The 133,033-nt window shown below is 37.3% G+C and overlaps 1 protein-coding gene across 2 annotated transcripts; it reads left to right on the top strand.

The window, feature by feature from the left end:
* Positions 1-66,754: 66,754 nt before the first annotated feature.
* SLC1A3 (solute carrier family 1 member 3) lies at positions 66,755-132,176 on the top strand. Of its 2 annotated transcripts, none has more exons than XM_014875582.2 (10): positions 66,755-66,903; positions 68,647-68,921; positions 85,951-86,088; positions 111,727-111,931; positions 113,594-113,636; positions 122,162-122,457; positions 124,509-124,742; positions 126,680-126,874; positions 128,261-128,395; positions 129,620-132,176. In XM_014875582.2, exons 2-10 carry the CDS (start codon positions 68,741-68,743, stop codon positions 129,822-129,824), a joined length of 1,632 nt encoding a protein of 543 aa, XP_014731068.1. In that variant the 5' UTR covers positions 66,755-66,903; positions 68,647-68,740; the 3' UTR covers positions 129,825-132,176. The 2 variants fall into 2 exon arrangements, with proteins under 2 accessions (XP_014731068.1, XP_088012761.1); XM_088156635.1 differs by lacking the exon at positions 66,755-66,903 and adding an exon at positions 67,918-68,007.
* Positions 132,177-133,033: the final 857 nt, after the last annotated feature.

Below are 133,033 nucleotides of genomic sequence, written 5' to 3'. Positions count from 1 at the left end.
GCATATTTTGGCTCCATATCAAGTTTCTAAGTGTTTTCCAGACAAGTGCAGAATAATCAGCACATCTGCCATGCAGGCAAATGTAAAGTTGATGAAAACGTTTTATTTATAGAAGCTAATGCAAAAATGTAATTTGATGTGTTACAAATGTCAATTCTAATACTACTAATTAGAGCTATAATCTCATTGGAGAATGAAAAGATTTTTCTCATTTATTGAGACTGTATTCTCTTTTCTAAAATCCAAGTTTAGAGCTTACAGCATTACAAACCTTTCTCACACAAATAATACTAAACACAGGACATCTTATAGGTGTAAATATTTGAGACTTGACCCCCTCTCACTGTCAAATATATAAATTAACATGAAATAGCTTCTGAATGCAGATCACAAAAATGAAAGGTGGAAACAGTCTGCATTACTAAATTACTGAAGATGACTTGCCATATATTTGCACTTTTACAAGCATTCTTATTTTTTTTTCTAATGGATAATATATATTCTTACTCTGCATGCAACAGGTTTATACTACATACCATTTTGCATGGGCCATACAGAGTCATACAATTAAAGTCATACAATTAAAGAGTCATACAATTAATTTGGATAAATATACAACAATCTTAAATCATACAAAAGAATTTCTAGTCTATCTTGACTTTTAATTTTTTATTTTAAATACATAAAAAAATAACACTGGTAAGATATTATTCAGTGCAAGTACAGGTATCAGATACTAACTCTTACTGCCAGCAGAGTGCCTATCCTAAAAATAATTTGTAAAATTCAAGTCAGAAAAAAGTGTAATTTAAATGAAGACTTGGAAAACATAAGAAAGCTGATTTAGTTCTAGTTTAACAAATCACCCCTATGTAACAAAGCTTTTAATGCATATATATCTATATACATTGCATAAGTTCAGGCCTAAATCCCATTTGTTTCAACAAGACCTAAGCATATGCTGAAATTCTGTGCTGAAATGCAGCTCCAGTATTGCTGATGTGTAAAGCCAAAATGTAGTATGATATAAAGTAATTGACATTATGATTTCAGCTTTCCTCACCAATTTTACTTCCAAAGTTCATCCTTAAAAGGGTTGAGGTTGAGAAGTCACTTAATTTTCTGCTGACACTTGTGACTAAGTTGTAACAGCAATTTAAAGGATAATGATGAGGAGGTTAAGAATTCTAGCTAATTAAGAAGCATAAAATGACAAACCATGAGATCCTCCTAAATGACTGGATAGAAATCTAATTTCTTGCTGTCAAATCCCCAATATCAGTTAAGAATTTTCAATCAAAGTTTCTTTGGAGTACTTCTTATATTCTCCTACAATGACCTAGAGAGACAGTAATACTTTGCAGGCTTTTTTGTGCCAACTTTATTTTTTTAATTTTCATATCTCATACATTCTGTATGTTGCTAGGAGAATTCTTCCACAAATTATTGAGGTAACATCCATTTAACCATCTAAAAAATGAGCTTCTCATGTATTATAATAGCCAGTGAAATTCACATATATAGAAAGTTCAAAAGTCATAATATATGTGCATACTTATTTTCTATATCTCCAAAATGTGTAAGTGCATTTTTTCCACTTTGATTCTTCAGAATTGTGATTTTACATCACAACTTTTTGAAAACTTTTTATTCCGTTGCTTCAATTCACCTAAGCTCTTTCCAGGGGGAAATGAAAGTAAGAGGTACAAAGAAGCAAGAACACAGTATTGCATACCCTAAAGCAGGGAAGAATTCAAAATCGAGGAAAATTTACATCATGTCATTAATATTGAAAATTTAATTAAAATTTTTAATTTTTTAAAAAAATTCAAATTGCTAAAAATCTAATGTTAAAATATGGTCAAGTTCATTATTTTGATCTTTTACAGTCTGCTGTATTTGACATTCAAAGTTCAAAAGCTTGGATATTTCCGGCCTGGTCTTTAATTTGATCCATTTTAAATGAAATTTTTAGAAACCTCACATGACTATTCTGTGCTGGCACTGTGAAGTGCTCACTCTGAAGTCAGGGCTTGCTGTGCAGGAGCTGCCTGTGGTTCAGCCCAGTTTGGCAGTATCCTTCCTTACTGCCACAATAATGGGTCAAAACCTGCCTGAGTCTCAGGCCCTGCTGGATTCCAGTCATGAGGGCTTTCTTCCAGGACAGATGACATTTCTGGGACAACATCACTCCTGGTTCCTGGCCCTCATATGCATAATGGAGCCAACTGCACACATGTAATGCTTCTGCAAGGCTTCAAATATATTAACTGCAGACTCTGCAGCAGTTTTGAAGGATTTATTTTAACTCTTGCTATGGTTCATGCACAATTTTGGCATCCTGGTTTAGTATGCTTGACTCTGGTTAAAGTAATATTATGTCTAATTTTTCAAAGCCAAAAAGCACAAGTTTTCCCACAAAGGAAAATCTCCTATCAAAAGAACTTCTGTAGTACTAAGTTTTAGCCCATATGATAAAACTTAACTTCCCAAACTTTGATTGTTAGTGAATTTTTTCCTTTTAAAATAATGATAAGCTTATTATCTTTAATGTTGCAATGCCTAAATAGGTTTGTCCACTTCCAGTACAGTCAGAACTTTCAACTAAAACTCTGCCTGCTGACAGAAACATGCACATTAGGTTTTCTTTTTGTACAGTTTGTTCTTTCCCCAAATTTCAAAATACCCTAATGGCTCCAGCGATATCTGTGAAGAAATTTTGTCTACACAATTTAAAACAACAGCTCTCTAGCCAGTTTTTGAAGTTTTGACTAAAGGTCCCACTGTGACCAAAAGAACATTTAATCAGTTTGTTCTCTGCTTAGAATAAAGTCAACTTCTTCTTTCCTAGACCTGTGTGAGGAATACACAACTTAGCTGCTTGGAGAGATAACAGCTGCACTTATCTACATACACAAATGAGCAGAAGGTCAGCTTTGAGTCTAAAACGCAGCTTATTTCAGCTGAAGTGGGATGGAAAACAATACAAAACCATACACTCACACCAGGAAAAGTGAAGAAGGACTGAATGCTCTAAATGGGTGGAAGAGTTGTTTCAGTAGACTACCAAAGTGTGTAAAGGAGAAAAAAAATGTTCAGAAATCCCTCAGTCACTAAGGAGCAGGGAAGAGAACTACAGTAGGGGCAACAAAATATTTCAGGACACAAATATGAGTCCTGTAACTCCTGAACCATGGGTGACTGGAGTGAGAATGTGCAACTGAGCACACACTCTTGGGGAAATAATGCCAGAAGCAAGATCAGTTGCACATTTATTGGGATGGGAAGGAAGATCCTTTCCAAAGTAATTATGATAGAGAAATTACAAAACAGCTTTGCATAAGAACCAGTTCTTTGGTGCCTTCTTCCTTTAAAGCTCAGAAAGGAGAAAAGCAGATAACATGTGGCCAATATTCACAAGACAAATTTTGCTTATATCTAGCTTTAACAGACATGTCGAGAAGGACCTTTTAAAATTCCTGTGCAAAAAGGAAAGTTTTACTTTATTGAACATCATAGTATCTATTTTTAGATTATATTTATGTTTCTGACACTTTTGCAGTTTTTTGTCTAAGACTTTCAGTCTCTCAATATTAACATGCCAATATGATGCCATGAATTCTATACAGTGACATCTATCTGTGGCATCCTACCCTAAAGGGCAAGGGGAGAGAGTATCAATGCTGCTGGTAGAAAGGAACAGCACTCAGAGGTTCTGCAAAAGCTTACAAAATGTTTATTCATAGATTACACACTGGGCATGGGCATTGGTATAAATCAGTCCCTGATCTCCTTGTCCAAGCACACAGAGGTGGGTTTTGAACAAAAGGATAGGGTGAAAGGGAAGAGAGAGAGAGAGATGGATTAAAGAGGGGAAGAGAGACAAATGGATTAAAGAGCAGGAGAGAGAAGAAGAGGAAGAATGGGAGAGAGACTGCCAGTCCTGGCTGCAGAGCTGATCCAGCTGATGGGGTCTCCTGTTGGGGGGGATTGGTGGGGGACCTTTTTAGAGATGAGTTTTCCATACCTTGGAGATAAATTTCTCTCTTTCCATGCAAATCAGTTCTCATGTGCAGTTTATTATTTCAGACCTTTCTGGAAATGGGTCAGAGGCTGTGGAGGTTTTGGGTGTCTTGATACCTCCTACAGCCCATGTCCACTTCCTGGCCTCATTCCTGCTGTGCTGGGTTGTGCTGCCCATCTCCAGGAGCCAGGACAAGGACATTTGTCCCAAAAAAGTGCTGCCCTTGCTGTGTATGTCCCCTTCTCCAGCAACATCCTGTTCTTTCTTACAGCATGTTCTTAACCAACATGTGTTGGCTCCACACCTATCCAGCTAAGAGTCTGACATACACACATTTCTCCCCTTATATTCCAGGCTTCTGCAATATCATTATTTACAATTAAAAAACAAACAAACAAACAAAAACCAACCAACCAAACAAAAAAACAAAAAAACTCACTTAAAATTAAAAACTTTGAGAATATACACAAAATATTTCCTTTATAACCTATACAAAAATTGCACTCTTATGCAATTATTACAAGATTCTTAAGAACCTTTCTAATAATAATACTTTAATCCATCTGGTTTCCCTTTTTCATCTGACAATAATTGTGTCCCTTAGAATCTACAGCCTACGAGCTGCAAGAAAACTGTAAATGCCTCTCTTTAGACAAAGTTATTTTTCTTTACAGAGTTCTCTTAATCTGGTGTTATTCTAACATCCACATATATCTTTTACAATTTACAGACAAAGTCCAGATTAATTAGAGAATGTAAACTGGGTAGAAAAAATATGGGTGAAGTGAGGAAATTATGGTATTTTTAACTGTTTAATGACAGAAAGTGCTTTGTTATAATATTAATAGGTTCCAGAAGGGACAGATATGATACCAAGTGTCTCTTACTGAACATTAAGAAGTATTACAATCTTGTATGAAAAACATCCTGTATTTCCCATTCAGTTTTCCATCAGGAAACGGAGGATGGAGTGGTTTATAAGTGGAATATTTAACTTCGTTTTATATTTAACATATAAATTTAGTTTTAACCTCTAAATTAAGGACATTTTCCTACTTTATGTGAAAACGTTTTTAATAATGAAGAATTTATCTGTATACACAAAGAGACATTTTGCTCTGATATTGCCATGTTGGAGCCTTCATAGTCAGCCTTAGCAATAATTTATTTACAAAACCTAAGGCGATTGGTCTCTATCCCCCTTCATCCAAAGACCTTCAACCTGAAAGAAAAGACACCACAACCACTGCACAACTGCTGCTGAAATTCATTGAAAATTTGCCTTCTGCTGGTTTACAGAAAAGAAGATAACACTCAGAGATGTAAGCAGTTGATTTTTTATCTGGTGAATAACTGTTCCAGCTGCACAGAGAGGAGCATTTTATAGAACATCTGAGCATTAGAAAGTTTGCTGAAAGATACCACCATTTATTTTTTTTGTTTAAATATACATGTTATCCTCATCTTTGCCAAGGGAAATGGCCTTAAACTGAAATAGGACAAGCTTAGCTTAGACATTAGGAAGAAGTTCTCGATTGTGAGGTTATGAGGCACTGGCACAGGTTGCTCAGGGAAGCTGGGGATGCCCCATCCCTGACAAGGCCAGGTTGGATGGGGCTCTGAGCAACCTGGTGTACTGGAAGGTGTCCCTGCCCATGGCAGGGGATTGGAACAAAGTGATCTTTAAAGTACCTTCCAAACCATGCCATTCCATGATTCTATGACTGTGCTCTTGCTGAAAAGAGTTTTGTCTGTAGCACCAGCTGCAGCAGGCAGGGTAGAATAATTTAATGCTATGATTTTGTTTCCTACAGATCAAACTAAGAGCTGATATGAGACAGAAGAATCTTCACAATTGTACTACAAGGGTGATCAGAGAATCCCAATTTTTAGAGAAAATCACAATATTTTCAAAGCTGTGAATTTTTATATATTAATACAGTTCAATGGGATTCATCTGTTTTCCATACAACTTGAGTTTCAGCCTTACATCTGTGACAGGGAAAATGCAACTCTAAGCTTTCAGATAAATCCACAACAGAGTATGAATAATTTTTAGACCATAATTGGATTTTTAGACCAAATCATCAGAATTATTTGCTTTTAGGTTTTTATTAAAACCATTATACTCTTAGGTGAGTTTCCTCTTACATTTTTGTTTGAATTCTTGGTTTATGCAAACCTTATTCAAACTGCAGCCAGACCAAAAGCAGATCCTTTGCCAGCAAAAACTGCTGAGTTTCACACAGCTTTAAATATTTTACAAGGTCTGAAGCTTTGTTTGCTGTCATTTGAAAGAACTGTTAAGATACTGCTCACAGTTTGCCTGACCTCAGCCAGTAATTTGGAAGGTTTACTCTCAGGCATACCTGTAACTTTCCACTTCACACTCAGTCTCAACTACTTGGGAAGAACTGAGTGGGCAATATGTGAAAAGAGAGTCTCAGTCTACATCAAAAATGACATTGCTTTTTCACAAGTCACTGGGAGGTTAGACATGGAGCTCTTGAATGCTCTATTTCTATATAAGTCCTAAAGAATAAAAAAAAGCAACATACTGTGTGAGTCTGGGTATCACTCTGGAAAGCATGAGATAACACTGTAACCAGGTCGTCATGTGTAGGCTAGAAAGTTGTGTTATCACAAGTCACTCAGTGTGAGAAACAAATAATGGCACAAAATCTAAATGTGGGTAATGGGCCATACCCACTCATAGTGTGAACAGAAGGGATCTATGCTTATTTTTCCAACTTTTAAATTTCTATGTACCGCTAATGAAATAGGAACAACAGTAATCATCAATTAAAGATTTGAAACGTCAAAGACAACTGCACCAGTTAATTGCCAAGGAGCTCTAATTTGAGCACATTACGTAGTCTCAAATAGAAGAAAATAGAAGTTTACCAATATGCGTATCTATCAGCTTTTTAAAAGACTAGTTTTATATTTTATGTTGCCAAAAATCAGTGAATCAGCTACCTGGGAGAAAAGTGTGAATGGCAGTCGAAAGCATTTTAGGGATAGTGTGAAAAATTGGGAAAAAAACCCCTATTTTCTGATAAATGCAGCACAGCAATGATCTGTATGTACATCTGTCTCTACATACAAAAAATGTATACTCAAATGGAAGGAACAGGAAACTGTCAGGAGGAAAAATAAAATAAAATCTGGAAACTTTTGAAAATTGTTAAAGAAAACAACTGTCCAACAAAGAAATCTATGGTCTGTAGGGATAAGGATAATAATGAGATTTTTTTACATATTAGGAACAATGAGTAGATTCCTAATATTGTATATAGACCACAGCTACACAGATATAGTAAAATGTTATTAAAAGGCAGCAATTTGTTATCATTTATGAACTGTCTTTGCAGAAGAAAAAAATACAAATGATTTATTTATTACAGGGAGATAATTACACACTTTCATGCAAAAACTAAGAAAGGATATCATACAAATCAAGCAGGGGAGAAGCCAGCAGGTTACTGTAATTTGCATTTAAAGTTTTAACAAGCTAGAGAGTTCAGCATTATCTGGACCATAACTGTGGATTTTCAGTAACACTGGAAAAGTTCCAGAAAACTGGAAAGAAAACTAATGCTTCACGTGCATTTAAAGGGTGGCTAGTCCAGATAATTGCATAATTATCCACTTGAAACTGATTCTTATTAAATCAATCATGATATGAATTAATTAATACAGAACTTTAAGATGGTACTAAAAGTGTTTGTCAATATAAACATAATGAAAATGAAGCCTGACAACACAAGTGACTTTTTTACTATGATGCCAGTATCAGAGTACCCTTTCCCACCCTTTGTATGACTACTGACTCTGTTCTCAGAGTTATCTCAGCTGGTTACCTGGAAGAAAGGTAAAATTATCATTGCTAAAACCTGTAGATGACACAATTTGGAGGACTGGTAAGCAACAATACAGATGGGTCACTAGTACAGAATGGGGGCAGGAATTGAGATTGAAATATGTGGATCAGTCAATTCCTTGTGGCTGAAAGTTGTTCCTGATGTGGGAAAATAGGAAAATCCCTTCATGCTAGGAAAAAAAATAGGAAAGAATTGTAAGAAATTGTGGACAAGGAGCTTTAATCTGATGAGGTGGCAGGTAGAAAGCTTGCCAATATGGGAAGACCATGGTCAAATAGAGGGACAGGAACGTGGCTTTCCATGTCAGCATCTTTAAGGGATCTCTCCAAACAAATGACGTTGTGGTAGGTAATGAGGCTTGGTATCAAGATATAGAGTTGAGAATGTTAAGAAAAAGGGGTGTTAAACAAGTAGAAATAGCAATAAACAGCTTAAATACATGAGACAAGGCAGGAGAAATGTAAGTCTCCCAGTTTGTACAACAATGATTATGTTGAAGTGAAGAAGGTTTACAAAGGTCAACTAAAACTGAGATTGTACTTCAAGAAAATGCAGATGTTTTCAACAAAAAAGCACGGGATGCATAACACTGGGCAGAGACACAATACTATCACAAGTGTTCAGATAAAACTAAGAAAAACTCTGATGTCAGAGGAGTGGACAAGTTGCAAATCTTTGTTAAAGTTTTCAAACTTCAGATCTGAACAAAATTAATTCTGTTATCTAAGACTCCCAGGAAAAAAGACTCTTGTTTGGGAACATTAAGGCCCTTCACGACCATCCTTGCCACTTTCTCCTTCCTCCCTTAGTGTTTTGTGTTTGAGCAGCTTGGTGGAGGAAGAAGAAGCAGAAGAATCAGAGTGAGAAGTAACAGACAGAACACGACATGAAAGCCTTTCAGGATGGTGTGGGAGGCATGCGTAGTCTGTCCAGGAATCATCATAGCAGGATATTGAGGGAAAACACAAAGCTGAAGGAATCTTGGGAAGTTACACTGTGTCTCCATTGTATCTTGACAACAAGCAGTCTTTCCTTTTCCCTTGTCTCTTATGCCCAAGCCATATATCATTTATTTTCTGTGTGCTTAGCTCCAAGAGACTGTTGTTTTTCTTACCATTCTCATTTCTAGATCTTTTGTTCTCTTATTTCTCAAAATTTTGCCTTAGAAAACATATTCCTGGAAATGCTTCCTCCGCTTTTACTGGTTATTTCTCCTTGCCTCTTCTCTGCCCATCTTTTAATTCTATCTGCTTTAAATACCAATCCTTTCAGGATAAGAACATGACCTTATTGAGTGGTTCACAAATTTGCAAATTTAAGCTTATGGGCATTTTGAATGGCAATACTGAGTTGTACAAGTTAAAAACCTCTGCCCATCAAACAGCAAAGGAGATGTCTTCTGATCACAAAACATCTTGCTAATCAGCATTTTCAGGATAAAAAAAATCTGCTGTGATAAAAAAAAAAATTTATAACATATTAACAACTATTTACTATTAAAACAAAAATGCTGATATTTACCAAACATATAACTATCAATTTCATGTACAAATATGCTGACCTATATGAAATAATTTCCATTTAAAACACATATTTATTATTTTGGTAACCTGTCTGCTCATCATTCAAATTATTACATCCTGATATATTTCTTACTAGAACTGTAAAAATGTTGGGTTTTTTGTTTTTTTGTTTTTTGGGGTTTTTTTGTTTTTGTGTTTTTGGTTTTTTTTTAATTAAACAGGGAAGATTAGATTAGTTTAGGTTAGGAAAAAAGCAGATTGGTTATCTTTAGTAAAGTCAAGGTTATACATTTCAACTACCATAAAGAATTGCAAAACTTCAGTGTGAGTAGGGTTAAAGGGTGGAAATGTGCTGTAACTTGCAGTGGAAATTTCCACTGCATGCTTTATTGGCAGAGGAATGAGCCTTACCCATGGTAAGGGGGGCTGGGAGTGTGGTCTCTTCATAAACACTCTGGAATGCTTTGTCACGATATTTTTCCTTCCCATTTTCTAACCAGTTTTTGGTTTTGGTCCTCCTGAGTTTTCTGGGGTCACAATGCACACTGATCCACTAAAACCTGTGGGACATTTTCCTGAGGAAAAAGCTGCAGGATCGTATCAGCCTCCTGTACTGTTTTCTCATACTGACACATTGCACTCTGCAGTATTCTCCAAGCTTTGTCACTCAGTCATTATTTTTATTATTGAAGGTAACACTGTATTTTTTAAAATTCTGTAAAGTGAACACATAATTATGGGTATAGGGGAAAGTGTAATGACTAAAACTGTTCTTCTGTTTGTAAAGCTGTAGTTCCTGTGCTTCTAAATTAGTAATTGCTTAGAGGATACGAGGGAAGTTAGGAATACTTGGGGACAAGTTACCTAGAAAGTCAAAAGAAACTCAGTACTGGAACCCAAGGTGTTCCATTTATTTATCAATTATTTGGAAAAGGCCTTGTATAGTGAAGCAGCAGAGTGTGCACTGTTGTTATTTTTAACAGTCAAGATTAAAGCTGGCTGCAAAGGAACTGCAAAAATACTCAATGTTTGTGCATTGAAAGGACAAACACAAGATAGGAATGGGTTAAAAGAATAGAAAAGTCACTATGTGGATGTAAAAATATGGGCTTAATTAATTTGGCATGAGTAATAAAATTTTAATCAATGTGAATAGTTATCTGAAAGTGAGAATCGGACTTCAACACAACCCTGTGAATTATGATGTAAGGAAAAAAGAAAAATAGATGGTTAAGTGTCCTATTGCAGCAAACACTACTAAGAGATCTGTCCCCATCTTTCTTGTAGGCTCCTTTTAAAAACGGAAAGGCCACAATAGGATGTGCCTGTAGCCCTCTCTCGTTAAGGCTGATCAGCCCCAACTCTTTAGTCTTTCCTTATAGGAGAGGTGCTCTGACCATCTTGGTGTCCCTCCTCTGGGCTCACTCCAGCAGGTCCCTGTCCCTCCTGTGCAGGGACCCCAGCTCTGGATGCAGTGCTCCAGGTGGGTCTCAGCAGAGCAGAGCAGAGGGGCAGAATCCCCTCCCTGCCCTGCTGCCCACGGGGCTCTGGATGCAGCCCAGGACACGTTTGGCTCTCTGGGCTGGGAGTGCCATGGCCAGGGCATGTCCAGCCTCTCCCCCACAGCACCCCCAAGCCCTTCTGGGCAGGGCTGCTCTGGGGCTGTTCATGCCCAGCCTGTGCTGATACCAGGGGTTGATCTGACCCAGGTGCAGCACCAGCACTTGGTCTGGTTAAACCTCCTGATGTTCCCATGGGCCACTTCTCCAGCTTGTCCAGGTCCCTCTGGATGGCATCCTGTCCTTCAGGTGTGTCAAACCACCTCAGCTTGGTGTCATCTGTAAACTTGCTGAGGGTGCACCTAATACTTTATCTATGTCATTAAGGTAAGTATTAAATCACTCTAGTCCCAATACAGACTCCTGAGGGACACCACTTCAGGACACTGAGCCATTTACCACTAACCTCTGGATATGACCATCCTTGTCCACTGAACAGTCCACCCATCAAATCCATTTCTCTCCAATTTAGAGAGAAGGATGTTGTAGGTGATCATGTCAAAGACTTTACAAAAATCCACATAAATGACATTTATAGTCCTTCGCTTGTCTGCTGATGTGGTCATTCCATCACAGAAGGTCACTGGATCGCTGAGGTGGGACTTACCCTTGGTGAAGACTGTGCTGTTTGTCCCAAATCATCTCCTTGTGCTCCAAGTGCCTCAGCACAGTCTCTAGGAGAGTGTGTTCCATGATCTTTCCGGGCACAGAGGTGAGGCTGATAGATAATTTTCAGGGGCCCTCCTTTCGTCCCTTTTTAAAGACGGATACAATTTTTCCTCTTTTCCAGTCATCTGAGACTTACCTTACTGCCATGACTTTTCCAAAATGATGGAGAGCACCCTGGGAACTGCATCAATCAATAGCCTCAAGACTCTGGGATGCATGTCAGGTCCTGTAGACTCACATATGTTCAGGGTCTTTAGGAGCCTTGAACCTGATCTTCTCTTAGAGTGGGAGGGACTTTGCTCTCCCAGTTCCTGGATGGAGCTTCATCCAGCTGAGAGGTGAGGGATGAGAGGTTGCCAGTGAAAACTTAGGGAAAATGTTGAATACCTCAGCCTTCTCCTTATCCACTGTTACCAGTTTGCCAGCTGTTTTCATCAGTGGGGTACATTTTCTTTTACCTTTCCTTTGATTCTTTGTGTCCTTTGGGAAGTTCAGGTACAGTCAATTCCTGTCCATCCTGAGCCCATCCCTACATAACTGGGTAATGTCCCCATATGTTTCCCAGGATACCCATCCCTGTTTCCACTGCCTGTACATTTCCTTCTTGCCCTTTAAATAGCCATGTTATTCCCTTTCCTGATTTCTTATTCATGACGAACAAGAGCTCTGGTGCTCCATGGAACACACCCTCAAAAATCTGCCAGTTCTGTTCCATCCCCGCTTGTCCCCGAAGGCAGTTTCCCAGGGGGCACCACTGGCAAAGTCCTTGAACAGCTTGAACTTTGCTTTCTTAAAATTTAGTGTCCTGACTTCATTCTTCTCCTGACTCATGTCCTTGCGGGCTGTGAACTTGACCACACTGCCTCCAGTCATGTCACTGATGAATGCACTTGGGCTGGTGGCTGACAGGTCCAGCAAGGCCCCCTCTCCGGCAGGGCTGTCTGTGTGACCCATTTTAAGAAAATGTTGATTTAGTGTTTATCTCACTTTGAACACTAGAGGGCATCAATGAAATTACCCGTCGCAAGAACTGATAATCTTTAGGTAAAATAGTTTTTAAACGTAACACGGGCATTTCTTTCCATACAGCGTTGTGTTAATCGGGATTTTAAGGAATTCAAAAGAAGAGAGACAAAATGCAGTGAATCTCATGAGCAGTGATGAAGCTCTGCAGCTTCTCACGCAGGAAATGCTTAGGCAAAGGATGCCCAAGTGGAGTGTTAGCTCTCCATCATCGAATCTTCCACAAGTACCTGCAGTGGAACCATACTAGAAGGAAAATTCTGAGATGGGACAAAACTTAGGGATGTCCTAGCATGACAAATACATGTTTCTGGCATTAAACACACAACTCCACATTTAACAATAACCTGACACCAACATGTAAATTCTGTGAAACCAAGACATTCATAATGAAAGTGAATGACCAACAGGGCTCAAAGTACTGTAGTGAATGGGGCTACGTGGGGCTGGCTGGTTCTGGCTCAGTGTGGGTCAGCAGAGCCTGGACAGCCCCAGGCACAAACCCCATCCCAGAGCACCCAGCACCCATGGACCGGATGGTCCCACCGGGCTCAGCCTTGGGGCAGCCTCACCTTGAGCACTGTGTGAAAGTGCTGATGTGGAAGTCCTTGAATGCATCCTGGGGAGGCCAACAAACCTGGAGAAAAAGCCTGAAAGGAATGTTCCTGTGAGGAGCAGGTGAGGACTTCGGGCAGTCAGATTGAAGGAAAGGAGGCTGAGGGATGCCCTCATTCTTCCTGAGGGAGGGCACGGGGATATGCTGAGCTCTTCTCCTTATTTCCCAGTGATAGAATTCGTGGGAATGATTCAGAGCTGTGCCGGGGTGGTTTAGGCAGGACTGTATTCCACACAACAAATAATTAAATGATGAAACTGTCACAGGGTTCTGTGAATATAAACACAATAAATGTAAATTAAAAATCAATTAGGCAAAATAATGGAAGAAAAAAACCCACAAATGAAAGCTTCTAAACAAAACCCCCACATTTATAAATTCCATTCACAATCCACATATTGCCTCAGGCTAGAAGGGGCAGATCTAAGGAAACACCCATATATTCCTGTACTGCTTGCAAACTCTTCCCTTGGGCAGCTGCTTTTGGCCATTGGCAAGGACGGGATGCTGGGCTCAATGGACTTTTGGATTGATCTAGGATAATATCAAGGCAATTATTTCTGTATACTTTGCTATGTACTGTGTGAATTATTCATTCTTTTTTATGCTGATCAAGCATTTTTAGGTGAAGATATTAAAAAAAAAGTAATGAAAAGTTTCATTACTGTTTCAGCCATTTCCTACCTTGGTTTGATTTGCTGTTTTGTGAAGTTTTCATATTTATGGAATGTAGTGATCATCCTTCTGAAGCCACACAGAGCTCAGAAACTGTGTTTCACAGGAAAATTTGAATCCGGCCCAAATGAATTGCAACTAATTTTACATCTACTGTTAAAAAAACTTTAATTAGGAAAAAATATTCCCAATAGAGATTTTCAAAACCAAAATTCACCCTGTATCCTTACAGACAGATGAAATAAGCTGTCAGATTTGTCAGATTAATTCTTCCAATTGCCAGAAGTTAGGCCAAGAATGCCAGATCTTCCAGACATCTTTTTAATGGAAAAAGTAACTGCAGGTATAACTTGACTTTACAACAGCAGGTAGACTTAAAATACTGACTTGAGAGAGGATTCACATGTTTCAAACCTACTTTGCCACAGAGCTTTCATCTTCCAGCACAATTCTTCCACCTGGGCTGAAGTGAGGTGGGGAACACAGACCCAACCATCACTACTGTTGCAAATTATTCCGCAAAAATGCAGAGAAGCCAAGTCTACAGCTGCATAATATCCTCTTGATAAAAATCCAGTTTGGTCACAGAAGAAACGTGGATGGTGATAACTGAAGCAATAATTCAGGATGCCAAGTAATACTGGGTGGATAACACTCCAAGTATATGCTTGAGGGGGTGATGTCATTCCTCCGTGAAATATATTTGTAGGCACCAGTGATTCCCTATGTTGCACAAAGGTGCCTAATATGTTAGGAGGAGCTATAAATTTCATTTGGAATTAAATCTAATGGAATGGTGAGAAATGGTTTAAACCAGATTTTTGTCACTAGCAACAACTTATGAAGTTTTGATCGACACACCAGAATTACAAGACAAGCTAAGCAAAAAAACAGAGTCTAGTGCTAAAAGAACTGGCTGCTTGAATCAAGACAAGCCTAGACTGGATTGAAAGACTTTTCAAAGTATTATGAATAGATTTTAAGCAAATAGTAGCAAGAGAAGACAGATACTTTTGATAGATGCCTAATAACCTATATCAAACAAAAGGTTCATGGGTATGAATTTAAACAACTTCTACTAAATTAAATCCAAATTATTTTCAGTGACCTTGAAGTGGATGTATTGAAGCCGCTGTTGGCTACTGAAAACAATGTTAAAATGATAAATAAATTACTCACTGAGGATGAAAAGTCTGACCCTTATCTATTCTTAGTATTGTTAAATCAGGGACAGCACTAAGGAAATTCCACCTCACAGTTTAAAGGAAGGCAAAAAATTGAAAACTTACTATAATTAAAGTGGAGTTTTAAACAAAAAGTATAAAAAATCCCAACACAATACAGAGTAATGAATCTGCCATCACTCAATGAACAAATAATCATTCTTCTGGGGTTGAAATTAAAACGGTCACAGGAGATGAAGCCACATTTCGTATGTGCTATCATGCGTCCCTGATGTGACTTGTCTTTCCAGATGACCACCATCCATATGTGAAGAAGAGAATTTAACACACAGTATGCCTATAATTTAGCCTGTGAGAAATTGAAAATATGCAACAGTCACACCCAAGACACACAGTCAAACATACGGATAAAAACAGACCAAATGGTCTCTCTGCTACAAGAAAATTGCCAAGGAAATTAGCCAGAATATCTAACTTGGAAAGGATGTAAATCTGCTTGGCCTGCTTTCTTTTAATAGGATAAAATAGGGGAGCATATTTCTCTGACAGAATTGGTAGCAATCTCAGCTAGCCATGTGGCAAGGACTAAATTGTCACAGTGAAGAAATACAGCAGGAGGTAAAGGGAGGCTCCCAAGTGCTGCCACTCCGTGACCCTTGGAGGTGTCTCCCCTTGGAAGTGCTGCATCCTACAGTACCACTCTGCACTGCTTTTGCCACCTGGTTTCTGCCCGGACACAGCAACGCTGCCATCAGATTTCTTAAGAAAACGGAGTATCTGCAGCTCACCTAGAGTTTAGTAAACTTTTTCTGAACATGTTAAGCCTTTGGCTTCTGCAGAGATTTCAACCTCTCATCTTGTCACTTAAGTATTAGTTAGAGAAAATTCTGGCAGAAATGCAGCAAGAGTTAAGAAATATGTTTTAATGGTGAATGAGTAAATTATAAAAACTTTTCTGAACTGTTGACAGGTCAGAAGATGACATTAGATTTCACATATTTCTGATGTCAGAAGAAAAGACACGAAATTATTTTGAAAAGCAACAATGCTGGTATCAATTACATTTAGCTAAAAGTGACATTTCAGTGTTCTGGGAATTGAGACAAGAATAAAGAATTTTATTATGACTTGCTGGTGTCTGGAAACTTCAGACACATTGCTCTTTTCACCTTGATTATGAGGCATTAAATCCTTTACAGTATCTTCTTCTGAACTGAGGTTTCTTGAAAACATCTTCTACTATAATAAATACAACTATGATAATGGAAAATTCTTGTAAGAAAAGATGCAGCTAACAATCAGAAAAAAAGAAGTAGAAAAAAAATTTTTCTCAGAAACAAATTTTTAAAATTAATTTTAAAATGCAGCTCTTAATAGATGTGCAGTTGAAGATTCTAGTTCATGCACACCTGTTTATCAAAAGGACAGAAGCAACTGAATATCTGAAGCTAGGGCATATTAGAAGCACTACTTGTGGTGATGAGAAAGACTAATACCTAGTGGATATATTTGAAGATAAAAACTGCAACAACTTTGGATGAGAGTTTTTTAATCTTTTAGAGAATTAAAATCAGTTATTACAAAAAATGCCTTTAAAGCTTATACGTCCAACTCACCAGTTTTAAAAGGATGCAAGTACCTCTCTGATTTACCAGAAACAATTACAAAAGGTGCTGACTGTGTCTTCATAGTGGTGATTATTCAAGGTTTGTTTCAGTAGCACTGATGTTCTCAATTTCTGATAGGATCATACATCCGCAAATTACATGTTTTACACACTTCTGGAAAAGAATGGCAGTCAAATAGTATAGTCTTTTAGTCAAATTAATGTATGCTGTGACTACAGCCATCCCTTATATGTTTGCATACTTCGCATATTTCCTGTTCACTAAACGACTGGGTGGCTTTGTAACAGCAAGTAGTGGGTGGTGTTTATTTCAATTTCAGTAAGGCTTTTGACACAGTCTCTTGAGACATCCTTTTAGACAAACTGATGAAGTACAGACCAGGTAAGCAGACAGACTTCAGTTTCAACATAATGTCTTAAGTGGCATAAATCCAGCTGGCAGCCAGTCACTTGACCTTAGGGGTCAATACTGGCGTGGGTCCACTGAGGGGCCATGAAGACAATTTAGTGATTGGACTGCCTGAACGCAAGGAGGAGCTGAGAGAGCTGGGACTGTTCAGCCTGGAGAGGAGAAAGCTCAGGGGGTTGTCATCCATGTGTACAAGTACCAGGAGCATGGGGCTGGCAGAGAAAAGAAGATGGAACCAGGCTCTGCTCTGCAGTGCCCAGTGACTGACATACAGGAAATGCTGTTTAAACAGCAGAAATATTTCTTTAATGCATAAGTGATTGAACACAAAACCAGGTTGCCCAGAGGAGTTATAGGGTCTCTGTCCATGGCTATATTCAAAACATCAAAGGACCCAGTCCTGGGTCCTGCCCTCACTGACCCTGCTCTGAGCAAGCAGGTTGGACTGGACGTTCTCTGGAGGTTCCTTCCAACCACCACTCTTCAACCATTCTACCACTTAATTCACTCCATAAATTCCTCTAAACTGGGACCCTCTTATCGTGTATGCTAATAAAGCATAACATGATAATCTAAAGAGAATTCCAAAGACTGATTCAATTACTCTGAATTGATCTAGAGTCTTTCTCTCAAGTTTTCCTAGTGGGACACTTGGAAAAGGAGGGTTTTCTACTTTTTCTGATATGCTGGTTTTCAAAGGCTGAAGAATTATTACCACCTGCAAAATATTAGCTGAATAAACAACACCAAATAATTTAAAACATCTGCCTTTTGTGAGCAAGTTTAAAAAAACAAACTAAAGGCTTTGTAATAAAAATGCTGTCTAACAATATAATCTTGAAGCAGTCTGAAAAGTTGCCCAATTTTTTCGTAGCTGGTGCCTTTAAAAACTACTCCCTGTTGTGCAGTTCTTTGCTGAAGTTCCTGAAGTCTGTTTTGTCTCGCCAGTGTTTCTCTCCTTGCTCATAGTTCAAAGACACACCATGCAAAGCACAGCACTTTTATGACATTAGTGATTAATATTGTTTATTATTTTATCTTGCCCTGAGTGAGCCAGATATTTCTCAGGAAGTGTATCCCAGAAACACATGGGCCTCCCTTTATTGCACTGGAAGTCCTCATGTCTAATATGGCCCATTTCCTTTTTGCTCTATTGGGTAGCACAGAAAGAGCATTAAAACCCTTCCCTTATCATCTAAAAAACTCAGGATCAGTGCAGGTTTCTCCCATAAGAAATTGCCATCTGCACACAGAGCTCCAGAGGGAGCAATCTAACAAATAGTAATTTTTGCTCCTTCCTTGGGATGGAACAGCTAAAGAGGTTGAAAAGCCCATTCATTCCTTCCCCTCTAGTCCCTGGCTATGGCAAGTTCAGAGCACCAGAATTATTGTGTGACCTGGGCATTGTCTTGAAATCACACTGTTCAAGGTTTCACAGTCTCACACTGAGGACTTGACTGCCACAGATATAATTTTATTTCTGACATGCTGAGATCACTTTTCACTTGCACAGGAAAACTCTCCAAGCTTTATTTTCACATTTCTATTAGGGCTTTTCTGCCTTTGACACATGGTATGTTCTTCTGCTCACATGTATGAAGAAGAAAACATTTTTCAACTTGCTATTTTGTTCCTTGTACAATCTTCGAGGCAGTTTTTCATTGACACTATATTCTTATTTCTATAAAATAGAAGCCACTGCCTTCTTTCCCCATTTCAAAGACTTTTGGGCCCACAGCCCCATGTACTATTTCCCATTTTTACTGAGATATCGACTTCTGGTTTCCATCAACTACCTCCTCCTGAAATATCCTGATTGTTTATAAACAGCACTCTGTAAGACTCTTCAGTAGACTGCCAATAAGAGGATGATAATTCAGTTTGTGGTTTGCTTATCATACATACCAGTGGTATCATAACATCCCCTTGGGCTTAGCTGGTGATATCTAATGTCACTTGTTTTCTACTAATAGATTTTTGACCTGAAAAATCATTCTGTGAACCTATGGTCCATGAATCAGATTTATTGGCATTAAAGTCAATTTTATGTTATTATTCTATGAGGTAATGTGAGTAACTGTAGTAGCAGAAGTAATTGGTTAAGAATAGTAATGAAGAAGAATATTGCTAACAATATCAATACGTTCATTTAAGCTTTTATCCTGCTATAGTGTAAAAACTGACGATATCATCGAGCAATAAAAGTTCAAATACATCCTTTCAGTAATAAAAAAATGGGATCTGCTCTACGCCTGTAAACCATGGGGAAATACTGGCTTTCCCCAGAAGATGGTGCTTATGTGACACTAAATGGAAACCACGACACAGTCCTCCAATTTCAGGCAAGTTTCTCACACGATAGAACATCAAATAAACAATCGTTCCTGACTTCAGTGCTTCATTTTAAAAAGACTGACTGAATTGTCAAGATAACAAACCGGTATCCTTCTTCCACAGAAATGGCTTTTCCAAATTTTCTAAAATCTGTTTTACTCAGCCAATGCATACAGGAGACCAGGCTTCACTCAGCCCAGCACTCACTGAATCACTTCCTAATCCAAGGAGTCAGTCCAGTATCCCTGACAGGGATGTAACTCTGCCTCTCATCCCACCCTTCTCCCTGAAAATCCTCCAATAACCAGACTGTAGATATTTCTTTACCAGTTTCCCATGAAGTGTGGCCTGCATGGTCACTGCCCTCACAGCTGCTTGATCTATCAACAATAGCATTGAATTATTTGCTCCTCTTTAAAAACTTGAGCTGCCAGAGGTACAGTTTTTATTCCAAGTTTCCAAGAGGAACTTCTGCTGAGCACACCTCAGCCAGCAGAGCCAAAGCCTCTGTCCTGGAGGTTGGTGTAAGGCACTGCAGGACAGTTTCTGCAGAATTGCTCCCCACAAGAAGAGCACAGGCATGTCTACACTGGATGTGGAGTTACTCAGCCCACACAGAGCTGAGGCTTGCTGCCTCATATGTGGAGGTGAACTGGGGTCTTTTTTAAAGAAAGGTCTGAACCACAGATTTTGATTTTAACAAGAGTATGCACAGGCTGCTCACCAAACCCAAAATCACAGCCTTCCCCTTAAACAAAATGTAGTATTTTACAAAGTAAGGACTTTTCCATCCTAATGTACCCTCATTAGAAAAATTAGATTAAAACACTTTTTTTTAATCTGGGAAGTTTTTGCGGGATTATTTCACCAGTAGTTACAAGAGGTTTGATAGTGCTGTATATCCATGCACTAGTAGCATGAAGTTTACAGGACTATCCTACATCAGACAATCCCAGTTTGTCAAAAATCCACTTTGTACGTTTGCATGGTGTTTTCTATATTTTTTACTGACTTTTAATATCTAGTAATATTATTTTTCCCCAGTACTCTTAATTTTCCTTTTCATCTTTAAGCACTCTGCATATATTAACTCTCTTGATTAATCACTTCACTACTTATTATTGTCATAGAACAAGTTGAAGAGTTGCTGCTACAATGCTAAGTTTATGTCTTAAAAAAATCAGTACCAGCTTCCGCTATGTGGAAATTTATAGTACACTGAAAAGAAATTTGATCAGGATTTTTTTTCTATACGCAAACTAATAAAAGAGTTTTTGAGAAGAGGTTGTCTCTAAGAAAAAGATTTAGGAAATGAATCTCTAAGAAAAAGACCAAGACACATGCAACCCTGGTGACATAATGTCAGGTATATTCAAAGGTTTATTTTAAAAGATCACTATTGTATGTGCATCATCTTTTACAAAATACTTAGTATTTAAAAGCACTGCATATTCTCACTTAATACATATGATGTTTTCTTCAGAGGCAAGAAAGATGAATGTAGAGTTAAAAGAGAGAAAGGACTGGCTAACCAGGATAGACACAATCAAAATTTTTTCTGAAGTTATAACTTGAGCTCAGACAAAATGGATTAACTTTTAAAAAAACAGATGGCTTGATGCAGAAGACTTCTTTGAGGAGGAAAGGATTTTCAGAGAATTCACATTCTTGAGGAGAAAATGAAACAAGGCTAATTCAAAGAAAAGTTTGAAAGCTGAGAAAAAAGCCCCTGCCTATTCTAATAACATTAAGTGCTCAGTGGGAATGTCAATTTTCTTTTGGTTATAAAACTTGGATTAGACTGGAAAATGAAGTGCTTGAATTTTAAGGACTGAGTCAATCTTTGAATGCTCTCTGCAATTATGGTCTCCCTGTAATTCTTTCTTGAACTTTATCCTGAGTAATCTTCACATGCATGCTTTGCATTCTAAATCATTAAGGGTTTTTTTTCTATGTTGTTTTGCATGGACCAAGGACCTGCTCCAATAGAGCAACTCCTGCACTCTAAATCAGTAGTTTTCAAACTATTGTTTGCAGTCATCCACGGAGAGCTGGCTTGTCACAAGGTGCTGGCTGTAACCTTGTAAACAGAAATAAAAGACACTACAAAGATGTATTAAAAACTTTCCCACTACATGGTCTCAGCAGATAAAACTGAAGGGACCATGCGGTGCTGTAAGAGCATGGGAAGGGTCCTTGGATAAATCTTGGATCCTGAATGTGATTTTTGTGTATTTCTAAAGCTTCAGAAGCTTTCCACTACTTTCTTGGAGTATGAGGACTACTCACCACAGAGAAATCTGTTATGAGAATAGCACTGAAGAGTGGTGAAACCAAGGAGAGGAAGGCAAAATAAAAACAGTAAACTTCAGGAAGGTAGATTCCAGTAAACTCAGGGAAACATTAGTTAAGAATTTATGGCAGGCAAGTTCATGGGGGAAAGGATTTAAAGAGACTTGGCAATTCCTCAAAGAAATGGTATTGAGGCACAAGTACAAACTGGCCCAATGCAGAGGAAGGATGGAAAGCGTAGAAAGAGACCAGCCTGGCTAAGTCATGAGCTTGTTATTAGCCCCAAACACAGGAAGAGAGCACAGAGAAAGTGGAAATTAGGTTAGACTGCTGGGGACAAGTATTTTTCAGAAGACACAACACTCAGGCCAAGGCACAAAGAGCTGTAATTAGCAAGAAAGACAAAGAGGAACAAGAAAGAAATATATAAGTAATAATTACATTAGTAACAATAAGCAAAGCAAGAATAATACAGCAAGAATAATACAGAAAGAATAATGGGAGAGAGGCAAAGTTTCAGGGCTTCAGAAACCACTAAAGAGATCACTTGAAAACATGAAGCCAACATACTTCATTGAGTGCTAAAATACACATTGAATTTATAAAGGAAGAACAAGCTAGGCAATTTTTAAATATGCTTCATGTGGAAACAACTCAAAGTAACTTTCATATCTCTTTGACCCACCGTCAAAATTTACTTAGCAAAATGCCTCATACGACCTCAGGGCCAAAGCAGTCCTCTCAGTACTTGTTAAAGAAAACAGAGATAAGCCTCTACAGAGAGAAAATAGAATGCATAACTTTATTTGGAGAAATGGAAAGAGGGATGAAGTGTTCAGTGACTGAGAAAATCCCACTAACAATGACTCTTATGGGTCCCCTTGAACTCAAGACATTCTATCGTTCATTGAAGTCATGTCAAGTTTTTCCTAGAAAGTAACAGGACTTGCAGCTGAGGATGCAGCAGATAATTCAATGTTTCCAGACACTATAGAAGCTTTCAACAACTGTCCCATAAGACGTCCTCATCAATAGCTCACAGAAGCGTTTTTTGACTCTCTTAACATAGAAAGGGTTCATAATTTGTTGGAAATCCATACCCATAGTGGCCTTATTTATATTTACCTGTCAAAATTGCAGTACTGAGTGATACCATGACATGAATGAAGCTCATGCATTAAAGTACTATACAAAGCAGGGGTAATCTACCAACTACACAAACACCACAGACAGAATAGCTGCCTAAGGAGGACCTAGGGGTAAATCACACGCTGAATGTGAGCCAAGGCAGGCTTGCTCTTACAAAAGAAGCAAAGACTCAGACTGGGTTATATAAACAGAATGTATACCACAGAACAAGTGACGTAATCTGTCTAGGCGGATCAGCACTGATAAAACCACAGGGTGTGCAGGGTAAGGCAGCCAGTGTGAGGCACTGCCTTCAAGAAAGACTGGGATCCACTCTAATGGAAACTAATGGAAACACAGAATTTTCAGACACCTTGAAAACATAACCTAGATAGACGATAAACGAAAAAAAAACCCTGAAAATAAATGTGATAATAGTCAAGAAAATAAAAAGAAAGATATAGTTTTCTGCTCTACCTGCATGTGACTGCTATCTGCTGATAGAATGATTTTTCTATGTACCTATTCACTAAAATTCCCAAGTCTTAGATACATTCCTGTGGTTCCAATCAGTTATTTTAAAAAAACATTGGAGAAGACAAATTGTGTTTAAACTTTCATTGCTGTAATGGATATGTCATACTATATACTACTCATACCTTCATAATCAACTCCAGCACAAGCAAAATGGAGTATACATATATCAACAGTGTTTCCAAATTGTCTTTATTTAATGCTTCTTCACTTTTCTTTTGAGGCAGCACATCACCCAAACCAAAAAATGTTCTTCTTTCTAGCTTCCTTTCCTTTATATTCCCTCTTCTATGCAACAATGACCAAAAATGCCATCTAGATAGCTTAAATAAACTTTCTCACACGCACACAGAAAGCTCTCTGGAAATATCCCTGAAATAATAAGAATTTCTGATGAGTGTTCAAGATCTGATTTCACAATTAAGCCTGAGCAACTAAAACAGAAGTGAAAAATGGGGAAAATTCACGGTATTAAAATAACTTCAACAAAACAGCTAGTCAAGTAGATCACCTGTGCAAAGCGGAACACATCTTAAGTTTGAAAGCCCTTTTGTATCTCCAAGTGCAAATCACATTGCATCTCTTGTTAGGAATAATTCTTTGTGCTAGCTACTGTTTTATTTCACAAGGGAATGAGAGAGAAATCTGTATCATGACAGCTGAATTACTTTGATTTACTAAACTGCTGGAATGACAGTGACACAGGCATTGGTTGATATATTATGCATTGGATGCATGGCAAGAATTAGTGAAAACAAACAGATTAATTACTCCTTTGAAAAACTATGGTCAGAACTGGTTCATATTTCAAAAAGTCAGCAAGGAAATTAGTATAGAATTAAAACTGTGTTTTGCCCACTTAGACTAAATCTTTCCTCTTTAAAATGCCAATCCTAGAAACAGATGAATTGGCAAAATTTTTGGGTGATTTTTTTTTAAACTGTTACTTATTTATTGTCCTGATAAGAAACCAAGTTTCTCTGATATCCGCTGCTACCACATTTTGAAGGCTGGTTAGCAGACATCCAACCAGGTGCTATGGAAGAATTTTGAGATTTCAAATACTATATAAACTGCTACTCTTTCTGCTGTCACCAGCAGACAGTAAAAATTTATTCTCTCACATAATGCAAGTGCAAGAGCACATATAAGGGCAGGTATACGAGTGCAATTCTTCAGGTACAAGACCACGATAGAGCCCTGTTTATTCCATGAGAGCTTATTCTGTATTCTTGAGGACAAAAGGCTTTAAGTACTTAGAGAGAATACCTAAACAACAAACTAATTTGTTAGATAGTTTTGTATTTAGGAAACAGCTATAAAAACTTCACTGATGTTGCAAAATTCAAGCATTGGAAAGTTAGGAAATCCCCTCTACAACCTTGGCTTTCACAAGTTCATAGTATTTTTCACACTGAATATCCTGCTCCAACAGGCATGTTTCTGACTCAAAAAGTTTTGGAGTTTTTGTAATGCAATGTGAGAAAAAGAATGCTGTTTCTAGCGTCATTTTAGCAACAAGCTGATACTCCTACAAAAAAATTCCAGCCCAAGACACTTAGAGTTGTGAAAAAGTCTAACCATTGAAAAATAAGATTTCATAAACTTTTAATAGAAATGAGAGGTAAATTTATTAGTAACAAATATGCAACATACACACAGCTGGCACAGATGTATATACACAACCGGTCGAGATTGGCAAATACACTATAGAAAGTTTGTGCCATTCTAGCAGTTATAATACTATTAAAATAAGCAAAGGTATAATTTGCAATTTTTTAAAAAATTGTGAGGCATCCATGACGTAAAACTGTACTGTAGGTAACATCCAGACAACTTGATTTTAATGGTGACACTTAAATTCTTTTGGATAGAGTATAATGCTTTTTTTCAATTTAGACCAGTGAGACTTTTATCATGCACCAATCTGCACAATGCAGCGTTCACATTTTTTGTGCGGGATTGTACTGTCTTTTCTTCTTCATTTCAAAGTGCTTCCTTTCTCAGGGTACTGCTCTCTCTTTCATGGTGAGTCACTCGGAAGTACCCTAGCAATGCTGCGTCTTGCAAATAACTGTAGGCTTATGCTTTCTCTTTTATTTTGGTGGTCTCTATTTTGGGTGGTCTCTAATTTGCATTTGGTTTAAATGTGAAGGAGTTACTGTATGCTCAACTGATTTTTTTAAGCACACATTTAGTGATTGCCTAAGAAAGGGTAAAATCACATATCTGCTATCAAGCAGGTCCTGATAAAAAAGATCATGTTCTCCTTCAGACATGAGAACAAGCAGTAGCTATTTCTAGTCAACAGTAATTGAAGAGAATAGCAGGGCTCATTTGAGGTTTAATTCAGGAGGATCACAGTAGCAGCACTAGTTCCAGTGCTGGTCATGTTTCTGTCCTCAGGATGACCCTGAGGCTCCTGTTCCCCTTCTCAGCATCAATGCAGGCAGTCCCCGGAGCACGGACACTCCCCAGGCCACCTTCAGGAGGTTAGAAGGATTAAATAATAGATGTAAGATTTATTTACAGGTAACTGGGATGCTGCAGTGTTACATTTCTATGCCACATGGTTCAAAAGGTCTTGGAAAACAGCAGATTATAAGGCTGGCAATGAAAGAAGGCAGTTTAAGCAATTTATCTATAAAGGAAGGAAATAGCTTTTTTGAGGATGAATCACAGTTCCTGTGAAAGCAGTTGATTCAGTGAGACCAGCTATTCACTCTGGTAAGGTAACTTTAGTTGTTTGTAAAGATAGCTCTAGTGTGTATTTACTGATTGAATAAGTACAATTGAAGTTCATAATTTATTATTTAGAATTTTTTCCATGCTTTGGTGAATGAACACGCGTGACATCCCTTTAGACCACAGGTCTTACTTTACACACTGGACACATTTCTGAGGGAAAACCTGCTTCATTTATCAATCAAGTCTGAGATGAAAAGAACTGAGTGACAGTACAGGTAACCTTTGCCTGCTCTTTCCATTCTCCTGGATTTCGTTTAGGACCACTGCTGCAGGAAAGAGTTTGACAGACAATTTTGGTGTGGTGTAGAATGACAAAAGGAAAGAGAGAAAGAGAGGGATGATTTAGTGATAGAGAGAAAAGGAAGAGAGAAAAAGAAATCACAATCCTGTTCCAGCCTCAATCCATCTGATGGGGTGTCCTGTAACCCAGATAGGTGGGGGCACCTTTTTATAGATAAATCTTGCCTAATTTGGGAATAAACTTCTCCCTTTCTATGCAAATCAGTTCTCGTGTGCAGTTCATTCTTTCAGACCTTTCTGGAAATGGGTCAGAGGCTCTGGGGGTCTTGGGTGGTCTTGATCCCACATGGAGTCCATGCCCACTTCTGGCCTCATCCCTGCTGTGCTGTGCTGTGCTTGTTCCCAGGAGCCAGGACAAGGACATTTGTTCCAAAGAGTGCTGCCCTTGCTGTGTATATCTCCTTATTCATCCACATCCTCTTCTTTCTCACAGCATGCTCTTACCAACAATCCTTGCTTGGAATTACCAACAAACCTTAGCTGGCTCCAAAACTATGTGGTTATCACTGTTTGATACCCCCTTAACTTCTAAGTGTTTATAAACTGAGCAAAAAACAGAAAAACAGCTATAATTCAAGGGGAAGAGTCCTAAGTAAAAAGGTTTGAATAATCCCCAAACACATGGCTTACATACTGATTTTTTCTGCACGAGTTACTAAAATATTTGCTCTCTTCATCTATTTAGTCATTGGAATAGAGTTGAGATGCATCTGTAGACATTCAAAGTTATCTGCCATAACATACTACACAATTTCCAAATCAGAGATGCTTAATAATAGTAAATTGAAGTGCATAACGGTTGGAAACATGAGACTATGGGAAGCTTTAGAAAGGTAAGTATTGTAAAAAGAATATAGTCACAAGGCCCAGATTACTGGTGGGTTTAGAAAAATATTTTCTATTTCAAAGGGATTACAGTGTTCCACCTCCTGACTAGTATACCTAAAATTTCCAGGCCACAAGCAATAAGAGGAAATACCTGAAGGATCCTAGAGCAGCACAGACCCTCAGTCTTTGTCTTGCATCACTTACTGTGAAACTTCTACCATTTGTTTGAATGATGTATTTGAATTGCTTCAACTGCAAATATTTGCTGCCCCCAAAGACTCCATAGCTCAGTTCCCATGGCTCTGTGGACTTTGAAAGATGTGTCAAATCTATAGTGTCATGTTTCTATTGCTACTATGGTAATGAAAGTACGTCTTTAACAACATTGCAAAGTGAAAAACAGGGATAGAAAACATGAAGACTAAGTAGTAAAAGTTTTAAATTAATTACTGAGGAATGTTTGGCTAAATATGTAACAGATATATCTATGACTTTACTTTCTTTCTGTTTAACATTAATATGAAACTGAACTAAAATAATCAAAATAACTGCTTTACCTATTTGATTGTACATTTGTTAAAAAAGGGTCAATGACTGACTAGTATTTCCTTATTTCTGCATTTTCCTCTGCAATGTAATTGTTCTATTACTTTCTAAAGCATATCTTTATTAGTGCTTTTAATGAACAAGAACAATATGTTATTTGTGTCCAAAACTAGAGTAGAAAGCAGTCCTTGTGTTTTAAAACTAATATTTTGACCTTAGAATTCCCCATCCAGTCTGTAGAGAGGGGAGCAAAGTGCCTGTCACCAAACTTTAGTAACCTACAGAGGTAGTAAACCAACTGGGATACTGTATTCTGCAAGAATTTAAAATACGAAAGTTGTCAGGCAGACTAAGAATGGAGACATTGAGAAAACATAAATATAAACATGAAATAGCAAAACAGGATCTGCTTGTGGAGGTGAATCAGCATCTTACACACATACATTGCTACATACCTTCTATACAAACACACAGAAACACATGTAAAGATGGTTATATGAATGCAAATGCAGTATAAACTTAAAGAGGAATGAGTGGAAACACCGACAAATGTGCCAATAACATTTTTGACATCACAGTTACCAACACATAAGAAATAGCATGTAAGTGTGTAAAGAGCTATGACTAAAACCCAATATATTTTGCATTGTGTCCACACAAATAAGCTGACATTAAGCAAAAAACCTGTCTGCATTTTGTACAGTTCTATTGCAACCATGCCTGTAATTCTGGGCTCACCATCTATTAGAATAGCACATTAAGTTCTTTTTCATCTGCTGGAAAAAGCTTTTCAAACTGTTAAGCTCCTAGGAATGTTTTCAATTATTTAAAAATACATTACCTTACATTTCATACTAACATTTTGTTACTCCAGTCTCAAGACCATTCAAATCTTTCTCTATGACCACATTTAATAGCAGGTGACTCCCAATCCTATGGCAGCACATACAGGCATCATAGGAGTTCTTGTGTTGAGTTTATGGTCTGAAATTATTATGTAAAAGAGAAAAAAAATAAGGTTAGAACTTAGATAAGAAGTAAGGTCAGTGAATCTATGTGAGTTAACTATATATATATATATATATATATAGTGTCATATAATGTCTGTAACTTAGCCTAGACATGACTCCTGATCACCAGGGTCTCAGCAAATGCCTAAACTGCAAAACATTGCTTTGTGTGTGGGAATAATGATAAGCCAGTGAGTCCCCAGCTCCATCACTGATATGCTAACCTTGGCTGTGAGGTTTTGAGCCTCTGGGAGGGTAATAAGTCCTCACACTGGGCACCAAATGTGAGGTTTCTGGGGACCTCCAGGTGCCTCCTGGGCACCCACACTGACGGACCTATTCTTCCTTTATGTAAAAGGCAAAGCAGCTAATAGTTGCTGTGAAGTTATTCATTGCAGAAGCACATCAGTCTCAAAAGCAAATACAAAGCAAGGCAAAGCAATGGCTAAAAGCAATGGCAAAGCTGCAGTGGCAAAATGCAATGGCAAAATGCACATGGCATAAAGCCATGGCACAGAGCCCCAGCTCTCCCTGATGCATGTTCTTTTATAGAAACTTTCCAACCAGCTAAGACACAAACTCGGACCACTACTCCTTAACCTATTAGAATTCTGGTTTCTTAGCACGCCAGGCTACGTATAGACTACGTTCATGGCCTATCTTGCTCTAATTGAAAAATGTAAGCAATATTCTTAACTCTAACTCTATTATGTCTGAAGCTAGGTTCTTGGAGCCACTAAGGAAACACTAGCATGTTTTTCAACCTTCACTAGAACATGTACTACTTCTCAGGCATCTAAGGCCTTTTACTCACTAAAAGCACTTAAAACTTATTCCATTTAGTTACTTATTTTCTTTCTCTTATGTTACAACCTAAATCTTCACCTCTGCCTTATATGTGAGAGGCTTAATATACTTCAATCTATCTAAAGGTTTCAACTCAATCCCTGCATTCTGATTTCTCTCTGAAGGATTCAGAGAAACTCCTGACTTACTGACTCCAACATTGGCATTTTTCTTTCCTCTTAACAATATCAATGGTAACAACTTTATTTGCAATAAATATTTGTCGCCATGCAAGCTTATTCAGTGTTGCTCCCTTAGAATTAGTTCTAGAAATTTACTACATGCTATTAAACTCTAGTCTGACAACAAGAATTTTTACTTTCTTTGCTTTTCTCTAGCACTAATTAGTGCAATATCTGAGTTGTTCATTCTTGTTAATCTACCCTTTATGACACTCACATGGATACAGATACAATAGAGTTGTTGAGTACAAACTTACATATTCTAGGCAATTTCTCTGAAGTTTGCATTATTTTCTAGGCTTTCCCTGAAAAACAAATTAGAAACAGCAAACGACCAACCAAAACAAAGCCCTCAGGTTTCATCTTGAGGTTTGCCCTATATATTCTCTCCATTCTTCCTTTTTTTTCTAATTATGTTTTTTAAAATTTGTTCTTTAAATTTTGTAAATCAAGAGAAGAATTTTAATCTAACATAGCAATCGTGCTAAAGGAGTAAGCCATCAGTGACAGTCACTGTTGTTAGTAAGGCCCTGAGAAGCACCAGGATAAATTGCCATTTGGCCAGACACAGAGATACTAACACAGAGATGAGCAGTGGAATGTAGAAAAATGGGACATAAGTGTTCATTTATGCACTCTTTTTCACATCTCCTCCTCCTTTCTCCATACTTCGTTATGCTAAAGAGTGCTAACAATGCTGTGCAGCAAGTGCCATGCATTGACACTCACAGGTCTTCCAAACATCAATCTATATTGCATCCACCCTTCGTGGGGGACTACAGTTCTAAAGACCTAGGTCATCCTAATTTCGTCCCATTCTCCTTACCTAACCAGTCTACTACAGAAAAAATGGGGTTATCTTTTGCTCTCCCCTTTCCATTTTATCCGCGTTTAGACTTGCAGTCCATAAGCCTACAGAGATATAAAGGAAATAAATTCAACCTCCTGGTTTACCATTCACTTCACCATTACCAGCAACATTCTTTTGTGTAAATCAAACCCATTTTCAGACTCTTTTGTTCCATTAAAATCCATCTTGCTTCCGTAGTGAGTTTTATCAGATTTCTTTTCCTTGACTTTCAGCCCATGGCACCACCATTACCTACCATTTTAGACATCCACCAGTTCCCTCCCAGAATCTGGTTCCATAAATCGCACTAAACAAAGTGCCTCAAAAAGGGAGACCTTCTCAGTGATGGCACTTTATCTTACTCCCTTCTGTGCTGTGGGCTGCCTCCTCCTCCAATGCCCTTTGTGCTGGAATTGGCACCTGTTGGAGCCCTTGAATGGTCACTTTAGTCTTCTAATGTTGCTTAAGACACACTGAGTGGAAAAGGCTGGATAGTTTCTGCTCAGTATGGTGCAGTGAGGCAGCTAAATGTCATTTAGTGTCAGAGCAAGGAATAGGACAACGTACAGAATGCAAGAAGGGGAAGGGGGGAGACCAGGAAGGGCGTGGGGATTAAGGGACATGGCACATTTTGGTTTCCTAGCTTTCATAAGGAACTGCAGCCTCAATCTTCTCTTTATCTGTCTTGCTAAGCATTTCCCAGCGGCATTTCTTGTCATTTCCCTGTCCATAATGCCGTGCTATGTGTGTGTGTATCCCAAGGCCCGCTCCCCATCCAGCGCTCCATCCCCTGCCCATCCTCCCCTGCCAGTCCACACTCTAGTCCCCAGGACTTCCCCTGCTCAGTCCTTGTCTCCACTGCATTCCTGCCAGGTGCATCTCCTGCCTGCACGGCTGGGGTGCGGGATAGAGCCAGCAGCTGCTTGCCTGGAGCAGAGCTGGCCCGCAGGCAGCTGGCAGTGGCCGGGCTGAGAGGATTTGTGCCTTGGCTACTGCACAGCGCACAGCTGTGCTTCCAGAGTGACGTGCACAGGCTGGCCAGCATGACAGGCCGTCTCCATCAGGCTCGAGATTAAGGTGCTGAACCCTTCTGAAGCTTTGCAGCATATTCCTCGTGGAGTAATTCAAAGCATAACTTGGCTATGTGTGGGTGGAGCTCCATGGGAATAGCTGTAAGTGCTCTGCCAAGCTGCAAATACCATAGTAAAGAGGTGGCAGGGCTGCTCAAAGAAGAGGTTGATGGATATCTTTCCTAATTTGAAAGAGAAAAGGTTTCTTCTATCTGAGTGGAAGAATTACATACGAAAAACATGCTTCCAAATGCTCAGTTAAGGCAGACATTCAGTCTGAAATGTGAGTAAAAGCCTGAAAAAGTTATAAGCAACCAATGATAGATTCTTAATAAAAATGTCAGTTAGCTTTCATAAAGACTTCTACCAGCCCAACCTATAATTATTGTTGTATACATTACAGCTACAGATCTATGTGTTCTCCTCCTAGTTTATACAAGTTACAGCTTATTTCTTGCAAGTTCAGGGAAGTGGGTCTCCTGGAATTATCTGATAGGAGAAGATAATTTCACAGGAATTAGTTTAGGCAGTACATTCAGACAAATTAGAAAAAAGCAACAACTACAAAAACAATGAGCAAGCAAACAAAAACCACTAAAAAACCCTGAACAACAGCCATGATGTTTTAAAAAATTATCAAATTCACAGTAGAAGTAAAATTATCAGCACTTTTAATGGGGCAGTATAACATAAGTGTGTGGACAAACAGGAAATTTTTGAGATTATGAACTTATCAAAGCCTTGAAATGCAAAAATAAGAATGATAGGTGAGGGATAGGAGTTAGTTTACAATGTTATTCCACACAGTAAGCAATGCAGTCAGATGGTAGACTAGAAATATTTGATTAATTGCTTTGGAAACTGTAAAGGTCTATTGTGTATTTATTCAAAAGCCTCATTTTCTGCTAAAGAAATCTAGCTTAAAGCACATTACATTGTAACGTACATTAGAACTAAATGTATAGCATACATTTAGACTTCCTTAAAGTCAGACCTTCCTCCAATTTTTAATTTTTTTTTAAATAAAAGAGTTACCTCACTTTTGAACCTCTTGTTAATGTAAGTTTGTTCATCCTTAAAGATTGAGTTAATGGAAACTAAACACCAGTGACGGTATTTTTTGGATAGGCATGAATGAAAGCAGAATTCCACTGTAGATCTCTAAAGGTTTGGATGGCACAATTGAAAGCAAAATAAGATAAGACTAATATTAACAAATTTTTTTTAAATCTTTGCAAAATTGTTTTCATTTCTGCTGCTTTATTTCTTACCAGCGGAGCTATATATCAACATGGCTTGAATAAATCTGTGGGGCTGAGTGAACAACTGATCCTTCAGTTCACCTAATAAAGAGCTAGATAATATTTTGCCTAAAATAAATGCATCCCTTGCTTTTAAGTGTTTTTCCTCTTTTCAGTTAAATGTAGAAAAGTGATTTCAAAATAATAACAAAATATTAATACACTTATACAAATCTCTATTTTGTTTTCAAAACCTCTGAAAATATCTATTGAGTTGGACAAGTTTCCATTGAGATGAATTTTTCACTTGACGCTTCATTTTCTAATTTTTCCCACCTCTATCCATTTGTTCACTTTTTTTTGTTTGATTAAATGATTGAATGTGATTATTTGAAATTATTTAAATTAACTATATTTGGAAAAATGCTAAACAGTAACTTCTTTTGTGGTTTTATGACTTTTGTTCACCTGTGATAAATATAGCAGATGCAGTGCAAAACAGCGAAAGAAAACCAGAAATTTCCCAAAGATACCAGATTACCGTAAAAACTTTTATTATATTGATCACCTGAGTTCTGCATATCTCTCTTTAAAAAAATTATGAATGAAGAAAGCTAACAAAGATCAGTAGTAATAGGCATTCATCCTGAAAAGTAGCCAGCAATCTATGGTTGAACTAAATATTTTTTTGTGATAAAACCAAAGCCTGTATCTTTGTAGCATTATTGGTCAAGAATTTGATCAGAAAACAAGCATATATAAGCTCGTCCAATACTTTTCCTCTAAAAATTACAGAAGTATTCATGGGCACTACACTTCATTAACACAGAAAAATACTATTATGCATTGTGGCCAGAATGTAAACACAGACCAGATTCTCTTGAATTCCAATAAAAAAAAAAAAAAAAAAAAAAAAAAAAAAAAAAAAAAAAAAAAAAAAAGAAAAGTGGAAGATTGCTGACTTGTTTGCTTTTCATGTAGTTTTTTAGTTTTTTCTTTTTTAAAACCAGAATTGATAAGAATTCTCTTTACATTGACTCTGTTAAGATCAGACTAGTTCAAGGAATTCCTTGCTCACAAGCCCAAAGTTGTCTTTTCAGACAGCACTCAGAAAATAAATCTCTTACCCTCTCTGCTTGCTTGTATCACAATATGTGAATGTTTCCATCGTCCCTCTGCTCTTTAGATATTTTTAATACATACACACGCCTATGTCCTCGTCTTCCCTTTCATACAAGATACAACAAGAACACAAAATCTCAGACACTGATCTACAAACAGCAGGGTCTTTAGATGCTGAAAAGGTAGTCTGCCATCATCCTTCATCTGCTCACATTGCAAAGCTTGAGATCACTCAGAAACAGTGAGGGAAGCTGGAGTCAGTATCATATGTTAGCAGCATTTGCGTTTCAAAAATTTCTGGCAAACATTTCTTTCCTAATTGGGGAAACCAGAGTGGCCTTGTTCACAGATGAGTCCAAATCATTCTGCAGGTTTTGTGTTTGGATGATGTGTCACTGTTTCAGCCATCAGTCAAAGAACAATAAGTGCACTTGTTTCCACGTTTTGACTGAGTGGGCAGCAGCTAACATACCTATCAGCTTGAGTGCAGTCTCAAGACTTCTTAGATCAAAAATGCATTCACTAGCAGACATTCAGCATCTAGCATAACATGCCATATTTTGCCACTAATGAGCTACAAACAATATCTCATGTGTGTATTTATCTGTGCTGGAAAAGATAAGAGTCTCAGGAAATACCTGACCGAAGTGCAGGCTCCAGCTGATGTAAGTAATTAAAGTACTGGGCAAAAGAGCTTGTTGTGAGAAAGAGAGACCCGGAGGAGCAAAAATGCTGGGGAGAAAATGAGTGACCATCGAAAAAGAAGCACCAGTCTGAGTCAGTCTGGGACCAAAGTGACATTTGAGACTGAAGTGCCTTCATGGAGTCTAAATGGGCTCAGTAACCACAGCATGTTCAGCCGTGCACATTGTTGAACATTCACAACTGCACCTTGCACAGAAGCCATGGCACAGCCCAGGAGAGGAGCTGGGCTGGCCTGCATGATGGTTTCTCATGTGACTTGCCTGTCCTTCATCAAGGCACAATTTGATTCAGAAGTCACAGACTCAGAGATCATAGGGTGGCTTGTGTTGAAAGGGACCCTAAGGGTTATCTATTTCCAACCCCTGGCTGTAAAGTCCAGTCAGGCCAGCACAGAGGCCCCAGGGGAGAAGTTTGGTAATCATGGGGATACTGAGATTTGTACTTCTTATGCTCACAGGCTTCATTTATGGAGAGTGGACCCTCTAAGATGTGGAGGACACCTTCATGTTTTCAGTTTCCTTAACAAATTTTTGCCTGTTATGTGACCCATGGTGACTGTCTGCTGAACTTCAAACATATTCAAAAATTTGAAAACTAGAATAACTTCATTCAAGCATGAATATATTATATATTATGAATGAAGTTGCTTGAGACTCACCTGAACCTTTTTTTCCTATATTTGAATCATAGTCATTAGTGCTGTTACACTACATAGACAATATTCAGCTTCCCATATGTATCATGAACAGCCTTATTTTCAACTGTAAAAAACACAGCATACAAACAATCTGAACTGTATTCATGGTTGATTGCTAAATCACTGTATAACATATGAAAAACTTTCAAAGCAAGCTACAAAATAGTGGGTAATAAATTGCAATTCCTGCCATAGGAAGATGAACAGAAATCTCTTGAACCAAGACTCAAAGCCAGACACTGTACTTCCTGTCTTTTAGATCTTCTAACATGTAAATCGACCATTACAAAGAGGATTAACCACTAGAAGTGTATGACTGAAGCCCAACATTCAGCCCTGCTCTTTATTCACCACCAGAGCAGACCAGGTGTCCAGAATCCTAATGCTGGCCTCTGCAGTTGGGGTTTATATGATCTGCATACTAAGCACAAGTCACCATTGTATTCTGGCTTTAATTTATTGGTGGCCTTAACAACTGGCTATTTTACTGCTAATTGTACTTTAAATTGCTTGTACAAAATCAAACAGTACTTGGGACTCCAAACACGCACTTTCATGAAGTGCAGTTATTTTTCAAAATGGTTTATTTTATCAAAGAATTAGACTTATGCTCAGAGAAGTAAGGCTTTCTCAGAGGAAATTGCCTTTCAGTATTTTAGTGGTTTTTTGGGGTTTTTTTTTTTTTTTAATGTACTGTAAATGGGACGATGGTGTAAGAAAGCATCTTCAAAAGTTTCCAGAATCTAATCACAGGTATATCTCTGCCATTGCCCTCAGCATTTGCGAATCTCTCCTGTTAGCATTTCTGGCAAAAAAGGACTAGGTATTCTGACAAATTTAATTTTGGAAAATCTGTCTTATTTTCAAAAAGCCACTACATGGCTTCAGTTTGTATTTTGAAGTATATCTTGTTAAGATGCGTGTGGAACAGAGCTGAGGGCTGGCAGGGAATATGGAGTTCATCTTGCCTGACTGCAGAATTGCAGGTGTGGATGTTCCCCTGGTATAGCCTACCATGTATCTTCTAAGAAGCAATTTCCTTTTAGAGAAAATTAATTTAAACTATATGGCTTGCTAATTATTTTGGGATCTGTCTTTCTGAAATGCATTGTAAAATAATAGCTAACATCTGCTCCTCAGAGCATTTTACAGATCTAGAAAAGATCTCTCTACTTAGACCAAATTTGCAGATGAAGAGACCTCAGGTTGAAAGGATTTATGTCACACTAAGCCCCCCTTGCAAAGCTGGTAGCAGACACTGTATCTGTCACTTCCACTCTGTGGTCCAATAGCAAACCAATAATTTTTTCAGTAAAAAGTTTTAAGGTTTTTTTAAGTTAAATAATGAATGCAAAATATTTTAGAGGGATAGTTTAATGAAATTCTTAAAAACATTAAACCTGGGTTGAAATCTTCAAACATTTGATGGGCTTTAATATATGATAAGCAGTAGATTTAAAATTTCTGTGGAAGATGTAGAAAGCAGGAGTGCTCTCTGCTTTTTAACTCCCACAATCCACTGAAAACTTTGTAGTTTTCTCGAATGATTGCTCCCACTGCAGAAATGCAGAGCTGACCCTCAGCCCCATGGCCTGTGAAGAGGGCACAGTCATTTCATGACGTGCAGCAACTTGGTGAAGAATGCAAAGATGGTACCTGGCTGGATGGTCTTTTCATTCTTTTCCCTTTTAACCTTGGCAAAGACACAGTGGTAATAACCCAATTTTAAGAATAGTGGTGTAAATATTTTCACTGTTCAGATGAGGGCAAGGGCTTGATGTTGCATTTCATTCAAGTAGCATCACTGAGATTGTGTAGGAGATCAGCTCAGAGAAACTGCTATGAGCTGAAATGCTAACGTGGCAGCAGAAAACACTTTAAACACTTTTTCCAGGCTATGACATACAACTGCTAAACCTATCAGAATAATTTGAGGGAACTGTTTAGATTGCATAGGATGTGGTTAGTCTATCAACACCTACAGTATTTTCTCTGATTAGAATGGTCCGAGCAGCTCCAAGTAAACTGTGTTGCTGGAAAATATGTTAGTCTTGAAAAAAGTTATTAATTCTACTTCCTGCTACTCTGTTTTCAAAGCACAAACCATCATTATTTATAAATTCTGACAAATGTAAAAAGAGTACTGAAACTTTACTGGAGTTTAAGTTTTAAGTTTTCAAGGTTCTTGATTATTTGTCATTAGAAATGTGATACTGTCATGTGACAGAGGCTTGGCAGAGCACTACTTTGTGCACATATCTACAGTTGAATTGAGTCATAAATAATGACCTATGATTCTTTCTATCATGCTTAATGTATATTGTGTGCAATTAAAAATGAGAGAAAAAGCCTGGAACAGGGATAGAGTCATTCAACCTGACTGAAATACAGTGACCTGAAAGACTGAAAGATTGTGAGTGCTTAATTTTAAAGGTCAATTTTATGTATCATGTCTGAACATCATATGTGAAGACTTTTGCCCATTGTCGGCCTGTTTGACAGATTTCAGGAAAAAAAGGGTTGGATTATGACTCTGGCAGGTTTACATATAAGTATTTATATTTTGATGGTGTTATCAACTTTCCTGTTCAGTGCTCCTTAGCTTCAGTCTGAAAACCTTTGAGGTAACTCGGATGGTGTGTTTGGATTATTTGCTAATAGTTCAAGCCATGTGAAAGAGATTTCTGTCTTTTTATTCTAAAATTATACACGTTTATCTGTCACTTCCCATTGAAGAACTAAGAGCTGTTCAAAGAACTGCGAGCAAAGGTGAAGAAAAAGTTTCACTTCTATTTTGTTAAATAACGAAGCACAGAAAGATTGTGTTGTTGAAACATCCCTAAATAGCTCTCCATGGCTCATTTTTCAAAAACAAACTCACCTTAAAAAAACCCATCACCATACGCACACTCTTACTCTCTGTTTACTGAAGTCAATATTCAAAGAAGGATGACTTTTTTCTACAATTCTTCCCTCTGTATAAATGCTATTTTTGATATGTTATTTGATAACTTGAAACCTGCTTTTCCTCTTACACAGCAAAAACAATACTTGTGACATAAAATAACAGAAGCCGTCTATGGTAAAGAATACATAGAAATATTAAGAAACAATCAACCCAAAGTCCTGTTTTTTTCTTCTCACTATGGTTTCTCCATCTGTAAAACAAAGATAATGAGCTACTCTGTGAAATATTTACAAATTTGCAGATGGGAATCTCTGCGTGAAAACCAGGTATTTTTTATTATAAGTACGTTAGCAATATTGAGTAAAATCTACATTTTGGGAAACTAACACAGAGAATTTTGTTAATTTAGACACCCTTATAGAGATGCAGATTAAATGTAAACATACATTTATATTTCTTTTCATAGTCTGTCCAAGCACTTGTACAGCATGTGAATATTTGACAAGCTCATGTTACAGTCTTTTCCTTTTAGACTCTAATAGGAGACAGGATTCTGGATGCGTGATGATCAACATTAGACAGTCTGAAAAGACATGCCAGAAAATTTGAAACCTTAGGAAAATGGTCATGATAATCTGGATAATGCATGCAACCAGTATATACTTTTTCACTCTACACGTCCTCTGACATCACTCTTGGCATTTAGAATTGAAAATGAGGGCCTAATAAAAGTTTCCAGGTTCCAATATATAAGGTTGCCTTCCAATAGACATGGGTTTAACTGTACCTAAAACATTCCAGGAAAGCTCTTTTTACGTGTATTGGTTTTGCATGGCCTGGTTTTGGTAGTGGGGGTGCTACAGGAGTGGCTTCTGTGAGAAGCTGCCAGAAGCTTTTTCCATATCCAGCAGAGACAATCCCTGGTGGCTCCAAAGATGGAGCTGCTGCTGGCCAAGGCTGGGCCAATTAGAAATGGTGGAAATGTCTCTGTGAAAACGTATTTTAGAAAAAAGAACCAAAAAGTTATTGTTCAGATGTAATCGTGACCAGAGCAGAGTGGGGTGAGAACATGTGAGAGGAACAGCCCTGCAGACACCAAGGTGAGTGAAGGAGGAGGGGCAGGAGCTGCTCCAGGCACTGGAACTGAGATTCCCCTGCAGCCCCTGGAGGAGCCCACACCAAAGCAGGTGGGTGCCTGGGAGGAGCCTCTGAGCCTGTGGGAGACCTGTGGGAAGAGGCTGGAGCAGCCAGTCCTTGAAGGACTGCACCCATGGAAGAGTGACCTGACCCACTGCTGCAGCAGTTTGCAGGGAGCTGCTGCCTGTGAGATGGAGCCATGCTGGAGAAGTTCATGGAGAACTGTCTCCCATGGGAGGGACCCCAGGGTGCAGCAGGGGAACGACTCCTCTCCCTCAGCACTGAGAGAAGCCCCAGGTGATGAACTGACCACAGCCCCCATTCCCTGTCTCCTTGCACTGCTGGGGTAGGAGTAGAGCTGGGAAGGAGGGAATGGGGTGGGAAAGGTGTTTCTAAGGATTTCTTTTACTTCTCATTATCCTGCTTTGATTTTGTTAGTAATAAATTCACCTCATATCTCTAAGTTGAGTCTGTTTTGCCTGTGATGGTATTTGATGAGTCATCTCTCATGGTCCTTCTCCCAACCCACGGACCCTTAATTAAATTTTCTCTCCCCTGTCCTGCTGTGGAGAGGAGTCAAAGAGTGGCTTGGATGGGGACCTGGCATCTGGCCAGCATCAACCCAAAACACAAGGTCTTTTCCTTTGTACCAATATCAAAACTCTTGATTTATTTTAGCCTGCCTTTTATTAGAAGTAATCACTCCTTTCATGTCTGACCTACAGAATAAAATGCTGTTTTATACTTCAATACCACTTTTGTGAGTAATATTAACCTCTACAGTATAAAACAATGCTTTAGGATCTCTATGTATGAATGTTAGTTTATAAATATTTATTAATTTTAACATATCATCGTTCTTTAAGTTGTGAACATCTGACACATTTTCTTAGGGGGGGGTTGGTATTTTTCTTTGGTATCTTGATTCTACCTGTTTGCACAAAAGAAATGAAGTATGTCATGGGATGCTTGTATGTAATTCATGGTCCATTCTTTTGCCTAATTTTTTCCTCCAGATTGACACTAATCCATGGATAGTGCTGCAAGAAAGTGTGACCTACGAAATCAGTGAATAAACCAGAAAAATTCTTACCATTTACTGGGTCTGAAAGCTATACATTCCATGAGGACTCAGCTGTGGGTTTGTTGCAGGTTTCAAGTAGTTGGCAACTGTGCAGGTATTCTCCCACAGGATCATATCTGAAACCAAAAATATAAATCAAAACATTTTAATTCATTCACAAAGTTTCATTCATTCCATCTTCTTTTTAAAGATGTCAAAACCACTACCCTTGCCTTTTTTTTTGCCATTCTATAAATTTACTGAACATACTTTTGCTGAATGTGCATAAACTGGTCTCTCTAAATCAAATGAGAAACTATATATAACAAACTATATATAACATTAAACCTCATCTGAGATTCAGATTCAATTGCAGATTCAGATTACAGTTAAATTTAGATTTATTTCTAGAAATGCTTTTGATTATCATGATTCATGCTTTGTTCTTTCTGAAAAATCAAGATTTTTTCCGTTTGAGAAGGCAATATTTCTGACTACATAGGTGAAGAACCAACAGCAAAAAACACAATGAAGCTCAAGCATTTCCTGCAAGAATTACCTGTGAATTATACGATAATTACAGACTTCTTTGTGGTTTCTAATATTGACTGCTTGATTGTTTATAAAATTACAGATTTCACTGTTATTCTACAGCCTTCTAATATTTCTTCACTGGAATAATTTTTATGACTGGTTGGTAGATAAAATTTCTGGATGGATATCTCTTCTACAAAAATGATTTTAGGAAGCTTCGTGAATGTTCTGGGACACATATACTGAGGGAAATTTAGACTGATATGAATCTTCTTATTACTAGGGTTTTTTAAACATTTTTATGATGAACAAAGGAAGGATATATTTCACGTTCCAAGTAAAGAGTACTTCAGACAAACATAGAAACAACCTTCCTTATATTATCTGCTGCATATTTGGTGATATTTGTTTCATGGGTCTGCTTAGAAAGACAGCATTTTCCTGCCATATATTTTACTAGCGTATTGTGCTAGTAAAGCTTGGGAACAAACCTAAACAGAGAGCAGCAACATGCTGTCCAAAGCTGCCCTATGGCAAACTAACACTTTTTATATACAACTGCTGCAGGAATTCAGTCAATGGAGCTGCAGCTTCTAAACACAACTGAAAAGCCATAAAAGGCAGGGGGAATTAAAGAGGAAAATGAGAAAGGTATGCATCTTCCTCTTATGCTCTGAAGTACAACAAATACCTACAGAAGGGTGGGAATGTCCTCCAGTAAACTTTGCTGCACCACATTTTAGTAAAAGAACAGCAACGACAAGTGTTAGCAGAACTTGTGTCCTCCAGCAGTACAAAATCAATAATTTACTCCTAATGTCTGATACTCATCTAAGTAGTCAAAGATTATTTTAAAGGTGTTATATTAAGTGTAAATCACATGTGTCAGTTTTGGGCACCTCCCTGATGGAGAAGTTTTACAGAATTTTGTATTGTTGTAGAGGGCCTTGAAATCTTGGATATAAATGGATGAAGCAATGGGCAAATATGGTCTATAGAAAGAGGAAACTGGTCTTTATTAGACAACTAATAAAGTTGGAAAAAACAGGGGAGTGTTATACTTGCATTAATTTATTTTGAAATTATTTTTATAGAACTAGATCTGTAGATTTGTTTCACCTTACTAAATATGGTTACGATTTTCTCCTTGTGTTTTCCTTTTTAGATAACTGGGCTTTTTGTGAGATCTTAGTTTCAAAATTAAATTCATTAACATTGAAGAAGTTTCTGAGATAGAGCTAGCGGTGGAAAGTTTTGCCTGTGTTCAAATTCTCCAAATTTCTCTTTATAAAAGTATTAGTACTGGCAAGTCAGAGCATGCTTCCCATTTATTACCTGACTTTTTTGACTGTAATTTCATTGCAGTATTCTTCAAATTCCCATGCAACATCAACGTTCTGTCTCATTTCTTTAATAATTTAATATTTAGCATTTTAATTGCAATATCAGGAGAAAAGCTGACACTGGAGCAATCTCCATATGTAGCACTAGCACTTGAAATTGTATTCAAGGCAGTGGAAAAGATAGGATCACTTTCCCTTTTATCAATGGTATTTACTTCTGAGAGTCGTAGCTCTTGTTCCTGGCATACTACAATGATTTGTGGTTTCTTTTAAAACACACTTCCATGCAGACATACTTTGCATTTTTTCTGGTAAAGCAAGCACAAGAATCCACAAAGAGGAATTAAGGTGCCTGGTTCACACATCTCTTCCATTCCAAAGAGGCCATCCAAACTGAGCAGTTCCACAACTCCCTTCCAATCCCAGCAAGTCAGAAAGCTGAGGGAGGATGCATTGTGTCTGATTTTCTTTTTTTCTTTTTTTCTTTTTCTTTTTCTTTTTCTTTTTCTTTTTCTTTTTCTTTTTCTTTTTCTTTTTCTTTTTCTTTTTCTTTTTCTTTTTCTTTTTCTTTTTCTTTTTCTTTTTCTTTTTCTTTTTCTTTTTCTTTTTCTTTTTCTTTTTCTTTTTCTTTTTCTTTTCTTTTTCTTTCAATTTTTCTTTTTTTTTCTTTTTCTTTTTCTTTTTTTTCCTTTTTCTTTTGCTTTTTTTCTTTCAACTGAACACTTCTTGTTTCATACTGAGTGTTCTTATACCATGTTACATCTTTGATGTAATAAAACTCTGGGCATGAATTCCAGCTAAATTACCAAGAAAATGCTAGACCTTTTTGGTTGTTTTTTGTGTGGATCAAAATTACAGCTTCTGAATGTGAGCTTCAGAATACTCAGGGGAAGGAAAAAAATTTAAAATCATCCATGGAAGCATAAGAAGTTATGCTACCCTGTCGCATAGCAAAAATGAAGAACAAAATCATAAAGCAGGTTCTAATAACTCTTATTTTCCTCTGTGCACTGGTGGATTATAAACAGGCCTGAATGTAGTTCCAGAGAAAGGGAACAGCAGAAAGTGTGGGGGGTTTATAAAATGACTGCAGCTTTGACTGCAATAAAATGAGACCCATCACTCATAACTGAATTCTGGTCAATGGAAACCTCTATTTATTTTTATGTGCCACTTATGGATGGTGAGTACTCATGGTTTTTCTTTTTTTTTTTAAATGCTCCCTTTACTCCCTGGTAGTGACAGGAACTGCCTACAGGGCTGCTGTTTATGTGCCCTACCTCTTCCAACTTTTGGACATATAATTCACTTGTTTACAATTACTATGGCAACGCTGGCTGCTATGGCAACACTTAGTAAACTGACACTAGAAAAGATGAAAGAAAGAACAGAGAAAAAGAATAAAAGAAAACACATCTTGCACTAAATTGCAGGAAGATAAAACATTTTTACTTCAGCTCACTTGTTGCAGGACCAGATTCCATTCTGCTTTCTCACTCAGTGAGTTAAGGCTCAGGCCTGATTAAGGAGAAAAAAGCTAGCAGAATGAATCAGACTAGCCTAATTTACCCCAAAAGGTTAAGTTTCCCACTTCCACAGAGCCCTTTTTAATTCTCTCTATACTGCTGACAAAAAAACCAACTCCTTTCAAATAGACCTTAATTTAAAATCAGTTACCTTCGCTGTTTTTACAAGTTACATGGATCATTCAAGTTATAAGTACTAGATAATTCTTAGTGTATTCAGTTTCAAAAACTTCTCTACAGACAGTCTAATGAGCTGAGCAAACTCATTAGAGTTTTGCAGAGAGAAGACTGAGATAAAGAGGCTTCACTAGAAGTACAGACATTTAGTGCATATAGTTGTTTTCATTCATGTAATAAATAGTTACAAGCATGGTCATATTTATAAATATTCTAAGTTTCAATTTATGCTTTAAGTTTCAAATTAAATCCCAGGTCACATGGTAGAAAATAGTATTCTACTTATTTGAAAAATTGAAAGGTCTCAGTAGGTTGTGTCTGTTTCTTGGCCTGAAGACTTTTCCACCTAGGCATTTCTGGCTTTATGTTTTTTATATATTATAAAGTGATAATTCATTGACATTATAATTTTTATGCAATATAAAGTGATAATATACGTTACAAAGAAGTGATAAACCTTCCCCACAAACATCACCATCCTTCTTAGGTTATGTAAACAGAAATCCTAACTGCAGAAGAGACGGGTTCAGATTGAGCCTGAGTAAGGAGACAGTTTGAGGACAGAGCAGCACATGAGAACTGGAAGGTGTGACCCTTCTGAGAGCACACAGTATCTCTGAGAACAGCTTAAAGCTGTCCATGAAGTAATGGGATACTTCAGCTGTGGCATGGGCAAATCTTTTGTCATGCTCTAAAGATAGGCTGTAAGACGTGAAAGGTGAGTAGAGGTTCTTAGACATCAGTGTGACAGCAGGGAAATTACATAAACTCTGAAACCCTCCCCTAGAGAGTTAGCAATGTATGATCTCCCTGGGATACAAACAGAATGGGGTTTTTAATCTGCCCAACCAACAACCAAGATCTGCCAAAACAAAAACAAAGTCTTTATGTGGCCAGCAGAATAAGCAGCCCAGAAGTATCATAAATCTGTTTCTAGAAATAATGTATGCAAAAATTAAAAGCACCTGTTTTGCTTGTGTGCTCTTTTCACCCCAACCAGCACCACAAGCACTACACAGCCACTCACTTCCCCCAGCAGGCTGGTGAAGAAAATTTTGAGACTGAAAGTAAGAAAACTCATGGGTTAAGATAAAGACAGTTTAATAGGAGATGCAAAAGCTGTGCATGTAAGCAAAGCAAAGTAAGGAATTAATTCACTGCTTCCCATGAGCAGGCAGATGTTCAGCCAACCCCAGGAAAACTGGGTTCCACCACGTGTAATGATGACTTGGGAAGAAAAATGTCAACTGTCCTCCCACTTTCTTCTTCTTCCCCCAGCTTGTATTCTGAACATGACACCACACATGTCGTGTGTCCTTTTCAAAGTGGTCAGTTTGTGGTCAGCTGTCCTGGCTGTATCTCCCCCCACACAAACTTCACCTCAGCCAGCTCACTGGTGGGGTGAAGTGAGAAGAGGCCTTGACCTTGTGCAAGCACTGCTGAGCAATAACAAAAACATCCCTGAATTATCAACATTTATTTCAGCCCAAATCTAAACTACAGGGCCATGCAAGATACTATGGGAGAAATTAACTTTCACCCAGTCAAAAGCAATGCAGTTACTCAACAGATCTCAGTCATCAGCCATGGAAAGAGAAAACCATCACAAGGTAAAGAAAGTAAGCAATTTAACTACTTACAATCACAATTAACAGTATTTAGCAATGGAATTATAAAATATTAGGGGTCACAGAATTGCTAGCAAATACCCAGCTTTGCAGAATGCTTGATTTGCAGAGAATGCAGGTTCAAGATTTTCACATCAAATTTACTTTTTTTTTTAAAGCACTGTGACCGAGAAGGTAATTTTTACATTAGTATCTTTGTAAACAGGAGTCTAAACTCAGAATTTATGTCTAGCACGCAGGGAAACCATTTATTCCACATGAGATCTATCATATACTCCTAACAACCAAACAAACCAATAAAAACCTCAAGAAAGCATTATATTCAGCAAGGGAATCAGATAATCTTCTTTTCTGTAAATCATAAATAAAGACTGTATTGTATGAGAAGGTGTCACATTGTGGTATGAGCTAGCTTTGTTTGAAAACATGGGTTTATTTCAAAAACTATTCTCTGAAAAATATCTGTAAGTGATGTCAAGTCTGAGCTGACAAATTACCTGGACTTCTTTACAGACAAAAGTAATCGCATGGAAATGTTTCATTCCTTTTCTCCACTCCTATCACAGCAATAAAAGAAGTGAATAAAGCATTGAGATACTTTCTGCAATCTTTTCAAAGATGTTTACTAATCTCATTCATCAAGTGAGATCCATAAAATTAGTTTGGTATTTCAATGCTGAACGCTTCAGTGCCTAAAAGTTAAAATCCAAGGTGCTAATAAATTCCCTATACAGTGACTGAGAGGGAATTACAGTTCTAAGTACCAGGCAGTCTAAGAAGGAGGCAATACATCCAGGGAGCAGGAAATGCTAAGGAAAAAGAAATCCCAGAATTCTCTGCCTTCCTGCCTGAAAGCTGCAGTCATGACATTTCAGAACTCAGGGCCCTGGGACACATGTGATGCTGGCACGTTTACCTGGGGAGACACTCCCTAGTCATGGAGATGACTGAGCTGACAATTCACATTTTCGTTATTGATGCCACAAGTGAATTCTCAGCCAGATCAGTCCCTCAAACTGGCCAACTGTTTAGCTTGGCTAGAATTCATTCTGGCAAATAAGGCTTTGGACAGCAAGTTGAGCAAAGGCTTACAGGAATGAAGGAGCTGCAGATTAAGGATATATAATGGTACAGCTAAGGGCAGCTAGAGCTGCATGCTGCTGACAGGCACAACAGCTCTCCTCCTGGCCTGTGGGTGTTTGCTCCTTCCTTGCATTAGCAATGGCTCTTCTCTTCCTTGGCACTACAGCCAAGCTGATCAGGAAGCTGAACAGACTCAAACCAACGTTACAAGGGGAGAAAAACAGCATTCCCACTAGATCATCCCACTGTCTCTGCCCAGAAACGTGTGAGGAGGGCAATGGGAGTCAGAGAAGTGAGACAAGGGCAGGACAGCACAGGGAGCAAGGAGGAGACAGGCTGGACTTGCTGCTGGAATGTCAGAACTGTCTGAGGCATAGCTTAAATCACACCAGGTGTTAACAACAAAAACCAAAGAATTTCAACACTGACCGACAGATCATTGTTTTCTCCTAAAAGGGTGAAATGATGTGAGTAAAGACTGGTAGTTTTATCTTTAGCCCAGCAATCTAGTGATTTGAACACTTTCCTTGTCATTGAAAAATGCTGGTTGTTTTTTATTTTTGGGAAAGGGGCTATTTTGGCGTTACATCAATTATGAAATTACTATTATGAAACATGTTTGGAGTACTTTGTATTTTGTAGAGTCAATAAAGATGTCTATAGAAAGCATTCTGTTTTTCATCACAGGGTAAATGAGGTAATTACAAAATCAAGTGGAAAACAGAAATGATGTTTTTATATATAAATATATATATATATATATATGCAGTTAATTCTGTAAATATGAACCCTCTTTCTATAAAATTATTTGTATTGCTGTCTGTAATGTTTTAATGCTTTCTCTGTCTAGAAATACCACCTGTCCCAACACAAGAGCAGGTACATTTAAATAGATTTAAACAGATTTTTTTTTTCCTCTGTCCACTCCATGGAGTATACCTATGACCTTATCTTCCTCTTCTTTGGACTCTTACTTTAGTCTGGATACACAAATCTCTGAATACTGAGTACTAAACAGCATCTCTTTCTTCACTTTTTCTCAGTTTCAGAACTTAATATGCAACATTAGTTAGCCCTAAAAAGTTTCTCCAGGTTTTAAGCCATTCAGTCCATTGCCTACTTATTGTTAGGAGTCTTTATAGACATCCAAGTGCTAACAAATGCAAAATAAAAGAACCTGTTTTTCATGTTGCTAGAGGAAAACTTCAGACCAAAGGAAAAGCATGAAAAGAAATATTTGTTCAAGATTCTCTAAATGTCACTGAGGATGTGATTTCTAGTAAATGAACTCTAGTAATGGCATTTCCTGCGTTTTCACACACATCCCTAAGATGCAACAATTTGTGTGCAAATAAAATGACAGCGTGTAGTCATTGCTAATGCTTGTTACGCTTGTTATGCAGGTACTGAAGTCACAGATTCGACAATTTCTTATTTTACCCATTCAGGAGAAGATGAAGCAGAGTAGAAATAAATTTCAAACATCAATTAACTTAGCCTTGTTTTATTTTTTGCATCTCTCATGTCTCAAAGCGTGGTTGAAGGACAAGAATCATACCCTTTCCAATGTTTTGGAAGCCTGAATAAAACTTATTAAAATCTCTTTTGTCCTTAGTCCCCATCTTTGGCAAAATCAAAAGAAGAACTTAGGCACTCAAAGTGTAGTTTTTGCAGAACTTGAATGCTTACATTTGTTTTTAGCAACATCTGCAGTATCAAATGTTTTAAACCAAAATTATTTACCTGTCCAAACTTGACATGCTCTGCATTCCAGATGCGCTTTCAGCTATGCAGCTCTCACCTGAGGCCACTTGGAACCCAAGACATCCCTGTGCCTAACTTCTTAGAAGAAAAGAAAGACATAAAAAAGAGGAGAAAAGGGAGAAAAAAAATAGTGTGCTCTGCAGTAGAGAAAGTGAAGTTAATATTTATTCAGAAATGTAAATTCTGAGTGAAGAGAAGAATTTGTCCTGAGGGTTTATGCAGCACAGAAGTGGGTGTAAATGATCTCATTCTTATCTTCTCCAAATTTACCCAGTAATTTGAATTCCTTCTAGACCACTGAATTAGGATATCTTAATACCAAATTATTCCTTTAGCTGGCATAACTAGTTTCCTTGCCATTTTTATTCAAGAGATCGGACCTTTCCTAAGTTGTTAACTTATAAATTATGAGTTTACACAGTTACAAAAACAGAATAGAGTACTCTCTCTAATTCTGTCTTCTAAAGCTAAATACTCTGCAGGAACCATAAAGGCAAAAAAAGTAGTAAAAATGTTCTAATTAAATCCTGTTGAAATTGGTTCTATTCAGAGCACCAATTTTGTATATTCTTAAGACTTTTTTCTAAAAATTTTTAATTATGCAAGCTCAATTCTGATGTTTATGAATTGCATGTACTACTCCAAGCCTCTTCTTTTGTGACTTCAGATCCAAACTGACTCACTGTTCTCCTTCATCAAATACTTGTGTTTTTTAAATTTAATAACAGGGTGAAGAGATACTTTTAATAGTGATTAAATCATGATAATATTGATATCTGGAATGCAAGAAGTAATGCACCACTGGCCTGCAAGGTCTGAGTATTTTTTCTCCCTGTGCCAGCAACATCTTTGCCTCAGTATTCTTTATACCTTTTACACTTTCAAAAAGAAAAGCCACTGTGTGGCTGTGTGAGAAATTCAGTTCCAGCACAAATACATCCCCTGTGGTCTACACCCTAATGCCCAAGTCTGCCCCGCTGGATTTCAAGACAGAGAATGGAAGTAGACTTGAGTCTAGGCTGTGGTGATGCATGTCTCAGGCCATTCTCTTCTTTAAAGAACATTACATTCACTTCAGCCAAATATAAATAAGTTTGGTGGCTGAAGATAGGGGGGTTTTGATCCCCTTTACTATTAGCTGGCTTATGGTTTTTATCTGTAGTATGCTGCTGCCCAAATTACATCCTGTTATGTCTTTTGAAGTAATGCCTCCAACACAACAAGCCAACCATACGTCAACACAATGACAAATCAATGTGATTTAAGGCCTTGCTGCACAAGACTTTGTCCAGTGAAATTTTGAATATCTCCACTGGTAGGGACTCAATAACCTCTCTGGTCCCTATTTTAAAGTCTATCACCATCACATTAAAAGCAAATCTCATATGAAGCCCCTTGTTCCCACTTGTGTCCACTGTCCTCTGTCCTTCCACTGGACACCTCTGGGAAGAGAATGCATCTTTCTTCTCTACACCCCCCCCACAGGTGAAATATTTCAAAAAAAAGTAAGGTCTGCTTCTTTTTTTCCTCTTTTGAAGGCAAAACTGCCCCAGTTCTGTCCTCGTATGCCACACGTGTTCCCATGATGAGCTTCACAGCTCTCTGCTGGACTTCTCCAGCCTGTTGATGTCTTTCTCACACTTGGGAGTGCAAGGCTTGACACTGTAGTTTGACTGAGGTATAACCAGAGCCAAATAAAGGGGAATAATAGGCTCCTTTGACCTACTGGTTACGCTCTAAAAGTCATCTTGTTAATGTCGTTGGTCTTCTGCAAGGGCACACTAACATATCTTGTGAAAATATGATGCTCCTAACAGAGACAAAGTTCCTATGATACTGACAATGAGTTACAAGGCCAGCAACAGCAAAGCTTCTGTTTGGACTGTACACTTAAATTATATCATCAGGTGTCTCTGACTCTGATTTTAAGCAAAACAATTAAGGGTCTTTTATATTTTAACATCCAAAATAGGAGACATTCTACACTCAAGATGCAACTTAGCTCTTGCTCCCTAAGGGAAAAATAATACAAACAGTGTTTTATCCCAAAGACTAAAGAGTGTAATAGGAAGAACTAGTTCAAGGGAAGAGATGCAATGAGAAGGAGCAGGGAGAAGTAATGACATGGGAAGAAAGAAAGAGGGACTAATGAAAGGGCAAAATGGGAAACGGTAGGGGAAAGGGCAAGAGAATTATTGTAGAGGTGGAAGCTGGGAAGAAATAGTCTTTAGTCTTTAAAAGCATCTGGAAAGTCTGGCAACACTAGCAAAGGCCTCTTCTCAAGCCCCAGAGCCTACTGCAAAAACAGACCCTGCTGACCTCCTCTTTCAAACCCTTTTAAAGTTCTAAACACTATAAAATCTATCCTAGTGTTTCAAATAAACTCAGTGACTGCTTGCAGTGCGTGAATCCTTGATCAGTCTTTTGGCTCTGCATAATCAACTTTCCACAGTACACTGAGACTCTGGCATTGCTTCTCAGTGGCCAGTGCCAGCAGCAACCTGAGTTTCAACCATTTTAAATTTGGAAGGATTAAGAATTTAAATCTAAATTCAGTGAACTTGTTTGGTCTGAAGAGACATTCTATGCCTCAAATTTATTTTTTAAAAAAATCACTCAACAAGTCTAGCAGTTGTTCCTAAACCAGTTGAGTTTCTGGTAATTTTGCTTTTCAGTTTTTGAGCTTTATATTCAAACTACCCTCCCATTTTTTAGCCATTTGCCCCAACAGGATCAAACAGGGCATTTTTGTGTAATGAACTCCTTTCTCCATGACCACAGCTTTCACTGTGGACAGCAAAAACGTTGCAAATTGGGCTTTATTTATTTATTGTATTTGTTATATAACACCCATCCCCATGTATCTGGCTGCCCTACAAAAGTTAAAGGCAAGAATAAATAAAATAAGGCCATACCCAGTGGCCAGAGAGAAGCAGCTGTTCTGCCAAGAGAAGAGCCAAGAGAAAACAACTCTGAGAAAAAGAGCTGTTGAGAAAATCAAGATAAAATGATCAAAGATGCACCATCCAGAAAGGTCAGCAGAGTTTATTGTTGAAGCTTTCACATGCCCAGTCTGCTTAATTGCCTTTTATAAGCATTTTACAGTGAGCCCTGGAGGCTAACGCAGGTGGAGATGGTGTGAAAACCTATCAATGTAACCAAAAAATGCTCAACAGCTGTCCCAAAGTCACAGCAGTGTGAAAAAAAAAAAAAGAAGAAGAAGAAGAAGAAAATAATTAGGATAGTCAACTATAATAGCTTAACAAAGATGAGGACACACTGCATTTACTTTTTAGAGTCACCATCACAAACAGTTACGTGAAAGTTACTGTGTTTGCATAGCAGAAAGCAACCAAAAGGAAATTAAATTCTCTTTACTACTACAAAGGAAGACAATATCATGAGTACTGAAGAATAGTATTTTTTCTATAATACAACAAAGACATGAAAATTCAAAAAACTTAAAAAAATTATTTAGTACTCCATTTTCTCCCTCTCTGAGTCTCTTATAGAAATATTAGTAAACTGCACTTGAAATATGTCTCTCCAAACAGTGGGGAAGCGTTCTCTGTTCTATTTCTTTAACATAGAAGGATACAAAAAACAAATAAATTTCGAACCTTAGCAGTACAGCTGTATGATCTTGAATTCCTGCACATTACAAAAGCCAGCCAGATCTCCCCAGCTTTTTACTCAGTGTGGGTATATGAAGATGTTTAGCCCTGTCTGGAAGACAGAGTTTACATCTGAGCCAAACTGTGTCATCTGTACCACTGGGCAGGCAGCGAGATTGCTCTGCTCTTTTGCTGTTGCTTTTTCCACGTGTTCCCTGCTGAGCTGGCATGCTCCACTAGAGATACCTGCTTGTACTAGAATATGAATATATTTTAGGGCACACAGGGGCTGTGTGTCTTTTCTGGCTGCAGCTGTGCCAGCTCACGCTGCCACAACTAATATTCGTCCTTGGCTACTCACTGGTGCACCCCTAGAAGTGTTTGCCACACTTTCTTTCCTGCCAGCAGAGCTTTCCTGCAAGCACCTTTTAACACATTTCAAGCAAATTGAGTCAAATTCAAGGGATTCAGTGGGAAACTTACACGTATGTCTAGTTCAAATAATAAATCCTAACAATTCAAATCATAGGTCCGGGCTGATTTACAGTAATTGAAGTAGGTAAAGTAATGACACCATAAATAATACCTATTGCTGTAAGAACCTTATATTTCTTCTTTTTTCCTTTTATCACCAAAATCCTAAACACAATTAAGCTTCATCTACGACGATAGTTGTGGTTTGAAAAGCCTGTCTCTTAAAATTGCAATAAATAACCAGACATATTTTTATCTTCCACCAAATCCCCCCGTAAGGCCTCAACCTCCTGGCAAATTTTCAGCTATAAAGATTTTGTTGCTGTTTCCCATCCTTGTATTCCTTTTAAAGGTACTTCCTCCCCAGTCTCCAGACTCAGAAGAAGAGACAGAGAGTGCATTCCATGCAAATGTTACAACAGAGCCAATTCCCCAACAAATTGATTTGTTTGATACAACCTACCCTATTCCATGTCTTCAGACAGAAAGCACTTCAGGGCACAGTCTGTCTCTTTTCTGTGGTTCAGTGACACAAAAGGCTCAACCTGCCCTGGGGACCTGGGTGCTATCTGGATTCTCTGAGGTGTTTTATCTCCCTTCATTATCAGGCCATTCCAGCAAGATATCATCAGGCTAGGCTTAGTCTGCTGAGGCTCTTCAACATTTGTCATCAGACGTTAAATGTATATAAAAATGAAGGTACATTCCTTCTACCTCTTTTAAAATAACTCCCTGTCCTTAGTCTCCCAATATGTCAGTCTCAGCACAATGGAGCCATCTCCGAATCTGGGCAGAATTTAGCACACACAGGATCCTGTAGTTGTTTGCAGCCCAATACAAGCTGGCCTCATAGTCAGAAGCCAAACCTCCCTATACACACAGTCGAATGTGGGTTTTTGAGCACACAGAGTCTGCAGATGCCGTGGTCATGGCGATAAGTACCTGGAACACAAATCCCTGTGAGTGCTCTGACTCTGCTGCCCGTGTGGAGTTATGAAATCACCATGCAAATACAGGGTGCTTTCTAAACTGCTCATCACACTAGGACCAAACCAAACACGCACAGAGACTGAATTACCTCTTGTCCATGAAGAAAATATTGCTTTTGATTGCAGGATTGAGGTTTTTGGCAGGGTACCAGGGAGCTCCCAGTGTGGTTGCCTGTATGACCCAGGAGTGTACATGGCTAGAGGGCAAACATAAGATTCCTGTTGTGCCAACATATCAACCTTTGTAAACACAAATATGGAATGAAAAATAAGGAGCAGCACAACCATATCATGCCATAGGTAAGTGCTGTATTTGTTATTCTAGTACAAATGCTCTGAATAAAAAGATCTTTGTGGGGGTTTCATTGCCTTTTCCCTCAAAAATAAGGCATTTCTGAACCCACAACAGCTGATGGGAATATTTTTTTTCAATTTGAAGAAAGATCCCAGAAAGAGAAATCTAATTTAAAGGAGTCTATTTTTTTTTTGCCTTTTCAGTTTTTATTTTCGTACATTGTGGTGTATGTCAAAACATTGACAGTTATCAAAGTGTATCTAAAGTGTACCCATGTAATGTAGTGTTCAAGGAAAACAGCTCTCCCTGACCCCACAGTCACCAGCTCCCTGACATTGAGCAGGCTGCATTCTGTAGGAATAGAATTTCACAAAAAAACTGTGTGGCAAAAGAAATTCTAATTATTTTAATTGCCAATTATAATGTAATTAGAACTTCAGTTTGAAACTGATCTGAGGAAAATAGATATTTTTCTAAAGTAGTTCTGATTGTCTTGTTTTAAAATTTTTATAGAAGACATCACAATGATGAGAAATACTGGGATAGCTGTTTCAATCCAGTTTCATTCTTTCAGCTAACTTGCACCTAAGTTTTATATTAAATTTCTTCACAATAGAAGAAATTCATAGCTCTTACTGCATGTTTTGTGAAATGTAATGTTTTTTTCTCTGAGTTTGCTCAGAGGATGCACATTTTTCTGAAAACAGGACAGCAAATTTCTGTACTTCATCTGAATTGCACCTCTCACACTTTCATGTGCTTAGAAACTCAGCTTTTTACTCTTCATTCACAAAGAATCCACAAGGGCCACCAGAATGAGAGCTGTGCCAGGAGTAAGGCAGCTTCAAGATCAAAGTGCAGATTTATCAAGAAAACAAGAGAGAATAGGAAAACAAAACCACTTTAACTATGCAAAGTCATTGTAGATTCATACCAAGAAGATTTCACTCATTACGACATTTGTGAACAAAAGGGAGAGGCAAGCATAAAAAGGAAAGGCAGAATGACATAAATGAGGTTGCAAAAATGCAGCTGAGAGATTTCTCCCTCAAGTTTCACATGTGTGTAATATAATCAGTGATGGATTAACATGCTGGAAATGAGAGGTTTGGAAGTTTTCTGAACTCAGGAGAATGTCTAGTTTAAAAGTGGTGCTGTACCTATTCTCTCTCTCCAAAAATGTTATGGGACTATTTACAACAAAAGTATTGCAATATTAAACTTTTCTAATAACAATTTTATTTCACTCTTCTTAGATTCACAGTGTTAAAATGCAGGCATACCTACAGGGAGAAGTTAATGTTTTCCTGTCTGCAAGACTCTTGTTCAAATATACTACAGAATGCTGCACTGAGAGCCTCAAAATACCGTAAAAAACATTTTCCAAATGTCATGATCGAGTCAATTTAAGTGAATAAACCAGTGTCAGTAAAACCAGAGAAATAGCATATAAATGTGGTATTAGTGCATTTATTCTTTGATGATATCTTTTAAGATTTTTCTGCTACAAATCCATCCATTCAGAACTTTCTATTTGTGTAATCACTGACCAGTCTTGTGGTTTACACAGCTCTCCTGTGATTCAGAAATGAGGGCAAGTACTAACTTTCACACGCTTGAGTATAGAAAAAAAGTCAGGGAATGATCTTACGTATATTGTTAGAAAAGGAAAAAGTCGTGTTAGTAGGGGCAAGGCTCTTTTTTGATTGTTTGTTTTGGAACAAATTCAGGAATAGAAGGATATTATTAGTATTGCAATGCTGGCAGGATATAACCTCCTCAGGTCTGACTGCTGTCATTAATTCCAAGTAAAACTGTGTCTGCTTTCTCTGCCCTGTGGTAGAACTAACATTCCTGTCCAGAGAGTGAAAGGCTTCAAAGACCTTAGCATGAGAAGAATAGTTTGAATATTAGCACATACAAGGTTCTTTGAATATTGAAGTCAGGGTTTAGAATTACAGCATTGGGCTCACTCTATGGCAGCATCCAGCTTTCACTGATGTTTCATTCAGGATCTTTTTGATCTGTTGATAGCAGGAAGAAGGGGAAAGTAAACATACAGAGCCATCCTTTGCTTCTCTGGAAATATTTCTATATCCTGTCTCAGTCAAGGTGAAGTGCTGGTTGAGACAGGCAGAGACCACAGCTCTTCTAAAGGTCCTCTTCTCTCAGCTCTGACTGCATTTCTACCACTAGCTGCCCCTTTTATTGTCGCCTGTCTCTGATGCTTGTTGGATCCTTTTTCGATTTGGTCCAAGTTACAAAGCAACAAGGAGTTTTGAAATAGGAACATATTCTTAACAATTTGTAGATGACCTTGCAGCCCAGGTTATAGTTATAGTAATCTCACTGGTTTTTCAAAGATTCATTCAAAAGCCACATATAGCTCTTGAAACAAAATCGCAAATTTTGCAGGCTTATAAAAGGCAAATACAGATGTCAGGAAAGTTCTCTCTTCTGTGGACTTTTACTGGCAAGTAATGTGATCCGATGGCCACCTACAGAACATTCATGAGGGTAAAAGTCTTTTTGAAAGATCTTTCCTTAAGAATGCCCAAATCAATCGGTGGATACCTTAACATGTTTTCTCAGATTGAAGAATATCTTGTGAATAAGACTGAAATAATCTACTTGGCAGAATTTTCACAGGATCCTTCACAGTGATAACTTCTTAAAACATCTAGCTCTCAACACAGTCACAGATGCTGATTTATACTAACTCTAAGCAAAATAATAAACTTTTATCTGTAAGTGATCTCACCATTAGAGTGTAGAAATATGTTGATTCATCTCTACTGGAAGAATGGACAATTTCTGCTATTTTTTATGATGATTAAAAATTACCTCTGAATCTTCTAACTCAGACTTAATTTGGCATCCGATGGAATTCATCATTAAATACTTAAAAATAACTGTAAGATTATGTTTATTTTGCTATTAAAAAAAAAGACAACAGCAAAAGAAAAAAGAGAGGCAGAAATTATCTTGCTGCTTGAAGACTGCTATTTATTCTGGGTGCTAAGACCTCATCTAGACATGATGTGTGAGTAACCTATTATATTGTACTGTGTTGAAAGTACCAACTGAACAGAAAGTTTTGAAATGGTGAGTCTGGGAGGGGTATTATCATGACCTGATGCCCTACAGCAGGAACTGAATATGTCATTCTTCAGGACCCTTATGTGAAGCTCTCAGAAAATGAATAGGACTGTAAATTGCTCTAAGAGTGCTTAGGAATCCAGAACTGAAACCTCCCTCTGAAAAGCAGTTTGGTAGTAAATTTTTTTAAAACCTAAAATTCAAGAGGAAGCTAAAATTTCTTGTGCTCTTCACAGAGTTTTTTACTGTAATCCACATAATCACAGTAGCAAAAGAGAGTAATTTGAGGGCTGCGATACACAGATAATTTATGAAAATAGTTGGGATAGGTCCTTTTACATGTAGCAATGTGGCTTCAGAGGAAAAAGTTCAGAAAACAGTCTGACACAGTAGGAAAAAATTCTGAGTTTATTTTTGCCTTTCAAACTTGTATGAAGATTTGTGTGTTTAGTTTGTGTTTTGAAGAAATTCGAGTAAACCAATATTTGAGATGGGAAGAAGGCATGTGAACATTACCTGCATCAACTACAAGAGTCTAGTAGAGAAAAATTGCATCTGGCATTAAAAAAGCACCTTAAAAAGCTGTTAAAAGTAAGTAAAAATCCTTCAATGAAAAGAATCATCAGCAGAGAGCTAATAAAGCAGGATGAAACATGTTGAAGTATTCTATATGAATACTGTATCTAAAGTGTTCTTATACAGGAATCCAAATGAAAGCAAAACTATTGATGATGGGAATCAGGTACCTAGATAACATCTACCTTGGATTACTGGGCAAAACGGGTTTCCAGGATTATCTAGATATTCCTATTTAATACATTATCCATTAATACATCCATCTGAAACACAAAAAATGTGATTCATGACCCCTGCATTATGTTGTTATTTCTGAGGCTTTAAGGGGCTTTTACTAAATATCTGCTAAATATATTTAATGCAAACAAAGCAAAGTTCTGTGATAAGGCAGAGAGCTGCCCCTTCTGGATCACTGGTCCCACACCTTACAGAGCAGGATCTTGTCTGTGGAAGATGGGATTCATTGTTAGACAGATTCCTGGAGTTTCTGGTAATGAAAATTATATATATATACAGAGAGAGGTTCTGCCTCACATATATTTAAAACATGATTCTATAGTACATTGTTGTACAATTCACAGCAGTGAAATTAGTGGGAAGGGGAATGAATAGCATTTTACACTTATTTTGTACCACATAAAGAAAGCTTCTAGGTATAGGGAAAGAAAGGAATGAAGCTCCTCACACATCCCTGATAAAACAGGGGAAATACAAAATTAAAAATTTTAACCTGAGACGAAGTACATTTGATTTTCATGGTATTCACATAAGTGCATCAAAGTAAAATGTTATTCCTACACTCAAACAGGATTTCAAGTCTTTATGTTTTTTGTGCAAACAGGAGTTCTGAGTCTCATTTATTCTGAACCACTGTAGACTTTGATAGCTTGTGATTTTAAAAAGTTCTCATAAGCTGTTTTAAACTGTTTGAATACAGCATGACAAAAGCAACTGAATGTCATCATCTCATTTCACTCATCTCTCATTTAATTCTCCTGTTTTGTGTCATTGAATCACTGGAACTCACTCTTTCATAATTTATCAGGAACCTGATCAAAGAATTAAATGCTTTCATATACCTTGGCCTAGAGGAAGTCAGGAGTAACAAATATTTTATAAGAAGTATTCAGATTGCAGAAAAAATACTGCCTTAATGATACTTTTCCCAAAATGCCCTCTTCTCGTAGGTGATATGTTTTAACATTTAGTCTAATCAAAAATAACTGGGTAATTCTACAAAGACATTTATAATGATTTTACAGAATTAATGAATCATCGGGAAAATAATATCAAAGCACAGCTGACTGGGTTCCTATTCAGCACTTCTGAATCACTGCTCATTGAGCAAAGCAGTCACTGGACAATGGGGGTTTTGCCTGAGCAAAATGTGAGTCAGGGGACCTGGACTCGCATTGTCTTCACTGGGAGTTTTGCCTGCATATGGAGTGAGCTGAGACTTCTGGTGAATGGTTCCCATTCACAGCACAGCTAAGCAAAGCACCCAATGCATCACCATTCTGAAGTTAACACTAGGTGGTAGACATAACTGGAGGAAATACAGACATTTTTGGAGCCATGTGAAAGGCCTGTATAAAGCAGCATTTTCAAATGCATTGTCTCTTATTTCCCCTTATTTTGGCCTAAATGTTTTTGTTTTGAAAGGCATCTGGCTGTTCGCTCTTCCCTTTGGTTTAACAAATTAATTAAAATAATTTCCTTTCTGCATGCAATCTGTAGGCGGAAGAGACGCCTCTGTTTGGAAGGGAAGAGTTGGCATCCTTGCAATTTAAAAGGAAAATCTGTCCCACTGTCCATACCCTCTATCATTGTTTAGTTGGAGAAGGGAGAGGTTTCTAGCTAGCCACTTTTCAGCATGCAGCTATGCAAGCGCATATCCACTGTCTGTAGAGACACCCCAGGCTACATGTTTATGGTAAAAATTCCTCCATGGACCCACATCAGGATGAGAGAGACCTTCAAGCAGCCTCCCAAACCCCTGGGAGCTGGTATAGGAGGAACACCAGTAAAAGCTAAAGGTGAAAAAGAAGATACAGTGAACTAAAGAGAAAGAACAAGACGGCAGGACAAAAGGAGGGGGAAAATAACATGAGTGAACAGAGGGAAAAGGATTATTACAAGCTACCCAAAGAAAACTCATGAAATAAGGAATGGTTTGGAATAGGCATCTCAGAATCAAATAGGACCAAGGTCTAACTTTCCCTCAAAAATTTGATCCATTGATTCGAATTAAAACAAGACCTGTTCTGAGCCATTTTTCTCTGACTCAAAGGAAACTAGTGGTGGGCTAAGGAGTAAAAATGGAGATAGAATCAATGGAATAAAGGGAGAAGGAGAGCAGTGAACCTGCAAAAACATGGGAAGTAGTTGCTTTACCAAGGAAAAAAGGGCAAGGAGGTGACAAGGACATTAAATTAACTTGTCCTGGGGTAGAAGTTCACAATGGAGCAGAATGGAAGGAGTAACTGACAGCATGAAAACAAATCTGATGTGTATTATGCACTGATATGTAAATTAGGGATAGGATGCTATATTATGGGAGAGATACTTGATTTACATCTTACTTTTAACAATTTCTGGTCCGAATGAAAAGACTACTCTGTGTTTTCTTTCTATAGATGCATTTATAATATATGTTATAAAAGCTTTCATTGTATGTCACAGAAATCTAAATGAAAACAATGTACAATGTATTAATCCTTTGTCTTGTTACAGAAAGACAGCATTAAAATGTGGATTCAATGTATCTTTTTTGTGATTGTAGTTATATTTAATTACAATGATCTGAATTTCTCTGTACAACAATAATATTCATATCCTCTCAGAAGCTGAGTGAAGAAATGGATGCTGACAGAACAAACTGAGGTAACATCACACCAATTATGTACCATCCTTTCCTTGGAACATACTTGTTCACACTATCTAATCCTTAATTTATATATATATGTGCTGACAGGCATTTAATCACATTTTTAGAAGAACAATGAGCAATAAATATTAAAGGACAGTTCCTGTTTTAAGCAAATTGCCGATTACTGATGAGTTCTGTGAACTCTGGATCCCAACAGAGAATGGAATTCCAGAATGAAAAACACAGCAAGAAAATAAATGCTGACCACCACACAGCCTGAGTGTCTGGATGCCAGGGATACTATGAAACAGATATTTTGAGATCTTCCATAGTATATTAAACAGAGATCCTCCAAAAGAACCCAATTACTTTAAATCATCCTAGTCTATGTGAACTAAAGACATAGAAGCAAAACAGACTTTCTGCCACTCTGTTTTGCAAACCTGATGCTGCTTTTTCCTTTGCTGAAAATTTGCATGTTTTCTCAGAGCCTGTTTCTTTCTCACAATAAACAATGCAAAGCCCTCCTGCCAAAAAAATGTCCAAATGCTAAACAGTTGCTATTATAGTCATTATTATAGCAGCAACTTTGAGCTGCGTGCTTTTAAATTATAATTATTTTTACAAAAGATTTTTGTGTATCTTGATTGCAGTAATTATGATTCCATAGTAGTAAATGTCTATTTAAAAAGTCACGTTAGCTTACTGCTCCAGATAAATTAGTTTCCTTAAATGAACTTCATATGTATGGGTGGTTTTCTCTGTATTTATTCTACTTGCTATGCTAACAAAAAACTAGGATGTATTAAACAGCTGATAAATCACCGTTTCATTACAAAAATAACTATGGACAAAGATGTCAAATGAAAAGCAATGTTTTTTACGAAAACATAGATAATACCATCTTCTAATCCAGGAATGTCCATTCCTCTTTAGTCTTGTTTCTCACCTATCTGTCTTTGCTTTGTAAGGAGGATATGCCAAGGAAAAAAAAAGCAGTGGAGAAAGAAAAAATAACGTGAGACCAATCTGTTGTACATGCTAGCACATGTGGTAGTGATAAGCCTGTACCTTGTTTAAAGAACAATATACACAGCAGCTCAAGATTCAAGAAACGGGCTTCTTCAACAGCAAATCTGGGAGTTAAGACAGAAAACAGTTCAGCCAGTGGGACACCCAAAAACGATGCTATTATCCCAAATCAGAGCCCATGTGGGACTGTTGCTCTGTTGCCACTGTGACAGGCAGGGATTGGAGGCCACGATTTAAAGCACCCGTGGCAGTGTGTATTCTCTGCTGAAGCATCCCCAGGGCACCCTCAGTAACTCTGCCAACTCACAAGCTACTGAAGTTTAGCAGCTGGGTTTAAAAAAAAAAAAAAAGGAAATCGGGAAGAGGAAACCAAGAGGGACCTGAGCAACAGGGGGTAACAAATTTCTGGCTCCATGCCATGCTCTTTTGTAGCTAGCCACAATGTTGTATTAACTTTTCAGATGAACCTGTCTTTCCCTCGGCACCCATTTAAGTGGTTGCCACTGGCTGTGGGAAAGCCAGAGGAGCCGTAGTGTAGGGCTGCTGGCATCTGAAATGCTATCAGATGAGATCCCATCCGATTTCTGACAATGACACAGCCCCATCCTATCCCCAGTCCTTCCTAGACAACCTTGCTTATTCTTCGGTGAGAATCACCCCATTGTACATAGAGACATTCACATCCTTGATAAGAGAGTTCGGGGAAAAGTTCACGAGCCGCATCCTCTGCTGGTATAACTTCATTTCCCTTCCCCCTGCTCCCAAGAGTGAGTGCTGATCTGACGCCCTGTGTTGAAAGGAAACAAGGTTGTCTATTCAGCTGCAGTCAGACATACAGTGTGTGTTAAGGCCCAGACAGCCCATGATGCTGAGGGGAGATACTAAAGGTTCGTGTTTCTCTGCTGGGAATTTTCACAGGGCAGAAAAGGAATGCCGCCTTTTTTGTGTGTAACTTCCGACTGACTACTGACAGAGCTCAAAGCCTAAAATCATGTTTATTCTCACGGCACAAGACCTCGAAATGCAGGAATAAAAATGACCGAGAGGATTTGTTGGCTAGCTTGAGTGAGCAATGTTAAGACTGTAATGGGACATTAATAGAAACACAGAAATAAATCACTTTACATTTGAAATACTTTTTAACAGAATAGTAGCATTTTCTAAAATAATTAAATCCTTACCATTAACAGAACATTTAACACTGATTTTGAGGTTTTTTTTAAAAGTGAACTTGACCAACATATCAAAGATAAACTGAAATTCAGTGTAACCAGTAGAGGAAGTTTCCTCTAGAAGTGACCAAGAAATGCTTGGTTCCTGCCATGGAGTGGTCTTAGAATTGGATTCCTTTAGGAGAAACAAAGCTAGATCTTCCAGTCTAAGCACTAAAAGGTGTTTGGGGCACTAAATGAGGTTAGAAGCAATTCATTGCAACACTTCCAATGTGGAGATTCTGCAAACGTTGCAGTCAGAACGAGCTGTGGATCTGCAGATCTTTTCCTGCAGCACTTCATACTTGCTAACAGAACATAGCCTCTAAGTTTTTTGATGATTGTAGTGCACATACAGGCCAAATTTGGCTGCCTCACATTTGCTGTCCAAAATGGAGGCATTCATCAAATTCCCCTTTGATATTTGAAAAGAAACCTCAATTTCTCCTACTCATTTTAGCATGCTTAAAAGAGCAAGAGCCAACTGAGTATCTCAGAAAGAAAACCATGCCATCATCCTGTGGAAATATTCAGGAGCCTAAGGCTTAGCTTTGCCAAATATTTGCTCACTTGTAGGATTAAATTCGACCTCTTAGAGACTGAGCTTCTTCACTGATACAACAGAGTATAATGGTAATAAACAGTTCTAAGCTGGACTGCAGCTTGAAAGGGAGTAATATATTTTCTTATTTTGTCCAACTTAATTGAAGTCTGGAACATATTGTCATGCCATTTACCACGAAAAAACATATTCTTTCACAAGAATTTTACTCCAGTTTTATCATTATGTTATCAACAGTGTTTCACTGAGCTTCTAACTAAAACTCCAACACTTCAGATATTCAGCCAGTATTACTTTATAGTGCTGACTTATTAATATGAAACCTATGTTACTTTGAATCTGAAAGTTTATTTCAGCTGGGATCCATGTAGTCTCATGCCACATTTATTGCTATCTGGGAAATTAAAGGATTGTACCATTTGTTGCTTCATTTCCACTTTTTGCATTTGCTACAACTGGCTTCCCTGGGTTTTTTTTTGATAGCTCTAGTCAGCTGAAAATAACAATACTTTGTGTTGGAACAGCAGCTTCCACTCTAATACCTTTACTTATTTTACAAAGGCACTCAGATACTGTGCAAAGTACATGTACTGACAGACTTTGTCAGCCACGAGCAAGCAGTGCTGGGGTTTGCCACAGCACACGATTTCAGCTGGCTTGGGAGGACGAGGTCCAAGTCAGAGCCAGCCCTTGCCCTGTGCTTTTGCAAGCCACCTGGGGCATTATCAGAGAAGGGCTGAAACTGGAATCCAAAGCACAGATTAGAGTGCTGTGCTAGTACATCAACACAGACAGGATCATCCAGGCCTTAGGTCGTTCCTTGGCAATTTTTATGAAAAAAACTACCCCCCTGAAGCACAAAGAGATAATTTCATCTATGTAAATTTGGTGGTTGCACTGATGGCTTGCGCTCTGGTTACTCCACAAACAACAATGTTTTTGTATATCCTTTGCCTTGACTGATTCAATCTGAAATCTACAATGTGTCTAACTTCTAAATTGCTCTTCCTAGTAACTAAAACTGCAGGAAACACTACTAATAGAAGAACATAACCAATAACATTTTAAATTTGTCCTAGTCTTAGTATTAAATACTGCATACTAAATCAGTTAAATCTATTGTGTATATAAAGGGAAATTCCAGTGCATTTTAATTACATATGTTGCAGAGTGACACCACGCTATGAACTTACTTTACTCTTTTTTTTTGCTATCCAGGGATAACTAAAATTCATCAGGTTTTATAATATAAAGGATAATGCTCTTGAAAGTTAAACTCAAAATAAATGAATGTCAGAAGATGAAAGTGCGAGGAAAAAAGACAGTAAATTTTGAGCATATTGCCATAAAAACTCTTAATATTCTGTTTCTCTAAGAAGTGTGTAATGATATCTGTTGTTCTCTGAGAGATAATAAAAGTATCACTGTTGAAGTTAAGCTGAGCTGTCCGACTGATTATTGTTTATTTTCATTTTGTCTCACTGAATAGTTAATTCTCTCACAGGATTATCCTCATTTCTCATAGGCTCCAGTATTAATGAAAGCATTAAATGATGACATGCTTTTGGATCCCCTCACTCGGGGCCTGACCCTGTCCCATTAAGTCAAGTGGATCATTACTATTCATATGAGCAGAGGGCAGAACTATCTGGGAGGTTTTGCAGAAAGCAAGCCATACTCCAAAAAGAAAGATCAAACAAGCAGATTGCTAGAGGGCAAAGGTTAGTTAAAAGGTCAGTCCACGTCTGCAGAAAAAATAGTGAAAGTATTTAAAAACTGCACTGCAAAAAATTAAAATGAGATAGACATTTAAAATGCCAGGTGCAAGAAAACATAGCACGTGTTTCTGTCTTTGCAATACAAGCTGTCAACGTTTATTCTTAAATTTTAAAGTAAATTAATAACTTTATTTAGATGTTTCTATCTTACATTAGACACCAAAGATCAAGATTCCATGGTACACAAATCAATCTCAAACCTACATTAATCATAAGCAAATTTGAAATGATTGTTAGATTATTTTCCTCTACATTATACATCATTATTTGAATCACATTTAAATTGGAAAACCCTTTGGCAAAACCATTACTCTGAGTGGAAGTAAATCTGCTCTTAATTTTATTTTGTATCTATCTATTCTTTGAGTGTATCATACGTAAGTCTTTTTCCTGTATACGTAAAATGATTTCACAGGAAAATAATTTAAATGTCAACAACATTTATAAACAAATCTTTAAAGATGAATATATATAAATGAATTATATATTTATCATAAAATTATATAAGTTTCATTTTACAATATTTGTCATATAAGAAAATAATTTAAATCCTGTGCAAGATGCACTGAAATATAATTATGGAATATTTTAACCTGACTTTACCAATGCTTAAAATTAAAGTGTTTTTCTAAAAATGAAAGGTTTTTTGGGAATTCCCCTGACTCCCATCAACAAATACCTTCTCAACAATGCATACTTTGAAATGCTGGAAAAACTGAAGGCCATTTATTTCTCAAAAGTGGATATTTTATACCTTTCCTTTCACTCATTCATTCTCTGCTATTGAAACGGGCTGAATGGGACTTGCTATCAGTGAGTTTAAATTGCCAAACAAGAGGCAAGTCCTACTATGTATTTTAAATATCTACAAGAAACATACAAAGAGTTATAACTGATCATGTTTTTCTCTTTCCTTGATAACGCTCCAGTTGCTTCTGAAAGATATGTCTGGTTCCCCACCCTGGGAAGACTGGATCTGGGATAGCTGTGTTTAAGAATTAGAAAATACGTGATAGCTTTCACACCATGCCTGTTTTCAGAGCAAAGTAGCATGCTCAGATATTATACAATTTATTTCAAAAATCACAGGGATAGTGTTATATAATTATGTTTAGGATTTTCAGATGTCCGGCCTGGAATGCCAAATGAAGAAGCGCTCCAGCCTCCCCTGCTCTGTGTGTGTGCGATCCTTCAATTCTTCCCGGATCCTGATTTTGCATTTCTAACGAAGCTGAACTGACAAAGCGTGAAAGTGGTCTAAAAGGAAAAACAAAGAAAGTGACCCTGCTTTCACTGTGCCAAGACTAATCAATATTCCAGAAGCCCCGCTTTCCCCTCTCCGCTGGTGCGTGGTTCGGAGTGGGTTGGTTTTGTCCCTTTTTTTTTTTTTTTTTTTTTTTTTTTTTTTTTTTTTTTTTTTTTTTTTTTCCGGCGCTGCCGGGCTGGCAGTCTCCTCCCCTTTCCTTAAGTTACAGTGATAGTAAGTTGCCGTTCTCCGGAGCACATGCAGATGTCAGCTTTCCCCCTGCCGCCCGCCCGGCTCCGCAGCTCCGCGCTCCCCGCCGGGCAGCGCCCGCTCCATCCGCGCTCCTGAGCGCACGGAGGGTCCGCCAAGGTGAGCCCATCCTGTCCTTCGGGGAGGGTTGGACCGGGCAGAACTCATTTCTCGCTCCGTGCCTTTGTATCTCGATTAATTAATGCAATGATCCTTTTGGCTGCGCCCATATTCTCTCTCGATCTTGATGTAAATTGTACAGGACAGATTAGCTGCGTTAAACATCCTGGAAAGAAAAGGCACTGTGAAGGATCTCTCTGTCTCTCTTCTTCTTCTTCTTTTTTCTTTTTTTTTTTTTTTTTTTTTTTTTTCCCTTCACCAAAATGCTTCCACTAATCGGTTGGGAGGGAAAAAAAAAAAAAAGAAAGAAAAAAAAAAATCAAATCCTGCTTCCACACAGCAGTCTTCTCCACGGAAGAACACTTACTAATTTAACTATTTAGCTAGGTCTCAGAATGTTTCCACTCCTTAAAGAGGCAAAGTTTATATCATTCTGTTAAAATTCAGGGAGGATATTGCGCTAAAGTGCCGGTCTTGAAACATATGGTAAAAGTAACGATCAAAATCCACCAAAATATACTTGTTACAACATGCGATTTTGTTTAAAACGTGTTGGCTGAAACCCCCGTGTATTAACATTTTAAGTGCTTCCTAAAAAAATAAAATAAGGTGTTTTGGCACTAAACTAAGAATGAGATGTTAGAGTTGAACTGCATATAAACAGAGACAGATTTCAGCACAAGCAGCTAAGTTTATCCATTTATTCATTACTAATTTCTTTTTAAAAAGCATGCCAGTGAATATTAACTAAGACCTCAGAAAAAGGGATTCTCAGTCTGGGAAATACCTTTGAGGACACTCCATTATTAAGCAAAGACATATCCAGCAGCCATCAAAACAACCTAAAATAAAAAGTAGTACCTTAATGAAAAACTGTTAATATTGAAACATTTTAAGGTCGATTCAGAGTGTGATTTATTAAAGTCACACGTGGTGTGGTTCTTGGGTTGTCCTGCACAGGTCCAGGATTTGGGCTGCATGATCCTGATGTGTCCCTTCCAACCTAGTTAGTCTGCGATTCTGTGATATATGCTCGTAATTGCTGTCAGGACAAACCAAGCATTACTCTGCAATGTGAGCTGGTATTACAGTCTGAAGCAACAAGTTAAGTGGGATATTACTTCTGATGTTTCACAGATGTGCTCAGAGTAGTTTATACAGCTAAAAGATGAATGTTATCAACATAAAGCTGTCAAAGGCATATCTTCTAAATAGTGGTTGAGGGATAAATAAACTATTGCTGCTGCCATTTCCATGTGAAAAGAAGGAGTTGAGCCAATGCATTCAATCATTGAAAACATCTGAAATGTAGAATAATTTAAATTTACCAGTTTGAGCAAAATACTTATCTTCAATGGTTAATGCGAAGGTGTGCTAGATTTTAATTGCTTGATAAAAAGTAGAAAATAAAGCCTGACAGATAGTTTTAAACATTATAATACCATCAGTTTCTATGATTTGTAGTGATTTTACATTTATGTATCAATAGCAAATACAAAAAAAAAAGGTTACTCCTGGGTTTTACAGCATGACAGCAGTTCAGGTTAATCTCTGAAGACATGGGACACTTATCTGATCAGTCTTTCTAATCCTACTTTCAAAGTCATTGAGGTTTGGCATCAAAAACTGCTTAGAACAATATAAATTTTACTGAAATTATGAAGAATATTTGCTTCTATGTAAATATATAGCTAATAATTCCCCTAAAATCTGACTGCAAATTTGATACTTCTTGTCTTGCAGGTTTCTCCAATACCTCCCACCGAAAAGAGTCCTCCACTTTCCTGAAGGGATACTCACAGAAGTTAACTATAAAAGAAAGCTTTCAGCAAGATAAATGACTAAAGGCAACGGAGAAGATCCAAAACCTGGAAGTAGGATGGAACGAATTCAACAAGGAGTCCGGAAACGTACACTTTTGGCAAAAAAAAAAGTGCAGAGCATAACAAAGGACGATGTTAAAAGTTATTTAATGAGGAATGCCTTTGTGCTCTTCACCGTTGTTGCTGTGATTCTTGGTGAGTAATTTGTTCAATAGGAATATTTTGTTCTCCAGTGCATTTGACAATGACGATGTGACTGGGTGATTTGCATTACAAATGAGTTTCCAAATTCTTCTGTACTGATAAGAATGTTCTGGCTTGGAGAGTTTTGGCTTTGACAGCTACATGAAGTCCAAGTAAGAGCCATTAAATTATTCTAGTAATTCCTAAGAAGAATTTTGGTGAGAAAAACCAAGCAGAACAGCTGTATTACAAATCCTTCTCTTAAAGAATCAGATACAATAACTGAACTAATTGAATGTTTTCAATTGTATATTTTTCTACCAAGGCCAGTTGCAGCAAAATGCTCAGAAAGTAACTTATTCATCTATCTATCAAAAAATTAACACTTTGCAACGGTGAACAGATATTCTCAATAAACTAAATGAAGAGACATTTCTAAGCAAAAATATATAATAAATACAGCCTCAATCTTTTCAGTTTTCCCTTGATAATACAAACCTAACTTTATTCTCCCTCAGCCACTCACAATCTTACACATGCATCTTTCAGATGCAATTTGGGCAACAATGGCAATGTTACTTACTCAAAGGACTTAAAGATAGCCCCTGATTAAACGCCTTTTAAGAGTATACTGAGAGGAATCCAGTACATCAAACAACCTTTAGATTTGGAAGGCATCAAAATGTAAATTCAAAATATTGCTACATACTTTGAATTACCATTAGAAAGAGAATCTACTGAGAAAAACATGCAATTTTTTAAACTAATTTTCTTTTAAATGTTTACATGATCATTTATGATAATTTTTCTTTAACTAGAGATTTTCAATGTGGTGCCATATTTCATGAAATAACCACTCTTTACAGGGTGAGCAAGAACTTAATGGCTTTACTGTATGGCTTTAACTTTTCTCAGTCTAAAATATAAAATTGTGAATCTGATCACGATGGTGATGAAAAACCATATGTAAGCACCTAAGGATAATGGTCTATATCTTTTGCCTATGTAGGCCCTAATGTCCTTCATAATGCTGTTCTGTATAGGTCTGCTTGCTGTGTTTCTACAACTCTTCCAGGAATTGAAATTTTAGGGTTTTACCATTATTGTTGCTTGATACCACATCAACACTGTCATTTCAAATTAATATCTAGTTTGATGGTCTTTTTCTGGGAGAAATTAGTATTAATTTGCCTATTGGTAAAATAAAGTACTTTTTTTGTTAAAGCAGAATTTCAGTTTCTGATATTTATAAATAGTATTTGATAGTAAGTGTTTTTAATTCCTAACTAAGAATTTTTTTTGTGTAAAAGCCCCATTAATATCAGGGGTAAAAAAAATTAGGCTCAGAAAAAGCAGAGCAAGTCAAGCAGATTTTGAAACACTGACAAAATGCAAAGAGCACAATTCTTTGATTGTTACTTTTCTATGCAGCATGGGGAAAAATAAATTTTTTTGCAATTTTTTCTCTGTCATCTACGTCCAGTAGGGCTCCCACAGATTTGTCAATGTGGAAATGAAATGTAGACTGGACAAGTGTTTTTGCTGTTATTTCTGGTTCCAATTAATTTTGGGTGACTACTGACACTCTGCCCACTACTCCACTACCACCTACAGCAGAGGATCAATAGGCACTGGAACACAAGTTGGAGAACAGATGAAAATGAGTAGCCTAGGATGAGCTGGCTGCTCCAATTCTGCTCATGAACTTGTAGACATATGTAGTATAACGTGGAAGAAAAGATCTTCTTGTTATTATCACAAAAAGCTCAAAATTTTTCTTCCATTTGCTATTCGTGGTGTAATTTTGCAGTACCTATGTAGGATCAGAACAGTAATTTCATGGTTTATCGATTATAAAAGGTAATATTTGGGGCTTTTGAGAGTTTTTTGTTGTTGTGGAAATACTCAGAAGTAGGGAACAGATGGCTAAAGAGTTTGGAACACTCAGTGGTTGAACTCCATCTGCATAGTTTGGCAAGGACTAAGTTGTTATCATCACTCAGTTGTTTGGTGATCTGTGGAAAATCAGGTGGTGGGCTTGATCCCTTTCCTAGCAGACGGTAATCAATGTTGCAAAATTAGCCCACCAATTAGCACTACTGGCTCTCCCCTCTGAGATGCTTGGATGTGAGTCTAGGTGGAAACCAAACTACGCTCAGGCCAGGGTTGAATCATTTACAAGAAATAATGCTCAATGCTCTGTAATCTAACAGACAGATGACAGTTCTTAGAGCTGTAAGTCCAGAAGTTTTCATAGTGACCATACTGGGGAAAAGATTTTATTTAAAGACAGCCTTTCTTCAGAGACATTTTTTTCCACATCTCTTTTATCAAGGGACAAGCGTGAAAAAGCCTTTTTAAATAGAGAATTTCCTATTTCTTTGCTGAGAATGATTGATTTTGATAGAGGTGCAGTATGTAGGATCTTACCTTAGTTCCAATACTGTAGTTTATAGTGGGGACTTGGGCTTGTGTTGAAGTGGGAAACTTGCACTTTGCTATGAAAAGGGCAACTACAACATGCAATTCTCACTGTTGTATACAGATATGTTGAAAATAGAGTGAGGTTTTTCTGGTATTCATATGACAAGGTGAAATATATTTGTATAGTCATTCTGTTGTAACTCTGATTCTAAACTGAATTCTAAACTAAATTCACTAGCTGCTGCCACACTAACCAATTATTCATTAAAAACGTAGTGATGAAGATGCAAGAAGCTTTAATTCATCTTTACAGATACTCAGAACTATTCTCTATTCCCTAAAAAAATGCATGGAATGTCCTTCAGACCTTCTGCATAGGTAGGGTCTGTCTAGCACATTATCATAATCATTGTTAATATTTTTAGTGAAATTTAAGCTTTCCTCAAGTCCTCTGCAAAACTTGGGAAAAAGCATAGTCAGTAAGTGAATTATGGGGCAAATTTTCACGTTCTCCTTGTTCATATAAAGATATTATGAATTCGTTTTCTTTAGTCAATCTTGTCAAGACCCAATAGATGAGAGTAATCATGTGAGACAAATTTGTGAGGATGACCACCGGTAAATTGAGAATATCACGATGACCAGGAGCACTTTAAGGTAGTGTAGGGATGGATCACGGTGGCTCATGGAAAGTCTGCAGGAAGTCTCACAAACTTTGAAGTGCTAGCCAAATTACTAGCAAAATCTCAGGCTCTCCCACACTATTCAGAATCATCATCCTGTCCCCAAAGATTCCTTCCTTTCAGATACACCCTTTATCAGCCTGCCTTTATTCTCACATCCCATTTTCTGAAAAATGGCACAGGAGCCCAGACTCTGACAGGACTCCAAATGCCAAAGAATCTCCTATGGGTTCAGAACTTGTACTGAGGGAAAGACAGAGACACAGAGCTCTGCTGAGCAGAGATCCTCAGAAGCTGTCAGTAGAGAAAAGCTGTTTTAATTGAGGGACTCAGTGGAACAGAGGCAGGTGGTGAAGCAAATACCATGAAAAGCAGTTTCTGCATAGTTGTTAAGTTCCAGCTAAAATCTTTTTGCCGGTGGTATATGTTGCAGTTGTCTGCTGGGACATTCAAGGTTGAGGGGGATGGATCCAGTCCTGTTTTCTGGCTCCCTGTTTTCCCCAGGGAAGAGGGAATGCAGGACTGGCTGTGTCATTGAAGCCAGGCTTCTGTAATTGCCAGCAATCTCACAGCTGGTATGAAATATAGATAAATCCATACACCTCTGCTCTGCGACAGCATGCACCATGTGGGAGATTCCAAAACTTTCCAGTGTGTTTACCAAAAAAACCTAGTTAAAAGTACAGGAAGAAGACAAGTGAGACAAAGGCCTTGCCCCTTGTCCCCACAGAAAAAAAAAAAAGCAAAGAGATAAATAAAGGCTTGAAAGGATCCTTGGTGAGACAGAAGACAAAGAACCCACAAAGCACTTACAATATCTGAACAGTGAGGAGCTGTGCAAAGGGGCAGATTCTCCTGTCCTGGGGAGCCTCCCTGTCTGAACACCAGTCTAAAGACCTGTGAGGTACAAGTGTGTGATACACAGGCAAGCAAACCTCGGGATGATGCCATGAAAACGGCAGCTTTGTGTGCTGAAGCAACATCTCTTCTGCTGTTGGGAGACCTCTGAATCCACTCAAGGGTGAGGCTGACATGCCCAGAGAAGAGTATTTGACCTCACTATATATTGACATTGAACACTGTGACAATTCCTGATGCAGCATTGGCAAAATTTGCATGAGAACAAAGTGAAGATCCATCACTGAAGAAGAAACAGCAGTTGGACCTGAGTTTTAGGTGAAAGAATATGTTAAAACACAAAGAGAGAAATTATACGAAAAAGAAATAAAAGGATACATACAAGAAAATCAAGATAGTTGACTGCAGTTAAAGAGAAATTATTTTTATGCTGAACTTAGAGGCTGACTCTGTCTCAGGGTTCTCCTAAAGAACCTGCCTAACACAATTGATTTCTCACTGAGTGACAAAACCTTCCTAACTAATATTCTGAAAAATCTGCTAATCAAAGCCTTTTCTTTTAATATAAAATAGTTACAATTTTGGAAGGAAAAAAAAGCATAAACAGACACCATAAAACCCAGAGTGACACTTAGAACTGCAGAACTTCTTTTCAAAAGGAAGAAAATTTATAGAAATGCAAAGAACTTTAACTCTGCCATTAAGTAAGCCAGCAGTAAAACTCAGACTGTAAAATATGAACAGTACTCTAGTTCAACAGTTATTTGCAAAATAAAGTAATGTTAATATATTATCACAGTCCACATTTCTTATCATTAATTCTGGTGTTACTGAAATGAAACAGCAATGATTGTTGAACTACCATACATGGCACAGAGTAGTAACAATAAACTTGGCTACCTTGTGAATAACAATTAAACATTCTGGAGAGAGCAGCTGTGTATAAATGCACAGTAAAGATCCAAAAGCTGTCAAAAATCAACTTAATTCTATCTTAATGCTCTAAACTGCCAAACCAGTGGACTTGCAAAGTGATGCTCAAAAGCACTATGTCTGAATGGTCATAAAACAGTCCAGAGAAATATACTGTCACTCCACTCTTCATACAGATTGAAGAAAGGCTGTTGAGATTCTCAAAATTCTCCCTAGAAGTTAAAAACAAATGTAGTTATATAATACTACTTCCTAAAAATCAAAATTCAAGACTATCCTAGGCAAAATGTGGGGCAGTAACTGTGTGGGACATTTAGAATGTAGTTTCTCAGAGATTTTACAAGAAAATTCTCTGAATGCCATTAGAGAATGGTCATCGTGCTATCTGAAGATATTTTACAACTGAAACAGTATTTATCTCCAGGATTCTCAAGAAAACTTTCGTATTGATCCTGAAAGGGGACTGAAAAGGCATATCAACAAGAAATAACTAGTATTAGGGCTTGCCAACCCTTTCTATTTTTCAATAGACAGGAACTACAATTGCTCTGGTGGCTGCAAGGCAGCACAAAATCATAAGCAAGATGCCAGTGATTTGTATGCTGAGTAAATATTTAACATTGCTAGATCCTTACTAGCACTTGTAAAGCTAGAACAAGATGTCATTGGAGATGAAATGTTTTTGAGTTGGCCCCAGTGAAGGTGTGGCTGAAGATGGTATGTTCAGTTGTTCATGAATTCCTGAAAATTTCATTCCTTTAGATTAAAATTATGACAAAATTTCTTGAAATAGCCAGGCATCTGAAAGTTTCAAGAGATTGTATGGTATCATAGAAAAAGTGTTTTTATAAAATTCTTAACTTTAAGTGCATTTGAAAAGTTATACAAAAAAATCTAATATTAAAGAGAAATAAACAAAGGAGCTAGATATTCTAGGTGTTGAAAAGGCTGCTAAAAAAAAAGTAAAATATAAATGTAGGCATTGGGATGATTTGTACTGTAATGTAGCAAAGTCCTCTGGATCAGTAGCTGAGACATACTACATTTTTTTTATTTTTCATGCCTTGTTAAAGGAAAATCAGGTGTTTTGCAACCACCAGCTTCATAAAATAATCCATGTAGTCACATTAGTTGTGTATATCCTCCGACAATCCTCCCAATTCCTTCTGTTTGCTGTGCATTTCCTCAAGATTCTGTATTTGATTTTATTTTCAATCACAGCCCCGTAATCTTATGGTAAGTAAATTTACAACAAGGCAGACACTGAGGTGCTGCAGTGACTCCAGAGACAGACAATGGAGCTGGGGAAGGGTCTGGAGCACAAGTCCTGTGAGGAGCAGCTGAGGGAACTGGGATGTTTATCCTGGAGAAAAGGAGTCTCAGGGGGGACCTTTTCACTCTCCACAACTCCCTGAAAGGAGGGTGTAGCCAGGTGGGGATTGGCCTCTTCTGACAGATAACAGGACAAGAGGAAAAGGTCTGAAGATGTGTCAGAGGATGTTTAGGTTGGATATTAGGAAAAATTCCTTCATTGAGGTTGTCAAACACTGAAGCAGTCTGCCCTGGGAAACAGTGGAGCCGTCATCCCTGGAGATGTTTAAAAGTTGTATAGATGTGGCACTTTGGGACATGGCTTAGTGGTGGACCTGGCAGTGCTGGGTTGAGTTGAGCTTGGTGCATGTAGAGGTTTTTTCCAGCCTCAGAAGTTCTATGATTCAATGGAATTCAGCATATATTGAATTTTTTTTTTTCCACAGCATATTACAATTCAGTTTAACTGGAGCTTTGGAGCACTAAGGTAATGCAAGTGACAATAAAAAAGTACTTAGGAAGGAGCAATAAGAAATTTCTGCCTCATATCAATTTCTCCCTCTATGTCCACAGAATATTCTGTGGTGTCTACAATGTATATTAGAGAGCAACAAGGCTCCTCACCAAGAAATCTTAAATTATTCATGGATACAAAAAATATATATGATATGGAGTAGGGAAGAAACTATGGAAAATGGCAGAAGAATAAATGGTAATTATTTCAGAGGAATTTTAGTAAAAGCTGGATTATTACATTTATTATGTCAACCCATCAGACTTAAAGTTGTATAGCCAGTGTTTGCACTTTCAATCAACACAATGAACCACGGGGTATATAACCCTTTAAAATCCATTCAAGAGTAACTTATTTTGTGTCTTGGTTTCATGAGACTTTTTAAAATAAAAGAGTAAATAATAGGTTTGAGGAGCTGTACAACAGTGAAAGGGAAATAATTAAATGTTGGAAAAGAGTCAAAGAATACGAGAAGTATCACAGGAGAATTTGTTTAATCTCCTATGTCCTTTCTCTTAACATGAATTTTATTCACCTTTTGAAATCTTGTTCAATCCTCTACATTAAAAAAAATACAATATCTTGCTTGAAATTTAGAATGTGAATATATTGGCATGGATAGAATACCACAAATTGAAATGAGCTTGAGAGTTTCAAAGTGTGCTTGTTTTACACCTTTTACTGTAACTTGGTATAATTGAAAATTGATTTTTACAAAACAAAGTCTATAAAAGATGGGGCTTAAATTTTAAGCATTATTTGTACTGCAACATAATCTGACCCCTCAAACTGCCTCTAGCAAATGCTTTGGTTTTACCATGCACAAGGGCTAATTACAGAAAAATAGCAGAATTCCTTTTCTATTACAGGACCAATAATCAGGGAATTCCTGGGAGTACTAACCCAAGGTAGTTGACAAATAAGTCTACTACATATATTTTGAAGTCTTTTTAAAAAAATTTGACTTGGGAATCCATACATCAAAGAGACATGGATCTGCAGTCAAGTTCTTCAGTCTAAAATGCAAACAAAGGAAGCTGCCCATAGAATCTCAATCTCAGAGCTGTGTGTCTTTTTAGTGCATGAGCTAGAGCAAGGAGACTCAGCAGTGTAACTGCATGACCTAAGCATGTAACTTCCTAAAACTTGCCAGGAGGAGCACAGGCAGTCAAACAAACAAACAAACAAACAATGTTTGCATTCCCACTCCTTTCTGAGTCAGGGCTATGCCAGACATTTTCATCCAGTGGAGATCCAGAAGCCTGAGAGTCCTCACCTTGGGAATGGTGTCAGCAGCAGTGGAGGAGCTGGGTTATTCTTTTCCTCTCAAAAGGCAAGTTACAGGAGGAGGCAATTCCACCATTCCTTTCAAAGCTGTGTTATTAAGCAGCGGGAAATGTAAGACTTCTAAGGACAGATACATATGCCAAGAGAGCAAAAGGCAGCATTGTGTTTAACCTAGTGGCTGAAATGCTCACCTATAACAGGAAGCCCCAGGTGTGAAGTGATCCTTTAAAGAACCCCTGTTGGGATACACAGAGTATTCCACGTCCAGACGATTCTGTGCATTCTGTGTTCAGTTGCTAGTCCCTCAGGACTTAGCCTGGAATTAGGCAAATAGATGTTTAGGTCATGGCAGTTCTGAGAAAAACACAAGCAGAAGGGTGAGAACTGAGAAGTCTTCCAAAGCAAATGGAGCAGTGCTCATTAACTTTATAGAATTGCAGAATTAAGTTGTTTGGGTTTTTTTTTTTTAATCTGGAGGGACATGAAAGGTCACAGTTTGGACTCAGGTAGTTGCTGTGTAATTAAGTATTATTCCAGGTGCAAGTTTCCCTGTGCCATTTTTGTGACCTTTCAGATAGGAAAATTCTGCCATTCAGAATAACACTTAGCAGTGAGAAGTGAGGTGTCACTACCTATATGGAGGCTATGTCTAAATTAATGTCATATATATGCTACAACGTATCTTTCAGATGAGTTAACTCACAAGAAGTAAGGCATAAAACCTCTTTAATCAACTGGAATGAAACTTCTGGAAATTCATGTGTTGGAAGAGACTGTTGGCTAAGGAAAGAAATAGATGGAAGGTTCTATTAGCCAATAGCTTCAAAGTAATACTGAAGATTTTAGGGATGAATTGGCTCATAATCAAACAGCTGTATTTGACTGAAAGCATCCTAGGTAACTTTTTAAGAAAATTGTAACATAATTCCATGAATTTCAGCCATGAGCCTGATTTTCTTATGGAAAGAATGCACCAAACAAATCAAACATAAAAATAGGTGTTGTGGTAAAGCTTACACCTCATTTGGCAAAAATCATTGTATTCTATGAGAGGAAATGCTCCCTCTCAGTCTATTCAGGTTGCTTGCATGTCCCACCAAAATACTGGACAAAGAAGAAATCTATTAACCAAGTCTGCCATGTGATATGTTCCATGATCCAAGTAGCTCTGGCATGGGCATATCTTGATTCAACAAAATACTTAAACCTCAGTGTCAAACAAGTCATTTACAGATTTAGACTATCAGCACTAAGCTAAATTTACAGGTGGTTTTGTAGGAATTGAAAGTTGGACTAGCTCCACAGAGATATGTATGCGTAATTTGAATGTCCTGCTAATGATGGTGCTAAACTGCTTATCAAGATGGTCCAGCCTAAAATGAACTCTTTGTAGTGTGTGCCTAAACTGGAATTTAAAAAACAAAGGCAACTGTCCATATCAAACTTCAAGATCTCTTCAAATTACACTAAAATTTCCTCAGAGTTGAGCTCTTTTTTCTGTACATGTTTGCACAAAGTTCTTGGACCTGAATGGTCTCAGTCTCACTGTCTGTGATTCCTTTGTGCAACTATACTGTCAAAAAGACAAAATAATGGGCAGCTGAAACCACAGTAGGGAGAACTAGAATTCAGTGCTGGTAAGGAATATGTCAGCTTCCAGACAAAGAGGAAAGAAAGAAATGTGAAACAGGAAAGGTATCCTATAAACTTTGAGAGAGCAGTTTTCTTTTCTGTTTTTATCCATATTTTATGGGAGTAAATACATTAACTTTAGTCATGAACGTGAAGCAGCAAAGTAAAGCCAGGCATGAAAGGAACAGTTATTACAGCAACTTTGTAAAGCACCGAGTAGTACCTTATGTAAAATATAATCTGATATATATTGTGAATGTCTGAGCTTCTGTGTGTGCAAGTAAGATATTATTCCTGGATGTTCGTAAAATTATTTGTTATTTATTGGATCAAAAGTAATTTTTAAAACATAGCTCAGAGACTAACAAGAGTACATAAACTAAGCATAGTTTGTCTTTCAATGAAGACTTTTGTCTGAGGATGAAATAATGAGTAATGTCCCTATTCCATTAAGAACCGTCTGCTTCAGTGCCAGCAGTGAAAACTCTTCGTTCCAAATCCTCTACTAATGCCCTGCAATTGTTTATCTTGAAAATAAAATATAAAAAGAAGAAAAAAAAGTGAGAAATCAAAGATTGTAAACAAGAGATAAATACAGAAACAGGTCAAGGAAAAAAAGCAAAAAAATTAAAAAAAAAACGTTTAAAGGCAAATGGAGAAGTTAAAGTTGGATAAAAAGAGAACAATTTCTTTGGACATGTTCTCAAAGGAACGAAATTACCTCCTAATTGGGGAAGACAGGCAAATGAGCCAAACAACTAGAGACAAAAGGGAAAAAGTGTATGAGTCTAACACTAGAGCAAAGAAATAGCAAAGGACAAATTTCAATGGTTTCTAAAAAGCCTTTTAACAGCACTCAGAAGCTGTTATATCCTCAGATTTGGCATACAGTTTAGGCAGCATCCGGTCAAATGGTGCTTTTGCTTATTGCTTGGTTACATCAATTCCTACAGCTTCAGACTCCCCTTTCCACTTGCATACTTTCTGTCCACAAAACCCAAGCAAGAGATGCTATGTCTGCAAGTAAAAGCAACATGCAAGTGCTTTATAGCTATAGCTATAAAGGTGTTTCAGAAATTCAGGCTCCTCCAGAGCTGGGCAGGAGCTGTCAGGCAGTGTTTGACTAACTGAGCTGGGAATAAAGTGCCCAGGTACCCCTGTCAATCTAGCTCTAAATGTTTGCAATACACGTTTATTATAAAACACCTCTGCATCTTTGCAAGTTGTAACTGAATACTTGGTGTGGGGTTTTTGGGAAAATAATCTTTCTTACGGAATAAAGCGAACCTTCAGGGTGAGGTTCAGGGGCAGGTGCTCCTGGTCAAAGATAACACACTGACTTCTCTTTTGATGCAGTGGACAGCTCTCTGACATCAATGCAACTCTTACTTTGCTATACACTTGCTTTTCTCTGGACATGTCCCTTTTTGCAGACCCCAGATCTTTTCTGGATCCCAGTCATGTCTAGGATACCTAGCTCTTCCACATTATTTCTGCCATGACTCCACGCACAGTATGTCTCAGGCAAAGAGAGGTAGCTGCTTGTGTCCAAATCAACACATATTCCACTTTAATATGGGTTCCAATGGGGCGACTTGGAGCACGGGTCCTGAAGCTCTCTGCTGCACTGTCATCATGCAGTTATAACCTGGCATTTATGTTCAATAAAATGGTTTCAAAGGGAATGTACCTTCCCACCTACATAAGGAAAACCAGAAGGAAAGGAAGGGAGGAGTGATACACCAGGTGTACCAGGGGGTGAAGATTCAATACAAAATTATGGAATAAAAACTATGAAAATCAAAGTCATGCTGAGCAAATTGTGTGACTCTCGTGGCAAGCAAGGAAAGAAATTAAGAAAGGTATTTTGCCGGCAACTTGAAGTACTTCTTATCACTAGAGAAGTAATTTACCTGTTTGTCTCAAGTAAATACAGTTGTGGACTTATCTGAAACTGGCTGTTAGAAGAAAAGGTGTCAGCACAAAATGGTAAATTAAGCAATAACAAATGACTCAAAGAACAAAAGCAGTCATTCCAGAGCTCTGCAGGAACATAGGAATGAAATGACTGTGCAGCTAACAAAAATATACAATGTCCCATTAAACTGGTAGAAGCCTGATTCCCTTCATGGCTCTTGCCCAATTGCTGTTATAGAACAAAATGTTATTTGCTTTCTGGTTACAAGGTTTTCTGGAACTGAACTATTAACAGCTGTTAGTTTAGAACAGCATTCTACTCAGTGTAAGGCTTTTCCCCCCCCCAGTAATTTTTGAAGTTTTCTATTTCCTGCCAGAACAGAAAAAAAGATATTGATATGGACCTCATTTAACAGTGTTCTGAATTCTACAGTAAAAAGCAGAAGTGTATATAACTCTCAGTAGTGTGTTCTGCTTGAACTGGCAAGCACTGATAAGGACAAAGCAGCTCTTTTACCATCATTGATATAACACATAGCAATTTCCTCTTGAAATATATTTAAATTATGTTTGGTCAATTGAGAAGTATAATTGTGAGAATTCTGCAGTTCTTGCTCGAACATGCAACAGACAGCACAGGCATTGTAAACAAATATAATTTTGAAATAATTGTATGATTTTAATTCCTGTGTGATTCTGAAATAAGATAGAGCCCAGAAGCTCATTAGAATTAATTTCAATAACTGAGACTTAAAATAATAAACTATTTGAAGTAATAAAAAAGGCAATCTTCACTTTTTATTAAATTTATATATAGAATTCTTAATTCTTCTAAGTAGGCCAGAAGGATAGACTTAAAATTCTTGAATGAATGTTTAGATGTGGGCAAAGCCTCACATCTTTAAAGAGTTATCGTTTAGGATTTTTAAAAATTCATGTGTTGTTTTAAACCCATGAGAAGGTGTGCCACTCATTTCAGACATGCAACACAAAGAGTCATGTGAAACAGCCCTCCACTATTGTGAGACCAAGGCATTTTTGTGACACAATTAAGAATTCATTTTCTCCAATGAGGATTTTGAAGATCATTTTCAAATTCAGTTAAGGAAACTGTGTGAATCTTTTAAAATTATTTTTTAAAAACCAGCCATCTCTATAATATATTTGTTCTGAAAAAAATTGTATTGTAAAAGTATTTTGTCTTGCTACTTTAGACCCTGCTTTTATTGCGTACTTCATCACATTTTGATGTTAAGACACTTTATATAGAAGGCTGTGTGGTTTTTTGAGCCATAAAAGTACATCCAGAGTTTTTAGTATCTCATATGAAGACTCTATTGTTTCTTTTCTGATAACCAACATCTAGAAGTGAAGACCTTAGGCCATTCATCAATATGTTCCTATTTTTGGAATAAAGAATTCCAAGTCATAACTACTATTTTGCCATCTCCATCCCATTGTCCTAGCTGCCAGAATTGTTTTCACTTTCTGCTCCTTGCAAGTTTTAAATTCTCTCTTCACTGTATTCATACATATTGAATTTAACTTTGAACATCTACATTGGTATAAAATCAATGCAATAAAATGGTTTAGCTTGTAAAATTGTTCTGATTATCACAGGATTATCTACAAACAAGTTTTTCTATAAACTTAACTATATCACTGACGAAAACACCTCAAAAATCCTTTTAGAACTCTAAGCTGATTTGCATTTTTATTATGAGCTGTCTAAATAATTTAACTGTTATACACCAAACACAGGTATAGAATTCAGCTTGTTAACTTAAACAGGCACTACTGCTTTTTTGTCCAGAAAAAGCCCAAATTCTGTCCGTAAATCTACTCTTTCCTGCAAGGCAGAAAAGGTACACTATTAACCATTTGAGAAGTCAGGCTCTGATAGTGTTGATTAGTTGATCTTTTCTGTTACAAAGGGTACACAGAAACCTGCACAACAGGTTGTGGGAGCTTGTTTCACACAAGGCTTTGTCTCATTGCAATTTTCAGAATTAACCTGAAACTTGAAACTTTTACTGAGAAAGGCCAGTTCTAGTATATCATCTTCCCAGTCTTGGGAAGCACTAAAACCTGCCACACACAAAGTAGTGGATGGTTGTTGGAACACTGCACACCTTCCAAAGATTTTAGTACCTCCTACTTGGTTCAGCACTTTATTTTGATGCTTTGTCATTGTGCCTATTTTTACATCATCATTGTATGCTGCTATCTCACTGTTTCAAGCCCGTGAATGTTGGTTCTAAGAAGCTAATTCAAAGACGACAAAGTTACCTTGCCAAATTTGAATTTTCTGTTTCAAGAATTTTGTTAATTAAACCTTGTCAAATGGGATATTATACCCATTATCTAGTTATTCTAACTCAGAACAGAAAATAAAGTTCGATCTTAATTTATTCTAAAATCAAGAGGGACGAGTAAAATCACACTGTCTTGCATTCATTATCAAACCCTACAATTTGTCTATTTTCTTCTTTTTCTGTGTGAACAAAATCAATTTTCAGTAATATCTGTGAAACAACTACTACCATATCTATATTTCAAGCAAGGAAACTGAGTTCAGAGACAGGTTCTCATGTCTTGGGCATGACTGCATACAGATCAATAGCTGTGCTAAGATTAAGGCTGAAGAATTAGTAGCTGTTGTGTGTTGACCCATTTCAACATAATAGACTAGCAGGGCACATTTTTTTTCACATTGCAGAAATTCCTTCTGTAAACTGCAGTGCTGGGAAACCCTGTAATTATTCACAGAGCACATTAGGACAAAAAAAAAAGATAATTTTTGGCTCAACTGGTTTACGTGGAACTTCAGAAACTCACTCTCACTACCAATAATATTCATTCAAACAGCCATCTTAGGTCACTTGTAGTGCTTGGATGGTAGTGGAACAGATAATCAAGCCCTTATAGCATAACATAAGGACTAGTTCTTATAGCAGCCTCAGAAACCCCTACCAGGCTCAGTGAGGCTTTGTACTAGTGCAGGGATTAATTCATGTGGAACAAATTGCAGAACTGTGGCCTAAGTAAGAAACCGGTCTAGCTCTATTTGCTTGTTACCCAGTTGTCAAAATGTAGTGCTCATTAAGTGCAGAAACAAAAGGTCCAGATGGATTCTTTATATCTGAGAAATGTGTTTCTCATATGAAAAGGAAATAATGAGTAACATAGCAGCAGAATTTAAAACTTTGTTGAAAAGAAGGGAACTCTTGGGCAGGTCTTTTAAACAAGAATAATTCAGAGGTCTTTCTTCTATTCATTCTATGATGTAATTTTACCCCAAAAGAGAACGGTTTATGCAAAATGCACTTTAGTTACCTGAGACTATAGAACATGAGTGAGACTAAACCAAAAGCCTTCTAGTCCTATCACTCTCTTCCATAACACAAACTCCATGCTTGGTGTCATTTGCACTCCAATTACTTTTCTCTCCATCCTGTAACACTATTTTCTATAACACCATTCTATTTTCTGTTGTACACAAGATATTTCTGGACTCCTCTAGCTTAACCAACCTTCCAAAGTCCCTAAATCTTGATAAAACAGAGGTCACTAAATTGAGAGTTACAGGTGTTTCCTTTCACCAGCAGATGTCAATAATCTGGTGTAGGAGACATGACAGCATATTTTAGCTAGCAAAATTCGGCATGAAGATATTATCTACTCTATGGAAGTACCAATCAAAAATCTGTCTTTAGATAAAAGCAAAACCACATTGGAACTAGCAGTTGTCAAAATTGTTCAATGCTACAGCATTTTCAGGATGTACTCAGGTTCTAACACAATCTAGAATGGAGCTCGAATGCTCTGCTAACATAACTGAGGAACAGTTTCATAAAACACTTTATGAAACCTGAGTCTGCCTATCTTTCAAAAAGAGCAATCCCACTCTTCTCTAAGGCACATATCTATCAGTGAAGGCACCAAGGCCTGTGTAGCCATACAAAATGATTGCATCAGGGAATTGACCTGGCTGAAAATTAACCCAGTAAAACAAATTCTTTTGCTGCAAACCCACTGTGGTTTGCAGCAGGATCAATCCCCTGATCCAGCTTTCAGTTAACCCAAGTGCCAATACTAGACAATGGGTAAGAACATGGAGTCATGAAGGGAAAGGAGAGATAGCTGGGTTTCACCATCTATATGGTTAATGTGCTCCAGATAAAGCCATGTGTTATTTGGCTGGGTATAAAAGTCCTACATCAGATAGGCACCAAGCCATTTAACAGTTGCAAATTGCAACTGGTCACTCAGCTAACCAAATAACTAAATAAACATGAAAACAAAGCAGTTGGTGGCAAATATAGGACAGTCTTCAAAGTTGTAGCTGGGAAGTTTAGGTTTCCACACCTGAGCCCATCTGTGGCTTCCATTTGTAAATGTATCTCAAGCATCATTTATCTGTTCCCAGCAAGATAAATGGATTCAAGCATTCCCTTGCTCCTGTCCCTCAGGCATTGAAACCCACAACTTAATCACCCAGTAAGGCCTTTCAACCCTGATTATCTGCCTCTTTGCAAGTGTCAGTATTCCTGAAGGTAGGCATGTGTAAAGATGCTTACCTCTTGCTTCTTTTTGACTGTGAAAAGACTAAACCACAAGGGAATTCTCAAATAGGTCTGTCCTGGTTATCTCGTTCCATCTGAAGCCATCTGCAGGATCAGGCCCCGCAGAGTAAGCAGGCATGGACAAGACTTCTGACGACTGGTAGCTAGTATGTATATGCATTGCATATACTCAAAATCCCAGAATTCAAGACACTTGGCTGCAGTAGCAGGGATTGTTTCCTTTTCATAAGCACTCAAGATATACTTTTAACAGTAATCCAGACTTTAGAAAACAGCAGCACAAAAATCCTTCTGAAAAACTGCCCTGATTCTGGCCAGGAGAGGGTTAATCTTTGCAGTAGTCAGGAGAGGGCTTGGCCAGGACCCAGAGGTTATTCTATACTACCTGATGTCATTTTTGGGGTGAAGGGAAGGGGCCTCTTCTGGTTTATGGAGTGTGTTGGGGATTTCTGCATGGTGAGCACTTGTGTGTGAATCATTCACCTCTTGTACCCTTCGTTATTAAAATTATTACTGTACTTTTTCTAATTTCATTGCTGTCTTCAGGGAATTGTTTTTGCCTCAATGCATGTCTACACTTTCTGCCTCCAGTTCTCCTCTCTATCCCACCACAGGGGGAGGGAGCAGGGGAGCAGGAGACTGAGCAAGTGGGATGTGGCTTGTACTATTTCACTGGGAACACTAAATTGGGAGCACCATTCCTAAACCATGACAATAATTTAACATTTTCAGAAGGCCTACTCATAGTAGTAGATGACTCCAGAGAAAGTAAATCAGTGTAGTAAAAACCACGGGTTACAATTAGATATGTCTGGAAAGTACCTTATACATATTAATGTTCAGATGTTACAACTTCTTTAAAAGACTGATTAATGATCATTTTTCCCTCCCTTCAGGTGTAATCCTGGGATTTTCTCTTCGACCATATAAGATGAGTTATCGGGAAGTGAAGTACTTCTCGTTTCCAGGAGAACTACTCATGAGAATGCTGCAGATGCTGGTCCTGCCACTAATTGTATCCAGTCTAGTCACAGGTAAACAAAAACAAAACAAAAAAAACCCAAAACACATCTCCACCCACCCTCTTTTAAACAATTTTATAAAGATGCACACACCAAAACCAAAAAAGTGGACATTCTATGTCCTAGACATAGCATTGTTATTGCTGCTTTAGAGACAATGTAATAAGAGGTTTGAATTAACATACAAAGAAACGGAAAGATCTTCTTCCAAATTCAGAGACAGACTAACCATACGAGCTACTGTATGTAGTTGCTATGAAGCTGACTCTGTACTCCACTCAGATATTTCCTCCACTGTGTCCTGTTGTTGTCAAAGATAACATATCTCAAAAACACTGCGCCAAATCCCAAGAAAGTTGAAACTATTGATTGTGGGAAATAACACATACCTGTAACCCACAGATATGCAAAACATTTGTCTGCCTCCTAGGCTTCCAGCAATAGATTAGAAAAAAAATGGAATCCTATAATAGTATTGTTTGGGTTGGAAGGAGCCTTAAAAATCTGGTTCCAGCCCAAGGACAGGGACACCTTCCACTAGAGCAGGTTGCTCAGAGCCCCATCCGACCTATTCTCCAGCACTACCAGGGATGTGTCATCCACAACTTCTCTGGGCAACCTGTGCACTTACAGTAAAGCATTTATTTCTGATATCTAATATAAACCTACCTTTTTTAGTTTCTCCTCCTCTACCACTACAAGCCCTCTTATAGGCCCCTCAGGTACAGGAAGGTGTTCTAAGGTCTCCCTGGGACCTTCTCTTCTCCAGGCTGAGCCCAATGCTCTCAGCCTGTCCTCATGAGAGAGGTACCTCAGCTCTCTGATCATTTTCATGACTTCCTCTGGACCCACTCCAATGTGTCCATGTCCACAGGGGATAGATGGGATTGTATGGAAAGTTTGGAAGAAATTTAATTCTATCAGTTCTGTTTTGTGGTCTCTGGTCAGCAGCTCTAATAATCTTTGATTGCTCTTTACCAAGTTGTTCCTCTAACTAGTGATATAATATTTTATTTCTTATGGTGATGTATGCCTTGGCATTCCACCCAAGTTTCATGGAAGACCTCTCAGTTATGAATGTTTAGGAGGTACCTGTGTGTATTTATTCCACCAATTTTCTGAAGAAAAGAAGGTATGGATTTTAGTCTACCAACAAGTCAGCTCGGAGAACTTAATTAAAATTTCCCATTGTGCAGTCCTAGGATCTAAAACACAAATACACTACCTTGATTGGCAGAGGATCCAGAGACTATAAGTTGTTCTCTACATAATTGATTGTCAAATATGTTAATATTAAGATCTCTTAAAAATGCAAATGAGCACAGACACATCTTCACAGAAACAGAAGATAGTATGTACGAGCATAAGCTGTTAATGCAATGGCAGAAAACTAGGGTATTCACAATTACAAAATCGTTTGCCTTCTCATGTCTCAAGAGAAAAGTGAAGTTTGTTTCGATGAACACACATTATATGGATACTGAAAGTTAAATGAACACTGAAACTAGGGAGTATAAGTTTTGTAGGAAAAATAACGGTAGGTTTCTTTCCACCCCCTATATAATTCTGTTACATGCCATATGCTCCCCCCTCTTCTTGTCCCTTTCACCTCCAGAGCTCCCTGAGTTGGCAGGACACTGATAGAAGAATCATTAAAAATAGAAAAGGAGAGGTATTTACCCTTTTTCAGTGTCAGCTGTCACTGCTGTTCAATTTTGCAGGGGGAATTATTTCAGGAGAATATATCTGATCAATTCTCAATTCCTTATAACTCTGCAATCATAATGGTTCTCTGAGAGAGCTCAGGTAAATCAGGAAACTAAGTAGATCATCCCATGCAAGGAATTGAATGATTTTCAATAATCTAAGTAGAAAAATTTCACTCAGGTAAAGATCAGCAAATTCATCTTAGAAAGTCACAAGCATCACAAAGAGCTGGACTTTTGATAAAACAAGCTCATTTGCTGTGTCACCAGATCTCAGTAGAGTTTTTGTGAGATAACAGAAAAATTTGTTTCCAAGTAATCCTATTCTGAAAAGAATCTTCATTCTCTGGATTCAAACAATACCCTTCTTTTTTGATGTGTTTTTCTTCCCCTTTAAAGCCTTTTATCCTTTTCTTTCATAACAATCATTTCCTTTATTATAGAAAAGCATTTGGCAAAGAGAAATCTTCTCTATTGGTAAGATTTGCTCTATTATCATACAAGTGCCTTGTAATATTAAGTGGATTATACTGAGTTCCCTTTGAAGTAGAGGTAGACATTTTCCAGGTGAATAAGAACATTTTAAACTTCTTTAGCTGGATAGAGAGCAATTAGAGTAAGCTCAACGCAATTCACAAATGGCAGATTTAGTTTCTATTTAAGAATCATTCAGTACAGCAGGACTATACCCTTGTTCATGGGAAAAAATACTTTCCTGAATGATTCTAAAAATTGTGGATAAAAACCTCTTTTCTACACTGAACCATTTCTCATTTAACATACAAATTGTATTTGTAAAAAGGATATTTTTGCATATTTGCTGCAGAACACTCATATACAAATGAACATACAGGCATTAATGAATATCAAAATAATAATTAAATATAACCTATACAGGTGTACTATTGTGCAATTTTATGTATGTTTGGATTCTTTTTTTACATGTTATAGGATAATTCACTGCATACAAGTCTTATCCTTCTCAAGTTAGTCTCAAGACCACTCAGTATATTGAAAGCAAATCTCTTATTTCCTATGGTTTTCTTGGCAAACAAAGTGGATGCTTCTTACCTAATCTCAAAGTGACTCCTCCAGGTCTTCATTTTGATAACATACTTTTTTCTTCCAATTGTTAATTATATGAATAAATATTTTGCTGTCTGCAGGAGCGACAATATCTCCTAGCTATGATATTCTGGGTTTCCTTTTGTATTTATGCTAGTGTGATGGATGTAACTGTGGCAAAACCATAAACTGTGGTCTCTGTGTTATTAGAAATAGGCTGGGAAATTACATTCCCTTGAAAACTTTGTGAATGTCAAAGAAATTAGAACAATAAAATCCAACTAATAAGTAATGCACTGTTATACAAATAAAAGATAAATTGAAAAAATGAAGACTTCTGCTATTCAGGCAAACAGTTCTGATAGCTATCCACACATGTCAGGAAAATAAACTACGTAAGATAAAGTCAATCCAGTCACATTTCTTTACCCCTTCATGAAAGAAGCAATGCAGGATCACATTCAGAGTTTTTAAATCACATTTGCCTTATGACTTACCACCACTGCCCATGGCTCAAGCAGCTGTGCAGCTTTCTCCATGAGATTCTATCTTCTGACGTGTGTTTTACCAGACATGTACTAACATCTGCTTGGGAGAAAATGGAGGTTGTTTGCATACCATTCACCCTCTTTTCATGTTTATAGTAAAATATTATATGCATGCCTATATTATTTATTTTTGTGGTTTAGGCACAAATTCAGCTGCATATTCTATGTTGGGCTTCATTGTGTACAGTCTTTAAAATGAGAGAATTCCTAAGCCAGCATTCCCAGCTGGGATCTCATATAAATTCAAGGGCAAAATTAAAACATGGTATATGAGACAAAATATAAATAACCAAATAAATACATTCCCATTTGGATTGTATTATGGCTAAGTCTTTAATATGAATTTAAATATGAATTCCTCTACAAACAGAGGGCTGACAGTTTTGCTCTGCTTCCGTTTTGAATTTGCAGCAGTTATAAGAGAAAAAACGTTTTATGCTTTCTCATTTCATTACAGTTTGAAGCATCTGACATGAAAATTGCTTGAAACAATTATTTTAAAATATACATTGTACGTGAATGGTATATAAAACAAATATATATGCATATGATAACCATTCAACTCATCATGAAGTAGCCAAAGCTAGAAAAAATTTCACTAGCAATAAAAGCACTATGCATTAACATTTTTTGAGCTGTTACAGCAAGATGACCATAAAATTGAAAGTTCAGTCCTTAAAATTGGCCCACAAGTTTTTTCTGCATGTTTCAGTTATTCACTGACTATAATGCTGTCAGAATGAGGTATCTTTTCTTAATAAAAACATTTATTTGCTGAAATCCCTTCTACTAAAATTATCCACAACCATTCACAATTTACAAAGACTATAGTTTTAATATAATATTAATGAGAAATATTAAGAGTGGAGAAATTTTTTAAATTTGCAAGTATTTTGCACAGTTCTGGTTTAATAGACTGATTGCTACTCCTTCCACAAAATCTTGAGAGCTTGGAATTTACCTTTACAAGAACAACTACTTTTAAATGTAAGTGAACTGATATTAAATTCTGTGCATTTCTTTCAAATATCTTTGTCTGGTAAATCATAGCAAAGCACAAAAAGCCCATTCAAGGCCTGACCCTTTGTTTTGCTACCCATTGCAGAAACCGTAAGACTACTGTTTATTTACTAATATACATCAACACAGGAAAGGAGAATAGGAGTATAGAAACAGTAAAACTGGGGTCTGCTGGCTCACCAAAGATTATACAGAAACCATAGAATCAAGCAAAGACCCCACTTGTGAATACCAGTACAGAACACTGTGCACTAGACAATACTGATTGTCCAAACTGTTTATGGGAGCAACACTGATGTGGTGCAAATGAGTCTTAACCACTTACCAAGATTTTGTGTGCAAGGCTCTGTACAAACACAGACCGTGAATCTCCTGCCAAAAAAATAGAAGGCTGTGTGGAAAAGCAGATTAAAAGAACCAGTATGGAAAATTAACTTCAAAGAAGAAGTAAAGTTTTAATATGCAGTTTGTGTAATATCTTTATATTCACTCCCTTTTCTAATTCAAACAATGATGTAACTACTGTTAGTGGGTTCTGGAAGACACAGAAACTTCCTTGCCTCTATAGGGTTTCAATATCAATCAACAGCACTGACTACATGAGTGATTTTGTTTGGGGCAGATTCAGAAACACAAGGTTTTTTTCCTGAAACTTTATGAAAATGGTCATAGTAGTTACTGCTACAAAAACTGTAGAAAGTGTTGACAAAGAGCAGAAAGCTGGAATTTCCATGAATGGAATCTTCTCAAGTAACCTCAGAAGTGCATCCGATGTCTTTGAGTTCAGCTGTCAAAGGAATGCAATAAACTGTGCCTGTTAAAAACATCCAGTAAGGAAAAAGGTCTGTCCCCTCAATGAGATAAAACTGCAACACACACAATTACTTAAGTGATAAAACCAAGCACTCTCAGGGTTCACAACTAACAGACAAGTTGTAGCTGCAGTTGCTTAAAATTGCCTAAAATGATCAAGGGTAATGTTCAAACAACTGAACTTGACATAGTGTCCAGGTCACTCCCTTACCTAAGTCAGGAAAAATACAGAACCTGGACATGAGGATATTCTACTGCAGAAAAGCCATTTTGTTCCCAATGCTGCTTGTGGGTGTAAAATGTGGAAAGTCAGTGATGTGACAAGTTGTATATAACCTTAAGCAAATCATGTTTCCCTTCTGCTTTCTTTCTCCCTTCAGATGTAGTGCTGGTGAAGTGTTGTTTGGGTTTTTTCTAACTACTAGGCAGAAAATAAGATGACTATATATGATGGAAATTTTAGTGAAGGCATGTAGGTTAAGTTATTGTAGCTCAGCAGATCCATATAGCTATTTTAGTTACAATGATGGACTTAGGTTGTATGACAGGGGATTGTGACAGAACGGCTCAGCATCCCACATCCTTCTGTATAGACATAATTCTAGAAAATAGTCTATTGTTATTAAACTTAGAAATTAGGTCTTCTATTTGCCTTTTTAACATTGGAATGAGAGAGTAAATGATCCCTGAAGAGTAACTAGATGGAAATGCTATCAATCATATCAAACCCCTATCCTCTACTAATCGTTATTTTTTTTAACCCCCTTTATTATCATAATAAATTAATAGCAGCAAACATAAAGGGCCAGAATTTTGAATTTGCTCATCTTAACCTTTCACATGAGAGCACACAATACGGAGGTCTCATAAAGGGACCTGAGCATCATCTCTTCAAGAAAGAGGCTGTGAAAGCAGCACGTGTCTAGGTTTGTTGGAGCAGGATCCATTCTGCTTGAAGCCTCTAAGTAATTCCTCCTGTGCTCTCCTGTCTGCTGGCTGACTGTGGAAAAAAGGCTGTCACCTACTACAAGGCCCCAGGTGCTGTCTCATATCAACTACAACACTTATGGTGATTTCAACAGATGGAAAGTCTCTCATTCAGGCAGAACAGACCTGTGGAGCCAGTTACTGCTCTCCCAGGAGAAAAAAAAGACCTAGCAGTAATTCCCTTTAATTCATTCTGGCAAAACAGAGACATAACGAGTGCCTGTGAAACATCTTAGTACTCACAGTTAAGCTGGAAGGTAAAAACATTAATAAAAGTGAGTCTTACACTTCTGTGTTTAGGAAAAGTTTAAAAAAATGCAGCATTCCTGATTCAGTTCATATAGTTCATATGCAAAAACCAGGAAGCAATTAAGTAGTGTTTGGTCAGTTCAGCTGGTCACCAGAGCAATGAATCACAAAATTTGGCACATTTTCTGATTTTCCAAAAATTCTAATTTTTGTGAGGTTTAAAGAAACAATTTTAGAAGTCAGAATAATAAATACCCATCAAATCAATAAAAAGTTCTACATTCATCTCAGCAGACTCCAGTTATAGAGGAAAGTATTAACAAATTCTCTCAGAGTGAAGTCCTTCTTGGATTGTCAGTGAAATTGAGATGCCTGTGTATTTGTATTGGGATCTCTCTACAGAAGAATCTTGTAGACATCTCCTGTAGTATGAAGCTGCTATGAGTAAAAAATTCATAGACATCCTAGGGTTGTATTATTTTTTTCATTTATGACTTTCTTTTAATGCATAAATGATCATTTTAAAAGCAACTTACCTTCTTTTTAGGCAACTCTTCCCTCTTTCTCCGCCATCCAAAGCTTTACAAGCATGTCAATGTTGTAGAAGCTGAATTACATGGCAGCTTTAATTTTATGCACTTGTACATTTCATTCACACATGAGTTCATGCATTCATGTAGGTATTTGCATATTCAATTTACATAACTGTATGACACAGTTATTTAAATTGAACATTCACATACTTTAAGAAAATAGAGGAAAATTCATGTTTTGATCTGTGTGTGTCTGAAATAGAGACTGTCTTAAAATGTAGGCATATAAATTGTTAAATTAGTAGAGATCTCATTATCTTGTAAACAGAATATCTTATCAAGTTAAAAAACGACTGAAGAAACATTACAAATATTGATCCAGGTTCAGAAACAGCTTCATCTCAGATTAGCATCTTTATAGTAGATTCAGGCGAACAGCAGCTAAAAATATACAAACCTTAATCTATAATACAACTATTTTAAAAACCTTCCCTTCAATAGCTGTATTCCTGTATAAAACAAATTTCCATCTAGTCTGGCATATATTCTTTAATAATCATTATTTATATAGATACCTAAAGATGACAAGATTTGAACCTATTTATATTGTCACACTCCACAGTTTTAAGGCAATGTTGGCAATATAGGCTTCACAATTATGTCATGTAAATCTTAAATATTTTGGAAAGATACTTTTGAAGTTAAAAACTGAGTCTAAATAGCAGATAGCTACATTTAAAAAAAAAGGAAGGAAAAAAATCTAGCTTTGGAAGCATTCAGCACCTAGAAACATCAACTTTCACGTAAAAACACTAAAGAAATGATGTGCAGATTCTGAATGTGCTGGCAATCAGTTAGGAAATAAAAGAAAATCATAATGAAATGTCATAAATATTTGGCATCTTTGGGTGCCTCAAAAACTGCTAAACATTTTAATTTATGCAAATACTAAAAGCAAGGACTTCAGAAAGGTTCATAAAATTAAATTATAATTCATTATTTCTGAGCCATTTCTGAAACAGTTTGACAATATGGAGTATACAGAAATCTATCTTTATAAGAGCCTGATAGAACAATTCTAAATGAATTCTTAGATTTGACTAAGAATTAAAATGCAATAAAAGCAGAGATTAAATTCCTGCATAAAATAACAGTCTGTGTAAGATAAGATTTGATTATACCATAAAAGAGAAAACCTAAGCAGGACATAGAGCTTTCAAAAGCAGAAAGTACAGAGCAGTGTGGTTTTTGAAGTCTTAGTCTCTGAGAGCAGCAGAAACAGCAGGGGTGTTCTAGAACAAAGTCTGCAATGACTAAAGATAGTAAAACTTAAGAGCTCCTCTAAAATAATTCAATTTTACTAGTGATCCTTAATTGAAGGCTGATTTGAACTTCATTGCAAAATATAACTTTAGTTGCTGCCCAAAGTATTGAATAACAGGTTGTTATACTTTTATTCAGTTTGCATTCTGCATGAGATTCCAGCTGAATTAACAATAGGGAGCAACCTCTCACCCACAAAGACTTCATTTTGCTTTTATATCAGTTCAAATGCATAACATCAATACTTTGCTTGCTGACAAAGCAAAAAGCAAAAACTGTTTGAAAGAACACATAAGAATTAAAGCATCTTGCCTGAGCACTGGTAGACCATTGTAAAACCACACTGCCTCTTAACATTTCAAGCCAAGGGCAGAAGGGCTGAAAATTTATTAGGGAAAACTCAGAACACTTTTTTGATTTTAATACAAACATGTTGGTTACAGAAAAACAGCAGACCTGAAAACTTAAAAAAACTCAAAAGTATTAAAAATCAGCTGTAAAGCCAGCTACATTAGTTTGCAAATGGAAAAGACTTGGGTTTACATTTTATAATGTAAATGCCCAAAATGCAAAATCAGCTTTCAGCATTTTGAGAATTAGGACACTGGAAGCAACATTTTACTCAGGATACTGAAGACTGAAACTGTAAAGAATGATGTTTTCAATAATGAATGAGTCTGTGATAACCTGACAGGTGAACTGGAATGGTGGCAAGTGCAAGGTAATACACCTGGGAAAGGGGAATGAGCTACACCTAATCACGAGTTCTCAAATGGGCATTAGCACAGGCAAGAGTTCTCAGACTCACTGTGAACAGAGGGGGTGATAGGGCTGGAATAAAGTTCTTGTGAAGCCAAGAAGGAATTAAACAGAATTCTCTCTTTTTTTTTAGCTTGAAAAAGGTACAACCACAGAAGTTGCTATAAAAGTCCAGAGAAATCATTAGCTCCTTGCAGAAGCTATAATGGAGTAGCTATTTATTACTATATCTCCTGACTATATTTCAAAAAAAAGGAAAAATAGGGTGTTCTAAGAAATAAAAAGAGCATGCACTTATTTATATTAAAGAAAAGGAAGTACGTTTTCATATGATGCAATTCAGTTCAATTATGTTAATAGTTTCAAGTTAAAATTAAATTAATTTAATTAAATAATTTTAAATGAAAATTAAAATAAATTAAATGTGAACTCACAGATGCAGTCATTACTGGCTAATAAATTTGTTAAACTAGCTGTAGATCCCTGCTTCCTTGTCGCAGGGAGGGCAAATTAACTATCTTTTTCTGTTCTTCATAGTCTTTCAGTAAGAACTTGTCAGATAAATGTGAAGACAAATGGGTTGGACAACCATAGGACTAATTTATTTCCCATAGTTTTATGTTGGTTTTACACTCCTTAGAATTTCTTAACAAACTGAAAATATCTCTCTGTTTTCACTGGCAAAGGTTTCACTTACCAATTACTCTGAGGCATTAACTACTGTATACAGTTTCAGCTTTATGACACACGCAGCACTTCTAGAGCCAGTTCAAAACCTGAGAAAAATAATTCCAAGATTTAAGAATCATCTCACATTAACCAGAGAATAACTCACTCCATTGGCATGAAATCGGACTTCAAAATAAAAGAGCCATCTGTCAAGGAAGGGGAAAGAAATATGCACAACAGTATTGGTAACTCTCAATTATCTCACTTTTGGGAAATTTACAAAGAGCAACAGTGTGAGAGCCATTATAAAAATATCAAAATATAACAAAAACCAGCCAGAAAACATGGCATAGTTAGGTACACGCAGGCTTCTTTCAGGCTTTATCAGCTTTCACTTTCCTACTCATTTCATCTCCTTATCTCTCCCTTGAACATTGTGACCCTTATTTCCTACATTCGAATACAGCACAATTCCATCATATTTTCTTCCTTGTCAGTCTGTCTTTGCTGTAATTTGCTTGTGGAAACTGGAAGAATCCAAGGAAGAAAATTCTTGAGGCTGAATTTTGGGAACACAGAGAATTTTACTGGAATTACTTGCACACCAAGCGAAGTAACACAAATCATTGTTTCATCAGCACTGTGAAATGTGACAAGACACAAAGTACTTTCTGAATAACTGCACCAGCTGCACGGATCATTGTAGAACATGCAGAACATTGTCACTTTCAGAAACATGGTTCTGTGATACCATCATTAGTTCACCTAGCCTTGTTTTCACCCTGTTTTTTTTTCCTTTTTGATAACGAACAGTTGGTGACCTATAACATATTATTTCCATCTAGTTCTCAAAGCTAATTGTAGGATCAACTACATACTGTCCTTCAGACGTGTCTGGATTACAAACTTCTATAACGTAGATCCATCATCATCACCATCACTGGAGGCAGACGTACTGAAACCAGTGTCTTGATAGCATTGGTGGAAATTCCACCTGAATTCTGAGCAATGGAAAATGTGGAGAGCCACTGTGGACTACAAGACTTTCAGAACTCAAGCCTTGGGTCTGGATTCCAGTTAGATGTTGGGTTGTCTGGAAGAGGAGGAAGGCTTCCCAGATAATTGCTCGTCCTAGTATTCTAGCCACATGTCACAGCTCTCACTGGTGGAGAATCAGAAGGAGAAAACAGAAACACTTAGAACAAAAATCTCTAATAATTTGTTGAGATAAATATATAACTGAGATCCAGCAATATCTGGGATTTGAGCTATATGTCAGGGAGTGAAAAAGCACTTCCTGTATGTGCTAGAATTCTTTTCATCCAGAAACTCCTGTTAGTGATATCCTTTTCTTGCAGGTTGTTTCTGAATATATTATATATCATCCAGTTCCAATTCTGAGAAATGAATGCAACAAAATATAAATGATGCTGTCATGGAGAATGTCTCAAAAGATAATAATTGCAAATATGTAAGAGCTGATCTCATTGATAGGACTTGCTTTCCAGTTGTATCATAGTTCCTTTCCCTAGTTCTTAGCTTTTTGAAGAGAAATGGTAGAATTAAACCTTCTCCTTATTCCTTTGTTGCAATGCTGTCTTCTGATGAATGCCCGAGACAGGCATAAACATTGCAAAGTATTTGCTGCAGCCTAGAATCTCTTCACAGAATTGCCAGTCCTCTTTAATTGGGTGGAAAGTCCCTTGGGTCAAACTTTTTCAGACTCACAGAGTCAGATCTGTTGAGTCTAGGGTTCAGATGTTACACTGATGAAGCTTGGTGAAGAACTCTTGTGACCCCAGAAATAACTGGGGCTTTGTGATGGTGGCTTATCCCAGAAAGCATCAGACTGAGCTAAGTCTGGGCATACTCTGCCACTTCTATGCACGGCATCAGTCCACTTGGGCCTGCCTGATGGCACATTTCTCCATTTCACAAGGGTTTTTAATTTGATTCTCTCTAGAACATGGTCTTTCCAGGTTTGACTGAATGATGCCACTGATAAACACCTCAGCAAAGCTACGCCAGTTTATCTAAAATCACATCTGTTAGTTCACATCTGTTAGTCTCTGCAAGGCAGCTAGTGTCATTTGAATTCCAGAAATGGGCAAAAATAAATTTACAGACATCCGCCTGTCCTCAAGGTAGTCCTTTCTTGAGTTGTCTGACTGTTCCTCAGGTCAACAGAGCTTGTATTTTTAGTGGGTTTGATTTTGGACAGGTGCATGTCGTTGCAAAGCATACCATTTCCAAAGGAAAGAGGGACATGTCCAATCAATACAAACTAATTCCTCAGAGGTTTGCATGCTCAGTAAAAAAAGGCAGTTTATCACACCCCAAACTTTCAGTTCCTGATGGTGTGGGCACACTTTTATCTAGCAAACTAGCAAGAAAGGCACCTGGAATGACAAGCTCTAAAATTTTGGTTCATTGAGTTGCCAGATACAGAAGCTCTGTGTATTCCTTCTACCAATAGCATCTTGGAAAGACCCTTTTCTCTGCAGGAGTCTATCAAAGGAAGATATACTAATGATGATCTACAAAGACAAGTAAAAAATACAGAGATTTGTGCAAAAAATAAAAGAGAAAAAAGTACTATCATGTAGAAAGGAAAAAACAAAGTTCTTTACAGTTTCACACAGTTGAATAGCAATTCAATTCTAAGACTGAGGAATTAACATGCAAATAAAAAAACCTCAACATTTGTGCCAACAGAAGCTTTCAGATCTTAATGCTATTCTTAAAGAACCATCATCTCCGGAAGTCAAAAATCAAAGCAAAGTGAATTCTGGGCTTCTGCTTGTAAAAAGAAGCTGACAAATAGATCCTGAATACATTCTGAAAACTCAAGAGTCACGCCACAGAGCACTTGTTTGAAAAAATTTTGGGGTTTACCCAAAACCAGTATTTCAGTATTTGGTGAATATGACTTCTAGCTTTTGATTTATCAGATCTGGCATTAATCTTCCTGCAATATTCATCTTCTCGACTTCACTGAAGATCTTGAAGGGCTTCAAGTATATCACAAGTTGTGAAGAGGTTTTTCGACTACATACATTAACACAAATATTTTTTTATATGCCTCAATTCATCACGTTTTCAGAATCAGATCTTGGTTTGTTATAATTGTATACTTAAAGCGGATTAACTCTTTTTCAGATAAATGGATTTTTTCATCCTCAGAAAATGGTACAAGCAGCGCCTTACTGGTGGCAGATAAGAAAGATAAAAGTACACTAGAAATACACTATTTGCACTAAAGTTAACATAATGGTTCTGATTCTTCCTTCCATAAACAGCTCTCTCATTTTCTCTTTACTCACATGCAAATCTGAATACTTTATTCTAATGTTTCACCACCCACTTCTAACTTATTTCTGAATACTTAGATAATATCAGGGCTTCTCCAGTGAATATAGTTTCTTTTCAGAGGGAAAGTAGGTTTTGGTCAAGAGTTCACCTTATGAATGGCTATTTCATTAATGCACTAATTCTTCTTGCACTGAAAATCAGCTTTGTCCAGATTTTACAATTTCAGTATGTCTTAATTTCCCAAACTCTGAAAGCCAAGTTACAGAACATGTCCTTACTAAGCCTGGCAATCGTCTGTCTCATGGCCAATGAACTTGTACATAGGACCATCATCCATTAAGAAAATAAATCTTTCAAATTCAAGATAGGATGATTATTAGTTTGTTTTTTTTAAAAAAGGCTAGTTTTCTGTTCTGCAGAACATCATAGTCCAGTAAGAAGGCTAACCTAAAAAAACACTCTTTCATGTGTTTAGTTTGAAATCATCTGATATTTTCTTTCTCTGACCAGTCATAGAGATTCATATTCTGAATCCTGCCAACAAGCAGATAATGCTCAGATGGCAACTGTATAGGGCTTGAATTGTGGATGCCAAACCCTCTTTTTCATCTGTACTTAGCACTCTAACATCCTGAAAAGAGCGTAATATTATTATTAAAAAGTACTGATTGCTACTGTCAGGCATTCCAGAGTAAGTATTAACTTCTTTCCATTCCCTCCCTACAAGTCTGTAAGATGAAGAAATACAGAGAAAAAAATGTACGTCTTTGATGTTGCAAGGCTGTAACTGAATCAGTGACCCAAAGTTCAAGAGGTCATTGAAACAAAAGAGAGAAAAGAAGGAAAACAAAAGCCTGTTCACATGAAACTCCATTCCACACTTTCTTAATGAGTTCTCAGAAGAGCCTTAACATCATTACTGAATTGTGAAAAAAACCCTCAAAATTATAATGACAATTTAAAACATAAGAGACTAATTGCAGCTTAAGTAATGACTCCTTAGTATTCATATGGCATATTACCAGAGGACCTTAAATTCACAAATAGAAATTATTTTCTTCTTAAACTTGATTTGATTGTTATTAATTAAATTCTTGGGGGGAACTTAGAGTGTAATTAAGTTTTGATTTACTCCTATGAAAAAGAAAAAATGCTATCGTGTTATCCATTAGGATATTCTCATTTATTATTAATGTATTAACTAATTAATTAGATTATAAGTGGGGTTTTAAATGCTACAAGTTAATAAATATAATCATGTCTATACAATTTTTTTTCAAAAAATTTCTGTATCAGATCCCGTCTTCTCTAAATAGACTTGATTATATATTATAAAGGAAGTCTCAGATTGTTTCTAGATTCTTTATCAACACAGGATTCATTCTCTTGATAAAAAAAAATTATGTGCATTATTTATTTTGTCAAATGCAAGTTCTTGCGATTCTTTAGAAATAAGAACCCTAAAGTAGTCTATATTGTCTAATTAGTTACAGCTCCAGAGTTTCTAGTTCAAATAATGACTTAGAGGCATGAAAGAGCGCTGTGTATTTCCTTTAGACAAGGAGGGGTACTGTGCAGTTGTGCATCTTCTTGGTGCCTGAACTCTCAGAGGAGCTGAGGCATCACTACATTAGGTCCTGCACAAATGTCAGCCCAGGCTTGGGTTTAACGTCTTTCAGGACCAGCCTGCCCAGGCTGAGAAGCTGCTCTACCAAGATCACTGTCACAGAGAGGTCACTGAGACAACTTTTGTCACTATGGGGAGTAGAACAGCAGTGGTACCACGGAGTTTCACTGAAAGTGATTTATGTTGCTGCAGTGCAGATAGCAGCCGAACTTGGTGGGAGTTAAAATTCTACTTGGAGTGTGAAAGGAGAAAAGTCAGCAAACAAAGTGTGAATCTATGGAGAACAGCCCATGGAAGCATACACTGTGCTGGAAAATAGTACAGACTGAAAAAATGTGGGGCACATGGGAAGGAATGAAATAAACTAAAGGAATTACAAGGAGATGTGAACACCAGCAGAGTGTGTGCAGCACAGATGAGAAGAAAGTACTAACTCCATGAGCAGCTCATGGAAGATCAATGAGTAAAATAGCAGCAATGAGTGAACTGCTAACTTGAAAGGAAAATGAACACTTAGAACTTTTAAGTCGGACACAGATGCACAAATTAGTGTTGTATCACTGACAATATTTATTTTTAAAAAAGCAAAACAACAAAGCAGAACTATTTTTACTAATAATAAACTGTTGCAAGAATAGATAGTCACTACTGCAATAACACAATCTGTGAAAAGTTCTTAGTAAATGAACAGCTACTAGTGGAACTTCAGATTACCCAAAAAAGCCAAAAGTCTCATTATAAATACCTAAAGGCAACATCACATCATTTGTTTCCAATTATCTTAGTATAGCTGGATTAACAAAAATTGTACTAAAATCAAAAATCCAAGCATAAATCCAAAAGCTAGGTTGTTACCTGGTGCATTAGTCACACACCATTGATTCAAATTTTTATCAAGTCACATCCAACTGGGCAAAGCCTCCTTCCAAATGATGGCTGCTGCATGAACTCTATAAAATTAACTTAACTAGTGTCAGATCCTAGTGGACAAATACCCAAATAAGATACTAGCATTGCAGCAGAGCCTATTATTGGAAGTTTCACTGAAGACGCCAAGAGCAGGTTTGCCAACAACAGTGAATCGTATTTTGAGTGAGAAGGTGATGTCTCCAGCATAGAGCTCTGACCAGTTACTGATCAGAACAATCCCATGCCCCAAAACCTATTTTGTTTTGCACACAGATAGAGCTCTCTATCTTTCTTTTTTTAGGGGGGAAAACCTTAATTTCCCATTCTCTAAATCTTGCCACTCTAACCAGAATTATGTTAATTTTTCTAGCAATTCAGGTAAGTCTTTGGGCACTAGTTATCTACCTAAAATATAATCAAGTTATTCTTTACACCAAACTGTACTGCTACCTACTGTTCTCTTATGGACACCTCTAATGTCTCACTATTTTTTCAGTAGCAACTAATGCACATCAGGAATGATTTGGCATAATAAATAGTTTGCAGCTTCATCACACTGCCAAGAGCCAGGCAGATACAAGAAGCATTGTACATTTGTGGAATGTTGTTTAATAAGTGCTGCACATACAAAAATATTCTGTGAAGAACTCCCAGCACAGTGTGCCTAAACTCAGACCAGAATTTTAGCAAATTAAAAGTTTGCACATGTATTTTGAGAAATTAGATTATGAATCTTTATGGAGCACTGATTAATGTGCTCAACACCAACCAAAGCCAAAGGAAATTTTATCACTTGTATCGCTTCAATAGATGCAGGACATTTCATGCTTTAAGCAGGTATTTTTGGCAGCACATTCAGAATAAATGAAAACTAATATTTCGTCCTCTGGGAATAGGATAAAAGTCTTACAACTACTACTATATTTATTTCAGTCTTACAACAACGTGCACTTTGGGATTTAAACTAATTGAATGTGCTTTGGCTTATCAGCTACCAAAATAAACTTGTTTCTTGATTAAACTGAAATAATTTACCATGTTATATTATGCTTTTTCATTAAAAAATATACTTATTTTTTTCACTTTTTACATGGAAAATAATCAGCTTTATGTCCAACATAAGAATCCCATTTCCAGGAAAGTTTAGTCTAAGTGTCTGGACATAAAAGGATGTCTTTTTAGAATTGCGCTGTGCAGGTAGCAATAGTGTTTTGTTACCAAAAAAAAATTTTGAGCTTCTATTTTCTGTGTTCCTGGGTCTCTGATTCTTGGCTTGAAGACAGTCAGTTCTTTGTACTCTGTTATTACAATGAGGTAACCAAAGAAAGAGAGTCTTGGTTTGAGACTGTCAGCTGTTACTAATCACTGCTCCATGGCTTGCTGTGAATCCCTGCTTGCATCTCCCTCCTGCTCTGCTTAGCACACATAAAGAAGATAAATTACTCCCTAGTTTCCCTTCAAAAAGCATATTGTTTGTCACATTCCAATACTGTGAGCAAAAGACAGAATAATGTGAAGAGTTAAATGAGTATCTCAACAGCCCCACAGCAGGGTCCTTCTCAGGCAGATGTGTTTCAGGAAATGTACTTTCCTACTGGTTCTTCAAATGTATCCTGTTATACTGCAAACCTGAAAAGCAAGCCAGCTGCACTTTTCGGAGCAGAAGAGCATAATCCTGCAGGAGTTTTCGTGTAGTAATGTAAGCATCATTGATACTCAGTAGATGCACCAAGTATTCCACATGGACTTATTTCATTTTACCAGAAGGTGTTATACTTCATTGTTTATAAATATTTTAGCAACAACAAGTAGAGTCTAGGGAGGTTTATGAAATTCTTCCCTGTCCTCAGTGACTCATAGTGACAGAGAGAAGAATTTTAAAGGAAGAAACATAGAACAGTTGCTTTGGAAGGGGCCTTGAAGATCATCTAGTCCAACCCCTTGCAATTAGGTGGGACAGTTTCAGCTAGGTCAGGGTACTCAGAGCCATCTCCAGCCTGGCCTGGTCAGTTGCCATGGGTGGGCTGAGAGTGTTTCAACTCCCTTATTGTAAAAATGTTCTTCTTTATGTCCTACCTCAATCTACCCTTTTTAAAAACATTACCCCTTCTCCTGTAATAAGAGACCACTAAAAAGTCTGCCCCCATCTTTCTTACAGGCCTCCTTAATGCAGGTGCTGAAAGGTCTCCCCAGAGCCTTCTGCTCTCCTGATCAACCCCAACTTTCTCAGTTTGTCCTCAAATAAGAGGTGCTCTATCCCTCTGACGTCTTTGTGGCCCCTGAACCTGTTCTGACAGATCCACATCTTCCTTATGCTGGGAATCCAAGCGGTGGATGCAGTGCTCCACCCCCCATGCAGGTGGAGTCTCATGAGGGCAGAGTAGAGGCAGAAAAATCACCTCCTTCACCTGCTGGTTATGCTTCTTTTGCTGGCTCACCCACCAAGCCCTTCTGGGCTGCTCTGGGGCTGTTCATGCCCAGCCTGTGCTGGTACCAGGGGTTGATCTGGCCCAGGTGCAGCACCAGCACTTGGTCTGGTTAAACCTCACGATGTTCCCATGGGCCACTCCTCCAGCTTGTCCAGGTCCCTCTGGATGACATCTTGTTCCTCAGGGGTGTCAAACCACCTCACCTTGGTGTCATCTGCAAACCTGCTGAGGTTGCACTCAATCCCACTGTCTGGGATTAATGAAAATATCAAACAGTGCTGACACCAGCACAGACTCCTGAGGGACACCAACCTCACAGGTCTCCATCTGGACACTGAGCCATTGATCAATCAAATTGTTTTTACACTGAAATAGGAAAACTAAAAAGAGAGCAAGGCTGTAGAATACACAAATATGGAAATTGTTGGGATAAAAATTGCTAATGGTTTGTACCTCAAGCTCAGTAAGTTTTTAACCAATACTGTAGAATATATTTTCCTGCTGTATCAGAAAGCTAAATTTGATCACCCAAGAAATACTTTCAAGCGTGGATTACTGTCATATTTTTTATAACAATTAAAATGCACTGACACCAAAGAGTAAGTTTCATAAATTGCAACTATTTTACTGAAAGTGTTAATCAGTGATGAACCATGACAAAACAGTCTTTTATTATTCATGGTTTACTGAAAAGTAAAACTCACTGAGATTATCTTCCGTTTACATCACCCAGTGATGTTCAGACATTAGTGTGTCATGGTTTCACAAACATCCTCCTTCTAAGGAATAAACTGTGGCTAAAAAAGCAGGTGTTTGCTAGTTTCCTGCCCCAGACACTCTTTCCTTCTGCTTACCATATAAAAGTTCTGGTGTTCACGTGACACAATTCTGGGGTGATTCAAAATGACAAACTGTCAGAAAAAACCAACCCTGCAAAACCCACAGTTGATACTTTTCTGGCAAGGATGAGGCAGGACTGCGAAGCTGTGGGGCAAGGCTAGTAATTTAAGAGCCACTCTTAGCCACTTAATTGGCTCTTTGAATTGCATTGCTATATCCCAGCCATGGGTTTCATTAGTCAGCTTGGCTCAATCATGGTCACATAATTTTGGATCAAATACAGCTGCTAATTTTACTCTATTTGCCCACTGTTCTTAACAGAACTGGAAAAATTATATTATATCTAATTTTATTATCTAAAAATTCATATCTGAACAAAGATAAGTTAAATTGAGATTTGGGAGAAACTTGTCTCATCAGTTCATGTAAAAAGGCATACAGAGATATATTTCAGCCATATATTTTAAGTGGCTTCATTAGCTGTATTGATTTAATATTAATTAACTTCAGCTAGACATATAGTTATTTGAAAATGCTGCCTTTTATCTTCGCAATTTTATTATTTTAGTGTTACTATTATTAAAAATTGTAATCTAGAGGTTGATGAAATTTGTACCTGATCTGCAAAGTGCCTAAATGTCAAAACCTAAATTTAACAATTGTTTTCTGGACATTCTCACCACCACAGAGGACATGTTCAGCTGCTATTAGAATAAAGCTCTAGTGCTTAATCATGTTAATTAAACTTGGGCACTACCTCCACTGTCTTTACCTAACTATTGCCTTTCCTTACAAATTTTCTGTCAGCATATTTTACCGTGACCTTGCACAGTGTTATTCATTTCACAAATCCTCATCAACATACACAAAAGGGATTGTTCTCATGGTCTCACACTGAGAGTTTACTCATCACACAGTGCTTAGTGGATGTAGGGGGTGGGAGTAGCCCATTTGAGACTGCTTCATTAGGAGAGTGAAAGACAACCTTAAAGAAACAAAATTAGGGCAACACTCCTGAGTCAACAGTTGCCATTATTGCCTGCTCCACCATAGGAGTCCTTAATAAGCAATTGCAATTTCCTAATGAAGAGACCATAAAAAGTAAACAGGAAAATAATTAGGAATAAAAAGATGCTCTGTTCATAATGTTTTATATAAAACCTTAGCTCAAAACATTTAAAGGGAATTTATATAAAAATCTCACTTTGGCAAAGAAGTGCCAACAATTCAGCTCTAATATGCAGAATAAGGAAAGAATTCATCACGGTCATAGAAACCCTCTATTTTTTTTTTGTTCCAAGAAGTCAATATGTGTAAGGATAAGAATGGACAGTGTTCTATATACTCATTCAGAACTGCTTCACCATTTTATGCACTTGCATCAACACGTTGCTACATCTTGTCAGAATCCTGACCTGGAGGTGTTGGGTCCTGTGCCCAGAGATGGGAACCCCATGACAGTGAGTGCTCAGCCAAGAGCCCACACCTGGGCTCTGAGCACACAGTCCCTCCTCTGCTGAGCAGAATTGCCACTGTCCTGTGAGGAGCAGCTGAGGACTTTGGGCCTGTCCAGTTTGGAGAAGAGGAGGCTGAGAAGTGACCTCTCTGCTCTCTGCAGGAGAGGGCAATGCTGATCTCGCCTCACTGGATCAGTGGGAATGGTTCAAACTGCACCAGGGGATGCTCAGGCTGGACCTTAAGAAACATTTCTTTCCAGAGAGGGAGGTAGCACACTGGAAGAATCTTCCCAGAGTGCTGGCCAGTAACCCCTACCTGTCAATGTTGGAAAAGTCAGTGCCATTCATCACTTTAATTTTTGGTCAGTCCTGAAGTCTAGTTGGTCTAGATGGTCATTTCAGCCCCAGCTGAAATGTTCTATATTTAAAATATTTATCATTACGCATCAAAAGGGATTTTAAAGAAACAAAAATTTTAAAACACTGGGGGGAAAAGATTAAAACCACAAGAATTTCAGTGTAGGAAAGCAAACACACAAACTACTTAGTTTTTTCAAAAGCTTTTAAAGGGCAGCAAAACTTTCAGAAACAGGGATTTTCAATACGATAAGCAGAGGCTGAGCATTTAGCTGTTTTCAGACTGAAACTACCGGCATGCATAAATGTATATTCATGCACATCCCTACACCCAGTAGCAGTCTTGCTTGCTCTGAGGAAAGAAAATCACCCAAGGTATTAGAATCAATCCTACATGATGACTGTTTTACCTCAGAGGGTTGCTATTTACTTTGGAGTGTAAGAAAAGAGATCCTATTTTAAAACTCCATTTATGGGCTCTCATTTGTTAGTTAGTGATTAATTTTGGGGCCAGATATAAACCCAAGGATGCTTTGCTGACTAGGAGTTTACACACAGAAACAGGGCTTCAGGCATACCAGCTGCTGACCACTTACTGTTGTGGGAAAAAAGCATTTTGCATCTAATTGTGTAAATTGGATATTTCTTCTTTCTTAAAAAAAAAATAGAAAGAAAATAAAGAAAGAAAAGAAAAGAAAAGAAAAGAAAAGAAAAGAAAAGAAAAGAAAAGAAAAGAAAAGAAAAGAAAAGAAAAGAAAAGAAAAGAAAAGAAAAGAAAAGAAAAGAAAAGAAAAGAAAAGAAAAGAAAAGAAAAGAAAAGAAAAAAGACTATAGGTAGAAACTTTCAAGTGGCATAATAGGGAAAGTTAGGCATAAACTCAAATCTCAGACTGATATAGTTCATTGAGGACATTGGACTATTCTTCAAAAATCAGTTTATTCCATTGATTCTATTGTGCTAATTAAAGGGAGAAAGTATTCTGAAGCTATAGGACTTTTAGCATAGGTTGTACATTTCAGCTTTTAAAACAATTCCTTAGAATTTATTCTTGAACAAGCAGATTCAAAGCTGTTTGGTTTCTATAAAGAAAACATGCTTAGTGTATTTTATGCTTGATCTTCCAGGAGTACAGTATCATCCCTCTGCATTAGTGCACCCTGTTGTAATCCAAGATTACACACAGATTATGTGCAGCATGCTTTCAATATCTACAAAATTAAACATAGCAGCAACTCCGGATTTGGTAAATTCTAAAATTCTTTATAATATAAAATCATAAGAACAATACAAACAAATATAATTGACATAAAACTATTCATAATATTGTAGCTATTCATAATATAGTAGCTATTCATGACAATTCATAGAATCAATAGTTCACACCAATTTACAGAAGAGTGATCAAGTCAGGTGAGTAATCAAAACTATCAGATTAACAATTTAGAACAGTTAGAGTCGTCCTAAATCGATTTTTTCTCCTTCACTCTGCGTTTTTTCTCTCCTTTTCTCCTCTTGTAATTATATATTTACCTTCTCCTTGCCTTTCCTATATTCTAAAATATTTTCATTGCTTCTCAAACATCTTTATTGAAGAACAAAATAGTGCTTTGCTTTGTGACACTCTGGAGAACTCCTTCTCATGTCTTTATCTCATACACAGTGCTACTTCTCAAGAGAGGGGTAGGTGAAGGAAGACAGGCATGAAGGCTGGGGGGTTTTGCAGTTTTTACAGACTTCTGCAGACCCCTTTCTTTCTTTTCTTCCCTTCCCTCTCCCCAGCTTCCCCACCAGTACTTAAAAAATAATTCCCATTCGTGTTGTGTGAGCGCACACGCTGGGAGGAATGACAGGGGCTCTGCTCCAGATCGCCTTGACAACCCCAAGGCATCCCTGTGCCGGGGACTGGTGGCACAGCAGAGTTTCCCAGGCCCCCTGGGGAAGGGAGGAGAGGAAGAGAGGAGGCAGAGGTGCTGGAGCCAGCAGCGTGTGGAGGAGAGAGCAGCAGAGGGATGAAAGGGGCACATACATCTCCCCCGGGACAATGGGGGTTTTGCTGGCTGACTGTGAAAAGACACGCTGAGGACACAATGCTTTGTGACACATGAAAGCTCTGGGGACCTTTCCAGAGCCCCATTCAGCTCCAAGAAGTCTTGTCAACATCTTAAAATGCAAAGAAAACAACCCCTTTCATTTTCCCGTATTTTAAAAAACAGATTTTAAATATTATTTCGGAGAATTGTTGTTGCTGGTGTGCTGGAAACTTCTGCAGTTTGCTGAGTTCCCATTGACTGCAGAGGGAGGGGAGACTGCCCAGTAAGGTTTCTCAGAGGTGAGCACTTGCTTCCTCCCCATGCAGCTCCTGCTCACACTCAGGCCTGCCACCCCTCTGCTTTGAATGCCTTCTGCTGCATCTGCCCCCAGCACTTACAGCCCAACAAGAGAGGAATTGCTGTTCCCCATATCCGAGATGATAAATAAATCATATGATAGCAGGAGCTGGAGAGAGACTAAACAAGCTAAAATAGGGAGCCTTCAGTCCCAGCCAGAGTGCACCCCAGGAAACCAGGCTGGAAAGCAGCTTACAGAGAAGACTCTTGCTCCCTGACATACTTTCACCACTCTTTCACATGGTTCACCCCTAAATCAGCCCAAGAAAAAAGTAGGATCGAAAGATGTAATCCTTCAAAACAGCAATCTTTACTGGTAAGGTATGCCCTACACCGACTCCTGGTGATTTTTGGAGCATAAGAGGCTCAACCTACTGTAAAGGTGAAGTTAAAAAAAAATCAGGCTTGGTTAAAGCACAGGCAGGTGTGTCTGCAAATCCTCTAAGAATGACAGTGCTCAACCTCTGGTCCTGAATCTCTTATCTATAAGGGCAGGATAATGGGAAATGACTGATCCAAAATCTCTGCATTTCCAAACACTCCTACTAAACTGTACAGGTTAACGTTTTGTGCTCAGGTTGTAAAACAAGTTTCAAAGTGGTCTTATCCAAAATGAGAAATAGATAGACCATTGTTGCTATTTTAGAAAGAAAAAGTAAAAACAGGGGAAAAAAATGCAATTAAAATATTTTAAAAATAAAATTGACTGGACTAGTGTGCAAACATTAATTTTTCACTTAGTAAGTTGTATTTTATTTTAAATTTCATATTAATACTTTAAAAATAAAATTTGCTCTCTGTTAAAAATGCTGTGCAGTTTGATAGCAGATGTGAAAATCTCCAAAAATTATTAACTTTATTTCTGTATTGGCTTACAGCATTTTCATTATTACATATTTGCATTACTTGAGGACTCTAAAAAAAATTAATCTTCTACCCACAAATAAGCGGGTTACATGACTTCTCGTTTGTAAAGTTTAAAAAGCTATTTGTAACTTGCTAGTGTTTACCATTTTCCACACAGCATTTTAAATCATAAATGTAAACTTACCATGAACATAGTAATCCAGTTTTGTAGATGGAGAAGCTAAGTAGAGAAATGAAGGATCAAATGCTTCAAGTGTTGGATTTCCATGTTCAGTTTCTTTCTGTACCAGTAACACTTTGTTCTTCCACTACAATGGCACACACATAAACCGAGCAGTTCAGTGTGTGAATCTAGTGATGTCCCTTTGCAATTCCTTTTGTGGGTAAAATCTTACTGGCTCTAATGGTTTCTGCCAAAAGGGCAGAAAATGAAAAAAGCTGAACTGAAAGGGTAAGTATGAAGCATGTGCTTGGCTTTATACTTTGAAGATTTAATCAGAGCCTGGGACACATCCTTGATCTCAGCTACATCAGGGACTAGAGTGCTTTCACTGTAGCTTCAAAAAAAATGTATCTCCTCCTTTAGAAGACAGACAGAAGTCTTACATATCTACAGTAATTAAAAAAACATTTAGTTTTGCCGGGTCATGATTCGAATTTCCATATTATTTACATTCCTGCAGTCCTCTTACCTTATTTTAAATACTTTTGCCTGTGAGACGGACACCCAGAGCAGAAGTTGGTCAACTTTTTATATTTTATATGTTCAAAGGTGGCCTCCACATAAATATGTAGGCAGTCTTTGGAAGTATGGATTAGGCAATTTCATACAGGAGGAGATAATAATGCTGAAAGATCCTTTTCTAATCCCTTTTTTCATTCTGCACTTTGAAAGCCTTATTGCAACAAGAAGCATGAGCACTGCTTTGAGGTAGATAGCACAGCCCTCCAGATGGAATACAGGCAAATATCAAGGAGAAGGAGTGGTGGCACATTTTAAGGAGAAGAACTATCAGACTTATCTGCATCAGCTGGAAAAAGAAAGAGTATTTCTATTTCTGACAGCCCTCATGAGATATTGCTTCTCAGAGACTCAGAACTCTTTCCCTGGCAGAACTGCACCTTCTATTAAAAAGCACATTGCAGCCATTCATCAGTGCAATCTGATGGAAAAAAACACTCTGGAAGATGCTACAGGGAGCACCCTAATGTTCATAGTGGATCCAAATAAAGCCAAGAATTAGGTTTAATGTTGCAAGTTCTGCAAAGTTTACGAAAGGCTTATTCATGCAATGGTAAGGATTTTCTGGAACAAGTTAGTACCATTTAATCTGTTTAGAACTCTCTTAGTTTGGGACAGAGTTAATCTAAGGTTGCCCACTGGGGATTAAAGAAAACTCTTCATACATGTTAATTGTTGCAAACATCATCACCATTACTTCAGAGTACTCTCCTTTTCTATTTTACAATTACAAATTATGTGCAGCACATTTTTCAGATTATTAATCCTAAACCATGAATTGTCTCACTGGAATATAGGGAGTGCCACGCTGCATCAGACCAATAATCTTTACTTTTAATGAAGTAAAGCTGTTTTAATAGAAAATTATATAACTAGGGGTGGGATGGGAAGACACTGGCAGTATCTGCTGCAAAAGAGGGATGTCTTGCCTGGGGTAGCTTTAAGTGTGGTCATCGAAACTCTTCCCACAGAACTATTTTCATCATGCTTAGTTCATCCTCTTTATTCAAAACTGTATCAGGTGAATGTTGCTGTGCTTCAATTTACTAGGAATTGCTGCCCTGGATAGCAAAGCCTCAGGGAAGATGGGAGTCCGAGCTGTAGTCTACTACATGAGCACTACAATCATTGCTGTACTGATTGGCATAATCATTGTGGTCATCATCCACCCTGGGAAAGGTACGAAGGAAAACATGCACAGAGAAGGCAAAATTGTGCAAGTGACAGCAGCAGATGCCTTCCTTGATTTAATCAGGTATGGCGATGATATTGCACATTTTCTGTACCAATAGCTATGGCAGTAATCTTAGATTCACAGAGAACAAAAGTAGACAATTTTAAACAGCGACTGTATAAAGTTGCCAAATTTCTTTCCACTGTGTGATATCAATATCTCTAACCCTTACAATACTAAAAAGGGATGCATAGATTTATTTCCAAATCAAGATGTTGCAGGGAAAGAAACTGCTTTTAATACTAAAAGGAAGATTTTCTTTCTTTCTCTCTTTCTCTCTTTCTTTCTTTCTTTCTCTCTTTCTCTCTTTCTTTCTCTTTCTTTCTTTCTTTCTTTCTTTCTTTCTTTCTTTCTTTCTTTCTTTCTTTCTTTCTTTCTTTCTTTCTTTCTTTCTTTCTTTCTTTCTTTCTTTCTTTCTTTCTCTTTCCTTCTTTCTTTCCTTCTTTCTTTCCTACTTTCTTTCCTTCTTTCTTGCTTGCCTACTTTCTTGCTTGCTTTCTTCTTCTCCTTCTTCCTCTCTTTCTACTTCTCTCTCTGTTCTCTCTCTGCCCCTCTCCCTCTCTCAAAAGAAAGATCTCTATTCTGCTATCTGCATTGGTGTATTTTTCTCCTTCCCTAGCAGAAACCTTGTTACTAAATCCCTCCCCTTTTCTTCCAACTTGCAACAGTTATCTCACTTCACTTGAACTCCTGATTTAGTTATTTACTTTAATTTTGAATTGTAGCCACCAATCTGGGTGCATCTACTCAATTTATTCAATTATATGTATGGGAAATAACTTCCAGGAACAGGCAAGTAAATTGCTTGAAATAGAGGGCACAGACGTAAAATCTTGTTTTTTCCTTGCTCAGAGACTCTGCAGTACCTCTTTTACAGAGCTAATATGTCACAGATATATTCCAGGAAGTAGGGAAGCTGAGGTTTTGAACTCAGGAGCTTTTCCACAAGTAAAACCACCAAAATTTTGTGTTCCACTAACCCATTTGGAGAATCCGGAGACACGGAGAAAGGCCTCCAAGGATCACGCTGCCAGAAAGGGGGACTACAGAAACCTCCATGAAGAGGTTTGCACTCAGATTCCTCAAGATTTATTCAGTTAGGCTGCTTCTAAATCCCTCAGAAATGCAGAAAACAAAGGAAAGGAGAAACAAACCCCCATCTACAACAAATGTACACACACATGTATGTATTATTGTTATAGAATACTCAAACTTCAGAAAGATTTGGGGTGTAACCACAACAGGACTAAATCAAGTGATAAATGTCTTTAAGTACTAGGCTACATATATGCGAAAATTGTTTAAGAATTCAAAATACATTAAATGTCATTAAATTATTAATTAGTCTGGATTCATAATGCATTAATAAGTACAAAATTAAAAGTGACCCCATAGAGCTTTGTACATTCAGTAATTTAGCTAATATACTTCCCATAACCAGACCTGCTATACAATACTGAATATAGAGATTCCAATTGTAAAGAACTATCCAACCCTACATTTCATCCTGGTGAAGCTAACCGAGCCAATTCTACATGCAAAGCTCTACTCACTGCGTATGTAATCACATAATAGTCTTAGGATTCCTCAAAAATTAGCTGTTCAATTCTTTTTTTAGCTGTGCCCTTACTAAAGGAATTATTAGCATATTACTTCTCATGTTATTTTCTTTCTCTTTCACAGAAATATGTTCCCTCCAAATCTGGTGGAAGCTTGCTTTAAACAGGTAACAAATATTTTTTAAAATTCCAAATAAAGCATGAAGAAATAAGAAATAAAATGTAACCACATTTGCCTTAGGAATATAATGTTCTTGTAATTACAGCAGAAACATAACTTACATTTACTGCCAGATTTTGAAAAAACACCCCTGAACTAAACTAACCAGATCTGTGCTTTGTTTTCAGTCACATTGAGACAACAGTATTTGCTATAAGAAGTGAAGAAAACCCACATGGCTTGACAAATCAAAAAATTACTTTTTTCAAAATGTCAAATTCATAAGTTGACAGCAAGGTTCATTAAGGCGATTTCAGATTCTGCTTTTCTAAAACAGTGTTATGTTAAACTGGGAGATACTGAGATATTCACCATCTGTGCAAAGACTGGAAGATTTTCAAGGGAGTCATGTGACAAATATGCATATGTTCAAAACAGAGGAAAAAAATTTGTGGACATTAACAAGAAAAGCAAATGAAGAACTTACTGTCACCTACAGCAGAATTATTTAGGAGTGGTTTTTTATGTTGCTATTCAAAATCTTCAATCATTAGCTTGGTCTTAATCTTAGCAATTCTTTGGAGAAAATAATAATAACTAGTTACATTGTTTCTTTAAGAAGAAGGACATTAGTGATTCAGTGAAACCTAGAATGTGTCTTTCCATAATCTAATTGCTGCATATTGACCTCACAGACAGTCTTGAACTGATATTATTTACCAGTTACTGCTGTAGCAATAAAAAAAAAATAACTGAAATGTGGAGGTCAAGAAGAGCATAAAAGAGTATAAACTTTCAAAAATCCAGCTGACTTACATCTTGCAGAAGAATTGAAAAGAAATTGTAACATTATCTTTAGTTGTATAAACAGAAACCAAGAAAAAGTAGTCACTTTCTGCATTAAAGATTTCTAGATTAAAGATTAAAAAACCAACTAGACCCAGGTCCAAATGCCATGCCTCTGTCTTCAGCAAGGATGTTGATGAACTCAGTACAGCGATGCAAAAAAGCAGTATAGAAATGCAAAAGTTCTATATCTAAACTAGAAATAAATTCAAAGAATGTAATGTAATAAAGAACAGGAAATATATGATCTTTATCTCAAAATATTGAAATAATTAGGGCATAAAGTTATGAATGTTGCAGCAAGTATTTTTCATAAATCTCTGAAGCTTGGAAATTATTATCTAGAGCTCTTGAAAGCAACCAAAGTGTCTTCCAGATTGCAGTTTCAAAAATATTTGGGAAATTATTTAAGCAGATAGCAGGCCCTTAGTTTGATCTTGTTTATAGTGAAGGATATAAATGCCTTAAAGAAAAAGGTAGAGACCTCATAATAAACAAAAATGAAAAATATATAAAACGAATTAGAAAAACCACAGGCGTTTCTGAAACATAAATTGTACCATCGTTCTTCCATAATATTGCTCATTTCCTCCTTCTTTTTTTAAAATTTGTTGTTGTTATTGTTTGTTTTGTTTGGGGGGGTTTATTTCTTTATTTTAATTTTTTGGGAGGTTTTTTTGCCTTCTGAGAAAGAATAGAGTTTTTAAGATGACAAAAGTGAAATAGTTGAGCAGGGGACTGTAAGAATTTTAAAATTTGTGGAGATAGCAATGGCCGTTGCTGAAGGACTGGGAGTACCTCAGCTGATATTTTTATGAATGACATGCCATAAGATGCACCCAGTTAAATTTGCAGATGACAAAAAAGTCCAAGCACTTTGTGTTGAGATATCAAAACAAAATGACAACGAAGTTGATAAGACCAGGCACAACACAATTCTGTAAAGTCACAACAACAAAATTACTCAGCTCTTGCATATATTGGCATGTTTGGTTATCTTTTTCTTACCTCCCTAGCTCTTCAACACATGTGAAGTAAACATTTATGGGTTAACAGTAATTTCTGCCTTGACATAGCAAATTATCATCAAAAAGATCAAAAATGTTCACTTCACCTCTAGGATATATGTTAAGTGACGAAACACCAAGGCATGAAATAAAGCCAGATAATATGTGAGCATATTCAGTTTTCTTCATTCAATCTTCGTTCATGCAAAGTAAACGCCATGAAGAGAGGAGTTGTTGGAATTATCAAATGAACACAGCGTGTAAAGCAAAAAAATACTGACTGAGAAACTATTCAAGTCCAAAATATAAATAGTGGGAAGAGAGCTAAATAATGTAAAAACATTAAAAAAAAGAAGTGCAAACCACTATTACCGAGTTCAAATTGTAAGTTTGTAACATTTTAAATCCTACAAAACTTAAAGTTGAATTCCTGAAAACACCTTTATTTAGGAAGTATTGGAACACTTCAGGAGTTTTCCAATACAGTTAAAAATATTATTTTGATAGTATTCTACTGCAACAGAAAACTTGGCTCAGTAGCTAGCAATTCTAAAGCTATATTCTTAATTAAAGATGTCCTGTAGATTATGTTAACATTTAAGAATCTTGTATTTCTCGTCTGCTTTAAAGCTTAAGGGGCTTCTAAAAAACAATATAGAAAAAGAGGACATATTTAGTGAAAGTTTTTACTGACTTTCAGCAGCAACTGAAAGCACCAGGATTTACTGAAGTAACAGGATTTTTAATTTGTCATATTGTTACTTCTTGAACTTCGTACCAAACCCTAGATTTTTACACAAGTTATTTTGTTGTAGTATATTCCTTCAAAAAATATCTTCGCTTACATGTAATATTCTTAAGTATCCAGACGATTTTGTACATCTGAACCAACAATTTTCTTTTCAAAAGTTTCCATCCATTATTTCTTATGTTTCTCAGAAGATTTATGAAAAGGAATGATCCATCTGGCACAGATCTGTTTCTTTAACACCGTGTTTGATGGTCTAAACACGAAACACAGAACTTTCTCATAGCTGTCCACTCAACAGTGTAATAGCAACCCACAGCTTTACACACCTGGAAATCATCACTGGAATATGCACTGCACATTTAAATCACATCATTGGGTAGATCAGATGTGCACATCATGTCTTACAGCATCCTTAGCAAGTTTCTTTCCTTGTTTGTATGGAAGCCACAGGAAGGTGTGAAATGAAATAGAGAATATAACCAGCGTGGGGGAGATTTCAAGTGGAGTTGGCAATGCTTTTATATGGTTCCTGCTGGGAGACAAACAGTCTTGGAGGGAGACTGGAACCTTAGGATTTATCTAGGAAATACCTTCCTAAATTTTTTACTGTTCCTCTTTCAGTTGTCTGGTCCTTTGGATTCCCTTTCCTTTTTCTTCCCAACAAGATTGTGAGGCAAAGCTGCTTCGCCTTTCTTTTACTTCTCCTCATCTTCCTTCTTTGCACATTTGCTTTCCCAGATATTTCCCTTTTCCACTTGACTGACATGAATTTTAAAATATGATGGAGAGTGCTTTGGTTCCCCCAGGATCCTGGGATGCATTTTTTCATGTCCCATATACCTCCATTCAGGTTCATTAGGTGATTCCAAACCTTTGCTTAAAGTGGGAGGGACTATGCTCCTCCAAATTCCACCTGGAGATTCAGGGACTTGAGAGATAAGGAGAGATAAGCCAGACAATGGAGACTGAGACAAAGAACTCATTGAGTACCTCAGCCTTCTCTGGCTGATTGTTAAACAGCGGATTATTACTCTAAATAACATCTTTTCTGGTTGTTTCCATATGAGATGTCACAACATTCACTATGCACGGATCACATGAGGCTTTTGTGATTTTTAGGAGTAACAAGAGAATCTGAATAGGTTGACTGAAGGTAAATATTAATTTTAAATTAAATTGCTCTGTTCAAAATTTTGTCTATGTCTCTGCATACACCCCCAGTTTAGGATATTTAAAGAAATCTTTGGGTTTATCTTTCAGCTCTGGCCACCATCTCTTTATTCTCTTTCTTTGTTAAATTAAAAAATGCTGTCTAGCCTGGGGCTGAGCAGAAGTGAGCAGTCTGTTAAGCAGATACTGCTTCTTAGCTGCTTGTTCTTCATGCTGTGCTTTGGAGGTCTATCAAAGGCTAGAAGCAACACAAGCAAACTTGCAAAATCAAGAGAAACAGGATCAATCTAAAAATTTGGGGAGGGTCATTCTGGTGTGAATAGATAGAATTTGATGCCAGCTGAAGCTTAAAGAACTGCATCTGATAAGTGCATTTCTTCTGGGATATTTTTAATTGCATATTCTTTCCTGAACTTGTCATTATCAAGGGAATTGCAAGTGTTAATCACACATCCAGAAATGAATACTATCCAATATATGGAGCCTATTCCTCATGATAATTTGGGCTAGTACTAAGAGACATATTATGACTTGTGTCATCAGCTCTTACCAGAAAATTTAGAATGTTTTCACACATATCCGTATGGAAAGCAAAGGAAAAAAAATCAAGAAGATGGAACATCTCTGTCTTCTTTTAATTTTTTAGGATTGCATTTAAGTAAACCTCTTGCTTTTAAAATCATTACTCACCAAATGCTGCATCACCATACAGTGACAGTACTAACAACTATCTTAGAGTAAATTATAACAGTGAACTATGAATTTTCAGAATAGTTACCATTGCAATTACCTTTTCTGCAAGTTAAACCCCTGGGATGTGCAGCTGCCAGGTTATAAAGTTGATTCTTCAGAAGTCCTTCAATATATCCAGGTCAAATGACTGGGTATCTTGTACCACTGATAAAACCAAAATAATAGTCAAAGTGTAAACAACTGATTCATTGCAGTATTCAATAAAAAACTGACAATGTCTATTTCATAGTGAGCTAAGTTAATTAAAATTAACTTTCCAGTTGTTCATTAAAACCATGTCTTGTTAAAAAAGTCCAGAAAATGCATTATTTTTCCATTTTATTTGCAGATGTGATTGTTCATAGAAAGCTGTTCAAATTAACACATTCAAATAACATTTTATCTTGCTCCTCAATTGTTTTCTGTACATGAACTTAAGGAAAAAAATACAAGTATTTTGCATCTAAAATTTTACCGGGAAAAATACCTCTTCCTGGAGGTGTAACAAAATTATATCCTCAGAAATATATTATAGGACTTCACTGATGTTACCTAGCCCATCGCATATTATCAGTGTATAGACCTCTGGTCTCTCTTCTTAAGCCTATAATGGGTGGTTTTATTTTGCCTAATTTCTTCTCTTTCTGAAAGTTGCAAAGGAACAAGAATCAGCAGAATCACAATGTGAAATTAAACTGCCAGTTTGAGCTACATTAAAAGCTGATAACTCTGATTGTCACTGAGATAGAAATCTGCTGAAAATAGGAATGTCATAAAAGCTCAAAAATTATCTCTTACCACCAGTTACTCTGCAGAGCAGTAATAGTTAACCCTGCTATTAACTCATTTATTTCAAAACAGCTTCTAACATTCTGAAGGTGGTCCTTCATACTGTCACTTTCTGTAAGCAGTTGGCTTTTCTCACCATTTCACACACAGAAAATATGTTTTGTGGAGGTCAAGCAATCTTGTGTTTTGCCTTTAATGTCATTTGAAGAAGCAACAGTAGGAATAAAACTCAACTAACAACCTACACTTTTTTCCTCAGCAGATATATCTGGTTTCCCTTGATTAATTTTGCTTCACCAGGAAACTTCTCATGACTTTTGGTTGACAACTTTGGGCATAAGGCAGATCCACAGAAGGCATATCCACAGGGATCTCCTGGGGCTCAGTCAGCTAAAATGAAAGAAGGAGCAGCTCAAGTAAATATTCCAGTGGAAATAAAGTTGCTCTGGTTTCTGTTGCCTAGATTAACATTTTGAATCTCACTCTGTGCTGTTTCTCCCCTGGAAGGGGTTCTTCTCCATAGTAATATTTCTGAATACTGAAGTCTGGTGAATATGGTAAGCAAGCAGATAGGACATACACCTCTGTGGGCCAGTCTAGCAGCTGAAATAGAAAAGGACTCTGCTGAATTCCTAAAATCCATGTTATACCCCTAAAGATACTTAACTAATGAGTTAAAAGCATGTTCCTGCTGCTACTAAATTCCAGAATGAGTGTAAAATGAAGGCATATTGTTATTACCACCTAAAATTCTTTCTAACGCAGGTTTTTGAAGGTAAGAACCTTTGTGTGATTGTCAGTCCCCCACCATAATTGTGTAGCTGTACGGGCAACTCTGACCTAATCTGACATGAAGGGAGCAATTCTCAGACAAATGAAGATCAGTCTGCCTCTGATGGAAAAGTGATTTATGACTTAGCTCATGGCCTGTTCCCACAGGCAGGCAGCACACATCCAGCTCTGTCCAGCAGTTGTATCACACTTTGGAGCTAGTCAGGAATGAGACAAGAACCTGAGGGTGATGGAGGAGGTTCAGAACCAAGTAAGTTACGATGTGCTAGGGAAAGTGAGAAGCAAATAGGAAACTTCATAAGAAATTAGACTTTAATTCCAGACCTCATTGTTTCAGAGCTCATTGAATAGTTTGCTTTTCTACTTTCATCCAATCCATGTGCGTGCAAATACAACATTGTTACATCCTTCAGACATATGCGATAAGGAATTTGCGTCTAAGATTTTTTTCCTATTGAAAAATAGCAATAAAAATATAAATGTAACACAATTACCACACCTGGAGACAAAGAAAGGGAAAAGGATAGAGAAAAGGATAGGGAAAAGGGAAAGGGGAAGGGTTAAAAGGAAAAAGATAGAGAAAAGGAAAAGGAAAAGGAAAAGAAAAAGGAAAAGAAAAGGAAAAGGAAAAAGAAAAGGAAAAGGAAAAGGAAAAGGAAAAGGAAAAGGAAAAGGAAAAGGAAAAGGAAAAGGAAAAGGAAAAGGAAAAGGAAAAGGAAAAGGAAAAGGAAAAGGAAAAGGAAAAGGAAAAGGAAAAGGAAAAGGAAAAGGAAAAGGAAAAGGAAAAGGAAAAGGAAAAGGAAAAGGAAAAGGAAAAGGAAAAGGAAAAGGAAAAGGAAAAGGAAAAGGATTGTTTGATGTGAAGTGTTAGGCAGTATTTTAACATTCCTGACGTAATAAAAAACACTGTAATGAACACTCACATTACTTCTCCATTTACACTTTAATATCACTCTAGAGACAACCCTATCCCTTCCTCTTTGGTTGTGTAGTTCCAGCCTCTGGTTTCTTCCCTCTATGACATCTCAGCAGTCAGTGACAGCTGATTCACTTCCCCTGACTTTACCCAAAAATGGCAACATTTTTTGCTTGGTAAGATTTCTGCCACATTAGAAAGTAGAATTGTCTCACTGAGAGATCAAACAAGAATTTTCACAGGTTGGATGTGAATGGGTGAGGCAGTGGAACTGTGCTCTTACATCTCAGCCAGCTGCTCATACAGCTCTCAGCTGACTTCTGTACAGCCCAAATCTGAAAAGATTTTTGCAAATTTTATTCAAAACTCAAGAGTATCTGACCTTCACGAATCTTGGTTCTGCTCCGTATTATTCAGAAACCTCCCATAAATGTCCAGTAAGCAGGTTATATTTGGCATTCTGAGGGACTTAGAGCCTTTAGAGGACTATCTCAAATATGTGGAAGGAGTGCATAAAACTATTCTGGTGCAAAAAGTAACATTAAATCAGGTTAATGTTGAAAGATGATGATACTCAGGTCATAATTGTTTCATTTTCCTCAAGTACTTCTGAAATGTTCAACAGGTCTCCAGATATCAGTAAGGATACTAAAAGTTCTCCTGGTAGCTCCAAAAGAATAAAAATCCAAAGCTGCTGAATAACCTCAACACCAGCACTCTTCTGCTTTAATGGACTAATTAGCATCCTGAGACACATGAGAAACATTATACTAGTGACATTTAGTGTGCCTTGTGTTCAACAGAATTTAACCAGGAAAGAAGCTGTAGGGCTCTTTGAGCCCAGATAAAAATATTCAGGGTGTAAATTTCTCTTTGGAAAAGTATTAGGGCATGAAAGACTGGTTTTCAAAGCAGATATTTAGTACCATATTGAAATTAAAAAATTTATTGTCTGTTCCATAAAGGAACCATTTAAAGTTTAATCCTTTCCTTAATTAATATATGTGGTGACTTGTACTGTGGAGTAAACTAATAGCTTTGCCATAACAAAAGAAAAAATAGGTATGGTATATGTAAGTTAACTTCAGTCTTATTTTTTTTCGTATAAAAAGATGAAGAAATAAAGAAAGTCCAGAGCACAAGAAAATACTCTCACTAGCCAAAAAAAGGCTATGGACACTTGGAATTTTGTTGTTAGGAAAAATAGCAATTTATATAAAATATAAACTAAGAATCAATAGTTTTGTTACAGAACACAGGAGCATGACAAATCTGCATCTTTGACTTCAGCCTATTTATAGGAAAATTATTTCTATAAGCTAAAGCTGAAGATTTAAATTCTAAAATTAATATGGATTTTTCTTGCTTTCAGGAAAACCAAGCTTATATCATAGTACATTTTACCTAGAAATATTAAACAAAAAATTCAAATGTCCTACAATAGTAAATAATAATTTCATTTGTGATTTTAGCCTTCATTTGTTATGATTCAACGAATTTCTCTCTTCCTTTTATTTTCATTTTAACAGTTCAAAACCAACTATGAAAAGAGAAAGTTTAAAGTAGCTATTCCATCCAATGACACATCCACGGTGACTTCCATAATAAGCAACGTGTCAGAAGCAATGGAAGCTCTCACCCGAATGAAAGAGGAAATAGTTCCTGTTCCAGGTTCTGTGAATGGAGTGAATGCCCTTGGCTTGGTGGTGTTCTCAATAAGCTTTGGCCTGGTGATTGGGAGCATGAGGGAGCAAGGTCAGGCATTGAAAGACTTCTTTGATAGCCTTAATGAGGCTATCATGAGATTGGTAGCTCTAATCATGTGGTAAGTGCCTCTTCGATAAATTCCTTTTTAAGCTACTAACAATATTTTTTCATCATAGTCAGGCACTGAGTAGCAAGAATCTGTTTGGCAGAAAGTCAGGCAATGAGATTGCATCTACCTTGGAACTTTTTTCATGAGTGAACTCAAGAGCTGTAACTCTCTGTGAAAATAATCTGCCTCCACATACAAACTCTTCCAGTGGGTTTCACTTTTGACATGAGAAAAATCAGGGTCTATGGCAGAAGTTGTTACCCTTATACAGAGCCATTCTATGTCTTCATAAAGATAGCAATCACAGCAGTAGGCTATTGAAGTTTCCTTACATCCTAATCTGAATTCATTAAAGGAAACCGACTCTCCCATAATCTTATTTCTACACAGCAAGACCTTGTTATCATAATTTTCCAGCACAGCTGGTTCCTGTAGCTGTGGAGTTTATATGTATGTCCTTGCATTGTAGCTGCACTACTCACACATACACATAATTTTTCTGCTTTCTTTATTTTGTTCATTATGTAAATAAAATAAATACCTTTTCCCTCAAGGTATGAAATCTTTTCAAAAATTAAAACTCGTTATTTTCCACGTAGAAGGTTAACTATGAAAAGAAATTATATCTTGTTCCCTTCTTTAGTCTTTACTACAAGAGAAATTAAATCAACTCCAAGAGTCTATCCAGGAGCACATATATACCGTGATGCTAGATATAAACACAAAAATAAGTATATTTTCTCCAATAACTAAAATATTTTCTCCTTCACAAGCACATTTAAAATGTTAAAGCAGAGGATTCAGATAAATTTCTACATGGACTTGATGGCATAAAGGGCAGTTGAAATTTAGTGGATAGATTCTGTTCTGTGTATCTTACTGTGAGAAGACAAGTGGACATTTATAGGAGTAGGACTGTACCTAAAGTACTGCTGCAGCAGAATTGTATTTGAGTTTTATGCTCAGCACCAGCTCTTTCTTTACCTCTAGCTGTGCTTCATGATAGGCAAAAGCAGTTCATCCTACCTGTGCTGCTGTTCCACAATGCAGCCAAACTTTGTCACAGAGATTTCTTCATGCTGATGAATATATCTATCCAGTGCCCCATGGGATGGAATGAAACATAGCCAGAAGTGATGCCTAGAAAGTAGAACAGATCTTCCCAAAAGCATTGGAGTGAATATAAGGGCAAATCTTTACTTGAAACTTTTCAGGTGCAAAATATGACAAAAATCACACGGATTATTAATTCTACAGTTTTCGTATGGTTAGTCTATTATACTTATCATACACTGTCCAATTAAAAGGTTAGTGGTTAGATAATAATTTCTGTAGTCCTGGCCCACTGGAAGCAGTTCAGAGGTTTCTTTTGCCCCACTTTTGATATGTCTGGTCCAGATTCTGATTAGAAAACAGAACATCTTTGTAACTGGTACTCTTCTTGGAATAAAACTAGAACAATACTTAGGAATGCATTTATAAAGTTGGCTTATTGTTCCTAACTGTAGGGAAGAAAGATAGGAAAAATACCAGAAGCTATAGCCAAAGCTACAAAGCTACAAATATGTGAAAAAAAATAAAAAGCTAAAAATCTTAGGCATCAAAAGCACCTTGAAATCTTCAGAAGTTATCAGACTTCGGTGTGGGTTTCTTCCCCAACAACACAGGAAACAGCACTGGGATAGAACTTGGCACAGTGTACACCTATGACAGTTTAGCCTTCATTCACATGGCAGAATTATAACAGGATTGGCTAAACTAGCATTTAAATTACACTTGAATTCCAAAGAAAATTCTTTTCCCTACCTGTCCAAAAGGCATGCTATACATCTTGAAACCCTTAACAGATGAATCCACTGAATCCCACCAAAAACATTCACTGCTGTGATTCAATCCAGCTTGAATTGTTAGGAGTTGAAGAGTTAATTTTTTTAACTGCTTCTGAATAGGAGCATCCTAGCAGTGAAATTGTGCATTTATGCATATAAACACAAACAGGATGGATGTGGGACCGAATCTCTGCTTTGTTTTGTGATGTTGTTTTGATATATTATTTGCAGGTATGCTCCACTTGGAATTCTCTTCTTGATTGCTGGGAAGATTGTTGAGATGGAAGATATGGGTGTGATCGGTGGTCAGCTTGCCATGTACACTGTAACAGTTATCATCGGTTTGCTAATTCATGCTGTCATTGTCCTACCTCTTCTCTACTTCGTGATCACTCGTAAGAATCCGTGGGTATTTATTGGAGGCTTAATCCAGGCATTAGTCACAGCTTTGGGAACATCTTCCAGGTATAACACAATATCTTGAAGCCATATCTGTTTTTAGTATTATTGGTTTAAGAAACAATTTTGCTTAATGTTTGTTGAACTCCATATTCACTTGGGCACTGTATTTCAGTTCTGCTGCTCTCCAATACTGGTTTGAATTCTGTTTTATATAAGAAACCCTGAACTGAGATGAAATCAATCTGCTTGGTGACACAGACTGTATGGCCAGAACCCTTGTTAGTTTGGTTAGCCTTGGTGTTTGCTATTCTAAGTAGTTTATGATGGTTTGATAATGAAGGATAGAGCTGGCAAAGAATATGCATGGCAAAATGGAGCAGCAAACAGAAAAGTCCTGAGGGGATTCCTATTGGCAGCTGATATTTTGTGCTTAAAGTCCTGGTAGCCAGTTATGGATACAGAACCAACAGCAAAAGTCAGCTTTGCTTTTTGCAGGTGGTCATAGTTATGTCATGTGAATTTAAAAAGCTGCATGTATAACAGAAGGAAGCCTTACAATAAAATGTACATTTCTATACCATTTGACCTTGCAAAAAACGGCATTTTAATACATTCTTATAATGTGTCCTAAAGACAGGGGGTCGGATATTCTGTGATGCTAAATTCAAGTCCTTGCTGTTTGAGATTCTTTTGAAGTAAAAACCTAGGCTGATGCAAGGCAGCATACTGTACTGCAAGTAGATTTGAAAACCATTTACAATTCAATTGTAATATGACTGTCAGCAAAGATATTTTTCTAACACAATCTTCCACAACCCCTCTTAATTTTTGGTCAATGTTTTATCAATATTGATAGAGTTTTCAAAGACTAGAAAGTCTGTTAATTATTTGGCAATGAAGGTTTCACTGGGATCAAGTAACCTGAATTATGTGTCTTGGAAAACCTCTTTACTTTGTTGTGATCAGGTGTAGACATACAGGCCTGGCTTGGACAGAGTTAACTTTCTTCATAGCAGCTCATAAAGTGCCATGCTTTAGATTTTTGGACAAAACAACAATGACCACATTTTAGCTGTTGTTAAGTATTTGTGCAGCATTCAAGGCCTTCTCTGTCTCTCACTCTGCCCCACAGTGAGATGAGGGGCTCACAGTGGGCTGGGAGGGCACACGGCCAGGCAGATGAACCAAAGTAAGCAAAGAGATATTCCATGCCACATACATCATGCTGGGCAATGAAAGGGGAAGAAGGATTTTAGGAAGGCTGGCCATGTATTACTCCAAACTTGCTGGCCAGTGGTCCATCTGTGGGAATGGTGCCTAAGCATCACCTCTGTTCTTGTGTTTCCTTCTGCTCTTCTTTCAAACTTCTCCCACACTTATTAAACTTTTTTTTTTCTCTACCCTCCCCCCTCCCTTTTCTTGTTCTTAGTGTTCCTTTCAGTTTTGCCTGTCCCATCCAGGTGTGGAGGCAAGTGAGCAGCTGTGTGGTGCTCAGGTGCCTACAGGTGTTAGCCCATAGTTGAGAAAATAATGCAACCATCAATCAAAATGCCCTTTGCAGGGGAGTCCACAAAAAATAAGAGAAAACAAGCTTTTTACTAAAGGTTTGAATAGTCCAATTGGTATACCTTCAAGAAAACAATGCTTAGGGATGATTCAATCACAGCTCCATGACTTAAAATTGAGAAGCAGGAATTTTAAATAGGTTTCTGTGCCTGGCGGAAGAACCTTGTGACAAAACACTGAACTTAGACACCTTTAGACTCGGGGTTGAATAGAGAATAGCAGTAATTAACATCTGGAAAAAGTTTCCAAGAGCATCAGGAGAACCTTCAGCATTAGAAATGCTTAAATTCAGCATTTGCATTAAAAACCCAAAACTATTCTGGTAGATCACATAAAAACTAAGACAGAATAGTCTCTCTTCTCATTATAAGGTGTCGCTCTTTCTCTCTTTGCAGAATTTATATCATGTATTATCTTTTTTCTATCTGTTTCAGTTCCGCAACACTACCTGTTACATTTAAGTGTCTAGAAGAAATCAATGGAGTGGACAAACGAGTTACAAGATTTGTACTCCCAGTTGGTGCTACAATTAATATGGATGGAACTGCTTTGTATGAGGCTTTGGCTGCAATTTTCATTGCACAGGTCAACAACTTTGATCTGAACTTTGGACAGATTATCACCATCAGGTATGGAAACCACAGTTACCTACATTTAGCAGAAGCGCCTTTGTGATGACCCCTTCCTGGTTAAAGTGGAATAAAACAAAAGAACCTAGAGCTACAAAAACTGCTACAGTATCAGATGATCTGTAATATACATCTTCTTCACACAAAAGGATCCCCAGAACGTATTCTTATTTAGATAAACTTTTAACAAAGCTGTAACATGACACAGCCATTACTGCACTTAATAAAGACAAGGACAAGATTCAATTTGTTTCAATTTTTTTCTTAAGAACTCATGTAGCTGTTGGGTTCTACAGATTTATAATGAGTACCAGGTAATTTATGCTGCATGCACAAAGCCAAAGCTTAAAGCCATCACAATGTTATTGCTAGAAGAGGCAGTGTTTTCCTGGTTTAAGGATAAAATCGGGGCTAGCTGTGTAAGGAACAGTAATGCAATTTTATTACATCAGCTGACAGAAGTGGTGAACACAGGTTATGTTTTCAAGCACACAACCCTTCTAGTTTGAAATACAACAGCAAACAACCCACTAGTTAACATTCAACGATAACTAATCTGCTTTAATTTCTTTATGTTTACCACAGTTTAAGGAAAAAGGATGATGGGTACTTGTGCAAAAGAAAGGAATGTCAGCAAGGGAATAGTTGGGCATTGTGGGACAGACACAGATCTATCACGCAGGAGCACAGAAAGTTCAGATATAGTGCTCCATAAATCCCAGCAGTTTATTTCAATATTCATTAATCTAAGGCAAAACTCTGCCCTCACTCTCTGAGGCAATTGTTTCACATTCATTAGTACTAGAGCTGCTCCCTGGAAAACCACCTGAGAAAACAATTCTCCCTAAACCAGGTGTGAACAAGCATATTTCTACAAAGTCACTAGACTGTATGACTCAGGGTTTCTGGCAGCTTTCTGTTTTCTGATGGCAGAACACCAACTGCTGGAGGACAGACTTCACCTGGCACAGAGTTATAGTGAGGTGGACAGAGAGCAAAAGTTCTTGGATTAGGTCTGCCAGGACAGAACTCTCAGCTTTTCTTTTAACGTGTTTGAGCTTGTGAAGAGAGTATTTTTCAATGGGTGGGGACATGTAACTAGAATGGTTTTTTCTGGCCCTTGGCGTCTAGTAGGGAATTTATCACCTAACAAAATCGTGTTTCAAGGTTTCTGAATAGAGGTTTAGTGAGACACTTTGGATCAAGGGTCATAGTCCCCTGCAGCTATGGGGTGCTCAGATAAGGGACTAGGCTCACCACTTTAATTATTGCTGAGCAAATGCCCTCTTGCTTTATATTTGGTTTTAAATTTTGACACATAAGGAGAGTTTTTATTACATTTTAATTAAGAAATCAATTAATTGCTCTTGCCATCTCTTTGCACAGCATCACTGCTACAGCTGCCAGTATTGGGGCTGCAGGCATTCCTCAAGCTGGACTGGTCACCATGGTCATTGTGCTCACATCAGTAGGTTTGCCTACAGATGATATCACTCTTATCATTGCAGTGGACTGGTTCTTGTAAGTATTTTTATGGAGTTGTTAAAGGCTTAGACCACATTTAGAAGTGAAATAGCCAGGGATATCGTGGCTATACTACAATGTTTTGCTCTGGAAGGCAGCTGGAAACAAGTGTTAAAAAGAGTCACTATTTCTTGCTAGTAAAGTGTTTTCTTAGAGCAGATGGTGAGGGGTGTTGCTTAATTATGGTTCCTTTTTCATGCAAAAAATTACATGGAAACCTGCATTGTAAAAATGCTAAGAAAACTCAGATACACTGTAATTAAATAAGAAAAGAATTGTTTTAGTCTCTTCTTTTTTGTAGGATGACAATGAAAACTTTTCAGTCAATCAGACTCAGAACTGTATCAGATCCAACCAATTCATTTCAGCCTTGCTGACTATCAAATCTAGGAAAGGTTCATCTGCCTGCCCCATGAACACAGAAATTAAAAATAATTGTGTAATTGCCACCACAAAGAATCCCGCCTCAGCTTTTCCATTCATACATCTGTAGAAGATGACAGACCCCTTTAGATATATATATTCCCTTATGTCCAGGTTATAAATAAGAAGATTTTTTCCAAACTCTCTTTCATCTAACACCTCTTATTTAGCTTTTCCAGGGGCCTTTACCCTTCAGTCTTCTCAAATGATCCCTGAAAGAAGTTGCCTGTGTTGTTATCAGAACATAATGTCTTCAAATAATTATTTAACCACCTGATGTAGGTGGATGCTTACCTACTGACACTGCCAGTCACTCCTTGTCAAGCTGCCTTCTGCATCTGCAGGGCAGAGCCCTCTGAGAGGGATGAAATTTTGTAGTTAATTTGAGTCATTCTTGCACAATTCCACCCTAAATTACACATCTTATTTTATGGTCAGGAGACAAACAAACCTAACAAGGTAAATTCTTGCTGGCTTACACATTCAGAGGATATAAACCCAAACTTTTCTTGCCGAAGGATATCAAAATGCCTCCAAGAAGGCATATGCTCCCTTTGCCATCCTCATCCCATGACCATTCCTTGCTGTGAAGCTGCTAAGAGTATTAACACTTTTTGTGACTCCATATCCCACTGTATTTGTTAATTTCTGTAGGGGAAATCATGGCATTAACAGGTCAGATAAGCAAATGTATATAAAACAGGCGACTCATCTAGTAGCTATTTGAGGGCTGTTTTAGCAGCTAGTCTGCTTGTGCCCTGAGCAAGGGATGAGAGTAACTCACTGCTTTTTCCCTAGGGATCGTCTCCGTACCACTACCAACGTCTTGGGAGACTCCATTGGAGCAGGAATTGTTGAACATTTATCACGGCACGAGCTGAAGAACAGGGATGCTGAGATGGGAAATTCCGTGATAGAGGAGAACGAAATGAAGAAACCATACCAACTGATCTCGCAAGAAAATGAGAATGAGAAACCAATAGATAGTGAAACCAAGATGTAGGCTAGAGAAAGCGTGAGTTCGACACTAACTGTGTGGGAAAACACACACTTTTTCCGGCGATTTATATCTTGAATTCACCAACTTCATCAATTCCTTGATTTCTCCCTTTATGCTCGCACTGGAAAGAATTAATGAAAACATATTCCAAACTAGCAGCGATCATGGTATATGTTGGCTTCCCACTTAAAAAAAATTAACAGGCAACAACACTGGTCCTGCTAGACATATGCTAACTGGGGATAAAAAAAGAGATTGTGTATATGTTACTCAGTCCTGTGAATCTTTTTTTTTTTTTTTATGAACTGGAAAGTAAAAACAGATAACAGAGCCTGAAAATGGTTTTATTTTTTTAAATACCTGTTGCAAAATTCCTAACATCTATAAACACACAATCAACACTTCTAACTTGAAAACTGCATCCAGCTAAGTAAATTAACAGGACTTTTGCTATTTTATCTGAATTTTTTTTTCTCTAGTGTTGTATTATTGTTCAAATACTAGCAGGACAATAAAAAGCAGGAGATTAAGTGAGGGGATAAAAAGGGGGAAGATATATAAACAAAGAAAAGAATATACCCCCAAATCAGCACTTTTACCAGCTGAGATGAAATATTTCTGAGAAAGTTATTTTATCTAGACAGGTTTGCAAATTAGATTCATCTGATCTTTATAAAAATTTAGCCTAGTTGGCTCCCACTGACTCGCAAACATTTACACACGCATATATGTACTTCCAATTTGGATTTGCTCCCTTAATTTCAATATTTCAACTCAGTTAAACAATCTGTGTATGTGTTTGCAGGAGCAAAGCCCTGGTCTGAGACAGAAAATGTGTCTTCATCTCTGTTTGGATAAAAAAATTTGCACGCTCTGGATGCACTAATGAGCTACTTAATAAGCAATTATCAGAAGGCAATGCCAGCCTTCTACAGAAGGTGCAGAGGGTGAGATGTTCAGATCCTAAATGGGCTGTGCTCTGAATCTGAATCCCTGAGACCAGCAGAGGTTTTCTGACTGGAAACCTCCCAAATTCTTGATCCCCTAATAAATGACAGAAGTATGAACTGGATTTACATTTTGCCATCTGGAGAAGTCTCCTTATCTTAATGTGAAATTTTTAATTCCTAGGGAGTTTACCAGTAGCACCTGAAAAAGAAGATAAAAGCCTTTAGAAAATAAAATTAATGGGTTCTTTTGTATTTTTATTAGGAAAAGATATGCAAATTGAAAAATAGTAAAACTATAATATATGTGGAAATTTTAATTAGAAAGGATTTTAAAATTAAATATTGTAAATTATTTTCGGGGAATAAATGAGGAAAGAATGAAAAAATAAAAACAATGCACTTGGAATACATTGGCTTTTTTGTTCAAAATTATTCCCTGAAGAAGCCCTTTTCTAGAAATACAAATTATGTACTATTTCCTTTTTGCCTTGTATCATTGGAGAGGTTAAACCAGAAAATTTTACAATGCAAATGCAGTTGGGAGACAGAAAAAATATTAATGGACAGGCACAATAATGTTCAATATTCTGTTTTATTTAAATATTCGGTTTTCTTCTTTATTCCTCTCCTTGCCAAAATAATTCTGATGACAGAAATGAAGGACCTCTTTGTATTGTTCCAGCTGCCATTCAAAAAACATTCAATATATTCTATCTATCACTTAAAGTCCATAAATAGGGTGTAAAAGTAACTGTAGTGAAAATGTCAGCATGCTGGTCAAAGACAAACCTTTTCCCAGGCAAGATTGGTTTTTTGGGACTGAAAATTCCTGTCTATCTTCTCCAGTTGAGTAATTCAGAAAATATGAGCAAGAACTCTCAAATGAACGAAGTGAGCAGGGTTTAATATTGGTTACTGAGCGTCAAACCAAGAAAGCTCTAAATGAATCTCTAAACGAATGATTGAAAGAAAATATGGGCTGTTTTTACGTTTTTGGTTTTGGTTTTTTTTTTTTGCTAACAGAATGCAAATCTAGGATACGGACAGGCATTTTCTGATATATAATTAGAGATATTTTTATATAGATACTGTATTCAGAATGTGTGTATAAACATTAACTGTAGAATTTATGGCATAACATTTAAAATTTTTGTTAAGATTTTGTTTGGAAATACATTGCAAAGACAATGTAAAAGGCTGTCTTTCTATGACATCAGCTGAGAAAAATGAATTGTGTCACAAAGAATGTGATCTTTTTTATACTAACTTTGTTTCTTATGGAAATCGGGTATTATAGAAAGATTCCTTTCCCCATCCCTCACTGGTTCTGCATTGGTATGCACCCAGGGTGGATTGAGAAACATTACTTTGTAGATGTATTTTCAATAAAAATAGTTTTACATTACTGCTCTTATTGTGATATAGATTTCTTTCAAAGGCTCTGTAATACAAGCTTCCCACAAACTCAGAGATGAGGAACTCATTGTATGGGATTTCAGGAATTACAGGCCATTTTTACAGCAGGGCTTTGAATAGGGCTTCCTCACTACAAATGCTTGTTTAGTTTCATGATTAAAAATAAAGAAATAAAGGATGGGAGGCAGGAACATTAAGAATTAAAGGAATCACTGTTTACCCCACCAAAGTTCATTCAAATTCAAGTATATAAATGCATAATAATGTCTGCAAAATCTGATGAGAAAAAAAATCGTATTTACATTTTCAGTGATTCAGCTACTGCAAAGTTGCCAGTTCATTTTGGATACATAATTAGATGATTCAAACCCCAAATTCAGCTTTGTAACATTACAACCTTCCTAGACAATCCGCTGTTATGCCCATGAAAGCAGTTTATGGTTCTGGGTTCATTTGACAAAACTTCAGCTAGCAGTTATCATCTAATGGAAGTGAATATCTCATCAGAGGACCTGGAAAGGTATAAAAGATACAAGATGAATCACTTGCATCTGGGAAGTTGTGCTGTTTGGAGCAAATGGAGACAGCAGGGAGAAGCCCTGCCTTCCTGAACATACACCAGCAAAACACCAAACAATGACCTCTATGAATATGTTTCTGGTGTTTTAAATGTAAACAAATCTTTCGGAAAAAATCGGAGTAGAAAAAAGTTCAGAGAAGGCATGGTTTTACAGAGCACATGAGAATAACTTTTCATAATTTTATTTCTAGTCATCTGCATGTTCATTCACCCAATCCAGGTAAGTATCTTTGTGTCTTTGGAACTACTATTATGAAGGGAAGAGT

Source organism: Sturnus vulgaris, chromosome Z (assembly GCF_052056855.1).
Source record: "Sturnus vulgaris isolate bStuVul1 chromosome Z, bStuVul1.hap1, whole genome shotgun sequence".
In the NCBI taxonomy this organism is placed as follows: Eukaryota; Metazoa; Chordata; class Aves; order Passeriformes; family Sturnidae; genus Sturnus; species Sturnus vulgaris.
Note: the sequence above shows the minus strand (reverse complement) of the source record. Positions and strands in the feature narration are given on the sequence as shown.

What these genes read in the sequence shown, in the direction of transcription:
- SLC1A3 (XM_014875582.2), top strand. Translation starts at nt 68,741, where the DNA reads ATGACTAAAGGCAACGGAGAAGATCCAAAACCTGGAAGTAGGATGGAA. An exon ending in TTGGTAGCTCTAATCATGTG is followed by an intron (nt 122,458 to 124,508) that starts GTAAGTGCCTCT and finishes TATTATTTGCAG; the next exon opens with GTATGCTCCACTTGGAATTC. An exon ending in ATTGCAGTGGACTGGTTCTT is followed by an intron (nt 128,396 to 129,619) that starts GTAAGTATTTTT and finishes CTTTTTCCCTAG; the next exon opens with GGATCGTCTCCGTACCACTA.